Source organism: Stegastes partitus, unplaced genomic scaffold (assembly GCF_000690725.1).
Source record: "Stegastes partitus isolate 25-593 unplaced genomic scaffold, Stegastes_partitus-1.0.2 Scaffold250, whole genome shotgun sequence".
NCBI lineage: Eukaryota > Metazoa > Chordata > Actinopteri > Pomacentridae > Stegastes > Stegastes partitus.
In genome coordinates, this window is record NW_007577981.1 from 468,557 (window position 1) to 596,458 (window position 127,902).

Here is a 127,902-nt window from a genome sequence, read left to right on the forward strand (position 1 = left end):
GAATTTTTTTTTCCTCCCTTCCTTCCTTTCCTTCCTTCCTTTTTTTTTTTCATCGAGAGGGAAAAACAGGAGAAAAAGAGAGAGCAGACACAGCAGTGAATTGAATGCATTTTTCAAAGTGGAGCTGAACTTTGTGCAAAATCCCCCCGGGGGCCGCCATTATTGAAAGCCATTTCCTCTCAAAATGAGTGCGGCTCCACCATTGGCCTGGCTCTCATTAGCATACATTTGGCCTGCCTTTGTGTGGAGCCGGCTGGGGCTGCAGCTGGAGGGGTGGGAGTGAAGGAGGTGTGTGTATGTGTGTGTGTGTGGGTGGGTGTGAGAGAGAGTGCATGGATAGTACAGGAGATGTAGCAAAGCACCTCACAGATGGGAGCTTATGGAGAGAATGGAGAGGGGAGGTTCGAGTCAGAAGGATGAGAGTGAAATTGAGGCAGAATCAAGGTGTTCAGGCAGAAATTTGAATATTTCGCTGTCAGTATGTTCTAATTCCCAATATGCTATAGCACAGTTTAGTTGTCCTCATTAACGTGTGGTCTTTAATGTTCATAAATGAGTGTAAATGGAATTTTAGTCCCAAAGGTTCAGAGAATGCGATATATTCCACGAAACAAAAACAGTCCAGCAAGTCAGAATTGTGCCCTCTTCCCTACTTACTTTGCTATTGTATTGGAAAATTGTGTTACACTACAGCAGCCCAGATTGTGTGCTCATTTCTACCAAGACCTGTCTGGCTATTCCCACTTCTCAAATCAAGAGTTTCTTGGGAGCAGAAGGAGTGGATGCCAAAGTAGCAAGGCTGATGGAAAGAAAGTGGACCTCAGCCTGGGACACAGTGCTGAGAGCTACTGCACGGCAGCCAACAAGAGAAGCTCAAGTCTGGGAAAGAGGATTTGGACAGAGGGCTGGAAGTGGCAGCATCGAGAGGTTTGCCCCAGGGAGGGTGATAGTGCTACTTTGGCTCTCGCTTCCCTCTCCACCGGCCATTAACTCTGGGGTGCAGCTCAGCCTCCGGATAGGCTCTATGCTTTGGGACACAGAAGTCCACACACACACACACACACACACACACGCAGCCATATGGAGAATATTAACATCATTACCAATTCAAAGCAGCAGGTCACGGGCGCGGCGACCCAGCCCCGGGTTATCCAATCAGAGCACCCCCTGACCCACTCCCCCAAGGTGATTGGATTAGGGGGCCAGGTTGGCGCAGTAACGTTGCTGGCCGGGGCTGATAATTGGCTGATTAATGTGCAGCTGATGGCCAGTGAGGCAGCGAGTACAGAGCTCAAATCAGGGACCATGCTGGCCTCCTGAAGCTCCTGTCACATCAGAACAATGGAGGGGACACGCTGAGAGAGACACAAGGAGTGGCAAAGGTCTTCACAGGTCCAGCCGCTTCCTAGTAACCAAAACACAGGACCCAAGGGTGCAAGCAGGCTTTTTGTGCTTTTATTTAAAGAGAGACAGTGGGGAGAGATGGGAAATGCAGATGGTATCCTCCTTTTACTGCATTTTATTGCAGCCAAATGCCTAATAAAGCTGCTCTCTTTAACCTATATTACTGTTTCTGTTGGAGGAAACAGTAACTGAAGCCCATTAAGACAGCATGTTAACCAACTTTCCTGAAATCCTGATTTCCTAACAGCAACAAACTCACCATACACACGAGTTAAAGACAACGTCTGCGCTGAGAATTCGCCTGTATTTGCATGTAAAATGATCACTCGTAGAGAAAGCTAGAGGCAACAGAAAGTCCTTCCTTCCTCACACAGTGCACAGCCTCCGTCTGGATAACAACACTATTTGCACAAGAGCAGCTCACTCATGTCTCTGTCAACTGAATGTGCTGCTCCTCTCAGCCACTCGCCGAACAGAGCAAAGAGATGCTGGTCTGTGGTGGGAAAGCAACACCTCGTGCTCGTGGTTAAGCACTGGCGATTATCTTTAATGGAAAGTAGTGAAGACCTGTCCAGGAAGACGCTTGAGATGTCACCAGGCGTTGCTAAATCGAGCGCCGTAATTAATAAGTTAGCAACAATGCATCATTCAGCGCGTGCAGTCAGTCACTCTAAGGAGCTTCTCATGTTCGGTGTTTGAGGAGTGACTGAATACTCAGCGCTCTTATCAAGCACTCTGTGCCCCTTCTCAAAAAACAGAGGGCAACTTCTTGATTGTCCTCAGCATGTTGAGTATCCTCTGGTATGTGGGAAAGTGTCCCTTAAGGACTCTCAACTGACCTTCCTGAAAAGTGCACACGCGCTCCTCCCCGACTTCCAGCCACTTGGCTTTCTCCTCCATGTCTCAGCACATGAACCTTTTCACCCCGGTTGTGTCGACTCAGGCCCTAATGAGCTACATCCAGCCTGGACACACCTAGCAACATAGAATAGAGAAGAATAAATTACTTTTCCCCCCTCTCGGTGAAAGCTATCTGTTGATTAGAATACAATGAATAAATAAGGGAAGATGAGGAGAATATTAAAAATGAAAAACTCTTCTCAAATTCTCGTCTTTACTCATTCGGTTCTGCTCCGCTGTCTTATTTTGTCAACTGAAAATAGGCTCGCAAATTTACCTCACACAGTCGGTGTGTCATATTTATTGCAGAGGTCTGTTATCATTTCAGTGCAGTAATATTGTTAGAGCCCGTAGTTTGGAGCTCCCGATGAATTCCGATGGCGTTTTCAAGGTCAGCGGAGAAATCATATTTTTTTTTTGCTGCGCTCACCCCGTCTTTATTAAAGCCCAATCCTGCTTCTCACAGCTTCATAAGTGATCAACTGTTTCCCACCCGCTGCTGTCCAGCTGTCGAATGACTCACTTTAAACTCGTCCAACTCAGTTAAACTTATTGTCTCTGCAAGTCATTTAATTTCTCGGGGTTCTGGAGAGCTCGGAGTGTCTTTTTTTCTTCTTCGCCTCACAGCAGCTGGTAATAGCTCAGGATCCTGGATGATTGGTTTAAAAGTTGACGTGACCCCGCTTTATTGTTAAGTAATAACAGTAAATAAGCAGCTCAGGAGTATCGAAAGCGTTGTTTTGAGTTTGATTTCCCGAGAGGTGCCTTGACCCTTTCCTTCTCTGTGGCCCCCGTTATGAAGCAGTCGGGCCCCACAGTGAGCACAGGCAGCAGTGTTGGTCCGGCTAACAGTGTTTGTGCTCAGACATAGAAGAATGTAATGGAATCAGCAGTAGGAAATGAAGGGGCTTTAACCAGCTCTATCACATGCACAGCTGAGGCACCGGTGGCTCTACCTGTTTACAATAACTCCTCTTTTTCCTCTTTCTCCCTGATTCCATCAATCCTTTCGTCTGCATCTCTCTGTCGCTCCTGTTTATATCCCTCTTACGTCGCTTTGGATCTCGTCTTCCCCTTCCTTCCCCGTCGCTCTCTCCCACCGCCTCGTACGGGGGAAAATGGAATCATCGCATTATAAATAAAACAAAAGACATACACTCGGAGGCCTCGGCGCTCCCCGTGAGCTCAGCGAGAAATACAAAGACTGTCATGTAGCAGTCTGCGTGACATTCGGTCCGCAAATACCGACGGACGGGCAGGAGTGTGCGAGACGAGAGAGTCGCCGTGAATTCAAATGTTCTTTGCCGAGAATAAAATACAGTAAAGTGAACTTATTCTGAACTGTCAAGGCTAAAAAGAGAGATTCAACATGAGTTGCGGAAACTCTAAAGGTCTCTGCATTTAGCGAAAAGGAAATCCCATCTGCTTCTGTCATCAGCCGTTACTTTCCTGCTGTTTCCTCGGCACGTCTCGCTTACATGATTATTCTTGTTCTTGCAGTACTGTCCAAGAAGTAAATCTGACCTTTGCCTTCCTTACTTATGACTGCTGCTGCTGCCTTTTTGTCATAGCTGCTGCCTTGATTTCATCAAATCAGTGGACTAAAATGAAAATAGATCGAGGTGGGATAGTTGAATAAATGGTTATTGATGGTCTTCTGGCACATGACATCACTAAAATGATGAACGAGGCTTTAAATGTTCCTGCGAGCTTTAAGAGAGAGCACCTATTCTTAGTTTACATGCAGCCTGTTTGCCCTGGTGCCTCCCGTCTCTCCTCACCTTCTCATTTCGAAGCCGACGCTCCCATTCTGCACCTACGGTTACCTGCCACTGATACTGTACACATTCCCCGCCATTGCTCAGTATATAGTAGCAGAGAGTGTAAACACGGGCCCATTTAGATGAGGCACATGCGTCTAGGTGAGAGCCAATTTCCACTGCTGTTGTTGACATAGGCTGGTTTGATTAGCAAAGCTGCCTCGACAGCCAGGGCCAGAGTGGCTAATGGTTTCCTCTGCTGCCGAGCCATCCAGGCCTGCTCTGTGTCTGTAGCACTCAGCTAGCACTGTGCCATTAACGCTATGACTCTGTGTGTGTGTGCTGTGTGTGTGTGGACAAGGATGAATTTGGAGAATCTGGAGAATGCATCATACACTAATGAATATGTCAACTTGCTAAATATACTGTATTACATCTTTTAAATAAACAGTCCTGACAATAATTAATGACAGTAATTGATGCTGTGGCTCTGGCTGCAGCTCACCATCTAGAATAAATGAATCATGAATACAGACGGATCCAAACCACACATCGGATAAAGTAAATGAAGACCACTGCTACTTTCTGCAAATGATGACACATTATACATTTTACGCAGAAAAGCGCGTGTGCACATGCATATGAATGACAGCGTGTGGGTTGCAGCGAGGTGCAGCAGCAGCTGTTTTTCTCCCAGCAATTAATGCACTTTGCATGCAACGCGTGTCTATCTGTCATCAGCTGACTTACAGGTGAGCAGACAAGCGGCAGATGTGCGCGCATATGCATCTATATGCTCCCGTCATCTCTGCAGTCAGAACAGAAATAAATTGAATGTGCAAATGTCATGTAATTGGTGTTTGTGTCGGCTAAGTGTTGGAGCATTTGCACTAATTTCTCGTGCATGCATGAGAGCACAAACCTTTGCATCTATTAGGGCTGCGCGACGTATTGTTCCAGCATGGATACCGTGGTGGGCACACTACTGCAGAAGTAACTGGTTTAAACACATTATGCTGCAACTTTTTATATAAAAAGAAAACTTGCACGCTTCTCATTTTCCATGACTAATTTACAAGACAAGTCGTTTGGCAAGAACATAATTTACTACGATTTAAGGGCTTTTGGATACACACAGACTTTTTATGTAACTATTTACATGACACAGAGTTTATTGACATGCAGCCTCCACATGTGCACAACAAAATGAATGAGGAACAGGGAAGCAACACTAAAAAAAACATGAAGATGTGGTTGCATAAAGAAGCGCTACATCAGTTGAATGGAAATTTCAGCTACAGAAGGGATGGTTTTGACCAAAGCAGGTATTTTGTCTGCAGTGTCTTGGAGCTGTTGCCACCACACGAGGTAATTTGTTGATGGTTTAAATCAGCACAACACAGCTCTGAATGACGAGTGCAAAGCCAAAACCGAAAGTCATTTAAAACTAAAAAGTGTTTCAAATACTTTTGCTGGTGTTTTGAAGTCAGTCTTCACAGTAAAAAGTCCTTTTTTTAAGCTTTTTTTACAATTATAATAACATTTAATGCAGATGTTCCCCTCTACAGAATAGTCTAAAACGTTTAATTCTTTCCTGTTATATTTTTTCATATATCACAGTTAAATAAAATATGGCAACGTTTTTTTCCAGTATCGTTCAGCCTCCATCCATCCATCTATCTGTGAACATATGAGGGCTGTCACCATCAGATTATCACCACATGATTATTGTAACCGATGGGATCTGGTTTTCTCCGGTTTTTATAGCTGTTGCAATAATATCGTTATCATGAATTCTATCGGCCACGATAATCTTTCTTTATGAACCTTCTTTATTGTGTGTTTTTGTGACAAACGCATGAAAAAATAGGATTGTAGGGATTTCATAAACGTACGAAACGCGCAATTACACTAAATGGATCGTATAAAGGCATCAACATGTGCCGACTATGTTGGAGCACCAACCACATACTTACTGATATTATTGTGTCTTTTATTAACATTTGATCTATTTTTTGCTTTTTAGATATCTCAGTTGTCATGGATACCTGTCTGACACCCTGAGTATATATCTATGTAAGACATCAGTGCAAAATTTGACGTTGTATTTATATAAATTACGCAAACCTTTCCTTATCCTAATGTGAGGCCTCCTTCATGTATAGTTACAGCACTGTGCTCCCAATTTACGCCCATTTTCTTTAGATATTTCTATTTAATGTTGGGAAACTCAAGTTAAAACTTAAAACCAATGATTAATTTAACTTTATTATCTTTTTATACATAATAATCGGACTTTTAAATAATATTATGTTTCATTTAAGTCTATCAATAATTCATGATGGCCTATTCTTGATGAAAGCAAAAGGAGTAAAAAGATTTATTTTGAATTTAACCGCTTAAGCCTATTTATTAAAGCACCACCGCGAGGCTTTAAGGGAAACAGAACGAAAACAATCTGGTCTTTGTGACAACAGCCAGCAGCCCTTGAAAAGTCGAGGTGGCGGGAGGAGTGGGGGGGGTGTTGTTGCCAATTTAATTAATCTTTACCGTCGAACGTAGTTTTAAAGGTCTGTAGTGTAATATTAGTGAATAATACAAATGTCACAGGCGACACAAAAAGTCCTGTTTCTGCGGGTTTAATCATACTTTCTCATCCAGAGCGCGTCTGTGAGTGCATCTGACAGAGACATATGGTTGTTTTCCAGCTGTTTAGTGGAAAGCACTTATGAGGTCTGGGGGTATTTGGGGAACCAGTGTGGTGGGAGTGGGGGTCTAATAAGGAATAGGGAGTGGAGGGGAGGGGGGGGGTTACTAATTTCCTCCTTCCGTTTCCTAGGGGCAGGTGCAGGATAACCCCCCCTCCAGCCCACCACCACCACCACACACACATTCTTCACTGTCATAAGGCGGAAGCGGCGCCTAAACAGCAACTCTCACAGTCCCAGATGGACCCTCACGCGTTCCTCCTTCGCCGCTGAGTGTGTAATCATATACGCTCCCAACACGTATTCACATGCATAGCTGTGGATGTAATATTCGCTCTATCATTTGCTCTCAGAGGGTGGCTGAGAGTGTGGTATACGGTGATGATGTTCTCAAAGTGTGAGTCAGATGTATTAGACGGCGTGTCATTACAGCTTTCCACTCTGGCTGGTCCCCGTGGTTCACATCACACCTTGCACTGTTGCTCTTTATAGACCTCAGAGGGACAGACGGGTGTCTCATCTGTCTCTCCGCCCGTCTCCTGCTAAACATAGACGGCCCTTTTTCTTTTTTTCCGACGGAGGAAATCTTTCTCTCTGCATCTCCCTTTCTTTACACTGTCTTCCATTTTCTATCAGGACTTTTAATGAAAGATTTAAAACAGGGAAATTAAATAAGATGTTCTGCTGTTTAATACAAAAAAAAACAGCATGAAAAAGAAGAAATCGCATGATAAATAAGGACGGGAATGCATTTGCTGGCGAACAAATGGTTCGGTTTCATTTCAAAACAGATCAAAACTGACTTTGTGCTTTGTGAAATGTCATCTGTAAATTAGCTTTTCGCCACATTTCCCAGTAATACCAAACCTTCTGTCACTCCCATTGAGGCAAAGAGGAGCTTTATAAATAATCACTGTTGTACAATATCACTGGTACATTAAATAACAAAGAAGAAAATAACAGTCATTCTTGAAAGTCTTTCCATTTTCCTTTTTCTGACATTCATTCAAACCCTTATTTGTTTCAGCATCGCTCATGGAAACCTCTAATTTGCATGTGATGTTTTAATTTTATTTTTTATTTTGACATTTCAAAAGTGTGTGTGAAACTTGCTTGGCAGCTGAATAAAAACACACCTACTGTCTCCTTGTCATTTGTTGTCATAAGCTCTTTTCAAAGTAGATTAGTAGTGCTGGCGGAGCTCCATTAATTGTCATTACCGACGGCAAACAACATTTTAATCCGGCAGGAATCTGCCATGTTTGGCATGTTTTTAACAAGTCAAAAGTAGCAGCTGTGGAGGAAATTTCCACCTCGTCCTCGAGAAACTGCAACACAGTTATTCTGTTTTTTTAGCAGTGGAGCAGCGCATTTGGGTTAACGATTGGAAGAAAGTACAACCGCATCTAAAGGCTCATTTCAGCTTGTTTCTCTTCATTAGCTTCCGTCTTCTTCTGTGTGATGTTTCTTTCTCCCGTTCGCTCGTCCTTTGTCCTCGTATGCCACACAGCATAAACACTGGCTGACTGAGTGCGTTACGTAAGCGAGCAAGTAAACAGAGATCTCATTCTGACACTTGGAATATACAAACACATGCACTCTTCTCTGGCTCGCGTCTCACTCACTGAGGCGCACACACACATACTGGGGCCGCTTTATTTGGCGCCGCTTATATAATTTATGTAAAACTGCAATATTGCGGACGCTCGTCGTGGTTCGAGGACATTCCAGGTTATCAGAGAGCCCCACGAAACTGCACGCGGGCAAAATACGCTCCCTTCCCTCCATCGCCCAACGAGGCCAGCTGTGTGACCCGGGGATGAGGAGCTCCCTGTGGGTCACTGAGGCCCGTGGACCCTCTTAATCCCCCAGCTGCTTGGCCGGACACACACACTGATACAAATGGTTGCAGGCTGTCGGGCCACAAGCCACAATGACTCACGACCTCCCCTGTGACCGCTTTTATGTAATGTTTTAGGAATAATATTGCATATTGTGCATTTTAACCACACAAAAACTCCAAAACCAAGCAATGCCAGAATTACACCATTTATCAGAGCAGGAAGTTGCACAAAGAGGAACGACTGTCTGAACTCTAACTAATCATGTGCGACTTCAGCTTTTTTGTTCTGGGAAAATAGCTAAATATGAGCTGTGAAGAAATGTGCCCTAAATAAACCGTTTGCACTGAGAAGATTCTGTAAAAGAGGAAATAATCAAAACAAACCTTCAGTGACTTTTGGCTGAACTGTTTATAAGGTAGTCATCTATCTATAGCATGTAGAGACACCATTTTTATCCAGCTTTGGTAAAGATGTTGCATACAAAGTTTTTAAATTTTTTCTAAATGATAATTAACTTTACCTTTTTTCTCTTTTTATGATTTATGCCATTTAACTGTCATGCTGCAGAAAACACATGTCTGAGTTCTCTCTGCTTCTAGCCGTGGTCGTGCTGTTTCCACAGAGGTGCAGGACTTTAGGTTGCAGTGAAAAATGAGCCCACAGTGACGGAAAAATGTTACAAAAGATTTTTTGGGAAAAATAGTTTGATCCTTTAGATTTAAAGTCCCTCTCCAGTGATTAATTTAATCTTAAAGCTCGTCTCTGTGCATCAAAATCGCATATTAAGAAGATTTTGTTCATGAAAATGATCTAATCTTGCCTTTAAATTTCTTAGATGTAACTCCACACCTCCTCTAGAAAGTGTTCATATGAGAAGTTCCACCTCTTTCTGTACTTATGACATCTTGCTGCAGCTCAAACACACCAGCTCACCTAACACTGTAAAGCTAATCTACCCGACAGAATGGCAACTTGTAGTGTCTCAGGTATTCAGTGTTTGTCTTGCATGTTTCACTTTTATGCACGATATTTTTAAAGGTTTACTACAGATTGAGATTTACTGCTTCTCAAATAACTGCGCTGCCCTAATTAATTCCTTCCCTTGAAGAAAGGAAAGAAGAGGTGCTGACATGAGAGAGTGCGTAGAGAGGAGATGAACAGATATGACGTAGAGAGAGGTTGCAGAATTGACGAAGAGGCAATTGAGGCACAAAGGAGACGGTGGGATAGATGAATTTGCAAGTGGAAAAGATGTGGAAACTGAGGATCGCAGAGGGGGGAAAACGGAGGAGAGTGGTGAGAGAAGAGAGGGGAAGCTGGTGGAGGTTCCTGCCTGTTTGGGTGGCCCTGAGTCGGGTGTAGGACCCAGGTGTTCCTCCTCCTCTATCCGTGCATCACTCCATTCCTCTTTCTTCCCCTCTCACTGCCTCCCCTGGTGGCCTTCACCATTTAATCTGGATTAATGAGGAGGCTGACCTTCACCACTCTTTCTCTCTCAAGCTCTCCTGCCTCCTCTTCGCAGAGCTTTCCAGGGAGGAATATACAGTTTTTAGCCAGACTCCACATCTGCTTCTGTCTCCCCACATCTTCATTTCAGATGAAATCTCCTTCTCTGTGTTCTTTTTCTGCCTCTCTGATTCCTCTTATTTCTTCATCTTTTTTTTTGCTTCCTCCACCTATTTTCCTCCTTATCTCCAGTCGGGCTCGTGTCTGTGTGGGTGCAGCTCCCGTCCTTCCTGCTCTGCTGCTGACTGACAAGGCAGCGCTGTTCATTGTTGGGACCACCTGTGTATCCTGTCCTGCTGCCGCTCTGTTTGGGTGGTCAGGCCTCCCAGCCCACAGAAAACACACTATACTGGGATGTGGGACACACACACATATAGAAATTCACGTCACCACGGTCCGTGAATATCCTCAAGGGAAGCCCGCTAAGGCGCACACACACTCACAACCGGGCTGCGCGCTGCCTAATCTGTGGTGAGTGACTCATTCTAATTGGCCAGTCAACAGGTGCTGAGCTCCACTCGAGGGACTGGACAGAGGAGACGCAGGGATATGATTACAGAACAAGGGAGAGGCTAAGCTCAAGGCTTCTGTATAATAACTACAGTGGGAGCCATTGTTGAAGGGTGGGAAGTGAATGTCGAAATCTGTTTTGCCGCTCTTTGTTGCTGATTGATATACCATCGACTTGAACTATAGCCAGCCGGGTGCTGTTTAGGCTGACCTGGTGTTTGACTGCATCAGAAGTTGTGTTTGATATGCGCTAGGAAGGTCACAATATCAGACTTTCACTGCACAATTTTTGTAGCCTAAAGGAAATTGGGTTGACAATATGATCGAGATATTTATAGGAAAGTAAAACCAGTGAAATTTAACTTGAGCTTCAAGTTCTAAATGTCATTTAATTGACATTTGTGTCAGTGAAATGTCTGAATATTTCCATATCTTCCTCTGTGTATGCATGAAAGCACAAACCTTGCTGTCTGTGTGTACATCATGGCTGTCGTGAAATCAGATTACATGAGTATTGTTGCCAAAGAAAGTCACGATTTATAGAATTTTTAAAAAATTATATCATTCCAGTCGAGCATCACAGCTATACTGACTGCTGTTCACGTGTCATCCAGACAGTTACTGGAGGTGGATTTATTTATTTATTATCATATTTGTATCACGAACATGACATCATTATTCCAATTGTTAGATAACTGTTATCATTGTTATTATCATTATTATTATCATTATCATTATCATATCACATAATCACTGTTATCATTAATACCAGTTTGTCACAACACCTCTGATATGCACTTAAACTACCAAGTTATTGTCACTTTCTGCAGTAACTGATTTCCTCCCTGTTAACTATACAAGAAGCTCATTTTCCATAATTGTTAGAAGGGATTAAGGATACCTTTGATGTCCCAGCTAGCATCATCCCATAGGACATTATTGTCCGATGTCCACATGTGCACAAGTCGTCAGTCGTTTTATGATACGTACCAGCCTTGTGTTTGAAATATTTCAAATTAAATTTGACACTAAATAGCCTCGACAAGGTTAAATAGATTGATTTCCACGACTGACCAGACAAGTGATTTTTAAATTTGAAACACTTGTGCAGTCAGTTTGTATAATAAAATGTCAAATTAGAAACCAGTGAAGGAAGTTTCACATCCTTTACGAAAGCAGAAGTACTGTCACCACACTGTGAACTTTAGAAATGTTACTTCAGCAAAACTATGCAAGTGTTATCATTAAAATGAACTTACAAAATAAAGTACTTAATGCAAAAAAATGTCCCCGTGACAGTTATACTTTTTAAAATTATATAATTAGATTGTTATACTCGTGCATTCATGTAAAAGCAGGATTTTGTTGTTGAAGGTTGCTTGAGATGGACTTATTTATCGCAAAACATCATAATACAGAAGGTCGTCATTCGCTTTGTGTGCAAACATCTTAATTTCTAATGTAACTAAAGCTGACGAGAGAGATAAAAACAGTATAATATACTTTATATAGTGCAGTAGAAGTAAGTGTCCTTCATTACATTCCACCACGACATAGAACATGTGATCAGAAAGCAGCAGATTGTATCCCCACTACACATTAAGTTTAAATTACCTTTTGAACACATAGCCAGGGACAAAATTAGCATTAAAGGTTGATCATTGAGCATTGGTCCTAACAAATACTAATGAAATCAATCAATTAAAGGTGGATTTTACAGTCACCAGGTGGCTACAGTGCATGTAAACATCTGATTTCCCACAGTTACCTGGTTTCATGTGTTTAAATTAGGGGTTAGCGATGATCAGCCTTGACAGTTATTAGAACCAGTAATCAGTGATATTCTGATTATTGATATCTTAAGGGTTTTTTATAGCCAATTCCTAATAAAATAACTTAATTTTAAAAGGTTCTACTTTGGCTTAAATGTCGCCTCTACTTCTTCTGTAGTCACCACTCGAGCAATGTCCCGCCCACAGCACCATCTGATTGGTTAAACATCACGATAGCCAATCAACACTGAAGGATAGATGCTGAAAAGCTCTCTTTTAATGAAGCATATGTAGCATAATGTAAAAATAACAAGATTGTCATTTATTTACGTAAATGTATGTCAATTTCAAATATTGCCACTGAAAAAAAACACATAAAAAACATGTTCAAGCACATAGAACCAGGAAATTGTAGCATGCAGCTTGTATCATTATGTGAAGATTTTTGCTGCTGGAATACCTGTCTGAGGTTTTAAATCCATACCTGGAGGTAAAACGTGTGCTGTGTGGTAGTTCTGCCTTCAAACTGGACCTCCTGGTCCACACCAGTATTCCTGCATCTCACACCTGCAGCAGCTCGCCCACACTACCAGACCAACAGACCCCTGAGACGTGTGCAGCGGGCTCTTTAACATGCTGCTATATGTGGTCAGAAACAGGTAAAGTAGTTTGCAGTAAAGTTTGTTTGGACTGAACAGAGAAAGTTTGTTGTCTTAGCTCGAGCAGCGACGCTTGAATGCCAGAAGTTCTCCTGTACGATGTTGACAGAGCTCCTGCAGCTCACCACTTTTAAAAATAGGAGAGTTTCCTTTACAGCTAGGCCGATGAAGACCTGACTTTTAGATTTGTTTACTCGCTCTAGCTAGACTTGTGTGTCACTCAGCACTGGAAACAGCACATAAGATGGAAAACATTTGGGCCTGAATGAAAGGTGAGCAGCCCTCCCTTTTCTTTTCTCCTCTGTCTCTGTTTCTCTCTCCCCCCCTCCGTCTCACTTTCTCCCCCTCTCGGGTCTCTCTGCCTCTCTCTCCTCCGTCTCCCCGAGGCCCGCGTGTCGCCTTACCCAGGGGTTTAGCCCCTAATCACCCTCAGCTAGTGGGAGGGAACCGGAGACTTCCAGCTGGCTGCCTCGTTATTGCAGACTCCTGGGACACACATTCCTCCACACACGAGCTAAACACACACACCACCTCATATATGCTTACCAAGGCATTTGCTGTTATCTCTTGGCATCTCTCCATCCACGTCCCCCCCCCTCACCTCCCACACAACTCGATCCTGCCAAGGCCACAGCCTCACCACGTAAACTGAATAACAGAAGGAGGCTTACCACAAGGGAGGGCCAAATCTCTGGCACGTCCTCTACTCCAGACCAGTTTAAACCAGTATTAAATGTTGTCATCATCCATACACTCAGGCGTACATCTATATGTGACAGCTTGCTAATGTCAGCCATCTTTCTCTTTCAGGAGGGATCCGTATGATTACCCCACGCACTCCAGGCCTGTGCCCAGAGATCCAGCCACTTACCCCAGCAGCTACCACGACCCTTCCAGTCACCCTGGCCGGGTGCCACTCCCTCACTCCCAGCAGGCGCCCACCAATCCACGCTACTACCCCTCGTCTCCCCACGCAGGACAGCAGCACCGCGCCGCACTGAGGCAGGACGTCCCGCCTTCGCCCGGAGTCGGCCGGAAAGGGCGGCAACGCCACGAGGCCGCCAGAACGCACGGAGACGGCTACCGGCAGCCCAGCCCCGGCCGCTACGCCAGCCCAGACCGGTTCCCCAGGGCCCGCTACACCAGCCCCGACCGCTACCACTACGAAGACGGAAGGCAGCCCGACCCACGACGAAAAAGCCCCGCCATAGGTGCTGTGTGAAAGGTCGCCCACTCATGTGACCTCTCAGTGCTCCAAAGTCAGGTGTTTGTAGATTTGAGAAATCGGCCGGACTACCAAAGTGCACAAGTGAGACAAATTAATTTATATAACAAGGAAAGCAATAAATGACAAACTGAGAGGCTTGAACAGGGAATATTTTCAGATGGGAAGGACTCGTTTGTGTATATACATGTGTTGGAGCTGCCTGTGTGTGTGTTATGGTGTATAACATGATGCAGATTGTTTTGTTAAGAAAGCACAGTTGAGTTAATTACAGAGATAAATAGCGTATATATATATAAATAGTGCCAAATGTTGTATAAAATCAAAACTATAAGCAGTGAAGGCAGTGCTGACTTGCATTTTGCACAAACTGAAGGAAATAACGAGGGATCACCTTGAGCAGCAGACTGCCGTAACACAACAGAAGCAGGAAGGTAAAGTGGACAAACAGGAGAAGGAAGAAAACTCCCCTTCAAAGTGTCTTCTCGCCCTTGATGTTTTGTCGCTTGGACTTCCTCTACATCCTGCTATCACACTGGGATTTATGTTTTTTGTATTTTTTTTTTTTGCCTCTGATTACTCGGACGTGGCTAATATATTCACTGTACAAGCGTGTAATTGCAAATGAGTTTATTAGTGATATTGTCGTGTTTCTAATAAAGTGTATAAATCCTGATCCACACACAAGCTATAAACCTGTGACTCCTGTGTGCAGCTAATAGAGCTGAATTAAATGTTTTATCCTTTAACATATCATTGCTAAAAAGTCACTGCACTGAAACTAAATGTGTCGATGGTGGTTTGATTGAAAAATGCATGATTTTTATACAGATATTTTGCATTAAACACTTTGAGATTCCCATGCCGTGCCACGTCACTTCATTTCATCCTAATTCTCGCGTCGCTCGGCCAGAATATTTGAAATACGCAGTCAAACTACGACAACGCCATGAGTCATCACTTTAAAAATTCATTACAGTATTAATCTTAATTTCTCTGAGCACAATCTCTAGATAAATTTGCCCTGTGAGATGACTGATAAGAGTAGCCAGCATTCTGATAATGACTAAATCATCTTCAACAATTAGAGGCAGGGAAATCTCCACTAGAAAATGATTACTGCCCAATTTGCTCTCAGAAATAAAGATGGCACTGATTGGTGAAATTAGACTTGAAATGGGGAATAATTAGAGTGTGGAGAAGGCTTTTTTCTATCAGTTAATGTTTAATTAGCGTCAAGGCCAACAGGGACCGGGCCTCTGCTGATCCGTCTAGTCTCTGCGTTGCGTTGACCCTCGACTGTCTGAGCAGAAACAGACCTTTTAAACCAGGTAGATAAATGTTGATCAGTCGTTTTGTTTAAACCAATTTCGAACATATGAACTCTTTCCCGAGGCCGATGATCCCAACCCGCTTTAGAGGAGCTATTCAACCAGGAAAAAACAAGTTATTACATATTTCTATTCATATAACACTTGTCAAAACAACAATACAATGCTTCCCACAAGCCAGAGCAGATAAAAGCTACACAAACAAGACGGGGAAAGAGCAGCCGTCTGCTGACCATCCTGTGATGACAAAACCGGCAGAAACAGTCCAAAATTACATGCTAATACCTTGAGCTAAATCGAGCACATGGAAGGACACAAATCCAGCGTCAGATCTGATTAGACATGTAAGTAAATAAGAGTAAGAGCTGCAGTTCCAGGTATTTAACCCCGAAGACTGACGGGTTTCATTCAGACTGAAAACCCCACAAAGGATGTCTGTATGTTTTAGTTGATTAGCAGTCACATGTCTTTAGCGTTATGAACGGCATGCCGTGGTATTACCATGCTGATGGCATGGTAATGGAATTATACCATAGTAATGCAGGCATGGAACATTGTAAAAAGCTCCCTTTGGTGCGCTGATTAAACACATTCCAGCATCTAAATTTGTCAGCTGATGAGAACGCTTCAGTTACGGTTTGTCAATATATTATAAAATCCACAAGACAAACAGTGAGACTCAGCTCCCCTTCTTTAAACCAGTCCCTCTAAAAAATCTTCCAATAAGGCTTCTGAAGTCAAGAGTAGTAACGTTGATTAAAAATAAATGCGGCTGTTTTGAGGTTCTCTGCATGTTGTTGCATCAATCCATAGAGTTAATATCTCACCAATGCAAAGCTGTTAAAATATAACATCTCAGAATGATGTCGAAAAACCAGCCAATGTGTTTATTTCTAGGCTGGATTACTGTACTTCCTTATTATTCTGAAGTCCCAGTACCCTTCCAGTTGATCCATAATGCTGCAGCAGTGTGAATGTATTTTCACATTCTTCATCGGCTCCCTGTAAAATCAAAAATATTTCTAAAAACCTTCTCCTCACATTAAAAGAATCCTCAATGACCAGCCTCCGTCATATCTTTAAAAGCCCATAGCATAACATCATCCCAGTGGAGCACTTGATTCTCTAACTTACTTCCAAAAGTTTCCAAGAGCCATCAGCGATCCGGTTTCTCTCCTGTGGAATCAGATCCCAGTTTGGGTTCAGGAAGCAGACACTCTTTCTACTTTTCAGATCGGGCTTTAAACTTTCCTTTTCGGTAAAGCTTGTAGTTAGAGCTGCTCAGGTGACCATGAACCCTCCCTTCAGTATGCTGCTACAGGCCTGGGCTGCTGGGGGACTTCCCATGATACCTCTCTCCTCTCTTTCACTCTCCATGCATTTACATGCCACCAGTACATGTCGAGAACTTTTTGTCTTCTCTGGTTCTTTTTTAATCTGCTTTCTCTCTTCCTGTAACTTTCTGTAGGAATCTTTATCTCTTGAGCTTTCTGGTCTGCATTTTCTAGTCTAATCAAGCTGCCCAGTGTTGACTACTTATTGATTATATTGCTGATTCTCTCTCCCGTTCACCCTCACCCTGACCGGTCGAGGCAGATGGCGGCCCTACCTGAGCCTGGATCTACTGGACTCGACTTTTTCCATGCAACTGTCAAGTAAATTTGAAAGTGAGGTTTTTAGATGTTCCAAAAAAATGTGAGAAAAGAGGAAAGAATATACTTGGGTGAGTAATGTCGTTGAAAGGGGGCAGTATAAGCTGAAGGAGAAACGAATGCAACCAGTTTTTTTTGCAGCTGCTAAAAAGACACAAAGAAGAAGCAAACCAAACGTTGGCCATCGACAAGAGAACAACGGAGAGAAGCCTTCAGGAATTGTTTTAAATCAGGCAAGTTGCAATGATTCTTCCATGTTAGCTGGTGTTGGATACATTTCTTGCTGTCTGCAGACGGAAAAATGAAAGAAGTGGAAACAGCTGATCAACCATGTGAGTGAAATGTTTGTCCGAACTGCAAAATGGTGTTTCCATTCTCACTGAGGGCGTTAGAAGATGTCAAAAACCACCTCAAGAGAGTGCAAAACCAACTTTTTCAAATGCAATACTTCAAAATGTGCATAAAAATACATTATAGAAACACGGCTGCCTTTGCCAAGTGGCTACTTAAAGGGAATCATTGGGCTTCTTTCATTATTTTTGAAGCCCACGTCGTGTGTTGTGCCCTGAGATGACTCCTGCAGTGTTTTGCGGCTACTACATAAATAAATTGAATTGAATTATTTCGATAAATCAAAGCCAAAACCTTCAGTTCCTCAGTGAGCGGCGTGCCAACGTCTCCTGCAGATCAGTGAAGGGCCACGTCTTCCCTCATTCACACTGAGGGCAGCACAGCTTCCAGCACTTAAGCCGGCTTCACTGGCTATTCACTGTACTTAAAAGAATAAGTACGCAGTAAACATCCTCTTCCAAGTGCTTGTGGTCAGTTTGCTGCCAAAGATAATAAACAACAGCAACTGAATATCCAGGAATTAATTGCATTTTACATCCATTAAACAAAAGCTTTGAAATCACTGTCAGGAGTACTTGGCGGTAACACCCATCTCACTGAAATGACCCTTCCATCCGCAGTTTGTGTGATCGGTTACAGCCCTTGTGTGAGCGTCTCCTCTTTTGTTCATGGTCATCCAGAAAGAATTCCTCCACATGACACTCAGCCTCGGCATGGCCGCTGGTCACGGCAGTTGATTCGCTGACAGACATATCTTCATGCCTCATATCGGCTTAAACGCCCGCCACGTGAAGAAGTTTCCCCACTGCATGACCTTTGATTTCAAGACCTTCCTTTAAAAGCCATTTATCTATTCTCCACATGCTTTTTATTGAAGTTCCTCGACCGTGCCGCCCACTTTTTTTCTTTTTTTTTTGGGAAATCCACTTACATTCTATCCTGTTTTATGAGATGCGAGAATTAATTTGACACCTCATAAGCCCACATTTTTGTTGCAGTTCTGGAAAACTCTTTTTAAAAAAAAGAAAAGCAGAAGCACACGCTGTTCCCCAGTCGATTGTCATGAACCTGCGGGTTGTGGGAGAATTCCCTGGTTATGTTCTCTTAGCATTACCTATTCTGCCGGCGCCCCTGTTGAACACCTTAGCTTGTTAGCATGTGTCAATCAAAAGCCGTGCTCTGGGGAGGGCAAAGTGGAGAGCTGAAGCGGTTATCTCACTCCCGCACAGCTCCCAAAAAAGACAGAGCGGGAGTAGGAGGGGAGGAGAAAGATGGGAGTGAAGGGAAGAGGGGGGGAGGTTGTACAGTAGATAGAGTGTAAGGACTGTACACCCTTTGCAGAATGAAGGTACGGGTGAGCGCCCACGGTGACCTCGGCCTGCTCTCGCTTCCCCCCCTTTCATCCTCTTCATTAAAGGCACATTCCACCGTATTAGCCCCGCTGTCCTTCTGTCCTTCACCTGCTGCCATTCATTTCAATTCAGCCCTCGTTAAGGCATCAGGAACCGAGTGTAGTCGGAGCGGGCCGAGCGCAGCTTCTCATTTAATTATACAGTTCATTAGAAAGCCGCAACCCCCCCCCACCAGCTCCCTCCTTCCCTCCGCAGGTCTGAGACAGGCCATGGGAATAGCTGGTGGCTAATGTGCAGTTTAAACGGCCTGAATATGGAGATTGGTGGAGTTATGGATTACCGTTACCCGTTAGCCTGCCCTTCACCCACCTCATTCGCTTTTATGTCTGCTGTGTAGCCTTTTGATACAGTATCACTCAAGTTGGAGTGTGCTCTTTCAGCCAGCATGTTTGTTTGATATTGTTCATGAACTGTGAAATTGAATTTCCACAGTTGGGCTGATATTGGAAATAATTTCATATCCTGTGCAATATTCTTGCTTGGTTTCACCTTGTGCTGTGTTTAAGACATCCATTTTTACTTAATGTCTCTTTTTTTTTTTCTCCTCCTTCCCAAAAAAGTCGATACAGCAACGCGGTTAATTTAGACCATATTTACCCTAAAAGCAATGTTGGCTCGCTGGCTGCCTCTCTGTTCGCCCACACACCACAGCCAAGCCACCAACCACCATCTTTTACACCAACTGTCGCCATGGCAACGGGGCCGCCGCTCCTGGCAGAGCCCCCTTTCAGAGCTGATGACATCGTCGTGGCAACAATGAAAGGTTCATACATCCCATTATGAAGAAAAGCAGAGTTTTTTCTCTCTCTCTCTCTTTCTTTTTTTTTTTTTTGGGCAGGGTCACTGAGCCCCTGGAAGCTCACATACTGTAAAATGCTTTTATTCTTGGCACCGGCGCTGGTACCAGGTGATACACGGGGAAGCTCGAGAAGGGAGCGGAGCCGGTTAACGAACACACAACCTATGTTCAGCGAGCTTCCTACCTTTCTCTCGTTTTTGATAGCGACATCGTCCCCATTCAGCGAGTCTTTTTTAAACATCAGCGCGACACCAGCTCCCGGTTTGTCGGCCCGTTCCCCGCGGGCTCACACCTGAATAGAGCAGCAGCGTGTTCCTCCCAGGATGAGCCGAGCCGCATTGTTTGTTTGCTTTCTCAGCGAAGGAGGCTCGGAGCTGTTGGATGGATCAGACCCGCTGTACCCTCCACCCCCCCCAACCTACCCCACCAGCCTGGCATCCAAACCCTCCAGAATCCTTCTCTTTATATATCTCCCTCACTCCTCTCAGCTTTCCCATCGCACCAACAATGAAAAAAACACCAAAAAGGCGCTGTGCTCTCTGGTGTTAACTCAGGCCTAGCAGTGTGGTTCACTGGGTTGTGATGTGGCCAACAACAGCTGAAGTCCGTGACCCCTGGACCCCATCCATCAGGCTTTCAGCACCAGCCCTGGCCTCTGACACACACAAAACTTCAGCCAGGGAATGGAAGCACGCAACTGGGAAATGCATCAATGTCAGCGAGACACTGGAACCATATAAAATTATATATATGCACTATGGCCAACACTTAACATGCATGCAGCACAAATGGGTCTGCATGCACCAGTGCAGTTGTGCATGTGAATATAAAGTTCTAAATGTTTCCAAAAGCAAGCAGGTTGCTAAACTGCGCTTCTTCCAGCCTGAGCTGTCCGTCACGCACACATATATTATATTCTAACACATACATGTCTCCCACACACACACCTGCTGTCAGCTCCGACACACACAAACCGTCTTTATAGACACACGGCACATCCTCTGCCCTCACACACATGTTAGCAATATGTGTGTGGCAGCGGCTCAGCTGACCGCCTGGCAGTCACTGTGAAATTGGCGCCCTTCTCATACAGATGCCAGGTGTTTTGCTTGGCAGTCAGGGCTGCTGGGGGTGAGCTTGTGTCAGGAGTGTTGGGTTGCTACGAACGGCAGGGAGAGGACGGGGGTAATATGTTACGTGTCCCCGTTAGCTCGGCCGCTCGGCTAAGATGGAGCCCTGCCAGGCCCAGGAGGAATTAGACACCGCTTGGTTTCTGTAGGAGCTTGAAAACAGTGTGTGTGATGTATAATGTTCACGACAAACCGGAGTGTATCTCAGGTGATTTCCCGAAACCTGAAGTTACGAGGCGTCATTATTCTTTAATTAACCATATTTTCCTGAATGATACATACGAATGTCAACCATAATACTCCAGACAAACTACTCCAGTCAATTTTGGCACTGAATAGCATTAATCTCCTGCACTAAGATGTGTGTTTTTTTCTTTTCTTATTGCTGTTGGAGTTTGATTTCGCCCCAGAACATGAGAAAAGCTGGAGAAGCTTAATGCAAAATGCTGAAGCTTTACATTGTTGTGCAAACATGCAAGAATCACTTCCTTAACTCTGGTTTGCAGCGATAGTCGGACTCCTGCAACATTTCACACCAGTGTAGTGGGTTGAGATTCATTCAGTCAAGAGGTTGAGGTTGGCGCTGGTTCCCAGTTTGGTTTTGTGTGTGTTTCAGATGACAAGCATTCAGTTCTTTGCAATATTAGATGTCAATACCTGTAAATTAAATATGAGGCTATCAATGCTAGTCAGTTAGCTTAGCTTAGCACAAAAACTGCAAAGAGGGAGAAACGGGTAACTCATGCACACCTGCAAGTGGTAACAAAAACTTGTACAACTCAGACGTTTATCCCGATGGTTATGATACACAGGGTGCATTATTTCCAGGCTTCCCAATAATTATCTCAGTAAGCTGCCGTTTAATGCATTCTGGTGTTGCCGTGTTGCATTCTGACAGATGTGCCATCGCTGGCCGTTCCCTATTTGCATAAAGTTGAGGTCGAAGTTACTTTATGCAAATTAGGAGCCTTCAGCGTGACTTGCTGCCTCCTGAGAAACTTTTAAGGAAACTGTTGTTGATCTAAACTGAAGACAGATTCAGCTGGCTGTTTTCTCGCCTCATCACTTTCATTAAATAAGTTTCATCAAGAGGCAGTTGGGAAGTATTGGTCCAATCGAAGCGTTTGCACAGCAGTAGGGGGGTGTCACTGGTGTGTTATTCCAATGTTAGCATTCCAGGGCTGGGAAGTGGTGCAACCCTCCACACGCAGAAATGCATTAGTGTTTACATCCGGGGCACAATAGGAACAAAATCTGAACTTTTTGATCGCAACTGCCTCTTCAGTAATCTCCATCTTTACCAAGACAGGATTTGAAGAGTTGTTTCCCTTCTATTCTGCACCGCATTATGCAGAACATAAAAACCATGTAAACAGGTTTGCGTTTGCACCCATAAGGCCGCCACGCCGACATCAAACCCCGCTCTCCTGCACCGACTCCATTTTTTGGACCAAGCGGAGTTTAATTTCTCGAACCACTTGTCAATGCGTGCGGCTGTAACAAACAGGCAGGTCATTTGATTTCCGGCCTCATTTTCATTTTGCAGAGATGGTCATTCCAGCGTGGATTAGATAAGGGTGAAGACAAAGTGGAGCCTCATTGGAAAGTCACTGTAGCAGCCAGCAGTGTAATCCATCCACGCATTCCTTCCAGAGAATGCCAAACAGCTCGCTGAAAATGAGCTGCCGACCTGACTCCATTAGATCTCTGCTCTGTCTCTCCGCTTTCTATCTTTCAAAAACACACACACACCTCTCACTGCAGGGAGTGACACACACACACACACACACACACGCGCTCTCTCTCGGTGCCTGCCACCAGCTTCATTAGCGTTAAGAAATGTCCTGCTCGTTAAGGCGAGGCAATTAGTGGCTAATTGAGAAGCTTTTTGCAGTGAAGACTAACTTCTCTTGTTCCAGCTTGTGCATGTGTGTGTGTGTGTGTGTGTGTGTGTGTGTGCGTTTGACCAGTTTGTACATCTGGATTCCACCTCTAGCTCATTTTCTTGAGGCAATTGTTCGCTATAGAGCTGCTGCCTGAAGGAGATAAGGAGCGAAACACTGGGGGGAAGTTTTCTCTCCTTAAAGTTTTTGATGCAAGACTTTATTTATTGCACGAAAGAGCCTCCCGCGGATGAGCTAAATATCTGACGCGCTACTTTTTTGCATAATTGTTTATTTATTAAAAGTGCTTTTCGCAGTTTGCAGGGCTCCTCGTGGAGAGTTGTGTCATACTACGCAAAAAAAAAAAAAAAAAGGCTTAATGGGGAGTTTACTGAGTCGTTCCCCTTCATTATGCTTCCTTTCCAGACATAACAGTGGAACGCTCACCCACACGAAAACACAACGTTACCAACTGCCTGCCCTTCTCACTCGGCGGCTTGACTTTCCATCCCTCCGTCTCTCTCTCTGTTTCTCTCCCTCCGTCTCCTCTTTCCATTCTGTCACTCCTCTCCCCCAATTCTTCGCAGTCCAGAGATAAGCTCTATGATAGGGAGGAAATGAGAGCGACACACACACACACACACACACACACACACACACACACACACAGAGTCTGCCAATCTATTTCACAAGTTGCTTTGATAAAAACTCCTCTGCAGATGAAATTATACATATCAAATCATGCAGTTTTTCTTTTTTTTTTTTAATGCCAGCTGCACCGGCTTCGTCCTATAGGGGGCGGAATGCTCGCTATTACTTCATTGCACTTGCGTGACCTCTTCCCCCAATTCAAATACGCATTCTTTGGCACGGGCCTCTCACTCTGAGCCTTGAGTGATCTGGCCCTAACAAATGGAGATAAAAATTATGACTAACCAGCCCCCGGATCGCTAAACAAACCTCACGCACGCTCAGTCCGTTCACATGGTGGACTTTCCCTCATAAACAGAGCAGATACGTGACCTGCCCTCCCCGACCACCCTCTGCGAGAGTGTGTTTTCGTAACACGCCTTATCTCAGCCCACCCCACTTCACAGGGAGAAGGACAGGAGGCGGGTGGGAGAGCCGGGGATTCCCTGTGTGTTTTTGTTTAATTCCCGGCCGGCGCACACACACATTCATGCACAGAGACGGTTTTCATGCATTGTGTTGAAGACACAGAGTTGCCATTGTGGCGTCGGTGTCTGTGTGAGCAGTCACACGGACTCCATGTTACCAGAGGTGAGGGTCTGGCCACACGAAAGCCTGGGGCTGACTTGACTTGATAGTGGCTTCATGAAGGACGTACACACACTCTGTACATGAATAGCAGAGATGCCCTGGAGGGGTGAAGGTCTGTGGGTGTCCATGAGGGCAAGTCACATCCTATTCCTGTTCTCAAGCGGAGGCCAAAGTGAGCAAGATTTCTTCTGAGATGAGTGTGAAAATGCTGCTAATGTGGACACAGAAGATTTAAAAACTGCTGCTGCCTCTGCTGGGTTGGTTAAATATTGAAGTATTAACAACTATTCTGCTTCCCAGGGTGTCTAATAGCAGCGTTTTCATGTCAGAGATAAGTACAAGGCATCAGTAGGAGTTTAAAAAGGCCGACTGAGGAGGTTGTGGAGGTAGCGGTGGCATAAAGCACACAACTTTCGGGCTCTTTCGGGTACAGTCTTGCACTCCACACTAAGCGAGGACCCAAGCTGGCAATTTCCAATCAAGATTAATTTCCCCTGCTTTAAGTTCTTCCTGAGGCTGCCCCACTCTTCTTTTTATTGCCCCGCTTTTGTAGCCACTGCTTGCCTGATTCAACTCAGTCTTCTTTTTTAGCATCTTATCTTTCTTTTGACTTTGCTTTTATAGTTTTACTTCTTTTTTAATCTCACCAATATGCTCCAAATGATTGTCTCAATGTGACACCTGTCCAACGCTGAAAGTGGCGACAATGGACAGAACTGGACTAATACTAAGAAAGAAGGTGGTCTGGTCTGAAGCTTTCTTTCAGATTATGGGGACAATCGTGAGAAGAAGGCAAACTAAGAGAGGAGGTGTGATGCTCTAAGCCAGGGCTGTCCAATCCTGGTCCTCGAAAGCCCCTATCCAGCATGTTTTAGATGTTTCCCTCTTCCAACACACCTGATTCAAATGATCAGCTCATCATCAAGCTCTGCAGAAGCCTGATAACGATCCTGATCATGTGAATCAAGTCTGTTGGAAGAAGGAAACATCTAAAACATGCTGGATAGGGGCTCTCGAGGACCAGGATTGGGCTCTAAGCAATGCTCTGCTGCTGAACTCTTGCTGTCCGTTACCACAGAACACCTTCAGAAGTCCAGGCATCGATGGATCAGAGCTGCTTTGGTTCCTTCACACTATAAGGTTGGTGATTTCAATGCTGCGGCTGCATATAATTGCATCTAATCTGTAATTGCATGATTAGTTTTGAGTTTCCGAACACTGAGCCTCTGCCAGACTGGAAGCAAAGTTGCTATTTTCAGCACGAGGACTTTTTATTTTTTTTTATTTTTTTTTCACTATCACAAGGATCAAAAGTTCATCACATCACTGTAGCAGCTGCTAAGAGTCACTTTGATAACACTTCAGCACTGTCTGCACACTTCTGCCGCATTCACATTTCAGACAAGCTGCTTGCCAAACAAAACATTGATATTGGATGAATCTGCAGAGCCCCAGATTAGGTTCAGTGTCAGTGTCATTGATCACAATGTCAGTGTCAATGACAGTTTTTCAGAAAGACTGGAAGGATTTATTTTCATTGCTAAAAGCTTTTTTTCTTTCTTTCTTTCATCTATATATTTTTTTTCCTCTCCATAAAACACCCACATTACATTTCTCACTTCAGCACAGTGCACTGCATTGGTGTGAATATTACTAATACCTGCCAGCATCAGTGGAAGTGATGCTTTTTACTCCGTTTATCCCACGTACCTCATGTGAATGCAGCTCCTATTTACAGAATCGGTCTCCTTCCATTTGGTGGTCAAACTAGCATACGTAATGCTACAGTATATGCAAGAATCTGTCAGGTTTCATTGCGGCGCGACTATTTAGAGGACGACTTTTAATTGCTTCTTGGCACGATGAATGTGCGTTCCCAGCATCCCGCAGCCGCTACGTCAACTTTCAGCGATGAAATTTTTATATCAAACCGATAGCTGGCGAACATAAGGGAGAATAAGGTCATCTCGAGACGACAAAAAAACACATGCATGTTTAAATAATACATCTGCTATATGTTACATTCCTACTTTGACAGCGTGTTTCCAGTGAAAATTCCCAGCAGCAGCATCCTCCTCCTCCTCCTCCTCCTCCTTCCCTCTCCGGCGAGGCATATTGATGCAGTGTGAGGAGGTTAAGCCTTCGGTTTAGTGTCCGGGCGGCCGTGACATTCTGCCTCGCCGGCCTGTAATTGACTCATCGGTGTGTGTATCAGTTAAACCTCAGCTCACCTGCTCTGCGGGTGTCGAGGGGGTCATGATTGACAAGCTACTCTAATGCCCCGGCTCTGCAATTTGGAGCGCGCTGGGGGTTTCTACCGTTTTCTTTTTTCTGGCAGGTTTTCTTACATTTTTTTTTTCCTATCTTTTGAGCTCTGCTTTGTTTTCATCTGCGTTTCTCACTCTGCTCGCTTGTCAGTCTCCCCCCCCTCCCACAACCTTTTCCTCCATCACTATCTCGGTTTTCATCTTCCTCGGGCTCGACCCGGACCTCTCCCGCTCTCGGATGTGCGGTGTCAGTTCGTGTTAGCGGAGCGGAGCGGCGTTAAAGTTACTCCCGCTCTGTAGAGACCAGCTGGGGGTCTCAGTTTTCTCTGGAAAGTTTGCTGCTCATGCTACAGGCATGCCGCTCTGCCTCTGGCTCGGTTTCAGCTGTCTACTCCTGTACATGTCCGAACACACACTCGCATGGACCATATGTTCCGCCTCCCCACTGACCAGACCCCAGTACAGGAGCATTATCTATTTAAGGCCACTAACTCTGCGGATTAGATCAAGATTCAGCCCCATAATGGCCGGTCTGGCGCTGCACCCTGCTTCAATTAAGGCCGCGACACGTCACACAGTCCTGTCAAAATAATGTGATCTCACTCGCACCCACATGTGTTTAAAGGTTTCCTTCCAGAGTGGCATTTTCGTCATTTGGAAAAACCTACGTCCACTCGTATAAGGTGTCAGCTGGCAAGAAACTAAAGCAGATTACGGGTCATTATTAGCAATATGAGACACGTTAACACCTTTCTTTTATAAGAATAGTTTAGGGAATGCTCATTTTTAGAAATGTTTAGCGAGCTGAATAAGCTGAATCGCATCTTTTTTTCTGTAAATCTGAAAATGCCATCATCGCACGGCCTATTAGCGCTGATGAAAACAGAGCTTCTGGAAAACAATGATATAAGCCTGCTGCAGAGGCTCCGAAGTAATAAAGACCACTGCTTTCTTCATCCTCCTCTGTGATCCCTCATTTGAAATGTCAGTGCGGCTGATCGCATAATGCGCCGACCAGATGTGCAAAATGGTGCAAACTTGAGCCGACAGTCATGAAACAGGATGTAGATTTGAGCTTTATAGCAATCCAAGAATCAGATATGGTCGAAATGGTGGAAAGTAAAGGAAGAAATCTAATAATAACACGGTTTTGTTGTACATATAATACTGCATGTGCATGTTTTGTTCTGCTTACTCTGGGATTTATCCAGATTTTTTGACTTCTGGATGCTTGTCATTTTCACACGTGCAAAGCATTTCCTGATAGCGACACACACACACTTTCTCAATTATGGTCAACCCCAAGCCTTCCAGCTTGCATACAGTCACACTTGTAAAAATAATGTAAAACCCCCCCCCCCTCCTCCTCCTCTCTCCACACACACATACACAGCCGCACACCATAATGATAAAGCCGGTCCATTTGCTATTCTGAGCTGCTGTTTTTTTTTTCCCTATTTGTTTATATCATGGAAGCAGCTCTGTGGAGTACTTAGAGTTGGGAATGTTAGAATAATGAGGCAGGCCTGTAAATAATGAAACAAAGGGTGTAGTGCATCAATTAAGAGCCATTTACTGCCTCGCATCCATCTCATCTCCATGTGTGTGTTTTTCCTGTTTGTGTGATTTCGAGTGTGTTTTTTTTTTTTTCTCTCTCGCAAAATGCACACGTCTTTCTGAAAACACATTAATCAAATTGTGAAACATCACCGTCTCCTCTGATGTGAAAATGAGCCGTCCACAGCCGCATTGAGGACATTGTCACCGTAATTGCTCTTTGACAGCTACACACACACACACACACACACACAAACACACACGTATAATCTTTAATTGCCTCCAAAATGTTTATGTCAAGATGGCGTTGCTAAGATAATGGCTGGGGACTGTGTGGCCCACACTAATGGCATCCTCGTATTTAGCGCCTCACATCAGCAGAGGAATCGGCGGAGCCCATCAGATATTTAGTGCTGTGCAGTGGCTGCCATTGTTGGGGTAATATTGTGCTGCTGGATGCCGGCCAATTCATTAAAAAACTTATCGCACCAGAAGGAAATCTTGAGCACGCTGAGGCATATCAGGAAGATTTTAATAAATATAGCTAATGTGACATTTTCAATACCCTGCGTCTCTGTTTACATGCTGGAATTTCATCCCTCGCGTTGCTTTACAGCCAAATAGCAGCGTTTTTTTCCTCTCTTATAGTTGTGACTTACGTGCCAGAGTTCATTAAACCCAAACTTCTTTTTATGATCATCACACAGACGATGATGAAAAATTCAAGAGTTCCATTTGTTGTCCCTTCTTGACCTTATTGGCTAGACGATTAATATTCCTCCACTGGGAGTCGTCCTCTCCTCCGCCTCACGGGGCTTAGATTAGAAATGTTCTTCATTTTAGGAGAAAAGATTAAACACACACATGCTGTTAAATTATTTAAAACATGGCCGCCCCTCTTTGACCATGCAGCGGCTCTGGTGCAGTGAAGCCGACTGCCGGTCATTTTGATTTTGATTTTTTCCGCATTTTCGGCAAAAACTACGGAAATAACACCAATAAAACGTGTTTGGAAAAAGTAAGTCAGGCTTGGTTGTGTTTTGTGCCCCTGTGATTGTGCGATTGTTTACACCTGTGTGTCATTACTGTGACTTCCTTCGGGGATTTCCTCTGTTTACTTTGCCAGTTCTTCTGTTTACCTGCCTGAGTGCTTCGTGCTGTTCAGGTTAGTGCATTTAGTTTTTCCAACTTTTGGGTTTCATTTTGATTTTTTGGTTGAGTTTGGGACCGTTTTTGATCAACCTCTTGTACTTCAAATCAGCAGCAGTGGGCGTGTTACTGGATAACACTTAGAATAAGCGCAAAAGATAGTGAGCAGCAAACTTTGTGAAACAGCTGGAATATCCAATATTTGTTCCTGTATACATAACTCCAACTCTCAGTGAATATCACTGTGAGTTTCTTTTGGCTCCTTGTTGAACTGACTGTGCAGTACCTGGCTGGTGAGTAGAGTTGAGCATTTCTATATCTCACCAATGTGCAGCTTTTCCTGTCTAAAGAAGAAACTGAACGATTTCTAGCAGATCTGACTGTTGTGTTGCTGTTTTCTGGCCTCCTAACGAATCATTTAAGCAAATTTCAAGTGATCCAAAATGTAGCAGCACATCTTCTCACTAAATCTACCAATACAGAAAACACATTGCTCCAGTTTTAAGGCATCTCATTGGTTCACTGTTCATTTTAGAATTCATTTTAAGATTTTGCTTTTATTCTGTTTATTTCTGTGTGGAGTTTGCATGTTCTCCCCGTGCAGCGTGGGTTCTCTCCGGGTTCTCCGACTTCCACCCACACAGTCCAAAAACATGTTGAGGTTAATTGGTGATTCTAAATTGTCCGTAGGTGTGAATGTGAGTGTGCTTGGTTGTTTGTCTCTAAGTGTAGCCCTGTGATAGACTGGTGACCTGTCCAGGGTGTCCCCTGCCTTCACCCTGAGTCAGCTGGGATAGACTCCAGCCCCCCACGACCCTAGTGAGGATTAAGCGGTGTATAGATAATGGATGGATGGATTTTGCTTTTAGTAACGGACTCCCTGCTGCCTGATTATCCGATATGTTGGTCATATAAACCCCTTCACGATTCCTCTAAATCTGGTCTCTTAAACGTTCACCAGAGAAGAACGAAGACATTGTCGCCTGTGAAAGACCCTCCAGAGGAGTTCAGATGATATGATTCAGTAGACAGCTTTAAACAAAACCTGAAAACACATTTTTAGGTTTGAGTTTATGCGATTTCATGCAATTTACTGGCATCAGGCCCAAAAAAATGTTGGAAAATGTTTTATCTCTATTTTTCTCTATTTTTTAAAAAATTATTTTGTTCTATTTTATTAATGTTAGAAAAACTGTTTTCCAAAGTTGCGATATAAATGAAGTCCGTTACCCCAGTAGAAAAAGTATGAGCTTAAAGTAAAGGGCTTAAAGTTGCATTTGCTTTTTTAAATGTGCTAAACGAACACAGCTTTTATTATTATTTAGGAGAAAGAGCACGATAGTCTTCTCAGAGATTCATTAAAATCCGAACAGATTTAACACTTTATTCAGTTTGTCTGTAACGTTTTTACATTCTTTAATTTAATCAATTAGATTTCTACGATTATTTTTATTCAATTTTTAGCTTTTGCCACATGCTACAGAAATAATTTTGCTTGCTTGGGCTTCCATTTATCAGCTGAACATAAACATAACATTGATGCACAACTTGTTTCTTAATCACTGTGGCTTTCAGCAACGAACCTCAATAATAATAGTGATAAACTCAATTTCTGTCGCAATTTTCAAAAACAAACTGAAAAAATGTTTACAATAAAAACATCTAATAAAAGTAACTATGAAGCTTAACATGTAATAAAATAAATAACTACATTTAAGACAAGACAAACGATAACGGTGAGTTTTAAGATTTAAAATAGGACTGGAATTTTGATTTATTTGACTTCCCCAAAGTACGAGTTCCACCGCTGAGGGGCCCAGACAGTGAAGGCCCAGACACCTGTGGTGAGGAGACAAATTAGAGACCATTAGTGAGGCGCTGCCAGAGGAAGAAGCAAAAATCAGGCTCATCGGGAGTCAGGAAAATCCTTCAAGGCTTTAAAAATGAGTCATAAAATCTGAAATTCACTTCAAAACTCACATGTAGATGGGAAGCAGAGGCGAGAATTAGAGTGATGTGATCATTTTGAAACATATTAAAAACAAATATTGAGGCTGAAACTGTTAGAGTTTAAAGATGCCCTCTTACCTGTAAGCGCACAAACTAGTGATGCCACACTGTGCTAAGAGTAAACTTCTATGTCACTGCTGCAAGTTTAAGTCGCACTTTAAAGTCACCTGTGGTCCAAACTGAGGTGTTTTCACTTAATTTACAACAATACATTTCCCATTTCTTAACATAGCTTCACCAAACTTCAACTTAAACAGGATTCTAATCAAACAGACAAAGTGAAAAACGAATGCCGGCTGTTTAAAGCGGCAGCAAATCTGCTCTGAAACCCAAATGTCACAAGCTGAGAGTCAGTTTTGCTGCTTTTCTGATTCACCAAAGAAAAAAAAAAAAAAAAGAAGCACGCTCGGAGTTGACTCGCCGGGGTCAGAGTCTCCATCAGCGAGGAAAAACACCTGAATAACAGCAGCTGCACTATCTGTCAGTATCTGAGCTCACAGGTACAGTCTGTGCCTCTGTTTATGCACACGTCGCTCCGCTTTCTGTTCCACGCCCCCACTCGTACACCAGGCACAGTTCCAAGTGTTTGTTGTTTTGTTTTATGGGGTGGGGGGGGGATTTTTTTTTGCACGTCATCTCGAGCCACATTAGAAAAACTGCGCTTTTATATCTTCTGCTTTTTTTCCTTTTGTTTCTGAGGAGTTTACGCTTTAAATGGACACTGATGAGCTGCTGTTGGCTGCCATCCCGGACATCCACATAACAGTCTCATGTTCACAACATGACATGTAATAAAGCAACGTGAAGAAGGGGAAGGAAATTCCACTGTTCTGCGTCTTGTAAACAGCGGCTTTTATTTTCCTCAGCGGATTTTCTGCAACACAATGCGTCACCGCCATCAATCTGACTCACCTGCTGCTGTGTCTCCGATGAGTTGCACCTAATTTGCATTTTTTGAGAAAAGTTGGGGAAAGTTCTCGTTAAAACCTTTGCACAAATGGATGGAAACGGTCCCATCGAGTGGCTGCAGCAGCGATGACCTTGCTATCATTTACAGCAGCTGCCAGTCTATTGTGTACCGTGGATCAGCTCAGTTACCCTCCTCCTCCTCCTCTTCCTCTTCCTCTCCATCACCACCACATGCACTCACAAACGCTGCAAATGGCATCCCAGTTTTAGCTCGCCTCTCCAGCCTCTGCCTAATTACCATGGTACTGAAGCTGTCACACAAAAAAAAAAGCCCATTGTGGCCGCACGGAAGCAGGTCTCTCTTCGCAAACCTCAGAGAGATTGACATTTACTAAGACGGAAACTTGCGCTGGGATTTTTTTATTTTTTTTTTTCTATCACAGCCTCGGAGAGCCGAGATAAAATGTGGGATAGGAGAGCTGTAGACTGCGATGCATCCGTCTATTCCGAATCTGGGTTGCAGAATAACAAGTGAATGATTTATGAACGCGAGCACTTTCCCACAGCCGCTGAGGATTTGAAGTAGAAGTGACATGACAACAGGCTCAGGCAGATTGTTGTATTTACTCAGCAGGAATGCAGGGTGTAAACTGAAACTATGCAAAGTAATGACAGACTTGTTGTTGTCATTTATTTCTCCATACCTTGGATATTAAAACCTTGTAATCACAATCTGTTGCTATTGCTACGTGAGGTTTTCTCTTGGTGACAGAAAGATTGACAGCTTAAGCCTCCAGTGTACCTCCCTTGAGGACACGGATAGATATGGACACCACAAATATGTTGTTGTTGTTGTTATGACACTACTTTTAAGTGTGATTGGAGTCCTCTTGTCGGACACATTCCTGACCTGTTAGCGTAGTCGCACAAAGGTTGGGCTGCACACAGATTCTTGCAGAATTGAGGAGATGGCTAATTTTATCTCACATGGACCCTCTTGGAAAGACAGTATGGCAGTCCTTACTGGTAATCTAGTGTTTGTCTGGTACCCCTTAAACGCTGATGGAGTTCGAGGGCTGGTTCAGAGTTGGTGCCTGTTCTTAAACCAGGAGGAAAACTGGCTCCAGAGTGGCCCAAAACACTTCACTGGTCTAAAACTACAAGCGTTGACAGTACATGAGGTACAGAAGATGGTATACTCGTGACCAACAAGAACAACTAACTCAGACTTTGTGGTATTCAAAAAACTAGAGAAAACAAAACATCAAATGGCAGGGAGAAATGAACTCATCTGCCTTCCAGGAGTGGTCTGTGGGAGAGACAAATCTCTCCTTGCATTGTGGTCTTGAACAGAAATTCAAATTAAACTAGCATTGCTCGTGGAAAAGCAATCGGGTTTAAGAAAGTTTGCAGGTTGAACCAGCTTCCATCAACCACTAGCACGAGCCCTGAACTACTACCTGCACTACATTAGTGGAAAGAGATCATGTAATTAAAAACTAGACCTCATCTCTAACATTTCTTTTGGGAGCATAATAATTGAAAATTTGATGCAACTGAGCAACCACTGAAAAATGGTTGGTTCAGGAAAGGCGCTCCTTTCACACAACTTGCTGAATACAGGATTGTTCCGCCTTTATTCAGCCTCGCTGTTGTTGCATGTATGTAGGGTTCAGAGCTGGAACGGGGTGCATTGTTGTCGAACCTTTAAGCCTGCAGTGGAGGTAGTCTCAGAGCTCCATCTACATCTGTGTGCAGAGGGAGAGCTGGAGACGCTGCACTAGTAACAGACACTGTTGTGCTACACGTCACGCTTCTGAATCCAGAATGTCGGCATTTGCCAGAAAGTAAACAATGAAGCGGCATGACGCTGGCTCGTTTGGTTCAGTCCTAACTGGCATAGCTGTGGCATAATAACGGGGTGTTCTTAACAGCATTGTGGTGTGATCTTTGGGAAAGGGGCTTCTGTCTTATTCAGAAACAAGCCTGCTTAATCTGTGGAGTTCCACAAGGTTCTATCCTTGTTTTTCTTCTATTAACCTTGTATCTCTGCTCGCTTCCATAAAATGCACTGAAGAAACTGGAGTAAAGTCTTGAGTAAAATAGACAAAATTATGGTATTTAATGTTTCCAGTGAAGAAAGGTAGAGAACACTGAGTCAGACTTTTCTATCTAATCATGGATTCACGGCAAAATTTTGAAAACCACATCAAACTAATGCTTAACCTCGACAAGACAACAAAAAAAAATCATCATTCTCTAGTTTCCAGTAACTGCTGTAATTGTGTTTTTTCTTTGGTCTCGCCTCCAAAACTTGCCCCATAAATCCTCGGGTCTGATGTCATGTGGTAACGGTCCAAACTAAACATATCAAAACCACCATTTTATGCTCCACAGAGGTGGAACAAACTTCCAGGAGATAGATTTGATTTGCTTCTCTGCATTTATCGTGCTCTTTTTAAATTAGTTTCTTGGGTCTTAACGCCTTATGCTGTATTTCCTAAATTGAGTCTTGTGTGTATTTAAAAAAGAGCTTTGAATTGCCTTTGTATATGGCATGTGCTTTATAAATATACTTGCTTAGGCTTGCCTATAAATAAATGTTCATTATGCACCTGTCTATCACAGATTAGTGGCTCAGCCTATAGCCTTCTTAATACCTTCTGTCTGACTGCTGGCTGTTTTCTTGGGCACTGCTTTCGCACACATCAAGTGATGCATTTTACATTCCACTGAAGAAATGGCTCGTTAGCATGAGCACTGATATTCACTAGAAAATCCAAAAGACACAGCACCGTTGACTGACAGGGGATCTGTGTGAAGTGTGGGAAGCAGAAACACATCGGCAAGTCCAAGAAAAAAAAAAAAAAACACTCGGTGTCACAGATTCATCCTCTTAGCCACAGTTGTACAGTCGCACAGGCCATTAGACTCAACACATCCATCATTCTGTTGCTGTGTGGGTTTTTTAGCAGCATGGCAGCCGGCCTGCTCCCAAACCATCTTCGGTTTTGAAGCTCGCCTCGCTCAAATTGAAAGCACGTTGACCCCGATCGGGGCGTGACATGCTGCGGCGCGGCGGCCATTATTAATAATGAGCGTGACATGCAAGGTGCTGGCTTTGGCGTTTTTGACAAACAGGTTTGTGACCCCCGAAAAACACTAAGAAGCTATTGTTGTGACCTTTTAGACGGTAACCACCCTGGAACGTGGGAGTGAGATAATGAGTCTGGCTGCAGTCATTACCTGTATGGAAGTTGTGTGTGTGTGTGTTTGTGTGTGTGTTGCAATTGGATCACAAATATCCTCAATATCATCAGTGTAAAAGATCTCACACACTCTTCTCTCTCGTACGTTCTCCTGGTTGTGTGTTTACAGTGTGTTTGCCATCCTGAGCAGGCTAGTAGGCTTTGTGGAGCCTCTCTGGTCCCCTTCCTCATTTGCCTTTGACAACACTGATAATCCCACAACAAGATCCCCCCCCCCCATTCAAACCTCCATCTCCACACACACACACATGCACACACACTAACAAACATTTCCAGATGCTCACAAGCACATCCACAAAAAAAAAAAGCCCCCTCACACACAAATACAATCATGCACACATATACTAGGTGCCAACCGTCACCATGGCAACTCCAATCAGCAAAGGCTCCCTTTCCCCTATTACAGCAAAGATATGACAGTTTCTCTCTCCTTCTTCCTGCCCTCCTTGCAATATGATCTCTTTCCTCCTCTTTCCTCTCGCTTCCTTCCTCCTTCTCTCTCTCTCTCCCTCCGTCTTTATTTCCGATTATCGTCCGCCTCCCTTTTCCTCTTATTCCGGGTCTCATGCATGCAGCGATGCAAATCATCACCAAAAAAAACAATATATATTCATTTCAGGTTTATTTTCTGAGAAACAGCCAAAACGTCAGCAAGCGGAAGATACTTTTTTTCAATTTATTTTACTCATGTTGTGATTTTATTTTCGTCCTTCATGTCCAAACCCTGCCACGGTTTGTTCCTCTGCAGCTCAGACAATAGGATCTCTCTCTCTCTGGATGATGAGGCTCCATGTTGGATGTCCCAACCCATTAACGTAACGGCTCATGTAAAATACAGTGATATGATATGCTGCGTTATATACAGTACATCATTGTGTTTGGTAGCGTGCTCTCTGTCAATCGTGTTTGATGGACTGTGCAGCCAAATGATTGACAGCTTTTGCAGTTTTTATTGAGAGCTCTTTGCTTGTTGGAGAGAGGCTTGGGGCAAATTTGACATTGGTTGACAAAGTACAGGAGACGGATCCGCACAAGGGAAATTATACTTAATGGGGAGACAAGAGCTGAAGGTATGAAGTTGGACTATTTACCATACAGCAATCAAAATGATTGTCAGATGACAAAAAAAAAAAAAAGAAAAGGCAAATTAGGACGGCTGGAGCTTCCTCACTACTTGAGATGTTTGACTTTCTTGTGACAGTTTCCAACAAACAGAAAAAGCAAATAATAATTTACGTACATTGTTAAAGAGGAGCAAATATTTGAAATAATGAATGATAGAACCATCAATTAAAGTACAAATAATAAAAACTGTGGGTTCGTGTAGGTAAAATAGAGCAATACAAGACTAATGTGCAGCATCAAGAGTCAAACATAGTGTAACAGTATAAGACATTTTATGAAATTCTTTCTTTGTCTTTGTTTTCTGTTATTAAAATGCATGAAACTATCTATAAAACTACACAAATAAACTGTGAAATTACAATTAATGTAAAGTAATATTTAAAAATAACTTTTAAACATAAAGCATACTTTTGCACATCTGTCATAATTTCACAAATATAATAAAAAGATGAAACTGTTCATTTCCATTGTTATATTGTAAATGTACTTCTAATTTTGATGTAATTTGCAAAAAATAACAGAAAAAAATCTTACTTTTGAAACTCTACATAGATATATTTGATAAATGAGAAATATTTTGGATAAAGAATGTGCGTCCATTCGTCTATAATATCAATAAGCGTTGGAATCTGTAAAAGAAAAAAAGAAAAGATTAACATTAGTTATGTCATTTATAATTATATTCATCTATGAAATTTCCTTGTTTCTACAAACATGCAAATATCCTTCAATAAACAAAATAAAACATGTTTTTGTGTAAAATTAAGGCTGGAAAATCAATTTTAATTATGGGAAAATACTGTGTTTTTAAGAGATGGTTATTTTTCCATTTTATCTATTTATCTATCTATCTATTTATTTATTTATTTATTTATTTAATTATGTATTTATTTTTTTTTACAGCTGCTGAAATATGACAACTTTTTAATTTAATTTAATTTAATTTAAGTTAATTTTATTTTATTTTATTTTATTTTATTTTGCAGTGGAACGCCACGACTATTTTTAGCTACAGCATACTAAAAACTGGTATTAAAAACATCTAACAAGTTAGAGATTGCATTGAAGCGAGCTAGTCCTTCATTACAACTACTTAACTCCCCCTCTCCTCACCCTTGTTCCTGTCTCCCCCCGCTGCTGCCTGCTGAAAGGACTATATAGGGTCCATTCACATCAAAGACCCCCCCCAGACACTTAATGGTGCCATTGTTGTTTCCCCTTCAAAAGAAACAGAGGTGAGAGGCGGAGGAAGAGAAAGGGAAAGGAAGATAACATTCTACGTCTTTACACAACCACCACTCACACTGTCGCCTTCACACGCCGCCAAAGATAAGAGTTAACAAGTCTTTCCGAGCCGCTCCACTCTTATATTTAAAGTCGTTAAAATATTCCGCTAATTAGATCATACTTCCTCTGTTTCCAAATCACTTTGGAGAAGAACTTTCTCCACTCGAGTGACATTATCAAAGATGGCCGCTGGGTTCGCAGCTACTGAACCACATCTGACTCTCGACTGGGCTCGTCACCATGAAACCACACAGTGCTCGCTTGCAGATGGCGCGCACACACAGCCGAGCCAGCGAGAGGCAGCCAAACCAGCAGAGACGCTTCCAATTCACAACTCTGATACAGAATTAATCTCAAAAGTGAACACTGACACATATCAGACTCCTCTCACCGGATTTAAAGTGTATATTTAGCAGCTTTTCACTAATGAGGATGCTAATTGGCAACTGTCTGTCTGTGATGTCGGAGGATCGCAGCATTCAGACAGGAGGTGTTTGGGAATAATTGCAGATATCTCGCTCTTGATATTTAAAAAAAAAAATATTCACAGTTTTGAACATTTTTAATGCACCGAATTGAGTTGTGCGATGGTCAAAAGTGGCAACGGAGCCGACTGAGAGGTGTTTCCTGTAAAAAAAAAAAATGGAATCGGGAAAAGCTTTTATCCGAGTGTTTCATTCAGAAGATGAGAACTGTGCCGAGTAAGGTGATGAGCTGTTAAAATACACCTTTTAGAGGAGTAGCAGGAGCAGCAAAGAGTGATGGAAATAAAGGCATTAAAGCGTCTAACCTCGAGTATTTCTGATGGAAACCCGTCTCGTCTTCATTCTATAAGTCTGCTTTAAAGATCAGCAAACTGGATATTAGGTCAGTCAATCAGTGAACGCTGCCTGAGGAGACTCCTTAAATTACTAATTAATTGATAATTCATTAAGAAATAAATACGATCGTGACTTTTGACCTGGGGATAGATTCTCATTATGTCAATTTTGCACTTTTTTAGTCTCTCTTATTAGATTTAGCTGGGATCAGAATGTATTGATTGGCAGGAGATGTGTGCACTGCGGGAAAAAAGGGTTTTTAACTGACATTTTCTGAGCATTTAATTATTATTTTTAAAAAAAGATTTCCCCTGTTTTGGTAAATTATAGATAAAAAAGTAGAACAGTCACAGAGAATTTGTGTTTTTACAATGTTTGACTGTCAAATTTGACTATTTTTTTATTGTATTTAAGTTTAACAAAGTGAAAAAACACTTTTAATTTCATTAATATGCAAATCTGTAGCGATGTAGTGGCTTCAAGAGTGGAGAAACTTTTTATAAAAGCTCGACTAAGACACCAAAATTTAATTTTGACCTTGAAATACAGGATCATTGGTTGGATCAGAATGATTAGTAATGTTTCATTCTTCATTTTGGGTGGATAACCAGCAGTGGAAGAAGCATTCAGATCATTTACTGAAGAAAAAGTACAAATATAGCAACGTAAAAACACTTCAAGTATAAGTAGCGCATGAAAAAATCCTTGAACATTTATTCAAACACAACAGTGTAACTATATTTGAAAAGCTTTTTATATTATCTATTGTGCAAAATCTTCCTGTTAAAAGTAGTTGAAGCTAAATATAGTGGAGTAGATGTCTGAAGGAGTGTAAAATGGGAACATTCAGCATACTTACTCACACACTTAAGTGCAGTACTTGAGTAAATAGTTACTGTCCATCACTGCTGATATTAAAATCAAACATCTCTGGTCAGATAACAATATAAAAAACAACATCTCTCTGCTAAGCTTCTCTTAGGTGGGATTTAGCCATCATTTCAAGAATGACAAGTCAGAAAGTTGAGCTCTCTTAATTACATTTTATAATTAAAGGCAGTGGAGACGCAGCATTAAGGCAGAAGAGGATTCTGCTAATCTGCTAACAAAGGAACTCCACACATAAAGCTTTTCTTCTTACTTAACAAAGCCCCACTTTAGAAATACAAGTTAGACATTTTTCTTTTGACACTTTCTGCCAATTCAAACAACTGAATAAGGGATAAAACTATTAAATCGGGAATTAAATTGAGGACTTTATACAGTCACAAGCAGCCACACTCGTAGAGACTCTTGATTGGAGTATTTATTATGTTTCAATGGAAGGTCACTGAGCCACCGAGTGAGTAATTCTAAGCTTCTTTTTCAATAGATTCATCATCTCAGTGAGGACAGAGGAGGCAAAAGTGAACATTTCCCCTGAAAAAAAAAAGCCTCGGGATGTTTAATATGTCAATCACATCAGACAGAAATTTAAAGCACACATCGCTAAGTGTTGGCTTATCTAGGTCAGAACCGACATGAGTCAAAGTCTAGTTTGGCAGTGGCTGCAGTCACATGGTTCATTCATCATCGTGGTGGTAAACCCCTGACAGTTTCGCCTCGCTGTAATTAATATAAAACCATAACGACGGAGCTGCAGTGAGCACATGAGGTTATTGAGACGGAGGCAGCGGGCCAGGTTTGGCTTCACATCTCCTGCTTCCTCTATCCAGCCAGTCTGTGTCACATTTCTGAGAGATATTCGTTAATATATTGCAAAGTTAGACTCGGCAGAGTTGGTGAAATGGCATAAATCCTGACGTGGGCGGAGAATTAGGAGGATAAAGTTGGCGAAAAATGGATAAGTTTTGCTTGTTGGTCTGTGGTCAAATCAAAACTTAATAGATGAGTGTCAAAGCAAAACTTGAAGCATTAAATACAACAACCACACTCAGATGAACATTTCTAGCCCAGCAGCTGTGAACTCATTTGATCTTAATTTACAGCGCAGGTGAGTTTAATCGATCAGCTGATTACACTGAAGGTTCCCGTTAACATTTGGACTCTCTGTACCTGGATGGTGAGAGCAGAAGCTACTGTGATACGTGTGCTCAGTTGAGGCTTCTAGTGATATTTAGTCACAGGAGCTGATTTGTGCAGCTTTGGATGCAGACATTTTTCATTTTTGTTGCTTTTCTTTTGGTCAAAACGTGACCAGAATATACAGGATACCAGCTGTGGAGGTAAGAGGAGACAATCTAATGCAAATACGAGTCTGCCAACATTATCTTTTAACACTTTGATGTTAATAGCTGAATAGCGTCTGCTGTGGCTTAGGAGGGGAGATGGCTGAAGTCTGACAAAACAAGCCTGAAGAATGTTATCAGGATGATCTAGATGTGAAGATAGTGGCGAATTAGAATATGGAGGTTCAAAGAAATGGGGGTTTACCAATCATGGTGGTTCTAATGAATAGTGAGTGGAGAGCCAGTGATTCTCTACAATAATGAACAATGGAAGCTCCTATATTTCTTTTTAAATCTATCTCTCACACAAGTCCCCCAATCATGGATGAATAGGAATAACTGTGTTTTTATTAAGAACATCTATAAAATGTCAGAAAAGTCCCACTGATATCAGAACTTTCACACACATGCATTGACTGTTTATAATGCAACAGTTAATGTTCAGAAAATGTGGATTTCATGACTTTTTTTCCCCAATTGTTTGTCTATAATAAATGTACATTTGAATTGGTCACCAGCCAATCAGCTACAGCTCTGTACATCCAATATGGAAACTGTATGAAACCATGTGGAACTATATGGAAAATTCTGATTTCTTGTTGAAGCTGAGGTCAAAGATTGATTTATTTGCCTCAAACCTTCAGCCTAGAGAGCCTTTCATGATGTTGGCCGGCTTGTTTTTGCCGTTTACTCAGTAGGTCCACTGTGTGCTAATTAGCGACAACTTAATTTAAATACAGACGTACCAAGAGTGTCTTTAGCACTTAGCTGCTGATGGTATCAGAGGTCAGGCCACTGGGGCAAAACAGCTGACGGAGCCTTGCTGGTCGACTTTTCCTTCTTGAAGTGAATTTATCAGTTAAAATCTGAGATGGAAATTATGTAAACATGCAAAAAACTGACTTTTTGGGTGCACAGGGCAGCAAAAAACAAACTCAGATGTGTTATCAGCGTTTAATCTGGCACATTTTCATAGCTTGCATTTGTGTATTTACACATCCAACACTCTGAGTGCAATGTAAGGTCTTTTAAACACCGGCCCAGACTTTTCCCATCGACCTCTGACAGGAAAAAGAAAGGTGTGCTCACATAACACCAGCGCTGACCTCTCTCCACTCGCTCCCTGTCCGACTTTAAGATGTCATTGTTTGCTTTAAGGTATCAAACGAGCTGGTGCCGACTTCTTTAGCAGAACTCTCTCTTCATCGTACCCAGTTTGAAGTCGACCAACCACATGCTCCGAAATGCTCCGAGATTGAGGCACAAAAATAGAAGCGATCGAGCCTTCACAGTGGCTGCTCCTAATCTCTGGAACACTTTTACCTTTTCATGTGAGAACTTCTCCGACTTTAGAAACTTTTAAGTTGCTGCTGAAAAACTCACTTCCTCTCATTCGATTCCAGAGAGCCTGACACCCCGGGTTCTTTTAGTCACTTCACTGCATTTTCATTTGTCCCGACTTTAAGACCCAAACTCCTGATTATGAAATTTCCAGTTAAAAGAAAACGGGTGAACTAGTACCTACAGGGTTCCTTTGTTTGCACTAATTCAGCACGCTTGTTTTTATTTATCTGCAGCTCAAGAAGTTTATCCATCAGTTATGAGGCTTTTCACACCACAAACAGTCATGAATCCACGATGAGGTAAGAAGAACGACTTTCCTGTTTCCTTGAATTTAATCTGTGCTGATTTTGATCAAAGATCCTGGTTGTGAAACGGCCCGTGAGGTTCAGGCTGCAGAACCAGAAATGGCAGACTCCCGCAGTTTGCACAGTTAGCAGTGAGTCCTGTGAGAGTCCTGTGTTTGTATGTTTGTGTTTTGCGATGTGTAGTGAAGTGAGGAGTATTGATTAGAGGCTATTTGCATACAGTGCTGTGGGACCAGGCAGAGAACTGTGGAAAATGGGTATTAATGGCACTACCATCGGAGAACACGTGTTGTGTTTGTTGTGAGGCTGTGACACGACCCATTCCCCCTTCCCTCCCCTGATAAACTTGTTTGTTGTGTTTGCCCTGTCAGCCGCGCGTCGTCATCCATCTTTACTTTGGTCGAGCTTGGTTTCACCTGAGGTCAGGGCACGCTTGATAACACCTCGCTATCTTATCGCTATCTAAATTACAACCAGCCCGGGCCACCTTAGGGAGCTGGAGGAGTGCATACCAAACATACCGGTGTCACCCGTCTCCCGGTCTTGTAGCCCGGGCTGAGGCCGGGCCGAGCTTGATAAACACTGACGGTTGAAGCGAGGTATTTCCATGACTGACGGTTATTGACTCAGCGATATGGTGATTTGTTTCTGCGCTGCGGCACAATTGATTAGCCATAAGGAAACTCAGGAGACGTTATTGGATTGCTATTCAGAAAGATTGAGTGTCAGTCTCCATCGGATTCCATATCTCATCCATCTCTCTTTCACTCTGACTTTTCTCTCTTCAGAATATATTAGTCATTTTCAATAATAACAGGCTGATATGGAGGCGTCTCCTGTCCTCCATTTGATATTCTATATCCATGGCTAAATAATGATGGATCCATGGGCTTGTCTTGTTCACCTGTCAGACTACTGCTTCTTTCTCCATCTTTGTCTCACCTTCTTAGTGTTTGTCTGCCTGCACTAAAATTAAAGGGACAGATTTTACCCATGAAAACAGGTTGACGGTCGAACAGTGTTTTGTGTGACTTACGAAGGACGTCTGAGAAAATAAGAATCAGGTTCCTCTCCATGGCGAAGGAAAGCGTTGCAAAAAATTAGAGCGTGAAGTTCAGAGGATGAAGGAGTTTACCGGTCTAATAAAAGATCCTAGACTCAGTGATTTTCGAGAATAACCTGACACATCAACCCCTGCTGCTGTGGAAGTAGGTTTCAGCAGAATGTTATAGAGACGTATTAAGCGGAGGCTCGTTGAGCGTCAAACACTTAATTTCCTGCATTCTGGTGGGTGTTTATGCACCAATTTATGGAGGAAATGTCTTTATTTATGAGAAGGAAAACAAAAAATTTGGGCACAAGGTGACAATTTTCGACAAAATGGAATATATATGGGCCTAATTACTTTTTAGAGGCAGTGGCTGTATGAGTTTGTGTTTGTATTTTATGGAGTAAATGATTTCTCAAGACTTTTGTATGTCTTCTGCATCTGTTTTTATTGGGTGGACAAACAGACATGATATTGAGGGGGATGTACTTCCTGTGACTTCTGAAGCTGTGTCCTCACCTGTTATTGTCCTGACAGTTGGCCTCATGATCATTAGTAATTTCAATGAAAACATCTATAAAATGCCTGAACTCATACTGATATAGCAACTTAATAAGCAACGCATCATCTATCTCTCTAAAACTCCACGAAAAAGAGAGATTTCTTATTAAAACTCAGGGCTACGTATTGATTTTTATGTGTCTAAATGTTTTAAAACCACTGTGCACGCTGGGTATTTATTTCATTTTTAAAAGATTTATCACAACCCAACATCTACTGAAGGCCATTAAAGGGCTACATATTAGCAATGAGCCTAAAGTTTCCAAAATTTCCATATTTGTAAGGTTAACGTATGGGGAAGGAATTCATATATCACCGTTTTTGTGGCGTTGCACAGCCCTAAAAAACAAACCGAGTGGAATCAGTTTGATACGCAGCATTTAATGGATGTGAATGTGATACTATGAGAGGATTTTTCCTCCAGTAAAGCTGGACAATCGTGGAAACTATCTGTAAAAACGGAGTTAAATGCCAGTCTCCTCATGTGGTTCTATTACAAACCAGCGAGCCTCTCTCTTCGGCCGCTGTTTTCCACTCCATCTCATCTCAAGGAGACAACGCCACAGTCCATATTGCATCTACTGGTGCACATCAAGGTCAATCTGTGGCAGAGGGACGCACAATGAAGCAAATGTCATTTAAAAGTGTGTTTGCGTGTGTGCGCGAGGTGACACGGGGCATTCACTTACATGCCTAACACAGATGTTACCTTTGTGGTCAGAAGGCTGTAAGTCAATTAGGTTTTGCTAATGGGGCCGAGTGCTTAGCTGTCTGCACATACACACACGATATTGATAAGATTACCATGGTAATGTGAATGCATCAGGGTTAAACCACATTAAGGGAGCCGCCTTTCTCAGAGACGCCTGCTTTTTTTAAATTGTCAGCCATCTCATCCTAAGTGCCCTCCTCTCTCTGCCTCTTCCTATTTTTTGTTAATGGCACCTTCCTCCATTTGTGTGCCCTCCGTTCCATCTTCCTCCATCCTGCTTCTCCCACAGCAGATGCACGGCAAATCTCCTAATCTGCGGCTCTTTACATCTCGAGCTTCCTCTTCCCATCTGTCTCCGCAGCTCCTTCTCTTCCCTGGCTTCATTTTTCTCCATTTAATTGAAATATTGGCATGATATCTCTCCAGAAAGGAACACAAAATGTTTCCAATAAAACACTTTTATAGAGTCAGACTCCATATTTCTTCCGTTCCTCCTACTCTCAGCCCACTCTCTTTCAACAGTTTTGTTTGTTGACAAAGCATAGGGGAGAAAATTACGCATAAATAAACGGGAAAATAGAGAAGCAGCTTGGTAAAAGATAACATGATTGCAACCAAATAATTAAAGAATTAGCGCGGTGATCTTCTATATTTTATTAGTGGCAGCAGACAGACGCGAAAAGACTCAAACCAATAATAAACAGATCATACCAGCATTATGTAGCCAAACTTTACATCCATCTGTGACATTTTTCCTCCTTAAAATGGGCACAGACATCGCAGTTTATTTTGACCCAATCCTACATCCACAGTGAATATGAGCAGGATTTACATCTTCAATAGGAAAGTGACAATAATATTGACTGCCTCAGTGAGGATACAGGCATTGGAGAGCACTGCTACAGATGAATGCATGGAATCTGTTGAAGTTGCTCCCTGCTCATTCATTAAACCCCTAAAAACACATGTCTGTGTATCAAAGTTGTGCGTTTTGATTTAATGAAAATAATCCTTTCATGCTTTTCAAATGGCATACATGTAAAGGTAACCTCCTCTGCTGCAGCTCCAGCACACCAGCTCACGTATGACTCTTTTTAAACAGTGTAGAACTACTTGACACCGCAAAATGGCGAGTGGTGATATCTGATGAATTTGGCCGTACGTTTTCGAATCAGAAACCCATCCTGAATATGAAAGAACAGCTGTCTGAATCACAGATTTTTTTGCAACCTTAGAACCAACAACACCTTTATTTTTGCAACGTTTAATAAAAAAGTCACCTTTTCACAGCTTAAACACTGCATCTCCTGCTTTCTCTCTTACAAGGACAGCTTTTTATTGTCCAGAAACAGTCACTCCATTAAATTTTCTGACAGCAAGTGCAGACAAATGACATTTTTAACCTCAAGCAGAATGAATTAACCAAAAACATGCATATGAAACAAATGAATACAACTAAATGGATCGACATAGTAACTGGACGGGAAAACGTACAATCATTGTTTCTGTGTTTTGCATCATCAGTGCTGTGCAGTTTCAAGGTGGAAACGCTCAGTCGTGGCACTGACTGCTTGTTTCGCTCATATTAAAAACAAACACCATATGGGGATCCTTTAAAAAAATGAGGGGAAAAAAATGACATGATGCCAATTTAATCCATTTAAATGCGTCATGTGGAAAAGTCACGCATGTCGTCTGTGTGCAATATACATAAATGCATAGGACTATATAATAAATTACCCGTGGATGATGCACTATTACATTAAGTCTTCATCTACAGTTGGAGTGTGCATATATAATCAAGTGCCTCACTTCACAATATGTAAAAACACAATTCTCCTCCGTCTCTATTGCATTCTGGGAGGACACAAAACACTAGCTCGTAGCCGTGCAACACTTTTATCTCCCTCCAACAAAAAAAAAAAAAAAAAACCTCTCTCTCTCATTAGCATGCACTTGTCCTCCAGTGTTTTCTCTCCCCAGTTTGTCAAGTGCTGATCTTTCTTTCAGAGGCCGAGTGATAAAGGCCCCGCAGAGTAAACAAGGCATGGAGAATGGCCTCTTGTCTTTTTATTATTGCCTCCTAATGCAGCGCTCCTTCCCGCTGTGATGAAGCAGGGTTGGAACCTACAAACACCTAGTGAGGGGCAGGAGCTCAGTCACACACACACACACTGCAAGCAAGAAGGAGTGCACACTATAAAATATGCCAATTTACATGCACAAATGCACCCTGAAGTAGATTTCGCTCACTTTTCCTGATCTCAACAGCAGTCTTTTTGTGTCAAGCAGCAGCAGCGATGGAGCCCGAAAAAGTTTAACATGTGCAGTGAAGTTTTTTTTTTTTATGCAATAGTGCTCCAGTTGTAATTTGAAAACTGCTCAACATGTCAGGTATTGTATTTCTGCCTGGAAAATGTGTGTAGTAAGCCCCCCCTCTCTCTCTGCAAGTGTGTCTCTCTCTAGTCTCCAGACTAAAAGGAGGGGAGGGTTTTTTTTGGATGGAACGGGGTGGCGAAGGTCACTTTGATGTGACTATAAAGACACACAGCAGGCCAGTGGAAAGAGATGAAAGAGACGGAGCAGAAGTAAAATAGATCCTCGCGGAGAAGCAAAGGAAGAGGAGATGCATTCTCCCTCTTTTCCTCTGCAACATCCAGAGGATAATGATGCTGTATCATAAACAAGAGGTGACTGGGGAATAGAGCAGGCATCTTGCAATTAAAGTGAGCAAACAACATTTTCTGAAGCGAGCTGACAACAGCCAGATCCACAGCAGTGCAGCCATCACTGCAACGCTCGCGTCTAATTCAAAAACCGGCAACTTATTAAGCAAGTTAATAAATTAGCCTTCATCAAAATAGGGCATTTGGCAAGTGCTGATCAACCACTGTGACTTATTTACTGAATGATTAATAAATTCTGCTTTATTTCAACACTGTGCTTTGGATGTGCAGTGATTAAGCAAATGAGATCTGTCTGGATAGCTGTCATACGTTCAGTTTTTTCTGCATGTTGATCTTAATGTCATTATCATTTTAATGTATGCATAATCTAACATCACATTTATTTATATTTACAACGTGTTTCCTAAAGATTGCCTGCAGCCTGGATCTCTTCTCCCCCCTTTTTGGCTGGATGCAGTAGCCTGCCCCCATTAGGCTCAGCTGTGTACTGCAAATGAATGACTAATGACTAGTCATCGGATATGACTCCAGACTACAGTCACTGTTTTGCTATTTCTATTGCCTGAACAAGACACAAACTGATCTGAGCAACCACAAAACGTCAGATTAGAGTTTTAAAAAACAACACTGGGCGAAAAAAAAAACCCTGAAGAGCAGAATCATGAAATCCTACGTTTCCTTAAACGAGAAACACTGCCTTTCTGCACTTTGAGGTTTTCCTCTCTGTCTGGTGTGAATGCTGTTTCTAACTGCAGCTGAAAGTGTTTTGATGATTGAGCTGTTTCTGCGATTGAAGGTAGCACAGAGCTGCACACACACACATATATACAGGAGGAGGAGGAGGAGGAGCGGTAAGAGAGCAGACAGACACCAGATGTTTCCATACAATCCAAAGCAGTAAGCCAGCACAGCAGAGGCAAGATGTGCAGTGCAGCAGTGTGTTTATGCGCGTGTGTGTGTGTAATTATTAACCTGGCGAGGGCATGCCCATAGCTTGGGTGGCCCATCAGGAATCCGACAGCGAGTCTAGAAATAGCAGAAGATGGGAGAGATTTGTGATCGGTGCCTCCTGGTGAAAAGGGGGGAGATCCTCCTTTTACTGCAGGGATTAGTGTGGGTATATTTGGAAGTATCGCAGGTTAGTTTAGGATCTGTGTGTGTGTGTGTGTGCAGATAGACTCATGAGATAAAGATCAGTTGCATTTTTAATGATCCCAAGGGGAAATTGGGTCACTGCTGCAGCAGAGAACAGTGTGACGATAAAAATACAACAAACAGAACATTCCCGCGATTAAAGATGCAGCATGCACCATTTTAATGCAGAGACCCTCTATTCTAGTCTATCTCTAACCTGTGTGTTGGGTGGTTTTGCTATACTGTTCTCATCATTTCACTGTGGGGGGTTTTTGTCAACCAAAAAAATTGCTGGGACGCTCTGGTATTGCTGGCTGAGGCGTTTGAATGAATACCAAACAGGATCTCACAATTCCCTTCTTGACTGTCCACTCTTGATGTGCTTACAATGACCGTTGCTCCACCCACCTACCCACCTACCCACACACCCACACATGCACACTAACACACACACACAATCTAAAGATGCTGATAGGGTCAAGTCCAGGCTATCTCCAGCTTATCTCCCAGCGTTAGATCTAAAGCTGTCTGTCTGTGATGAAGAGAAGAAAGCTAAAGGCCTCAACCGGGATCACTCAGCCTCTCCAAAAGACTAGCAGACTTTCGCACAGTTTCCTCCTTGAACCTACAGCCAGCTGACTGGAGAAGCACATTAATAGGTGAGGTGAGGGTGAGGTGTTGAGAGAGAGAGCAGAGAGATGTGTTTGTGTGTGTGACGGAGGACGGGGGAGAAAAAGAAAGAGAGGGAGAGTTATCAGTCATGCTGTCAGTCTCCGGGGCAGGTTGTGATAAGAGAGGCAGTATGGCAGCGGTTGGTATCTATCTCCCCCCCTCTCTGTCTCCCTTTCTCTCCCACACACACACATACATATAACGGGGGAGAAAGACCCTGTTGTGTTCCCCTCTGCCACCCATGAATGAACACAGCGCAGGTGTGCTGAGGTGAGGAGTTGGACTGTATGGCAGCCATTTGTCGACTGTATTTTGGGGCAGAGAGATGACAGAGGGAATACAGATGGTAAGACTTGGGGGGAAAATGCTCTAGAAAAAGGGTGCAGCTGCAGGTTAAGTGTTTGATTTGTCTGCTGGGATACTTAAACAGTCTGACACTGAGATACGCACCGTCCTGTGGCTTTTTTTTAAAGCAGAGCCTCATAGCATGACACATGCTTGCAAGGATACGAGTCTCATTTTTAGTAACTGGCAGCATATTTCACTCAGTGTTTGCTTGTAAATTTCTATCTTGCTCTGGTTTGACTCATCCGATGCAGACTTTGCTGGTCATTTCCGCCACACATTTCACAGCTTTCTCCTCCTACTCTGCATCTGCATGTTTTTAAAATCCTCTAAGCTACAAGAAACAGCCTCGGCGTAGCTACCTGCATGCGGAAATGTCAAGTTTTGAAGATTTGGATCATGCAGTAAGGGAGGCTCGGTTCTTTTTTTGGTGAGTTAGCCGTTTTCATGACGCTGCTCACCTCCCTGCATGCAAATATTCCATCAAAACAATTCCTCCGTCACTATTTTGCAACTCGCCATCACTGCATCCTGGGCTTAGCACAATCTAAAAGACTGTGATTGGCTGGTAGAAATGCAAACGAGCCAGAGTGTTCTTGAGTAGAATGTCTGCTACTCACGAAATTGAGAAGAAAATAAGAGATAATAGATCAGAAAATGGTTTATGTTGTTGGACGATATGTTGAGCATGGTGAAATATTATTTAGACTCGATGTACAGAGAGGTGTGAAAAATGTAATTAGTTCAGCATCTATAGTATGGGGAGTTTTCTTTCCCCATGTTGGCAACACTTGGAAAATGTTTGACGTACTGACTCCAAGTTTTCCTATTTCTGCAAAACAAATAATCAAAGAAATTAAACTTTAGTGTTTTTTATTTTTTAATGATTGTGTCATGCTGTAGACGAGACATTTTGGGTTCTATCTGCTTCTAGTCGTGGTTGTGCTGTTTCCATAGAGGTGCAGACGTTGATACTGCAATGAAAAATGAGCCCACAGCGAGTAAAAATGTGACGGGGAGGGCAAAAACGGTTTTAATGTATATCATCTATCAAAACTCGTGTCATCAAATCCACAGTTTGGTGTCTTGTAAGTGCAGAGCTGCCACCAACATGTTGCCAAAAGCTGTAGTTTACCCAGAATGCCGCCACATATACACCCAAGCAGCAGACGGCAGTGAATGTAATCCCTGGTGGGATAAATACAAACACATTCCACCCACAACATTCCCCCTGTTTTTCCCTCGCAGGTCGGCCTCCATTAGCCATGCATTGACCCAATATTTGGGGGGTTACGAGCTGATGGTGGGGGGAGAGATGTTGACAAATGGGAGAGAGGAGTATCAAATGACCCCTGGGGACTGGGAGGGGGAACAGAACAGAAAGTGACCTGGTGCTGCTTCAAGGTTTTCTACTGGCTGTGTTTTCTCTCTTTTTATCTCACTGAAAGGGTCAGATCGGGGGTTAAGCAAAGATCACTTGTGCTCATCAAATAAATAAAGAGTTTAATCAGTGCCTTCTCCTCAAACACAAGTGGCACAGGGGAAGAATCCCTCCACCATAATCAACTGGTTTATGCCAGCGTGGACGCACCGCCCAGAGGCTCAGATTAGCCAATCGGAGTGACGTCTGACAGCCGCCGCGCCCTCCGGCTAGAGGTGGGCTTAGAAATGACTGACAGGCAGTAAGAAAGCTGCAAGTTGATGGCATCTAGTCAACCTGGGGGGCGTGGAGCAGCGGGGGATGACAGTCGAGTGAGGTGACAGACAGACAGAAAGTGAGGCGGTGACACACAGACCTGTCACACAACCTTGTGTCAAGGGCACCGGGGTGTTTTGTTGGCATTGTTTGCATGGCACAGCAGTCTTGACTGAAGGAAAGATGTTTGTGGAGGCTTTTGGTGTTTAAATTCCCCTCAAAAGTGCATGCACCTGTAGCTTTAGTAGGCGAAAGTTCCAACCGGTAGGTGCACAGTGCCTCAAAAAAAAGTTTCCCATGTGTCCTGACCTTTAGGAATGCACCTTCCAAATAAAGATGCCAGCCAGGCTACATACTGTACCTCATTATACAGCCAGGCCTCAGCCAGTCCATTACATTACACGGTAATACAAGCCATAGGCAGGGCACATGGGCTGGACGCTGGAGAGGCCTTTCTCAGCAGATTATTTTGGGCTCACTACTGTGTCATTACACAGCCTCCCCGCTCTGTATTTAGGCTTGTTGATTGCAGGGCTGAGATTGGGCAGGGCTGAGGTGGGCTCTCCCTCCACTCAGCTGAGGGCTTTGACATTGGCTTGGACGTTTTGATGTGTGTTTGTGGCGAAAGGGGACCATGTGCCTGTTTGCCGTTCAGCCACCCCCCTACCCTCCCCAGGCAGCCCCCCTTTCTCACTCTTTCTGTGATATATTTTTTAAAAATTCCTCATCTGCTCCTTTAAAAGAAAAAAACAGCCCCAGGAGAAGCCCTGGTTTACCATTACAATATGTTTTATCTGGGCCTTATCTATGGGAGAGTTTATATCTGTGGTATCTTGTGAAGGGGGGATGCGTCTGTTTGTGTGAGAGAAAAAGGGGGGAAAAGCTACAGGGAGGGGAGGAGAGAAAGAGAGAGAGAGAGAGTGTCTGTGCGCTCTCTCCCTCCCTATAATCGGCGACTGACGGGAGGGGGCGGAGCCGAGGCGCCGTGACTGTAACGCGATAGCTGCTCGGCTCAAAAGCGCGATCACTCACACACACACTCCACACACACCTCGCAGACGCGCACACAGGACACACGCTGGTGTCGGAGCGGAGCGCAGGCTGCACGGAGCCGCTACCAGAGAGACATAGCAGAGAGGAGCGGCGCTGCAGGAGGTGGCATGACATGAACGCTCTTTTTAAGAATCCACAGCGCACCACTTTTTCTTTATTCTTCTGTTACTTTTGTGCCTCGTTCAGAAGCAGCTGCTGACACTCGGACTGAGGTTTCCAGGGCTTTGGAAAAGCTGTTTTCTGTGGACTTTAGCTGCCCACTACGAAGCCCCTGCAGGAACCTCGTGTGCGCAAAATACGCGGGGACGCATAGAAGGAGATACGCGGACAGGGAAGCCTCTCAGTCGGAACTTGACGCACCCTGGAGCCGCTGTCCAGACTCTCTGAAGCGCAGATCTCGCCCGAAGCCTCCCAGGTGCGGAGCGCACGCAGTATTGATCACGGAGTTTGTTTGTTCACTGTTTTTTTTGGATGAGTGTCAGTGGCATCGCTCCGCTAAATGGACAGACGTAGAAGGGCTTCGCTGATCACATTTTCCCAATTTCCTCAATGACATGTAGTTGGCACACAGTTTTCTCCACCAATGGTTTAATAAACATCGTGGGATTCTTACTAAAGTGGTTCAGTTCTGACTGCTGCCAGAGGTTTTTGGTTCCGATCGGGTGTGGATTTTTTGTTGGAACGGCAGCGTTTCTATCCTACGAGGTGGGAACATTAGATACTTAACGCACCGAACAAGTTTTTTTTTTTTTTTTCGCATCCTCCAAGATGGATTTTGTGTCGTCGGTGTTTGGATTTTTAATGGCAATGTGTCATCTGGCGTTGAGAGTCAAAGGAGAAGACGGTGAGTTTTAGTTCTACTTCTTGGTTTTTGACGCACAGATGGTCTGTTTGAACCAAAACACCGAGAGGAACTGAAACTAGATTAGAAATCAGATATGCAAATATTTAGTCTAATATCACATTTCAGTTCGTGTTCTTGGCCTCTAATTACAGTACTTTTCTTTTTTTTTTAAACCATTTTTGAAGAATAATCTAGGATCCGGTGTCATGTGTTTCACATTGTAATAATACGCAAACGCCTGGCATGATGAGGCTATTGTGGGATCTTCTTGCTCTCTTGGATATTTTATTTCCATTGAATATGGTGAATGTGGGAAACAGTAGAAAAGGATTTGCAGATGAAGGCTTTACTAAAATGTATTTAAAGGCCTAATGTGTTCATTTCATTAAAAAAATCGAAATCATAGTGACGAATTAAAGCCACTTTGACTTATATTTAGGAAAATCGCAGACAAGTATCTGCCCCAGCTCTACTGAGACCATCAGCTCACTGAGCTGTGAATAAGCTGCTGATATTCATGGTGATACAGGCTACACGAGGCATCCGAAATTCCAAACTCGCTCTTTATCCCGTGTTTTCCCCTGATGTAATTATTCATCACTGGACATAAACAAACCGGTTCCTGATTAAAATTACTTTCACATCACGATGAAAGCAGCTTTTAGACGCAGGCTGCGTTCCAACCTGCTAATTTACAGTTTTGCTCGCGTCCGCAAACCCGTGCGTAAAAGCTACACTGTCATTTTAGGCTTTGACTAATCCGATCCCTGTTGTAGTCGCTGTCTCTATTAACCACCACGAGTCTCTCTGCGCTTCTCATCGTGCTCTTTCGCGTCTGTCTGTGCGCGGTGAGGGCAAATCTGCCGGCTGCTCCAGGCGGCGGCACACCGCCACCTCCGTGCGCTCTCAGCAATCAAAAAACAATAAGCAGGAAGATTAGAGATCAGGATGAGCCGCAGAATAGGAGTCATACAGCTGGTTTGGATTGGAAACCTAGCCTTAAGGCACTTAACCGGGGCTCTGTCCTGCTGTAAAGCACAGAAACGACACTGTGAAGCACCTTAGCCGTTGACTCCTGAGGGAGCAAATCCCAAACATGAAACAGCGGCTGAATTTATCTAGAAACCTAATTAAATGTGACTTAATCCAGAGGTGGCACCGCGTTCTGCCGTGCATGGAAGTGATTAAATAATAATTCATTAGTGTTGCTTTATTATGTCACCAGAAATTACCTCAGCTTTGGAGCAGTTGGAGGGTTGCATTCGGGGGTTTACCATGCAGAGAAGTGACGCCACTGGTCGGATGACACATGGCCTCTCGCTCACTCGGTCCTCCTCTAACATTCTGTTGCATTTACAGTTGACTCTGGGTGGCACAGGTTTTATAGTGTTGCCTGGTTTGGCGCTTTTGGCCGCCTGTGGTTAGGTGGGATTTTTTGCGCAAAATGGAACAGTTTTCTTTTTTTTGCACATCTGCGCTGCTTATCCCCACATTTCCCCCTCAGTATATGCCATTTACTCTTCCGATACATTGAGTATTCCTAACGAGAGGTGTATTTTCGTGCTCTCCACCGGGAGTAGGCGGGGTGCAGAGCTTGTTCATGATCCCATGATGACTGGTGGGGCTTTTACAACACCACCCGCTGGCGTTCCTTTAAAACAAAACGTCGCTCTCTTCACTTCATATGGACTCACCCTCTTTTTTGTTGTCTGCTACTTGTTTTAAATAGGACAGTCATCCCAACAATTCCTCTGCATATGTGTGCTTGTGTGTGTGTGTGTGTGTTTTACTGGCTGCCCTTATACCCATTGATCAGAGACAGATGTGAGCCTCTTGGCAGTCATCAGGCAAGCAAGAAGCTCGATCCCCCCCCTTCTTTCTCTCTCTCTCTCCCCTGCCAAGACACTGCACCACATGTCCCTGCCTCCATGCTCCCCTCAAGAGCCACATTACACACAGATGCCAGAGGAAAGAGAGACTTGACAGAGAACAGAGCGGAGACAGAACAGGGAGGCTCACAGAGGGAGATGTGAGGGGACAGTGGCTGCAGAGCAGGAGGAGAAGAAGCAGATGCAAAGTTGCACAAAGCACCGAAAAAGTGAGCAGGCCATATAAGACAAAGGGACGACTTAGGGAAGAGACGGGGGTAGTGGATTGTGCATCAGGCAGAGTGTGAGAGAAAAGGGCAACATCAAAGCGTGCAGGGGTCACGGAGTTAAAATGGCACTGGACGGAGAGGGAGCAGATCGCGTTAAGGGCTTATGAAGTGACACTGTCATCTGGGGTGACAAAGTCGGGTAAAAATCACGGCCAGAGAAGTTGTGGAGAAAAGAGAAGAATACGATCTAGAATTTGGGGGAGGAAAAAAACCCCCAACTCTGTTACAAAACGATGATCTCGTGAAAGTTAAGCACACTGGGAGTCACATTAAAGGTTTTTACTTTGCAAAGGGTTCCTGCTTTTCCACGATCGATTCCATCTGGGTTTTGGCAACTTGATACGTGTACAGTAGCGAAAGCTTTCTCTCAAAGTGGAATGTTTTGGAACAAACCGATGCTCGCCCGAGGCAGCTCAGCCAGAAGTGTGAAAATCGTACACGGTCTCGAGGTAGACGGTCGGCTGAAGATGTTTGGAAAATCTAAGTTGTGGCCTGCGGTTGTCTCCCGGTTCACACAGAATAGAAAAGGCTCATTTTCATGTGTCAAGACCTTTATTTGTAATATTTCTATCCAAAGCAGAGACACCTTCGCTCCACTCCTGCTGTAATCTCAGTAGTTTGACTCAGTGACATGTACATTAATTACTCCTTACCTCATGCATTAATATTCAAGCCATTAAGCTGCTCATTTGCATGTTTATTGAGTGGGTGGCTGTGCATCCTCTCCACCTATGGTATCAACTTCTCCCAGAGTTGGATTTTTATTCATTTAATAATTTCTTCTTCAAATGTTGGCTCCTGGGTGAATAATTGTTCTCCTTTCTGTCACCTTTGAGGTTTTGCCTCTTCTCTTTTCCTTTTGCCTTTTTCCCTTCTCCTCTCCTCCACATCCCACCCTTCAATTCTTTGCATTTCTCTGTATTTTAATCTGCCCGGCCTCCGAGGTATCAGCTGCGAAAACAAGGTCACCTATTAGCATTCATAGCCAAAGACAAACTGAGCAACCCGTTCAATACCAGTCAGGTATGGGAGTCACAGGCTCGCACAAAGCCCTGGAACAGCCCACCACACTCGGGGTGAAATTAAAAACAAGACCCCCATAAATAAAACAGAGCTCGGTCTTTCAGTCTGTCGCATTAGCCGCATAGGGGGTCTTAACGGGTGCTCAGGGACGGGTTTAGATGGAAGCTGGAGGGGGTTAGCATTGTCAAGAGGCAAAGCATTTTAAATTTACTGTAATTCAAAAGGAGGGCTAAAGAGAAGAGGGCTGCAAGAGGAAGCAGTTCAGGGTGTGAATTTAAAGGGGAAAAAAACAGCTTTTTGTAAGAACTGCAATTCACGCAAAAGGGGATTTTTTTTTCTTTTTTTTTTTTTTTAAAGCAGTCAGTTCCACTGAAAGGTAACATTCAGTGAGGTGGGGGGTAGAGGGTGGCTACAAATCACCAAGACTCCTGCAGCAAAGCTCAATTCTTCACAGCTTTCCCTTGCTGATGTAGGCTCTGCTATTTCCACTCCAGACAGGGAAATCTTTTGTGAAAAGTGCTTTGGCGGTGCAGGTTTGATGCTGCCGCACAGCAGAGAAGTGCACCGGGGGAGAAGGAGACATGATACTGTAGTCAGGTAGTGTTTAGGATTAGGCCCACACCATTACCCCCCTGCAGGCACCAGCAGCCATCTGTTTACTCGATTGATCCATTGAACCATTGATCACGATGGCCAGCACTGTGCATTTAGCTGATTAGCATGGGGCACTTATCCTGTTAGGGAGGGAGGAGTAGAGAGGGAGCAAGAAGAAAAAGGAGAGAGGAAAAGAGGATTTGGGGATATTATCTGCTTTTGATGTGGCTTTTGTTGGGTCTTAAAAGAAAATTCCTCCTGTAAACACATTAAACAGTGTTTAACAAAAAGCTATTGTGTGTGTATGTTGCATTCCTGAGCTGATTGGTTTTGCTGGTGTATCTTTTGGTCGGGTTTCATTTATTCTGCTGGATAACTGGCTGCAGAATATGTTTAATCTATCCTGAACATCACTGCATGTCATTGACCACTAAATGTACTGTTTTATCGGGAAATTCATGATAGAAAATGCAAAATCCTTCACCTACAGAGGCCTCGGTGCCATTCTCTTTGTCGGTTTGGAGTAAAAGAAACATGTAACTGATATTCTAAACACAAAAATTAAACAGAATTCACCGGGAACGTGGTGCATTTCAGTGCCCAGCTACTTTCTTTAGTTCTTAAGCATCCTTAGTAATGTTTTTAGTGGGAAATTCTTTTTCTTTTCTTTTTTTTACTTCCCAGAATGTCATTTTTAAAGGCAGAATAAATGGCATTGTGTAAAATGTTCTCCAAATGTTGCATCGAGGATGTATTTCTTTGGATGTCGTCTAAGTTTCCAGTTTGATGGAACGATATTCTGCGTGTTGCCTCAACAACATCCGTGAAACAGCCCCTGAATATTGCAGGCAAAGTTGGCCTTGTATCACATTACAGAAGCGTTTTTTGAATGTTGAGAACGTTCTGTCTTTGTTGTCATGTAACATAATATGTGACCCAGACAAGATCCTCAAAATAGTCTCCGAATGTTGCAGTTGAAACGTTTTAGGAACATTTAAAGTGATAAATAGCCTTAAATTGTTATTTGTGTGTTAGATTAAAATATTTCTATTAGAACTTGTACCTATAAAAGTTGAATTAACAAAAAACAAATGTGATTTTAGTGCGCTAGTACCAGCCTTTATGTTATTTACACTCTATTTTTAAACTTTGCTTTTTATTCAGTTTATTCGTTCAGTATATATTTCGAGGTTTTGCTTTTTTTTTCTGTGTCCACCCACTTGTGAAACTAAACCTTTGCCCACAAGCAAATGCAAAAGTTTTAAAATCAGCATATTAATGATATTTACACATATATCAGTTAGAGATTGCACACACTCCACTACTTCCCTCCCAAAGCTCTTTCATTACACCTCAGTTTAAAGGTCTTAAAGCACGGAGCAGTGAAAGTGAATCTTTATTTTTTCGTCACCCTCTTCCCCTTCTCCTTGGGTCCAGTCTTGTGTGGAATGGGTGAGATTAAAAGCAGTCAGAGGGACAACCCCTGAATGGATGAGTGCTGCCCACTCTCCCCTCTTATTCCCTCACTCTGGGTGATAGCACTTTTTAATTAAGGTGGGGAGGGAGGGGGCAAAGGGATGGGCCCGAGACACTAGGAATGATGGAGGGATTTATCAGCGCCTCTCCTCGCACTCGCAGCTTATCCCAGAGCGTGACGCCATGCTTCCCTGATAAGGCAGCTAATAGAAATGAGAGCATGAACGTGCACCGACACACACACACACACACACACACACACACACTGCAGAACGTGAGCTAAGACATGCAGACATATGCACATTTTCTCTGATAATGAAGATAAAGGCACTCACAGCGGGTACAAAGACATCTGTGGGTTCGACTAGATCGGGAGTGACTGGAAAATGTGCACGGGGATGGATTTTGCTCATTTCATTCATGCAACCTAAAAGAGATATAGAGGCATATATATATTTATAGTAGTTTTGCTGAATTTTCACTTTCACGTGCAGAATAATGAAAAACACGCTTCTGCAAACACACTCGCACACGCAGCACACACACACACACACAGTAGTGTCATTGTTCTCATGTAATAGGGTTTCGGTCCCTGCATGGTAGGAACATATGCAGCACTTGTGTGTGTGTGTGTGTAGACAGATGGGCTTCTCTAGTAGAGGAGACAGTGTAATTCATGAAGCTCGCTGGCAGCTCCTGAGTGCTTCCCCTGTGTTACTCATCCAACACCACAAGTTCTGTTCTCACCAAAACATTCTGCTCGACAGCGAAACACACACTCACGCACACACTCGCATTCATATAGACTTTCTCTGGATATGCGAGCAATTAGGAAAAATATACACATCTGTCATTAAAGAAATCCTCTCAGAGCAGTTGATTTAGTGCATGATGCTGCATCACCGACGCTCTTTGTTGTTTCTCGGCAGCAGCAAACACACACACTAGTGCCAGTGTGTAAGAGCTGACTGACAGAGGTTTCCCAGTGGGGTCAATGTCTACAGGGAGCCGCTGGATAGCAGGCATGTCTTAATGAGGCTCGTCAGGCTCTCTGCACACACACATGCTGCATCTCCCTTCTCCGCCTCTTCCTCACCCGCTGTATTTCTCCTTCCTCATCACCTTTCCGTCGCCTGCCTCTCCCTGTCACTCGTCCTGCCTCACTCTTCCCACCTATGCGCTCACGCTCGCCCGTCATACATCAACCCCCCCCTCTTCCGATCAATCCCCACCACCTCCGCCTCCTCCCTTCTTTGCTCCTCAATCCATCTTTCATCCATCCTCTTTTTTTCCTAAACCCTCCCTTCCTCATCTCCTTCTCCCCCGTTCTGTTCTTTCATCCTCTCGCTCCCCATCCTTTTCCATTTTTCTTCCCGCTGTAATCCTTTTCCCTCTCTCTCTCTCTCTTTTTCCCTTCCCTCCTCCTCCTCCTCCTCCTCCCTCCTCTTCATCCTCCTCGGAGGCCATTGAATGGGCAGCTCAGGGAAAAAGTGTTGAGGCTGCAGGATTCTCCCCAAATGGCTTAATCTGCCAAGGCTCTGCGCGCTGATAGCCTCCTGCACACCGTTCCCTCCATAGGCTTCCCAACAATGACTGTCTGTCTGCACACCCGCAGCAGATAAAGAGATGTCTGTGTGTGTCTGTGTGTGTGTTTGTGGCTTTCCGTCTGTGTCATTCTTTGCCATCCCTACTATCTTTTTGAAAAATTTTTCAGTTTGCTATTCCCCTACTTTTGTTGGCCCTTGTGATTGACAGGCCCTCTGTATGTGTTTTTTTTTTTTTTGGAAGTGTGCGTGCGTGGGTGGCCGTTTTGAACACAGCGGTTGCGTGTTTGTGTTGACATGCACACATCAACGCGTGGGCGTGCGTTAAAGCATGCATCCTGGTTCATACGAGCCCCTTTATTGCGCGCACTTGTAACCGAACTTGTATGCGCATTGTACATTCGCCTGTATCTGTGTGGATACGCATGTGGGCGGCAGGAGTCACGCACTCACATGAAATCACCGGCAGCTGTGTGTGCCTGATGTGCGAGCGTGGGCGTTGCTCCTCTCCAGTAACAAAGTAAGGAAGCCATCGCAGCTCTATCAAATGTCAGAGAATCTTAAGTGTGCCTTTTAAGCACAATAGGCGGTGGAAATGTCAACACTTGAAGGGTCTATTACACTTCAAGCCTTTGGTGCTGCTTTTTTTTTTTTCTCCTCTCTTTCCGCTTCCTTTATTGATGCTTTCACAGAAATTTGAAAGAAACAGGCAAAAATATCAACCCATTTATGTCAAGAATAGATTCAGTTCAGCGGCTGAGTGGTTAAGCGCACCATTTGGTAGTTTTTATACCAGAAGATTCAGCTGGTTGCCTGATAAAGCCCTTCTCCCCCCCTCTCCTCTGCGTGGTGTTCTTATTTAGCCAACAGACGGCAGCTACAATATTGAGGAAGCGTTCGTCCCTCTTTTGAGTTCAATATCACAAAGTTCATTACATTTAGAGATCTCGCTGGAGCATCTGCAAACACAGACAGCGTTAGGTAGAGAGCTAAACCTCCCCCTGCTGTTGTCATGGAGAACATGTTTTGCCTAAAGAATAATAATGCTGCAAATCTATTCCAATGCAAAAGTAATAAAAAAAAAAGGGAGCCACGGCGCACAATGCCCTCCGTGTTGTCCCATTGTGTGTGCGTGCAGAATACCCATATACATGTTCCTTTTGTATGTGCATGCGAGTTTATGTGTTTAGCGTGTTTGTGGGAGATAACGCAAAGCGCGAGAGCCGCAGTCGCTGTCGGGGCGCAAACGGAGAATAGGGCCTTTTGTTGCCACGTTAGCTTCTCATTACAGAGTCGGGGTGACCCCCCAGAACCCCGCTAGACAAGCCGTCTGTGTGTCACTTCCTGCCTAAGCCTGCAGAGCAATGCTATTGGCAGGCTATTGTTCCTGGGAGAGCGTGATAGGATCAGGGAATGTGTCCTAATGTTTGCAGATTGGCTTGCCGGAGCAACAATTACACTTGGAGAACGCTCCCAACGGGGGAGTAGAGAGATAAGAGCCTGGGTGTGGAAGAGGGTGAAAGAGGCTGTGTGTGTTACTCTGTGTGTGTGTGCGTTCACCAAATGCAGCAGCGATGATCTTTTATTGTTTTAATAGCTTACCCATGTGCTCCCGGTCGCATTGAGAATCCACAATGGAGAAGTTTTTCCAATTTCATCCTAACTGACAGCCTAAATTGCTTTCTTTGTTTTACTGTTCATTTGTTGCACATCATATCTTCATATAGAGAAACAAGGTAAATGAAGGAGCGCCGTCTGAGTCACCGCTCCAGGGAGTGTACCGTTTACTGGGGAGTTGCATGGTTTGACTGGCTGCCTTGCAAACGACAAACCAAAATTATGTTCACAATAAAAAAGTTGTTGCCTTATCTTGTTTGTTTCACAATCAATAACTGCCTCCCCCGTCCATGTCCCATCCTTCTGTCTCCTCTCTCTGTCTCTATCACAGTGCCAGAGTGCGGAGGCGTCCTGGATGCCAGCGAGGCCGGTTACATCACCTCCCCTGGTTATCCTCTGGAGTACCCTCCTCACCAGAACTGTCACTGGATCATCACGGCGCCGGAGCCCTCGCAGCGCATCGTCCTCAACTTCAACCCTCACTTCGAGATCGAGAGGCTCGACTGCAAGTAAGACGGGGAGAGAGGAGGGGGAGGGGAACGTCCTAATAATGAAGTCCATAAACGGCTCTTTTATCGCAGTAAAATTGCTTTCACCAGTAAGATTTGTTGGTGTACTATTATTCTGGCTGAATGATGATTTGTGTTGACGTTTTCATTAGTATGCTGCAAAAGCATTTGTATCTCAAATAAGTAATTTCCTGTTGAAGCACACAGAGTTTTACATACGATTATAATTCACTGCTGGCGGTTTGGCTCCCAAGTTGCTGAAACCTTTTCCACATTTTGACCACAAGAGGTCAATTGCAAAGTAAGTTTTAATTGTAGATACAAGCTTTCTGTAAAAGCAGACTATTAACTAGACTGCGGTTCTTGTTTGTTTTTTTGAGAATGTGGTGAGCACGTAAGCTGACTTCATCCTTCTTTGCATTCACACCACCAGGCTCATTTTCTCCTGCTTGCTGGTTTTAACCGCTGACTTTTAGCGCTGGCCTTTTTAAAAGGCTTCTCCAGGGCCATTACCAGGTTAAATTCTTTGCTCAAGGGCACATCAGCTGCAACTTGTAACCTCAGACTACTCGGAGAGAAGGAAATGTTGCTCGTTTCAGTTTCCGCAGCTCAAGGTTTTCAGTTTCTTTCGCACGCTGGCGAAACACAAAGCACAACAGGTCACAATAAAAGCTTGAGTGGAAACAGTGATTCAAATAGCTCAATAATTAGTCCATGTGTTCTTTCCACTGGCTAAACTGATGATGAAGGACATAAAAAAAAAACTTTCGATGCCAGAAGATGCTTTATTTTCATCCTGTTCTGCTTAGAACCAGATGTTGGAAATTTTAGGATTCATATTTGACTGTATCTCTGTTGAACAACCTGTATGACATTATCAGGGCTGTACTTTTGTAGCTGTAATCCTCCTCCATCTGATAATCAAATGCCAAGCAACTTTTGAAATTCCTCATGTCTGAATTTGGGCACGCAGGGCAGTGAGGAAAGTAACGACAAGATAGGATGAAAGAAAAAGAGTCCTGGTGTATTTTAAAGTCGGGGGAGGTGGAGCCAGAGAGAGGGAATAAACAGAAGGGTTGAAGAAGCAGAGAATAAGACCCAGCTGTTTATCTGGATATGAGCACGCTGGTCAGTTTCCTTTCTCAGAGACATGAGTAATCCAAATCATATGGTCTTCTATTGTCTTTAACCTCAGGAGGAAGGAGAAAGAAGTCGGTCTCCATTGTTTAATCCACTTTTATACAACCGAGTCACTGAGAATGTCGCCCGTTTCGCCGAGCTTGAGTCCGTTTAGTTTGTTTAAAACGACCAGACAAGATTGATCAGTGCAGTTTTTTTGTGCAATCACTGCCATTTATTCCTCCATTCCTTGCACCAGTCCCCCGTCTCCCTGTAAATTGAAGGATTAATAATCCTCGATGGGTGTTTCTGCATTGTTCACTGACAAAGCACTTTGTCCAGCCAGGAGGAAAAATGTTACTTTCATGACTACATCAATGGCTGCTTTGGTGAAAGGGGCTTTTTTTTTTTCTTCTTTCTTTTTTTGTAATGATTGTCGATTTCTATTCACACAGTTGTGTCGTGCTCGCGCTGAACTGGAAATGTTATTTTGATGTCTCCGCTTTTGTGTCTCCTGGTTTTTCTTTATTTTGTCAAAGGCAAAAAAAAAGGGAAAATGTTGCGTAATTATCTCTTTTTCGCAATATGCTTCTGCGCTTTAGCACCAGCGTCACAGTGTCAACGCTCGCAGCTCGCCGGACTTCCCGCTGTAGTGGGAGAGAGGAGCGGCTCAGCTGTTGATAAGCACTGTGTCAAGCAGTTTCTCACAGCCCAGAGGCATGAAGGGCAGGAGGAGGCTGAGGGAGGAGGAAGAAAAAACTGAAATGCCCCCTGTTTTTCCTTCTCTCCACAGACAGTTTTATTGGGAAAGGGGCTTTTTTTTCTTCTCTTTTTTTTTTTTTTTACACTCGCCTGGAGGGACTGAGGCCTTGGCCTGCCCTCCAACACACACTCCCACTCAGTCTCCTTCATCCTGTATGTATCAGCATGTGTGTCTATGAGAAATAGTCAGCGAGTGTGGGTGGGCGTCTACGGGTGAGTAACTCTGCAAGCATGTAAGCAACTGTTAGTTTGTAAGACTAGCCGCTGTGCTTCCCTCTTCCCTTAATCCATCTATACATCCAGCCTGTGCTCTGATAAGCCCCATTTTAAAAAGCCCATTAGCAAAACATGGGATCACGGCAACATTTATTTATGCATAACCTCTAACACTAATGTGTTTGCCCTTCTGTTTTTCACGGAAGAAGCATCTCCCCTTTGGGGCACAGAAATAGCAGCAAAAATAAGTGGAAAAAGGCGAAGTACGGCTCGATATTCCTGCTCTCTCTGTCCTGTGTTATGCTTTTTACCCGGATTGATCCAAGCCCTATAGCGCTGTTATGGGTTGCTTCCTTTTTTCTTTTTTTTTTTCTTTTTCTTTTTTTTTTTTGCCTGTATGATTAGGCACGGCAGTGTGAGAGAGCGAACTAGAGAGTAGATTTTTGCATGTTTTCACGGTCCTCGGCGAGGTTAGGGCGAGGAGAGCCAGAGGGGTGCAGAGGTGGAAGGGCTCAGCATCTCGGTCAGGGCTGCAAATCTGCATGACAGCTGGGATTACAGAGATGGCAGCAGAGAAAACCGGAGCTGTGTTACCTGAAAGACGCAGAGCTGTGTGGTCTAGACTGCTGATCACGGAAACGTGTCGAGGGAAAGGGAAGGAGAAAAAAAATTGCAGATAACATGGTCATGAAGATTGTAAATGAACATATGTTTTCGGTGGATACGCTTTAAAAACACATGCACGCACACACTCGGGCGTGCAACCTGTCAGTGTAAAAGTGCTCATCAGCCATCATCTTCCCCCTCCCTGGGCACTTTAGGCCTTTTATAAAACCGAGAAAAGTGCTTGGTCAGCCCAGGCAAGGGTTCTGAACTCTGGCTAATATCCCTGGCCAGCTGGTGATTTTCCCTCGGTGGGTTCAAACAGTCAGTGCTTTGGACGGTGTAACGTAGCCAAACCGCGGCTCTACTGCAGCAATCAAATCGGCAGCCTTATGCAGGCGTTCTATGTCTGAGGTGGCACTTTAATTCAGGATTTCATTTCAGGGGGAGTCCGGCCATGTGCCAAATAGCTCTTACCTCCAGGCTGCCAGCCGATTGATGTGAACTAAATGTAATAAAGGCTAGATGAAATATCAGGCCCATATCTCTAATGCAATCTGCCATCACCAAGCCCCAGGATGCTACCTAGTGATATACCAGGAGCCGAGGAAGGGAGAGAGAGAGAGAAGATTGAGGCAGAGACGATTCTCCTTCCCTCTTTTTTTCAGTTTCTCTCCCTCTATTTTTCTTGATCTCTCTCTTCTCTCCCTTTTTGTTATTTCATTCTCCCTCCCCTCTCTCTAGCCTGAGGAGGAAGTGTTTTTATTTTTGAATTAAAACGGGCACTCGCACACACACATGCCAAAAACTATAGTCATTCAAGAAGATCCATTTTCTTCCACCTTTGTGGGTTTGATTTTCTCATTTTTATTTGGTTATTTCTTATTGAACGCAGCCCGAGGTGCAGATTTTATGATCTAACTTTGCCCATGCAGACACACAGAGCCGTAAATCCTCTCGGCCTGTGTGGTCACAGCGAAAAGATGCCACCAGCACATAGCAGCCGCTCAGTGTTCGCATGTGTTCCTGTGCATATGATATCACCCTCTTACTAATACTCATGGGGGGCAGCAGAGAGGTGTGGGATCAATGTCTGTATTCTGGCCGTAATGGGAAATCTATAAATGATCAGCAATAGCCAGAGGGAACGAGAGTGAAGAAGGGATGAAGAGGGTGAAAGGAGACAGATGAGTTTCCAGAGGTCATGACTAAAGGGAGTTGTTCAGGATCTGATCGGTCAATATCTGGACTGCGTTTGGGCCAAGATCACGGTCATCAGCGCCCAGAAGTCATTACATGATCATATAATAGGTAGAAAACCAACATTAGCTACACTTTGAGGGGATTTCTGCCATCATTTGCCGTTTCGGTGCAGTCTACCCTGGTGCGGCAATGTTGTCTCTACATGAAGTTCATCAGTCAAAAATGTAATTAAAGTTGACTGGTGGATCTAAATTTTCCGCCAGAACGAACACGAGGTGTCTGGGTAACACGGTTTGGAGAACAGCTCCATCACAAATAAGTGTTGATGGAGGTGGATTAATATGCATCCAGCAGCGGGGTCGCAGCTTCGGCACAGACAGCAGTTATAGTCTGATGTTTCAGATCGATGCCGCGCTAGAAAGTCTGGGGCCATGCCGAGACGCTCTGTGGTCGGCGGTTTGGCCCCAGTCATGTGTAAGTATGAGTCCGTGATGGACAGCAGGAGAGGGCAGCGAGGCATGAGGAGATGAGGAGGAGAAGTGCAATTTGTTTTTGGGCTAGATTGAAGATGGCAGCCTCTGTAGATCTGCAGGGATTTTGCTCGCAGCATCTAGTTAATATTTCAGAGGCACTTATGGTTTATTAGAGTCCCCTTTGAGGGAGGGAGGAGTGTGTGTGTCGAGATGCAAGAGGATCTGGGTGTGTGTCGACCGTACGCCCTCCGCCTTGCTTAATTTCTGCTTCTGCTTCTGTAAATCAGCAAGAGGGAGAAGAGAGAAGCGACAGATGACTCTTCATTGTTTACCAGATCGGGATCTTGCGGGTTCCAGTGCTCCAAGAGTGGAAAACTGGGGAGGGAAGAAAAAAAAATAAAACAATGCAGCAGACAGGAAAATCATCTCGGCTCAAGGCCCCAAGTGTCTGAGCACAGCCAAGTTTGGTTTGCTGCTATTCAAGAACAGCTGTTGCTCTTTTATCAGCATAAACAAAATAAATCAGACGCCCGTGATGCACCCACAGCAAATTACGTGTTAATGTTTTATGTAATTTTGGAGCTCCCAGTGAATGCTTATGTACTTACGCAGGTATTTAGATTGAACCAAATGGAGCGCCCGTGCTAGCTGTTTCGCCAGTTAGACGAGAAATCTTTTGCTGATTTCACAGGAGATGGAAGCAGTAGGTTGTGTGTACGTATGTATGCATATGTGGCTATTACTGATCCCCAGAGTCGGATGATGTGTGTTTAGCATAGAGGATGACCACCAGCATCACCCGTAAGGCCGCAGAGGGCCAGTTGAGCGGCCTATAAATACACACACGTACGGTTTATACGTGCAGCCGCTTCTCGCCTGCAGGAAACGTCCCCGATCCCCGACAAACAGCAAAGGTGTGAAAGGCAATTAGTTGTTTTGGCGCAGGGGCGGAGTGATATATGAGCGCAGAGGAAGAGGAGACATGTCTGGACTGGTGCAGAATTACTGGCCCTTAAGGGTTTTTAGTTTCCTTAACCCCTCTCCCTCTGTTGCAGCTATTCTCTGCGGGGGGGAAGATGTAGGGAGGGTGAGCCCGGTGCCCTGTAATGGCTCCCTGAACACAGGGCCGGTCATGCAGACCCAGACAGACTGCCAGACAGACAGACAGCGAGCCGGGGATGGAGGATGGATGGTGTCAGACAGAAAGGCGGAGTTTGGATCAAAACAACCTCCTAATGGGATCTGGATAAGGGGGCTGTCTGCTCATGTGTGTGTGCGTTTTCATGGGTGAAGATTCATAAGTGCGCATGTGCGAGTGATTTATGTGTGTGTGTGCGCAATGTCCTGGAATGCGTTCAAGAGTGTGTTTGAAAGAGACAGACAGTGGGCTCTCACACGTCAGGCCCTCATGCATGTATTCATCAGAGCCTGGGGAGAGGCTGAGTGAACAGGTCAATAATCACATCTGAGGAACACTCGCTCACTGACGCTAATCCACGACAGGAGAGAGAGGGAGAGGCAGAAAGAGGGAGAGGGAGAAGGATAGAGACCCACTCCAAAATCAATTAAAACCTAATTAGGCTCTCAGCTCTTTTGCGGGCCTTTTATCCTCAGCGTTGGCGATACGGCACCGAGTGTGTGCGCGCACGCCCGTGTTTGTCCATATCTCGGCGTGCGTGCGTGCATGTCCGTCTCTTCCGCATGTGTGTTTGCTGGCACATGCCGGAGTGTGTGTTTTCCCTAAGCATGTGTCAGTTACAGCCCTAAGCAGACGTACTTAGGGATAGCCGTGGCTCTCTCAGACTCACTGTGGGAGCTTGCCGCTAAAGCCTTTGCGATCGCCTCTGTAATGCAGGATTACAACCAAGACATGTATAAGAGTATTGGACAACAGCTTCTTTACTCGCTACCGTGAGTGCACTTCAGGCCTTCTTTTGTGCAGATTTGCCTCAGCTGCAACCATTTACAGGCTTAGAGTGCAGGAATGTACAGGAGGACTGAAACCCCCCCCCTCACCAAAGACAAACTGTGAACATATGAATACACTTTGATCACAGGTAGCTTATATGAAATGATGGTTAAAGAACATTCCAACAATTGCATATTATATTGCACCGGTTTAAAGTTGAGGGACTGGCAGGAGACGGAAACAGTCCAAATCCTGGCTTGCAGCCTGAGTATGGTTCACAATTCAAAAACTTTGAATCCTGCGGTTCCCATAATCCAACTAAATCACCCCTTTAGTCAGACTCTCCTGGCCTGATATCCTCATATTTAAACTCCTCTCCTTCAGGTAGTAATAGAGGCTTTTCCTGGAAAAAGAAGAAAAACCACAACCCGAATATCTTCCTGAAGACGAATCAGAACCATTTTAAAGCCTGTTTTATCCCAGTATTGGTAATTTTGACCTAAAATGTGTGTGCTTTTTACATTTCTGCACAGCTTCTCAGTCATCCAGGTGACGGTAATCCTCAGAGCTACAGTAAAAAACAACTTCTCTTGCAGGGTCTTATAGATGATTCACCTGTCATTCATAGGCTTCTTATTTAAATTCTTCATACTTTTTTGGTTTGCTGAACCTCACTTTGTCCTAAAACATCTTGTATTGGCAATTTAGTGGTGACATTTCAGGCTCTTGGCAGCGTTTTCACACTTTGGTCCTCATGTATACATTTGCCACACTGGCCTTGTTCACACTTGTCATTAATACACACCTTGCATGATCAGATAAGAAGTAGACAGCTTAGGCTGTTCTGCAAAGTCCAAATACATTGTTTTTGTACAGCAAGAGGAAGGAATGCACTTCACTTTCACTTACAAAGAGTGCATCAATTGATCGTGCATTCCTTCAGTGTGATCCAAAGAATGTCGCCTGTCCATCCCATGCCATCTCCAAATGAGGTCTGAGCAGTCACATCTTAACGTATGCTCAATGCGTGCATTCACACCTGTACTTAGAGCTGTCCACTTGTGATCGGATCACCCAGGATGCATGTTAATGCCAGGTGTGAACAGGCCCTCTGACCCAGATTAATGTGGCTGGGATTATCCCTCCATCAGCAGTCTTAGCTTGAATGCTCTGTATTGGAATCAATACACTGCAGGAATGAGATAAAAAAGAGAAAGAGGCTTAGTGACTCTACTTAATCCAGGTTTTATTCCAAGCTGCCAGTACAAAAGCATTCTTAGTGCTTAGATGCCACAAAGAAATACAGCCTGGAGCTGATTGGTATGTCTCAGCTTTTCTAAATACTTTTCATTTCGGTGAAGGAAAAAGTGGTTTTCTGTTCAGATCATTAGCAAGATGCTGAGTTTAAAACCCAGAGATGTGTACGGGGCTTTCTGAGCATCAAGCAGCCCATCAGAGTAATTAATGAGACAACAGTGGTCCTATTGTGTTTCCAACAGCTTCGTCACACGAACTAATTGTGTTTGCATGTCTGTATGTTCGGAGGGCGTCCTCAGTGTAGCCGCAGGGCGCCTGCAGCGATGCAGTTTGTGGAAACACAGCATGTAGGGTGAAGAGACACTTGTTAGAACTGTAGACGGAAAAGGGTGAATATTATGGAGACCAAAATTACACAGAAATTATTCACAGTTGCGCAACTTGAAATACATCAGCATGCGCATTTAGTGGAAAATTGCAGATACACACACACACAAGGTACCAAAACAAACATATTCTTAAGAGAAAAAGAGGGAAGATTGCGCTCAGTGTGGCTGCCTGTGTCGAGTAAAATTCATTGAAACTTGCTTTAAACAGTACTTCAGCACCAGGTTAGCCACAAACAAGCATTATAGAGATTTCCACACCTCAAAATATTGTCACAACCACAAATTATTTCCTTAAAACCTGGTGATTCACCGCCGGCTCCAAGCACAGACTGCTCCCAAGTTAATCGTATCAACAAAGCTATGCTGTCATTTATTGGAAGGAATGCAGAGAAGGACTGTGTTTTACAGTAAATGGCGGTTTTGGCGGTACATTTCCTATTTTTCAGTCCAGTCGATGAACGAGCTGGAACTTCTTCAGGAACGCAACTGAGGCACTGAGTGGCTTTAGCTCATATAAAGGACAAGTTAGATGTAACAGAGTGTTAAAATACACTTCAACATAATAAAAAGTCATGAGAGGATGGTTTAACTAATTAAACTGTGTTTGTCATGACTCACCCTGTGCTTCACGAAGGTATTTGTTCCCATCTAATCCTTCTCTTTTCCCCTGTATGCTCATAGTAGACCCATATTTTACCTTTCAACAGTGTTTTCCACTGCAGGCACTTGTGGGCCGTTTTAAGGCCCCTTAACCTTTGTGCATGTTCTGACCTAAGTACTGCCCCTGTAGAACCTATTCCTGGGATGTTTTCGGGGTAAAAAAAAATGTACCTACCCTGGCGTCTGAGCAGCCCTGAAAAAGTCTTCTTTTCTCTAAAACTGTGATCAACAACTTAAAATCCACCAAGGAGACTAATTGTAACAAACCATCCATTGTTCTTTTTCCTCCAGGCTCATAGAACTGGAGTTACGTGCAGCAACTACCATTTGTTGATGTCACAGTCAAGACTTGCATCACTTCCCTTGTTGCCTTTCGACTGGAAACTCAAAAGACAAAAGCATTGTGGCATTGTAGTGACAATTTACCAAAACTGGGAGGACCGAGACATTTATTTTTACAGTTGACGTTACTCAGACTGACTATGTCAAAAACAAAGACGACCGATGAGTAAAAGGATGTTTTCAAACTTTGTAAAAACTATGACTTGAACATTCATAGAGTCACTGCCAAACTTAATCTAATAAATCTTACAAGTCTTCATTGTTTAAAACAAAAACAACAACTCAACACTTGCTTTTCGAGAAAAGGCAGAGTGAAGCAAATGGATTGTCGTTGAGACTGGAAGAAAGTTTGTCTCAAAAGTCTGTGCGTGTAAATGAAATCCACACATCTCCAATTCTTCTCCTTTTTAGATTCACAAATAGCATAAAATGAACGCACACCTGTCTTTCTGAAAGTTTGGAATGTTAAGAAGATATTCACAAATGTTTTTTTTTAAGATATTTGCAGATCCCTTTTATACTTCCAATATATTTTAATAATTTATTAAAATCTACAGTGTGTTAGAAACATGAAGGCATCAACAGACGTATCCAAAAAAAGGCACACGTTCTGAAAAGTTTTGTCCTTTGTCCTCATGGTGTGAACTCACCCGTCTAGTGTTGGGAAAGGCAGAATGTGTTCCTCCATCTGTGACTCTCTGATGCTGCTTAAGTCTAATAATGTCAGAGGAATGACACTCAGAGGGCTATGAGCTAATTCTGGATCAGCCAGGTGGGCTCCCTTTGTCTGGCTTTCTCACACACACCCATAAACACACACACACACACACACACACTCTCAGCGGTCTGACAGTTAAGAATTTGCTTTTATCGCTCAGGGTCAGTTGGCTCGTCAAAGGTCATAATGAGCTGAGAGCTCAAGCATGTGGAAGCTAATAAGCAAGATGTCTTCACATTTATTTATCCCGATTTTAACCTCCACCTCACCCCCCGCTGCTGCTCGTGTCTTCACCTTTTATCCCCGGGCCCTTACTTCTTTATTTTTTCATGAGCTTCGCTGTCTATTTTTATTCTTCCTATTAACGAATCCATCCAGCTGCCTATTTGGCTGCATCTTCACCCTCGCATTGAAATTCAGTTTTTCGGTCCTGCGATCCCAGATTCAGTGATTTGGGGCTTTTTAAACCTCATGCTCAAGTCAAAGGGATCTGAGTTTGTTGTCCTGAACCAAACTGGGTCATGCAAACTAATGTTATTAAATGCAGCTGACGGGAACAACACATGCAAAGTGCAGATGCTTTGGCATCAAGCCCGTGGCAGATATATTTATTTGTTTTAATGTTGTGTTGTATTACTGAACGCTTTTCTTGGACACTGTGCATTCTGTCCCCAGGCTGAACTCTGATGGTAAATAGGTCCACACCTGTCTGGTTTTTATTAGCTTAGCTGGTTGCATAACCCCATAACTATCCATCTATGTTTATCTCCCCTTTGCCGCGCGCCACTTTTATCTCTTCACCTTTCCTAATCCCTTCCTGCTGCATTAAGCTCAGTGTAGTCGTGTGAATGCAAAGATTGCTGCTTTTTTAGAAAACATTTCCCGGCAACAACAAATAATCTCTATCGTTTCTCTCTCTCTTTGTGTGCATCAGATACGACTACATAGAAATCCGGGATGGGATTTCAGACACGGCAGACGTTTTGGGTCGACACTGCAGCAACATCGCCCCGGCGCCCATCATCTCGTCCGGACCGTCCCTGCAGATCAGATTTGTGTCGGACTACGCCCATCAGGGGGCGGGCTTCTCTCTGCGCTATGAGATTTTCAAAACAGGTAAGAAAGCATCACTTAGAGAAGAAGTGGTTGGTTTGTCAAAGTTTGAAGGATGATGATTGGTTTTGCAATTTGATCAGCAACCAGTTACATAATATGTGTTTTGTTGGCAATTCAAGTCGTATTTTCTAATAAATAAGAACATAAAGGAAACACATTACAGCAGATCCATGAAAAACATGTAGCAAAATGGACGACAGTTAAACAAGTCTGTACACATACAGTAGCCAATACAACAAATAAGACAAAAGTGTCCCAAAGTGAAGATAAAACACCACTTAAGTACAAGATACATGGGTTAGCACATTTCTCTCATAAAAGCAGTGCTATTACTAATAGTGGTAGAAGTAAAATGAAACAGAATTCAGTTTTAAAATATTTTTTTGAAGTAATAAAATAAATTTGAGCCGAGACAGAAATGTTTTTCCTGCTGATTTACATATTTTTTGATCTGTGTTGCTGAAACATGGATGAAATTTCACAACAACTGCTCAGCCATTTGTCGGTTCCCACTGTTTTCCAGGGCCTGCTGCTAACTGCAGTTAATTTACCTTAATGTAGCTCAGTGTTGAACAGTATTTAAAGACCTCTTTAGGAAACAGGGCTTTCAGATAATGGTCTGCCGCACTTTGATGCTGAAGTTTACAATTTAGTCAATGTGTCACTTCTTTGCCCTCTTGTCAGTGGCCCGAAACGTGTTCTCACCCTCCCCGACGCTCTCACAGCAATTCACATCAGCGAGGGGCAGCCGGGCATGTAAACAAAACTTATAGAGAGAGACGAAGAAAACGACTTTAAAGCCGCCTGAAAGCATGTGAGGAATGCTCGCTTAATTGGAGCAGGATCCGCTTCCTCTGGGGACGCGAGGAGGGCTGGGTGTGGGAGGCTGCGGTGGGATGATGGAGAGAGCTGCGAGGCAACTTGGAGTCGGACCCGAAGGTTAAAGGTTTACGGGTAGAGGCTGTGGTGGGGGGCGGGGGGGAGATTGATGGGGATGAGTGTGTGCCGAAATGGAATGTTTTTTTTCTCGAAGTCGTCAAAGTGCACGAGGTGAAGTGCACTTTGCAGGCGAGGTTGAAGTATATTTGTTTTGCTGGTTGTGTGTGCAGTGGAAGCAGAGGTGAAATGGTCAGGTGGCCTTGGGGCAGCAAGATTTATGTTCACGTGGGTTCATTGTCTCTGCAACAGTCTGAGCATGTTTGGAAGCTCTTTATCCTTTTATATTCACATTTTTAAGTCTTGAATTGTGTCTTGATTTAAAAAAAAAAATAAAAAAGAGAGAAATTTAAAGAAACACAAAAAGCCTGTCTTCTTCCAGAAAGAATGCATTAAGTTATCACCTCCCACCTTTGAAAAATATCTGTGGTTTTGTGTTAAACGAATGTGACCCAGATTTGACGTTCAGCTCTGTTACCAAGGCCACCAGCTTGAACCCCGACAATGTAATAGTGTAGATTGCATCTGTCTCACAGACACACACACACACACACAGATGGATTGAAGGCTGGTGGATGAGGGATGCGGTTGCCATGGCTTTAACAAGATCCTGGTATAAATTCAGGGGGTATAAGAGATTGTGTCACCGTGTGAGCACATGTAGGTGTCTGCTGCCTGCATGTGTGGGTGGTTCCACTCAGCTTGTTGTGTGAGATTCTGTCTGTCTGTCTGTATGTATGTACGCGGAGGCGGCATGATAGATGCACGTGTGCGAGAGACGAAGGTAGAGAGAGAGACAGACAAACGGAGACGGGAACGCTGGGGAAATGATTGGGGTGACTGACAAAGAAGAAGTGAGTCAGAGAGTGAAAATGTATTCAGGATGCGTGATTGAGGCCATGTGTTAATTACGGCGTTTCCAGCGCCTGCACGCTCTCTCATCATAGCTGTTTGTCTTACCGTGGCAGGCCTGGGCCGCGGGTTTCCACTAAACAGCTTACAACTTCTGACGGGTACACGGAGATCCTGGCTGAGATGTGTTTATTTACCAGAGTGGAAGTAATTGCATAACCATTACTTCGTTAATGGATTTCAGTTGCATTTTTTTGTGTGTGTGTATTTCTGTTTGGAAGACAGAAATATTACTTTTACTCAAGTATGTTTTGATGTACTTGAAAGTCAACATGTGTGTGTGTTGGGGTTGTGATTATGGGTCTGTATGTGTTTTTAAAGGGTGCGTCCTGACAGAGATAGAATCTGAGCGCACAGCTGGGAGAAGTGTGCGTCTGTCCAGCTTCCTTCCCATCTTAAACGGACAGTACAGCTCACGGCGCAGGCAAACCCCCACCACGCCGTGCCTAGAAATCAGACAGTGTGTGTCTGCTGCTGGCTGTGTGAGCGAGAAAGGGGCATATCTTGGCCTGCTTTCTATACTCTGAGCTAATGATACAGCGGCTTGTTTTTGTTTTGCTCATTCAACCTTATTACATAAGCGGTGACTGTAACCTCTCCGGGGAGTTTTGAATTGGACAAACAATCTGTTTGTGCGTCTGCGTGTGTGTGTTTGTGTGTGTCTAATGGGGGTACAGTGCAGCGAAAGCTAATTATTTCCAGCAAGGAGGATCAGGAGGCGACCTTTGACTCTACGTCTATCCTGCACGGCGCTCCACCCTCCTGAGGGGGAGTCGGGGTGAGCGTTTGCCCCAAAACAACATCCTTCCATGTACCCCCCAGCCCCCCCTTACACACACACACACACACCCATACAGTAGACGTACGCCTTAATCCTGCTGTACAGTGAAAGTGCACGCCTCCCCTCCTCCCCCTTATTGTTGTGGCCTACTTTGGTCCTACTCATGCGTGCTTAACCCTTTAGTCAGCCCTGGCTAGCACCCCCCTTCCCCTCCATCCGCCCCTCATACACTTTCACTTAAACGCAGTCACGTGCTGCTGACGCTGTTACCACGGCTACAGGGGGAAGACTTGCCAATGAAGCCCCCCACCCGCCTTTTTCCCCTCTTACCCCCCAAAGCCCACCACTAGCACAGCGGGGGCAGATAACGTCGCAGCCAATCCCGAGTCAAGAGAGGGCAGAGGGCACCTTAGGGCGTTGGGTCTCCTCCGTGACCGCTGTTGACCGCTGCCGCGGCATCTGTGGGCACGCAGCAGGAGCTAAGCCCAAGGCCGGACCCCCGCCCAAGTGCCAGTCAAAACACTGGCCCCCTTGTGTATTTCAGATGCCATCATGTCGATTGGATGCTGACCCTGGCGTGAGTGGCGGCTGTTACTATACGGCAGGCTGCGACACGGTGTTTATTCCTGAAACACCCGAGTCATCCCGTTGCTGAAATTACACTCAAGTAATTAACTGGCAAAGGTGAATTACGTTCATGAATAACTAAACTGAGCGCAAAGAGTAGTTAAGACTGATCAGTGATGAAGAAAACGTGTCCCAGAATGAAATAATAAGTCATGATCATCAACTGCATGAACTGCACAAACACTTGGATCACAAACAGCAGGAGGCTTTTTGGCATCTGCATTTTTTTTGCGCTGCAGATGAAATGGCATTCCATTTCAGAGCACATAATAGAGGCATCAGCGTGAAACGTGACTTCGAAGAAGCATTCCTCTCTATATAAAGCTGCTTCAGACTGATGCACAGTGTCTCTCCGGGTCCATAAAAGCGTCAAACCGTGGCACGCCAAGAATGTTGTTTTTCTTTTCATGGGTCTTTTCGTTGTTCCGAGTGTTGTTGTTGTTGTTGTTGTGGGTTTTCCACCCTAAACCCCCTGTGTAGCACGCCCCTTCCGTTACACAGTTACGCACACATACACACACACCCCTCCTCAGATGCCTCGGGAGAGATTTTCTTCAATGAAATCTTGAACTGAGCTCAAGCGGGGTTACATGAGAGATCCGTGTGTGTCGGTGTGCGAGAAGCAGATGTGTGTCAGACAGGCAGGTAGAGAGCGGAGGGCGAGGCGGGGTTTTGATGCGCCGCAGACACTCGCGAGACGCCGAAGTTGAGCCCTCAGCAAGGGTTGCGTGCCGAGGACTTGGAGGAGCGAGACGACGCCAGACAAGACAGAGAGTTAAAAGAGTGAATGAACACAGACTCTGCATGTCGCTGCCGAGAGGAGAAGGAACGAAGGGAGGGGATGAGAGGAGGAGGAGCAGGAGGAGGGGACGGGGGTTGCCCTGACACAACATGTGGAGCTACTACTACATCAGGCACTCATGTGCAAGATTCGAGTGGTTTCTACCCAGCAACTCACTCCTCTTCCCCCCCCCCACCCCCTTCACCACCACACTCCTCTGCGTCACACTGACACTCACACACTCACACCATGACCTCCCACTCTTTGCCAGCAGACAGCTCTTGCCAAATGGCAGCTCATGGTGCGATGCAAGCACCAACCGGGAGCCTGCGTACGGCAAGCATGTGTGAGTGTGTGCACGCTGCAGTGACGGAACGAGGTAGTAAAAGAGGAGGGGGGGGTCTTGTTTTTGGCATGCTCATACACTGTGAACTAATGAGCGCTAACGAAAAGCGAAGGTGCTCACGCAAACACATGCATGCACACGGCATTGGCACGAGCTGGTGCGCACCAAGTGTAAAACACACAGTCTGACACGGAGCAGTGTGTTCGGAGGCGATGGAGTCAAGCTGTGCTCAGATTGAAGTTTTTCGGCAGCGGGACTCCAGACTGCTGCACTGTGACCCAGTAAAGAAACAAGGCCAGTGTGTTAGCGGGTCTCACACACACCTTCACACACACACATACAGGACAGATAAACATGCCAGCAGCAAGAAACGCATGTTAGCAGCTCAATAAAAGGAATACACTAAAAAGATGTAGTCACGCAAAGACACAAATTGACAGGACATATGGCTCATGCATACTGTATAATTCATTTACTGTTTTATTGTAAGCGCATTACAATCGCATGCAGATTTCATGCCGTGACGCACAAACAGAGGTGAGGTCAGTAGCGGAGAGGAGAGGGAGATATCGCCGGTAGTTTGCTCTAAATTACTGTCATATTTCAACATGCCTGGCTGTGTGTGTGTGTGTGTGTGTTTGTGTAGGAAGCCAGGCTCCTAACATGAAGGCAGATGATCCACGGGGGTTTTGATGTTGCCGTGTGTGTGTGGGAGGCGACATAAGAGGTTGAATGCTGCTTTTAACATGTGGGGGAAGATTCATGCATTTGTGTCAACGTCTTCAACACATACATGCCAAAAAGATCAATAGACAGATACGTGCATAGACACTGCAAATGCACACACATATATATATATATATATATAAAACAAATGGAGCAAAAAAATACGAGGTGAAAAACTGAGATAAAGAAGCAGCCAGAGGAGAGGAAAAACAAAGTGAGAGAGACACACAGTGTACGTCTCCTGAGTTTTTTTCCCTCTGTCTCCGTGCTGATTGGGGTCAGTTCTCTGCCATTAACCAAGTGTAGACAGGGGAGGGCCGGAGCAGCCAGTCGACCCCGCCGCTTTTATAGGGCTGCCTGATAATAAGGACTGGTGCCTCAGAGGAATGCTGCCGAAGGAACGCTCTGTTAACGTGTCTGCTCTCCTAAACGCTGACTTTATGAATATGAATGTGGTTATCAAATGCAGCCTGGCAGCTCTCTGAGACAGCGCAGTGCCGCTGCTGCTGGATGCAGTCCTGCTTTCCCAGGTTTGAAATCCACCAGATGCTTCTCCCATGAGCCTCTTCAACCTCCCTATCTGCTTTCCAGCACAGTCAATGATGGGAAAGTACCACAAGAACAGACTTGTTTCCTTATGCTAGTTATACGATTGCCACGCTTGGCGAAGGAGAAGGTAATGAAATATATCTTCTATCAGTTTGCATGTCACATGTAATTTTAGCAGGGGACAAGTTGGAAAAACAATGTCCGGTCTAAGTGCACTTATAAATACCTGCAAGAAGAGCTGCTATTTAAGTGCCATCTGTTGAGTTAGAAAGTGCAGACATTTGTGACGTGCAGCTGAACAAAGATCTAATGAAAATCTCTCAGCAACATTCGCACATGAACATATTTGTCCTTCTGGCAATTGTAAAAATAGAGCCACATGAAGACGTACAACTGACCAGAGCTGAGCTGTTTATAGTCCACATTATAAAGATAGAAATGTTGGAGGGGAGCAGACAGACTGAGGAAAGAACCGCAGTTTGTGAATGAGGCTGTGTGTCTGTTTTGTGTGTGCATGTGCTGCACTGTCAGCTCTCTCCCACCCTCATTGATGTGCCGGTCCATAAACACTCGGCCGTGACTCAGGCTCCCCAGTGGGCCACGGAGCAGTGGCTGATGGGTAGATGATCTGAGCCACACAGCTGCTGCCGCTCAAGGTGAGCCGCCCAGGGCGCATAAATCTGCATGGCTAATGAGGAGCCGCCGCACAGGGCCCACTTAGAACCATTACACAAGTTTTGTGGGGTGTGTGTGTTAGAGAGAGAGATATGCGCACACACACAGAGTGCAAATAGAAGGGGGAGAGTGCTGGAGAACATTTGTTTAAATGTATGCAACAGAGCTCCCCTCTTTAGCCTTGCATTTAGTGTGCATCACAGAAAATGTTTTATTATGTAACCTCGACCACATGAGAGTCCTTTAAGGCCACAGCTGAGCCATAAAACATAACAATACTGCTTTTCTGGCCGTGTAGTTGATTTTTGTTGAAATCTTGAGTGGTTCTTTTGATGGCAGTACTTCTTGTGGGTTGGAACTGTGCACTGGCAGGAACATCACTGAGGAAAAAGAGCTATAAGCCAGCTCATATCACATGATGCAACATTAGAAACGCCCACTTGAGCAGTTGCTCACTGTGTATTTTCTCCGCCATCTGTAATCATAGACCGTGTGTGTTTGTGCGTCGCGCCACCAAAGCTACTGTATATTCCAGCAAGCTGTCAGTGATGAACGACTTTCTGAAACACCCTCTGCAAGTCAGAGGAGATATCAGCGCGTGATCGATTGCTTACGCCTGTATCTTCACTTAATGTTCCCAATTTTTACATTCCGCTCTAAATATCCTTTTTCTTAGGGTCAGAGTTCTGCTTCCGCAACTTCACCAGCTCCTCCGGCATGATCGAGTCCCCGGGATTTCCAGATAAATACCCCCACAATCTGGAGTGCTCCTACATGATCATCGCCCCGCCCCACATGGACATCACCCTCACGTTCCTGACCTTTGACCTTGAGAACGACCCCCTGTTGGTGGGAGAGGGCGACTGCAAGTACGACTGGCTGGACGTGTGGGACGGCCTTCCACAAGGTGAGCATGCATAAATGACAGAAGCTCCTTTCATACGTGCACTCCTTTTTTGTTAATCTGCAAATGACTGAACATGGCTGGATGAGGCCTGCTCACTTTACCATAAACATTTGATGACACTCTTACTAGGTAAAGTTTCTGCATTACTTTTAAGACAACTGCACCCACTCAAATTAATAGATAAGCTTGCACAAGGGATTTGAGTTTATCTTTTTTCACATTTCAGCACCAATATTGGTCCACAAACATCGCAGAGAGCAAAAGACAATCAAAAACATACCTTTCTCATTCACAATAACACGTTAGATGACAAACAAAAGTGTCCATAACAACAAAACTTCACTGTGATGAAAACAGAAAGCTGATTTTCACCAAAGAATATTATATGAAGTTTTTTTTTTTTCTCCCACTAGACATTAACAGAAGCTTAGCTTGTTGCTTCCAGTTGTTTGTAGGAGTTTTTCCTCTGCTGCATCAAACAGCAACCAGATCATACGAGTGTCACCAGAATAAGAAACTTGCAAGCATTTGGGCACAAGAAACAACAGCACCAGTAACTTCATTAAGTAATTATGAACTATCCCTGACATGGAGACAGGATCAGTCTGGCAGGGTCGAACTGTTTAACTTTCTTCTCCTCAGACAGGTGAACAGTTAACAAGCTGCAGATAAATAATTTGTCCATCACGGCTTGTCAGGATGTTTTATTTTAACCGTTCATAGATCATCATCACACATGGACAGAGTTTTCCATGATTAGGGAAATCATCAAATAAACTAGATCATTATTTGGACAGTTGGATAAGCTTGCTATCGACTAAGATTTAGTCTTCTATCTAGCAGGGCATTAATATGTATTAGACATCATCGCTTGGTGTATCGTACAATCTCCTGTGAATGACAAACATCGCGTGCATACCGTGGTGGGTGTTTCTGAATGAAGCCGTGAGGAGCATTAAAGCGACCCGTCACTGTGACAGACTGATGAAGCAGCAGTGTTACGTGTCCCGTGTCTGAGAAATGGCCGTACATGCTAATGCAGGAACGACCCAACCCAACACAAGCGTAGACACACAGTGGACAGAATTCCTATCTTCACTTATTGAAGGTGTATGGATACACACATGGACTGAAAATCAATGTTTCTGCCTTCTGGGGATAACATACACAAACATTACATTCATATCCACATGCAGAGCTCATACTGACCCATGGCGATCCCTCACTTTCCTACACAGAAATTTGCATAGCAGTCTTCAATTTCCTGAGCAGCCATCACTCTCTTTGATGTAAGCGGCCTTGCCTTACATTCCATTACGTTGCATAGAGGAAACATTATTTCACACAGGGAGCTGAAAGTGCCTCGACACCCCTAAGGAGCAGTCCTTTCCCATGGCCCTCTCTCCTCTCCATAATAACACCCTTCATCACCCCCTTCCTATCCTCCCTGTCCTCCCTCCTTATCACCTAGCACTTCCTTCCTCCCCAGGCGAGTGAGAGTGATGGCCACGATGAGTATCTGTTTGCGTCCAATAGGAGGAGCCGAGCTTTGCCAAAGCTGAGATCAGGAAAAAACATTTGAGGATGTTATCACGGGCTTTGATAGTGACCGCCATAGGGTAATGTTAGCCGCTGTGATGCTGTTGAAACCCGCATTAGCGGTGATGAGTGGTTCGTTTCTCACCTCTCGCTTGCTGAGTGCCTTTTTCTTCTCACTTTTCCCCCTATTTTTTTTTTTTTTCAAAATATGAAGCAGGGAACTAAGGATTTGCTCTAATTATTCCATTTTCAGTTGCTAAAAAGGGATCCAAGTGGATTTAAAATTCCAATTATAGCCTTGAATTTGGGAGCTTTGATAGCTGAAAACAATTTATACCATTCAAAGTTGAGAATTAGGAGCAAATTAAAGTGTAACCCAGTTCCAGCGAGCTGAGTCCTCAGGCATGAAAGAGGGATGGGAGGCAAGACGGAAGGGTGAAGAATTTGGTGTCTGGCGAAGGAACTGTCTTGAGACTATTGTAATCCTCAGTGTTTGTGTATGTGTGTGCGCATGTGTGTCTACGGCTGATCCCACTGCAGCTTGCATTAAGGCAGGGATTCCAATCCCCCTGCTGGGCCCTGGCTGAGACACACATGGCAGATGGAGGGATGGACAGGAGAGTTAAGGGAGAGAGGAATGATGGGAGGAAGAGACATGTGGGGGGGGGAGCATGCTGTGACTCATTAGACAACACTTACTGAAGCAGCATGGCCACTGGAAACCTGTCTTTGCAATGCTGGATTTCGTTTTTTTTCCTTTTCCTTTTTTTAATTTCAAATGGAAACAACAGACTTGCCAAACATGCATTTAGTCATTTTTCCTCAGAGCAAGTCGTATCATATTGCAAAAGCAGATACAGCAGCATATTTCGGTTACTTCTAAGCAGGTTTTTATTGTAAATCTCGCTGCCAACGACTAAAAATGCCCAAAACAACATGCATGTTAACATCAGCTTGATTTGTCTGCAGTGGCTCCTCTGATTGGACGTTACTGCGGAACAAAGATCCCTCCAGAGATCCAGTCGTCCTCCGGCCTGCTGTCCCTCTCCTTCCACACCGACATGGCCGTGGCCAAAGACGGCTTCTCCGCCCGCTACAACATGACGCACAAAGAAGTCACAGACTGTGAGTGCGAGATAACTTTTTTAGAAGAGCGCGCGTGTGTTTGTTTGTTTTCGCACGTTTGAATGCTCTCTGTGTAGGTTTGTTTACCCATTTTTATTCCCATCTCTATTTTCTCTCTTTCAACAGTTCCGTCTCTGTCATCTTTGCTGACACTCGTCTTTCTTTCTTCATCTTTCTCTCCTCTTCCCCTTCGCGATCTTTTCAGCTTCTCCTACTTTAATGCTATTTCAATCTCGCAGCTCTCTCTCTCACCCCTCTCAGCCTGTTTTGCTCTCTCCTAAGAGAGCATGGTTTCTCAGAAGTTGACTCATACTATTTTCTTTTAGAATATAAATTAAGTTCACCTCAGTTTGCCTGTGCTCACCTGTTGGGCTGCTTTCTGTCCCTCTGTGTCCTTTCTCTGTCTTTGTCTGAGTTTACCTTTCGACTGCCTTTAAATTCTGCTTAGATCGTCTTCTTTCCTGCAACTGTCATCCAGTATATTCATTTTCCATCTTCACTGCAAAGACACAGGAACAAATTTATAGCTGCCATCTCCGTCTCCCTCCTCTTTCTCCCATCAGCCTTCCACTGTAGCATGGCACTCGGTATGGAGTCGGGGAAAATCAGCGACGATCAAATCACGGCGTCAACAACCTTCTATGACAACCGCTGGTTACCGCGTCAGGCCCGCCTCAACAACGACGACAACGCCTGGACGCCCTCGGAGGACAGCAACAAGGAGTATATACAGGTATTCATCTGCAAGATTACACCGTATCGCACAACATCTTCCTGGCTCGATTTGTTTTTGATCACCTGTTTCTACCTGGCTGTTTAAGAGGTGTGTTTTTGGAGCAGTGAATGAGTTAAAAATGAGACCAGTGTGTAATAATTTAGAGAAACAAGCACCACAGCACATCTTTCTACTTCACTTTTCAACAATTACTCATCTAATAGGCTTCAAACATATTAATATAACTTTACTGTGCTAAAAACAGCTCCCAGTTTTTTTCCCCACAAGATATTAACAGGAGCTTAAATTTAGTTTGTTGCTTCCAGTTGTTTGTAGGCATTTTTCCTTTGAGTTTATTAACACCTGCAGCATGAGTATGTTAACAGCAACTTCATGACAGTTCTTCTAATTACAAACTACCCCTGATCCCTGAATAATTACAGTAATCCAAGTGTAACCACGAAAAAGAGTCGTTGTAATTCAAGCGGTGAAGTTCCCATAAAGACCACATACAGAGATATCTGAATCAGCATTACTCTCACTTGCAGAGGACAATAAATTTGTCTCAGTGATACCAATATAGAGGAAAAGACGCGCGGAGCAAAAGCATCTCGTATACAGTGAGGACGTACAGCGGCGCGCACACACATAAAGGAAATGGAGGAACTGTGAACTGATGATAAGGAAATGCTTCTGCATTCTCAATCTTTCCTGTCTCAAACACACACACACACACACACGTGTATGCATGCATCCAGCGAGCGCAGAGGAGAGCGGCGAGAAGGCCGTGATTGATGAAGGTGCTCTCCTGGAATGCATCCGAACACTGTGCCATTGATCTTTGCCTCCAGCCTTCCTCCCCTCACACACATGACGATGCGCGCGCACACACACACACACACACACACACACACACACACACAAATGCCACCTAGGCCTCCTCAGCAGCAGGCTGCAGTCTGCGTCCATCTCCTGCTGTCTGCGTGACAGATAGACACAGCAGCTGGTCTGTCTCTGGTATCTACATCAGCCCTGAACGCCGTTAATCCTGCAATCTACACATTTGTTCTTTTTCTTTTTCTTTTATTTTTTTGAATCCGTTTAATTCCCTTTTTCTTTCTTTTTTTCTATTTTTTTTTGCAGGTTGACCTCCATTTCCTCAAGGTTTTGACAGGTATTGCCACACAGGGAGCCGTATCCAAAGAGACTCAGAAGTCTTACTACGTCACCACCTTCAAACTGGAGGTCAGCACCAATGGAGAGGACTGGATGGTGTACCGGCATGGCAAGAACCACAAGGTAGGCTTTTATCTGCTTTTCAATACTATGGTCATTCTGTATTTTATTAATTTATTTTTTATTTATTTGACCTTTATTTTAACAAGTAAAAATGTTTGAGAACCAGTTCTGATTTGCAAACATGACCTGGCCAAGAGGCGCCAGCAGGAACAAATACACATGTAAATTATAGACACATAAACATAGAACAAAGTTAAACAAGTAAGATGCATGGGGGCTTATGCATGTGAGTGAAAAACAATGTGCATGTGATGTAAGAAAGTGTGTGTGTATGTAATAGTAAGGGAAAAGTCTACAACCCACAAGCTTGTCCTGAAATGACACTGAGCCTCAAAGCTTTAAAATTTATTTCCTCCAACCACGATCTGAACATCACAAGGGCTCCTTTTTTTCCCCCCAAACATTTACCCTACTATCCTGAAATGTTCCCCAACAACGGAGGCTGTTGTGTTCATCCAAGAGCCGTATCAGTGGATGCAACATTCCTGAAGGAGTCTTTCCCCTTCTATGACTGTTTATGAAGCCGAGTCATGACCCCAGTCATGAGTTAGAGAAAGAGGGAACGGGAGGGAGGAAGAGATAGAGATAGAGAGAGGAGGGGAACCTGACAAACAAGAACAATGGAGTCCTCTATGTGCCCTTATCTGGGCTCGCTATTTATCATCTCTCTTTCAGACTAACGCACACACGTATAAACACACATTTGGGCTTTGCTAAATGCTCTGAGTCACGATTGAGCAAATTTAAGAGATTCATAGCATCATTGTTTTCTGAAATGTAGGAGTTTAAGTGTTTATGTTGAGCTTCATTGTGTTTGTGCGTGAGGTCGAGGTGGTGAGCTCATCCACACGTGCATGAATGTATGTACAGTGCAGGTTGTTATGCTGCCACATACAGTAAGCCTGTCTCCGGGGGATTCGAACTCTGTCCCTCATATTTGGGTTAAGGTCACAGTGGATTTCAAGCAGAAAAACAGAGAGTGGCAAAGGTGGGGGGGGGTGTTAATCCACATGCTCATACGGACCGGGGCCCCCCGTCTGCGTGTGCCAGTGATTGGTTTGGGTGGGGCCAGTAGGGGGTATTTGATGCGGAGATTATTGAACGCAATGTGGATTTGACTTAAAAAGTCAACATCTGTGCATTTTATTCGAACCCCCCTACCACAGACACACACATACAATCCACAGACCGGACCCCCCCTCCTCTCACATAACGTCTGGCTGATCTGTCTGTCTGGAGATCTGTGCTCGCATTTGTATATGATGTCTGGTCTGCCGTGTAATCTGAGTCCACTAATCTGTCCGAGCAGGGGAAAAAAAAACAAACAGTTCGGACACTTTCAGACATGGATTCCGACAGATGCATCAGCAGGCATTTGGAAGAGAGATCGCTGGTGGTTGCTTTGAAAATTGGTTGTGTTTTCGGCTTTTAGAATGCACAAAGGGAAAGTGGAAAGATGAAAGATCAATAAAAGATAGCAAATGTGTAAAGTGTGGTTTCTAAAGGGGGAAAAAAAAAAGGTGTTGGTGTTGAAAGGCCTACAAACCCTTTTGATTGTAAGTTTGTCTGTTTATCCAAGTTTCCACTCAATTAAGCTTTAACTTAAGCCAACTGACGAGTTTGTGAACGTTCCTCGACACCAAATTGAAACCAAGAAATAACATCTGCTGCTTTTACTGATGGGACATTACATAATCTACATAAAACGTAGATATGATTAAGTATACCATCTGTTTTTGATGATGATAAAGAAAAGATGACATTTACAACACTAGCTCCATGCTTGATAGCGCTCTCAAATTATGCTTAAAGGATTTATTGTGGGCTCTGATGTATAATAGAGGGGCAGATTGCTCTGGATAATACTTTCTCTTTGTATTTATGCCGACCACATTTGGTGATGAATGGATGGGATCGAATCCTTCTGGCAAATCAGACAGTAGGAGAATCTTTCGCCATGATTTGAGCCTGGCCTAACTTACGACGCTCCAACTGAGGAGTTCACTGTACTCTTCACGCTCCACGTCAGCCAGGTTCTACTCCGGTCCCGACGGGTTCGCGGTTGAATCTTCCGTGACTGCTAATCCACCAGTCATGTTGTACAAACTCCCAGTTAGCCCGTCCTAAGCCCCCCCAAAGAGCCCTTAAGTGGTTGAAGCTCCATTCTCGTCAGGGGGTCCCGTAATGACGGGGATTTGGTTCTTCTAATTGTCATTTAACAGTGAGCTTGAAGCTAATGTGGCTTTGGAAGAGTGCATGTGTCGGTAGAGTGTGTGTTTGTGGAGGTCTGAGCCACGAGTGTGCGTCAGATATGAATCAGCCATGAATTAAAGTTGGTTATTGGGAGAGAGCCATCTATTGTCAAGATGTGTGTTCTTAGTTGCTGAAGGGTTTAATGGCAATAAAGGTTATTTGGAAAAAAAAAAATGGATGCAGAAACAGAGAAATTAAAGTAAAAACACCAGCTCTGCACATTACCCTCCTCACACCAGCAAAAAAAAAAGACACTTCATGCATGCACGCGGGATGTTTTTTTTTTTTTTTTTCGGTTCATTTTCTGCATGCCAACACATTTTCAATTTGACACCCATGTGACTTGTTAATTCTAAGTCACACTGCTCACATATGCACCTCATTACTTGATGAGATGCGAACACACTCGCTCATCTCGCACACCTCCCAAACTTCGCACATGCCTTTCAAACACACCCAGCGAGTCTTTGTAACACAGACACTGGTGTGCGCCCAAAGACATTAACATTTAAAGCACACGCTGTCATGTGTCTGCGAGGAAAATCCCAGCAGCGCCGGCGTTCAACAAGCTTTGTGTTGCTGAAAAGCGTCGTGGGGTCGTGCTAAATCTGTCCAACACACATAACCTGAGAGAGAGAAAACAGCTCGCACAGCATTTCAGTCTCTATCACATTGTGTGTCGCTTTGTTTGTCACTGATTCCACGCGCTGGTCTATGATACACATGTATGAAAGACAGTAATTTTGAATGCACACACAGGTAAAGATTCACATGCAGCCAGACACAACATCTGTGTTAATTGGAGGACTTCAGCCAAAGGTGGTGTGAGGATCACTGCTTCAGCTTTTACGCACAAACACACCACAAACCTGTCCTCGAGGCAGTAGTGTGGAGCGGCCAGCTGGAACCAGTTCCTACTGTCAACATCTTCATACCGAGAAACAGAGGGGGGGAGGCGGGTGGGGAGTGCAGTGGACAAAGAAAGAGGCTGGGATCAAGAGAACAACATGTGAATGAAAAACGGCTGCGGGAGGAATAATGTCTTGTGCAGAGCTCGCCACATCTCCCCCCGGTGCCATCAGCTCGGAGGGGGAAAAAGCAGAGAATGTAGTGAGAAAGAGGGAGATGGTAAATGAATCAAGCGATGATGTATACGTCCATCCACGCCTCATTTTCCACAAACAAATGTTCTTTTGCTTTAACAAGAGCCAGAGGAATCCTGTCTGCACATGGGGATGCACTGCACTGTGGAAAGAAACAGTTGTTAACTACAGTTGAGTTATTTTACAGATTTCTACCTGTTCTGTTAAACAACCAATAATGCTGAGTAGAATTACAGAAGGAACAGAAGTAATTTACATATTAATCCTTTAAAAAAAAAACTGTAAATAACATCAAAGATCTGTATTTTTACAAATTCCTATAATGTACTTAAATACTGTTTTATAGAGATTTGAAAGAAAAAAATATTTTATGATATATATGTGATGATGTGTATGTATAAACAATTAATGATATATTACTATAGAGATTTTTAAAAATAGTTTGTATATTCATATAATTATTCTAATTATATTGAAATGAAATGAAATGAAAAATACTTTATTTATCCCAGAAGGGAAATTCAATTTATATATGACATAACCTTATTAAATGATATATATTATAATTATTTCACAGGTATACCGTTATTTGAAGGAAAATTAATGTATATCAGGGATTGTTAAGGTCAGCCTTCTGCTCCTGTGTTTTTACAAATGGTATTTAACACTTGGCTGTAAATGTACACTATCCTACCATATTTAAATATACTGAACTATAATATCTTTACAAAATTTGCTGCTGTCTTCACAATTTTTTTGCCATTTTAACACGTTACAGCAATGCACTGTTTGTTTTTTTTAAACATATTTTTCCTGGCACAGTTGCTGCCAGTTTGTCCGTTTTTTTTAACATGAATATATTTAGTTATTTATTTTTAAGAGGATTTTGCGCAGCTCACTGTATTTACTGATGTCGATCTTCAGAGAGGCTGTTTACTATAACACATACACTTTTCACAGTGACCTGGTTCTCCGTCGAGGCCATCAATACTTAAATACCCACGGTTCCTGCGTCCCGCCAGTGTCCACACAAACAAGTCTGACCGTCGCATACCGCTGTGTGTGTGTATGTGTGTGTTGGAAGGTCTTCGTTATATTTTCATGACTCTCCACACCAGGAGACACAACATGACAACATTAATTATTCAGCCTGCGTCACGTGAGGGGCGGGGCTCGTCCTGACACACATACACAAGCCAAAAAGAATGGCAGTTGTTAGGCAGATTACAGGAGTCACACGCCACACACATGTTCGAACCCTTAAAGCCGATGCTCCTTCAAGCGGCACCTTCATTCCAAGTTAGTAAAAAATTAACCATGTTGTCTCCAAGCTAGTCAATGACCAACCATCTGCTTCCTGAGTCCTTTGACCTTTAACCTTTACTGGTCAGGAGTGAAATGCGTGACCTCTCAGGTATCATGACAATTGATGGAGGAAGTGGAGAAGACAGAAGGAGCTCAGAGAAGACGGACAACTCCTCATTGTCCTCATCGCTCGCTCTCTCTCTCTGCCGTCTCAGTTTCTTCTCTCTCCGCTCGCATCCAAAAGAAAAATGAAAAGAGCCCCTCGAGAGCCGATCCTTATTGAACAAATTGTTCTTTTTGTGACAGTAATGTTGGCCATATTTCCAGCTTTTATCCGAGGATGAAAACAAAAGAAGAGCAGCTGGCAGTATTGTAATGCACCAGCTAATGGCCTTTTAGTGATGGTGGGCATTTTGCGCTTTGGAACAAGGCATTTCTGGGAAGTCAACAAATGTTTTAGAGACATCTTTCAAACTTGCCACTTTTAAAACCAAACTATTTATGGACTTGGACATGCATCACTTTTATGTGACAGCTCGTTTTTTTTATTTTTTTTTTATCATGGCTCATCACGTATTTTCTTTTACTGAAGTGAAACTCAAGTAAAAGTTTTTGGTAGCACAGTGCTTGCACGCCAACGTCAGCTGCACTATTCTGCTTCTTGATTTATGCTGTTTGTCCAACGCTGTGAACTCGAAGCTGTGCCAGTAATTTAATTCATAATTGAGGAAATTCCATTGAATTTTTCTGTTTTGCCTTATTACGAGATAAATACTTAAATGGACTATTTCCTGCTTCAGTGATGAATCCAGTCGTTGTTCTTTCCTTCCTCCTCCCCACCACTCCCTGCCTTCTCTTCCACATTCTCCTGTTCATATTCCTAACTTACATCCTCTGCCCTCCGTTCAGCCTTTTCGTCTGTCCTCTGTCTCACACCCGCCTCCCTCCTCATCTGTGTTACACTATTCTTCTGAGGATGCTCTTCCTCCCCGCAGTCATTTTCTGTTTTCCCGTCCTCTCTCTCTTTCCTCCCCGCTGCTCTTTGTTTCGAAGGCAGAATATCGAGGAGTGGAAAAAGACGGGCTGGTTATGTGTAAGGCGGACCCTCCATCATACACTTGTCTTTGTATGAGCATGCGTGGGTGTTTACATAACCCCCATAAGAGCCCGCATCCACCACTTTTTTTTTTTTTTTGCCTCTTAGGTAAACAGAACAGCTGTCTATCCTCCATCCAGCAGCAGATAGAGCACAGATAGCCCTGCTTATCTGTTCAAACACTCACGCTGCTTTGTATTACCAGTGTCAGCTCCACTTGATTAAATCAGGCCATGCCCAAAATCAAATAAAGCCCCTTGAGTGGGATTTTGAAGTCGTATCGCTCATATTCCCGGCTGGATATGGAATTTCTGGAATGTCATTTTGAGAGATGTGGGAATTTTACAAATAGGTCACTTTACACCAGGATGGAAGAGTCATTTTTTTTAAAACTCCAACAGAAAGAAAGCAGACTGTTTTTCACTTACAATTATGATGAAACAACAGAGGGAATCAAATTTTTAGGCTGTGGGAGCGTGCTTAGGTTTGATCATCTTGTGAAAGAGAAATCATGTAGGAACTGTTTTTAGAAATGATGCCTTTAATGTTTAATTCAGCTGCTTGTAGCAGTTGTCTCTCCATCTCTGAATTGTGCGCTGCAGCTGTGATGTGGTTTCGCAGATATCACTCGGTCAACAGCAGCTCTCCTATCAGGCGGCACGGTCAACCACAGACAGAGTGAATGACACTTAACAGTCGGTTAAAAGACGCTTCCTTTGCTTATCTGAGTGTGTAGGACGTATGTGTGTTTGTGTGGCTTCCTGTGGTTTCCTGTGTCTCTGTGTGGTTTCTGCTGGTGGGGGTGAAACAGGGAGGTGTGGAGAGATATCAACTGTGCGGTCTCGAAGAAGAAGAAAATGGAGGTGTTTGACATGAATGGGCTCAGAGTGATGTGGTAACAACAGACCGAGAGAGTGGAAGGAAGAGGATGTGGAGAGAAAACGGAAAGAGGAGGAAGTGATTCATAATTATAAACTGGATGTTATGGTTTTTGGGACACATAATGGAAAGATTCGGTGTTCCGATTCGGCGTTCCCATCCGGTGCCCTTGAGCATCACGGGGCACTTTTCTGCCCCAAAAAACAGGACGTAACTTGACCACCGTGGCTACGTTTGCCCTCCGACCCCTGCCGCCCCACCCCAGCCGCTCAGAAGCAAATGGACGGAAAGGGAGTGTTCACGGAGAAGAACTGCATGTTGATGCTTTTAGGTGGACGCCTTAGGAAGTGAATTTCACTCACATCCTGCCCACCTGGAGAGACTTCCTGCGTCTGAGGGCTAATCATGTTTGGTCGTGTCAGGTCATGTCTCCCACAGCTTCCCATGGCCACCAGCATGGAGGTGTATGGAAGTCAGTGGATGAGGTAGCAGTGTGTGTGTGTGAGCATAGAGGCGAAAGAGAGAAAACCTCCTCCTTGGTTGGGCTTTCCCAGCCTCCCAGTGCCGAACCTTTGACCCCAAAACACATCGACAGCTGGGCTGGTGACATTGGATCCGTGTTTGGGTTGTCTCTGCTTTGTCCGGCCTGCTACTGTGAGTGTGAAGCCAAGCGAAACTGTGCACTGTGGGAGGGTGTTAAAGCAAAGAGTTGGTGTCTGTGAATGAGAGAAGGAAAAATAAGACACAGCCATGTACAGTATCTCCTGACATATTCATCAACCTTTTGTCTTTGTTTTCGCAGATTTTCCACGCGAACACAGACCCGGCCGAGGTGGTTCTGAACCGCGTCCCGCAGCCAGTTTTGGCCCGGTTTGTTCGCATCCGACCTCAGACCTGGAGGAACGGCATCGCCCTTCGCTTCGAGCTCTACGGATGCCAGATTACAGGTGAGCGTGTGGCACAAGGTTGGATTTTTCAAACCTTTTTTTTGCCAGAATTGCCAGAATCATCCTGCTTTGGATTCATAGAGACAAATTTTCCATGTCTGTCTCCAAAAAAACAACTCCTATACAACTAACTGGCACTTCAATGTCAGTTGTGTTTTGGAGGAAACTGACTGATCACAAATGCATTTCAAGTTAACACACACCAATTATACCTTAGATGAGGCAAGACTTACCACCATGGTGACCCAGAAAATAAAGGAAAAACTTAAAAACATGGTGCGAAAGGTTCATTTTAACCCACACCGTTCTATTTTCCTAAACCTAACCGAGTCATTTTGATGCCTAAACTTAACCAAGCTGCTAACAAGTACTCATTGCTGTGGAAGTGATATTTTTCTGAACCTAATCTTGTAGTTTTGTTGTCTAAACTTAAGTGATTTTAAGTCTAAGAATAATAATCCCACACAAGATGCAAACCAACGTCTCCTGGGTGAAAGTCTTGTTGCTGATTTATGCCTCCACCCTCATCATGCACACTTTTTCACGGGGATAAAATGCATTTGTTGCAATGATGCACTTTTTGGTCAACAGGCAGTTATTTGATTCCCCAGTTTAGTAACTAAGGAGTTTAAAACAGCAGTTCTGCACCTTTCCCATCCCTTCCCTTCCCACCAAGACTAAAAAGACGGTTTGAACGCTAAATATAAATTGCTTTAATAAAAGATCACCCTTAACGACATTTAACTTCCGAAACCATGAAACCCAGGATCACACACATTCATACATACATGTGTATTCAGACTCTCCCACATTCCCACTGCTATCTTTTAAACATAGCAACCCTCAGGCTAATTAAAGGAAACTTTTTTTCTTCTCTTCTTCCCTCCAGAGGCTCCAGCAGTGTCATTACCCTCTCCCGGTGCTCTCCCACTTCTCCTCGCTTTCTGTCTCAGCACCACCCCGTTTTGTTGTTTTTTTTTTTCCCCTCTCATGATTTAAGACACTTCCTTGATGTGTCTTCTTTGCTGCTCCATATTGAGAAGTGATCAATCATTCATGTCTCCCCCGTTCACTCCGACATCAGAAACTGTGATTTATTTCAGCCCCAACAGCTGCTATTGAAATAACTATTAGCTCTTACAGTACAGGTACAACTACACACAGGCAGTTTCTAAATATAGCCCATGACCTCAAAAGCAGGCACGCCTTGTTGCGATGTCCACACACACACACACACACACTCCCTGTGCTTTTTATTCATTATTTACATCTCCTACATTTGCAGTGACATAACAGCATGAAACTTTGATCTGTGTTCTCTTAAACCGTCAGCACAACTAACATCTCCCCCCATCTCCCTTCCTCTCTTCCTCTTCTCCGCTCGTCTCTCACTCCTCCCACTTCCACCCTTTCCCTCTCCCACTGTTTGTCTCCGTAGGCATCTCATCTCTACATTTTGCTCTCCTTTTCCCATCCTCCCCGAGCCGTCATCTCCAGCTCCAAGTCTCTCTCCGGCTTTTTTTTCTTTCCTCTGCCTCCCAGCTCCTTACATTATACCTTTCTTATCCCCTTAATCCTCATTTCTCCCTCTCTCATCCTCCCTCAGCAAGTTATTTTCAATGCTACTCACCCATCCATATCTGAATGAGTTTCATTTCCAAGTGCTTTAACGTGTACATAGAAGTTTCCGGTGAATGTACATTAAAATGCCTGCTGCATAGTGAGCAGACAAGCTATTGTGCAGAATATAAAGAAACAATACCGCAAGCAACCTTAAATGACACTCAAATATTTGCACAAGATGTGAAGTGCAGAGAAGTGTGCCCATTCAGCAGCAGACTTAACATATGCTTTTATCTCACTAATGGCAGCCTAATTGCATATTGAACATGAAGCAGTAGTGCCGCGTTACACATCTCTCGTTTTTTTTTTTCTTCCCTTCCCTCCCTGCTCAGTCGCTCACCTCATCCTTTCCTATTTGCTCCAGTCTAAACTCCTAATGCTTTAGTGGCCAGTAGTGCAATCCTGCGGCGAAGCTTAACAGCTCCCTGGTGGGAATATGTGTAACAGCATAAGTATACGTTGCTCAAACTTCACCATCAAGCCTCCTGAAGTGAAGGTTAAACTAATCTCTGCCCCGCTCTGCTTTCCGCCCCAGATGCTCCGTGTTCAGACCTGCAGGGCCTGCTGTCCGGCCTGCTCCCCGATGCCCAGATCTCAGCATCGTCCAGCAGGGACATGGTGTGGAGTCCTGGGACCGCCCGCCTGGTGGCCAGTCGCTCCGGCTGGTTCCCTGCCCCTGCACAGCCCCTGACCGGAGAGGAGTGGCTGCAGGTACAAGAGGCTTTTAGTTGCATTTATTTTACATTTTGGGTGATAGAAGATAATTATACTTGTTCGTGCTCATAGTTCAGTTTCTTTGAAGGGGGGCTGGTTGAAGTTTTACCTCCAGTGGTTGACAGTCGACAAGAAGAAGCAGACGTAAGCTACGCAATGAACAACTGTAGACCTGATCAGCAACAAGACATATTTTAGTGACCTAAAAATGCCCAGCTTACAAAACTTCCATTAGTTTTAGAGTATTTTACCTGATGCAGTTAATACGACTCTCTGCAAAGTCACCAGACTCCACTGACAAAAACAGGGATTTTACATCACAGCAAACAGGACTTTATATTCTGTTATTGTGTGACTCTGTGCTACGTGTTGGTGCCAAACTTACATTTAAAGTCACCCAGTAACACAAACTGAACAATCAAGGCCACTGTAGACCAACAACTCTTGTTTTGTATTCAGTAAAATGACTGTTTTTGTGAACCTAGTCTGGTGGGTTTTATGAGAGCACAGACTGACATACTGTAAAACCATACTTCCCAGTCATAAAGTGTTGCCTGAATTTTAAAAGTACACTTAGTGATATTGATTTTTGTAGCTGGGCCTTTCTTAGGTTTCTAAACTATATTTTGCTGCTGACCTCATCTAAAGCAGTTCATTGTTTAGCTTCCATGCTGATCCTCCCGTCTGCTTCCATCATCTCCCGTTGATAATACACTTATTATACCATGACTATAAATAAGTACCTCATACAACCACACTTCAAAGAATCCAGACTATCTCTTTAAAGAAGTATTTTAACATGAATGAATCATATATGTAAGTGCAGGGTTGTTGCTTTCACAGTGAAAATGTTTGTATATGCAACAAGTAGCACCTTTAAATTCTGTCTTTGGCGTGCTGCCATTCCAAAGACAAACGGGCTTAAATAATGAGCACATGCATCAAATGCATTAATCACCATCCATTAATCCAAATCTGACCTGCACAGGTGGACCTCGCTGTGCCCAAGACGGTGCGTGGCGTCATCACCCAGGGAGCGAGAGGAGGAGACGCAGCGAGCGGAGCCACCACCGATAACCGGGCGTTTGTTCGGAAGTACAAAGTCGCGTACAGCCTGAATGGAAAAGAGTGGAATTTTATCATGGACAGCAAGACCAGCCTGCCCAAGGTTGGTGAGGGAGGGAGGAAGGCAGATGGGGAAACTGATGCTCTTGTGTAAGACAAGTTCAATAGCAGTTGTGTGTTTTTTTTGTGCAGATTTTCGAGGGCAACACACACTACGACACCCCGGAGCTCCGTCACTTTGAGGAGACTGTGGCCCAGTACATCAGGATCTATCCAGAGAGATGGTCACCAGCAGGAATTGGGATGAGAGTGGAGATACTGGGCTGTGACCTTCCAGGTAGGACATTCTGCTGTTGCTTCTGTGACAGGGAATCACTTTATATATGATAATTCGCCGCATACAGTATTCCAGGCTGAATTATTTGCCCCACGCTGTAATGAACTCAAGTGGTCTAACAGGACTGAATGGACCTTGAGGAAGGTGGCTCGATGGAAGAGTGAGGCTCGCATTAGATATGTATGAGAGTCATTAGAGCCTGCCAGAGGTGAAAAGAAACACCCAGTGTTTGCTGAGAAAGGGGAAAGTGACCGCACGGCGAAAACTTGACCCTGGAAAAGTTCCGATTTCGATTCAGTTCTGATATTGTTTCACCTGGAGGATTGGAGGCGAACTCTCCGTAAGCTTCTCTTATCATCAGCAGGGAGTGGACAGGGTTTGGTTTAAAGGAATGCATCCCCAGAGCAATGGAGAGCACTGGTTTGTTCACTTTCCAGCGTGGTCTGTTACCCAGATGTGCTGCAGTGCTGCAGCCACACACACACATTCAGCGTCACTCACACACATATGGACGATCACTGTTTATCACTCCCTCTGTGCCTGAACAGGATGGCTGGACTGTATAGCTCAACATGCTCACATATAAGCACAGACCCACATTTACCGAAGAAGCCACAGAATAAGAGGCATGTATGTTCTCCGGGCTCATGACATTCACACGCCCACACACACCAGAGTGCAACTACAAAATGCAAGTCAGGCTATGCCCTCATTAAGGTGATTTATGTGTGTGTTTGTGTCTTTGCATAAGGGCTGATATGAAATATTAAGAACATGACATTGTCATTATCACCTTTACCACGTGTCAGCACAGTGTACGCGCACTTTAATGCAAGATTAAACACATGTAGTGTAATATAATGTGAGCGCATCCACTTCTGTGTATTTCTGTGTCGAAAAAATATGAAGTAATAGAATGCAATAGTCTCGTTTATGAAGGCTGCTTAGGTTTGCTGCTCTCCTCACCTGGTCTCTGGCATTTTTATTTCCCCCTAGATCTGTTGCGAAACACAGGAAACAATGTGTTTTACATTAACTGCTGATTGACGAGTGACCTGTGGAAAGCGCACCGCAGAAAGGCGTTCCAAAAAAACCAACCGCAAAGATGGCAACAAAATGAAAGAGATTAGCACATTTTCCAGAGAGGAGTTGTGGGAGAATGTGGCACAGAAAACTGTGAGGGGTCACATATTGTTCACAGACCAACAAAGCTCAGCAGGACTAGTGGACTACTGCTGACATGCTGTAAATCATTCACTTCCCCTTCCACTCAGACTATTTTCTCTCTCGGTTCTGTCTCCGCTGATGCCTTCAGTGTTCTCGTTTCTATGATTTAGGCTGATGAAATGGATATATTTTTACCCCAAATCTTTCCTAATGCAGTTTGAACACAGCAGCAGCTACTACAGAGAAGCAGAATAAGGACTCTCTCTCTCTCCCCCGGTTCCTGCACATGGTTTGCAGTTCTTTCTTTTCCCTGCCCGAGGCCCAGTGCGTGGGTCTGTAAATGTTTTTGTTCTTTTTTGGTAACCATGCCTCCTCTCTTTTCCTCTCCTCCTCCTCCCCTCCTCCTCCTCCTCCTTCTCCTCTGTTACTCATCACTCGCACCTCTTTTCCATGCTCGCTGCTGTTGGTCCTGACTCCTTCTGTTTCCCCCTGTTCCTGCACAGCTGTCTCGCACACAGAGCCGCTACAGTGACAGTTTTTTTTTTTTCTCTTCTACTCAACGTACTCCCAGAATGAAAAATTTATGAGCGCAGGAAGGAAATTTTAGAGATCTGTGAGAAATATAGATCGTCTCTTCACCTCTTCCAGGTAGAATCATTTTAATATGGGAGCACTGAGTAGTGGAGCTTACACATGCACACCAATAATTTAAAGCTTTCAAAATCCCAGTAAATAGAGAAACGCTCATTTTAACGGTCATCAGTTTACTGCTTTATTTATGTTTGTGTGGATACTTTGTCACCACATCCCTGAAAAAGAAAATTGCTTAAATGGATTGTTTCAGTTTGTAACATGCAACTGAATTAAGTTAAATTAAGTTAACAAGTAATATTAATGCCACAAGTTGAAGTCATCCACTTAAATCACCTGATTCCTCTTAAATGAACAGCCTGCATTCCTGCAGCTTAAATTTAGGGAGAAGTTTCTGTTTTTTCCAACTTTGCATTACCCAAAACGTAAAGCATGATTTTTGTCATTTAAGTTACTGTAATCCTACTCAAAAAAAAAAGGCAGTTTAGTTGCACCAGAAAAATCAGAAGAAACATGAACATCAGACACCCAACGCTAAAGTCTAGTAAACCTCATTTAAAGGGACTGAGTGTAATTTCGAGTTGAATCCAGGAAAGTAAACTGCCATCACTAAACCAGAAAGCTAAATGAGATGAGAACCGCGGCTCAAATCCACTTTCTGCAGTGCATGTGTGTGTTTGGACATAAATCTGTTTACACAGTCACACTATGGGGATCTGTCACCCAAATTCCCATTTTGTACATGATTAAATTTTAAGGTGAAGACTTGGTTCAGGGTTCGTCGTCACAGTTTCGTCTGTGTGTGTGTGGATGAACCTTGATCTGAGCACTTAACCCCACCCTGGAGAACGTCAAACAATGGCGTCTTTCCCTTCGTCTTCTTTTGGGCTCTGTGTACGCATCCATTTATCAGTGTGTGTGTGTGTGTGTGTGTGTGTGTGTGTGTACCTAGGACTGCCAGGGAGAGATTTACAGAAAGGCTTTCTACATAATTGAAGATTTTTTTTTTTCTCTTCTCTGACATATTGCTGAGTCAGATTCTTTAGGAGTGAGCAATGTCTTTTATGCAGGGAGGGTTGGCCGTCGCCGCGCTGTGTGTTTGTGTGCGTTTTTGGTGTCTGTTAAAAAAAAAATAAAAAAAACAAGCCTGAAAAATTATTTATCTGCGCTAGATGCATACGTGTGGTGCACATCTCCATTATCTGTGTCAGCCGTTCCCCTGGGTCCTCTTCTAAGTGTTGGTGTCTCATCCCGCGCATGATGATGATGACTTGCATCATCACCTGCAGCAGTAGGCGCATTATGTAAGACAACACTCTGCTGCAGAGGGACTTTTCCTGCATTGCAAGGCGCTCCGATGCGCATGTACAGTAGAAGCACCCGTGCACCCTCAGACATGCTCGCACAGCTCTGTGACATCGTCCTCACGCACCTCAAGGACAGGGCTCAGGGCAAGGTAGGCAGGTCACATACATTAACACACATTCTCTCTCCGTGTCACATACACACCCACACAAAACGCACGAGTCAGTCCCATTCCCATTGCCCCCGACACTCCTGTCACACCCTGGAAAGGTCAGCACATTTACACTGTGACAAGGCCTGACCTTTTAAAGCATAGAGTGCTCAGGAGCTGGCTAGAATCTTAATGGACTCGGCTGTGTGTTTCTGTGTTTATGTGTGTTTAGTCGGGGTGCACCGGCGCCCAGGTAATGCGCGAGGTTTATTTTAACACCCGGTCCCAAGACTTAACTAGAGGACTCAAAAGGTTAGGTTGGAATAAAAAACGGCAAACACAAAACGCAAACAAGAGGAGAGAACACAAGAGACGGAAAGAAGGTGCGTTAGGAAGCCAGGAGGAAGAGAGGTTTGAAGAAGAGGGCTGCTTTTCTTGCTTTACCTTCCCAGTGGGCCAGCAGCGATAAGAGTCTCATTAGGTAGTTAATGACTGGCATAAAGGACGTGACATTAACACTGGGTTAATGTCAGAAGCCGTCGCCAGCTGTGGCCGGGCCTTTCATCTGTGCCATTTCTCCAGCTGGGGCGCCGTTGCGCTCATTTCCACAGGAAGTTCTTTAAAGCAGATCAATTGTGTATCGTGTTGTGTTTGTTGCCCGTATTGCTTTTTACAGTCTTTTAATGAGAACGAGACAGAAAGAGGAAATTCACCAGCAGTAGTGCCATCAACAGGCATCGCGAGTCCATGAATCTCTTCTCTTTTTTATATGTTTGTGTGCTGATCGTGTTTCCTTTTCAAGTGGTGAAATCTGTCTCACATGAGATCATGAGACATCCAAGCCTCGGAGTTGTTTGTATAGGCTTCAGTGAGACAAAACAGGGAAAGCTGACAAAAGGGATATGAAGTCTAATGCGCTGAGGAATGCGCTTACTCATTTTAGTGGTAATTAATGTCAAACGAGTGCAATATGTTTGAATCTAGTTAAGCGAAAGTGACAAAAAAAAAAAATCACGTCGCTGTGTAAATGTGTTGTTAATGACTTTGTGTGATGCTTAAACAGACAGAATCTGAAACCGGCTCTCACAGTTTGTTCTCATGATAAATCTGGATCGACGCTCAAGACCGAAACTTATGTGTACACTCCCATAACACGAGGAATGACCCATCTGCTCCTAATAACACGCTGCTTTCTCCCACTTCGCATTCCATCTGCAGCCTGCTCAACATGTGTGTGTGTGTTTGCGCACCAATGTGTTTTAATGAGCGCAGCCAATTTCTTGCCCTTTGTGTGTTGTCTTTTGTGATGTATGCGGCTTTCGATGGATGTTAATAGCAGACCAAAATCATACTTTTTCACTTTGTGTTTGTTCGCCCGAGCGCGTGTGAGTTATGGAGTGAGGGAGACACACACACACACACACACACAGAGACTCACACATGCACAACACAGCAGAGTGGGAGATGGACTGTGTGAGCCGTGCAGCCTCCCTGACAGCCAGTGAGTGGTCTCAGAGTGCGATCATCCTGTCCAAGGTCGAGGGGAGTTTGTTAGACACATCCATCCATCAGCCTCAGCGCCAGGAGTTGTAGATATGTGTGTGTGTGTGTGTGATTTTTGCATCTGTGTGTGTATTAGCATGCGTGCCCGTGTGTCTGCATGTTTGAGCCAGTGTATGTGTTGGACAGATACTGACGCCGAAGCTCCCAGACACAACATGACAGGGGCCCTCTTGGGTGAACCGGGGGCCTCCTGCGCCTCCCTCCGACTGACTCTGACAGGAGACAAGACATAGTTAGTTTTGGACAGTGAGCTCACACTCTCAGTTGCAGCATGTGCTTTAATTTTTACCATAATAGGACACTTGACGATGCTGTTTGTGAGCTGATTTGCGGTTTGGAAATCATGACAAAACAGCAGAAAAACTCCCAATGTCAAGTTTAAAAATGTGCTTCCACTGCTTGTACAGTGAACCGCAGTTGTTTGGGTGTTACAGAAATTGACCCAGTCGAAGAAATGCTGCCATGACTCTTATTAGATTAAATAATAAAACGAGCACTTTGCTGGGTTGTTGGTGTGTTTACTCCACTGCAGTGGGGAGAGAGGCAGGATTTGTTCAGCACCCATTTTTGTGTCTCTGCCAGACAAGAACAAGAATGACAGCTTATTAAAACAAGACAGTGAAGGCAAAACTATTTCCTATTGGGTCATCGTAGATAGTTTTTGTAAGTTTAAATGTGCACAATTCTTCTTAGCCATGTCAGAAAGTCCTATATTTCTTCAACATAACAGCTTCCTAGACATGAGTAGGCATCTTCTTAAGGTCAATGTTATATTCCATAAGTTCACTAAGTAGCATCTTCAGACTGAAACGCTATACCTTAGGAGGCCACGAGTCCCTATTTCTGATGCATCCCACATTACTAAAACCAGCATTCAGCTTGTAGCCTCAAATAAGCATTTTGTTGCTCTGAAAATTTGAAAACATATAAGCAATTAATTTCTACCAGATGGCGAACACATAATAAATGACAACATCAGAGCTTCCAATTGATTTTACTTTCACAACCCCCCCAAAAAATGAGTTTTTGTGTGTTTTTCTATAAAATTAACAAACTCTTCTTTAACATTTGGACAGAGCCAGGCTAGCCATGTCCAGTCTTCTTTCCCAGTTATCATAACTGTCTTCCCTCCCTGTCTTAACCACTGGAGTATAGGCAGAAGTGGAAAGTTACCAATAAGGACACTATACCTCATTTCTCTCTGGCTCTTTGTGCCTTTGTGAACTTATAATTTCCACTCTCACATCTGTGTTTCCTTTCTGTATTTCCTGATCCTCCCTAATGTACGGAAAAATGTCCACATAAAAGATCTGTTAAACAGACATTGCAGTGTCCTCTTAAGTCCATCTCTGGTTGGAGATATACCACCCAAAACAAATCGTCTTATGCTTAGATTTTGTCTCTGTCAAGCTAATGCTTTCTGGAAGATGTTATTCTACACTGTTGCTTTCTCTGGAGCTGCAGCTTGAGCACACCAGCTCATCGACAGCTCTGCTTAAACTCTGTAAAAGCTCTCGATGCTACAGGATTGGATTCTTTTGTTTATGTTGAAACCCGTCAAGTCTCATGCAATGTTTTTAAAACTGTTTGAAGGTGGAAATATTATGATATTGTGATTTATTCAATCATATAAAGAAATCATATTGAAATGTTCACAAGGTCAAAGAATGGATTTCCTAATGTCTGACGATTGTTTTATGAGCCGCCCTTTGACCCTGAATTGTGTTTGTTTCTGCAGAAACCACAACACCGGCAGACACAGTCACACCAACTCTTCCAGCTGACATTGAAACCACCACAGTCCCCCTTACAACTACAGGTGAGACAAGGCACCAAAGTGTTTTACGTGCAAGCATAAGAAATGGTGGATTAATTGTGGTATTGGGAAGATGAAAGAGTTTTATTATGCAGAGCAGCTGTGAATGCTTCTGTATGTGAAATGACAGTGATTTCTCAGACCTCTCTAACCTTTGACACGCTGTTTTTTTTTTTTTCCTTTCTCGCTGCTCCTCCACCTCTACAGCATCCACCGCCCCTCCATCAGACAGTGTGTGTGACTTTGACCATGGCCTGTGTGGGTGGACGCACGACCCCAACGCCCCACTCTTCTGGTCCCTGCACAGCCACGGTGAGTCTCCTCGACTGTAATGCGAAGACTGACTCACGCGCCGACTGGTTTGCAGAATGACTCAGATTTGCTTCGGGGAGGTTCACTTTTTCTCTCTGTAACAGGCGTTTGATGGATCTGCAGCAGGTTTTTTGGAACTGTTTAAAATTTGTCTAACATTTCGGTCTGGGGCCAATTTGCAAAACAAAGCAGCTCAGGTTGGGCATCTCAAATTTGATTTTGGTGTTTGATGGGCTTCTGTGTCAGCCTCTGTCAACTGGGAGCTTTTATGTATGCAGCTGCAAGGGGAATTTTATTTGGGTGCAGAAAATTGCACGAGCACAAACGCATTCAGTTTATTTTATCAACTTCAGTGGGTCTAGACGAGACAGTGTTTTCTCTAATTAAATGGAGTCATTCTCCCTCTGAGTCTTCATTGAGTCCTTCTTCAATTTGATTAAAATAATTTCTTAAATTGAAACCAGTCTAATTTAGCCGCAGCATTGTCTGCCAGCCACACGGCTCTTTCCGAGTGAATGAGAATGAAAATGAATCGACGGAATCGCAGGGAAACAGACACCACCGCTGTGTCAAGCACATACAGCCTCACATGTGACACATGTGACATCCAGCAGCTCGCCGCTCCCTCGCCTCCGAGTGTCAGAATCAAGTGTCTGCAGGAAGGGGTTAAGACCCAGTAGCTCCAATTAAGTTCAGAGCAGGAGATTCCAGAGATGAGCAGTTATTCCCTGCTGTCCTTTACTGCCCCTCCATTACCTCCGGCACATCCCAGATGATGCTTTGTAGACTTCCATCTACTTAGACATTCCTTGAAGAAATTATTCATTTTCTCTTCATATGTACCCACGGATCACAAGTGCGGCTTTTGGCATGTTATTAAAAGCTATATACGACGTATCCTGCTGGGTTTAGGCAGGGCTTTTTATAGCACTGTTTGGAATTTAACATAGGCTGGGTAAAGGATTGTTATCCCAACCTTGTTTTAAAATTCATTGGTTTTTAGCAAGTCTGCATGAAAGATTCAGCGTTTCTGCAGCTGGAGAGAATTAAACAGGAGGTTCAGCGTGGCCTCCCCCTTTTTCTTTTTTTTTTTCCTCAAATTTGTGATGTCACCTGGGTCATGTTCAGCAGGACAACAGATCTCGCGGCAAAGCAGGAAATGTTCCTGAAGCGTGACCTATTTAGGTCATAACCGTCTTTGACAGGGGGGCTTCAAAGCAGCTTCTTTCATCAGGGGCCGCTTGGAAAAGGGCTGCTTAGATTAGCCAGGTTGTGGCTTTTATGTATGAAGTATCATTTCCAGCCATTTTGACACGCCACACAAAGCCTTTGATTTCCACGCAGATGTCAAAGGTCAGAAATCCCAGCCCAGCACAGGATCATTATTTCACCACTATCGAATCACTTTTTAATCCTCTATGGGATTCCCTTTTTTCCCATGTTACCCCGAAACCACAAACTCCTCACCTCTTCACCTCACACATGAAACCAGTAATAAAGCACAGAAATGAGAATTAGCCGCCATATTCTGCTATATTATTTGCCTTAATATAGTAGGCTAGTGAAAAAAAGCGCGATAACGAGACTTCACAGATTGAATCACTGTTTGCTTCCCGCTGCAGGAGACCACTGTGAAATAGATTAATAATGCTCTGTTGTGCTGTGTGTTGCGAGGCGGTCTCGATTATGAGCTGTCTGGCGAACAAGAGGCACAACAATGGAGGGGGGGTGTTGTGCAAGAGCTTCAAGACAAGGCATGGAATAAGTGTTTAGTGCACACATTAAAATGAGTAATAACGCCCAAAAAGGCCTAAATATGAATCAATTGCACACATAGTGCATGCAAACCCCCTCCAAAAAAAAATAACTGTCATGTGCAGCACACACATTTATACCGAGGCTGCAAAGGGCCAAGGGACACACTGTCACACACACTGTCTGAAGTGTCGACTCTGGGCGTATGGCGGGCAGAGGGGAGCTGTCAACTCGGAGGAAGATTTGTCCCTCCAGATACTGCTTGTGAGATACGCTGGAAAGACCACACGCAGGAAAAGGTTATCAGTTCAGTCACTCAATAACCTGGCCGCACTAAAAAAAAACGGGCCGGATGCTACTGTAAACACCAATCTTGTGATATGACTGAAAGAAAACTGATGGATTCTGTAATTTCTCATTCTCGAGGTACTTTTTCTGGCCCGTAGAAGAAAAAAAAGTGCACGTCATTGCTATGAGACGCACACACAGTTGTTCACGATAAAGCAGGTGATTTAATCTGCAGATTGTTGATACTGGACATTTTCCCACAGGGCCCACTTAAGAAATTCTTCACCAGACGCCTCACTGAGTCACTCTCTCACACATACAAGGGCATACACATGCAATTTCTTCTTTTTTTTTTCTCACACACACACACACAGTTTCATGCATACAGTACTTACTCTCCCACAATGGAATTCATGTCGGTATCCAATTTGCAAACTAAACATCCTCTGGTGTAAACAAACGGAGTGGCACGCATTTTGTTGGACTTTTCCGTTGTTTAAGTCATCTACCTGGAAGGGAATGGAGAGAAATAGGCCCCGAGGGTCTTGGCTGGAGTTCTGGTTGCACTCAATGTGCCAACGACGCTCTCACCGGACCTATTCTTCTGCATGTTTATATTTGTCATATCCCTATTGTTTAGCGCGACTATTGTGCATTGGCGATCCCATTCCTGTTAGCGACTGGTGATTAGTGTCTTTTTTGTTTAAGAGTCATGTTGGAAACGTCCAACTGTGTGAAAAAACATGAACGCCCGTGGATATATGAGTCCTGCTCCAGTGTGTGCCTCCGGTCGTGATTTATGGGGATAATCGTGTGACCGAATGCACGCATGCTTAGTGTATGTTGCTCCATTTGCGCCGCACAAACTCGTCTCAGCAGCATCCATTTACAGTGGATATCAAAAGGCTACACAGCCCTTCAAATTTCCTCGTTTTTATTGCCTCGAGGGCTGAAATGAAAACCCATTAAATCAGACTTTTTCTTCACTTTCATTTGACTGCAGTAACCAGCAAACTCAAGGTTAAAACATGGCTACGCTCATTTTTTTGGAAATGTGTTAAAAATACAAAAACAGGTTTTATGTTGCGGCTGTAAAATATCTCATTCAGCAGTTTTTTTTGTTTTTTTTTTTAAGGTTTTTCACTTTATTCTATATTTTCCAGAGTTTATATGATCAGGATTTGAAAAGAAGCCCCTTTCCTCACCTGTCATTTACAAGCGTCTTGGGTGAAGCGCAGGTGTAAAACCCATCCAGAGATTCATTGAGTATGCACTGAGATCAGATTGCTAAATTAGGAGCTGGTCTGGGCCACACATGGCTGCATTCTTTCAGCAGTGTGTACGTGACTGCGTCCTTGGCCACACTGAAGGACCAACTGACTTCCTCTGCATAAGGAGAAGCTCATACTTGAAGCTTTGGAAAACATTTATTAGACCACTGCGACCTCTGTTCTCTGCCTCTTCTTTTGCGGTTCTCGGTGGAGCTGCGCTTCCTTCTTATAACGAAAAGCTGTTTTGCTGATTCCAGGCTGGTTAGCAGTGGAGCTCTTGCGTTTCTTCTTTCAGACATTGTCGACTGATATTTTAATTTTGATAATGTGGTGAGTTTACTTATACAAATAATGGTGACTCAAAAAAATATTGTGGCCAACCCCTTTGAGTTTTGTATTTTTTTACAGTTTTAAAAAATCATATTTAAACATCATATAGAGATTTTGTAAAGAAAGCAACAGGTGGTCTGAGAATTATTTCCAAAACTGTATTTGCAATTGCATCATATTAAAGTGTGACAACAGGCAGACACAACATATAAAATGGTCATTGTTTATCATTTTAATATCCTGCAGATTTTGCACCTAATTTAATATTTGCAAACAGAAATAAAGTAGATGTTTCACTGGATACAGAGCAGAAGATCTGATCACAAGGGGTCCCATTTACATATAATAACACATGTTCTCTATTTTTAAAGCCCAGGATTTGAAAAAGTATCTGACTTTTTACACACACTTATTCAGATCATCTCATCTCAACATGTCTCCCTCCCCTCCAGAGCCCAACAGCTACCTGTACATGGACGCGAGCCTGAAGACGGAGCAGCAGCAAGCCCGACTCGTGAGCCCCGTGGTGGCCGCCGACACCGGGCCCCTCTGCCTCCTCTTCTCGTACCAGATATGGGGGGAGGCTCAGGGCCACCTGAAGGTCCTGGTGCGGGACGGCCACAACGAAGAGACGGTGCTGTGGACACTAAAAGACGATCAGGGCCCCGTGTGGAAGGAGGGTCGCACCATCCTGCCCCGCTCCCCTAAAGACTTCCAGGTAGTAATAAAACCGCTTATATCTAAGTATATCTGCTTGATAAATAGCTTTATTGTGTCACCCCAGGAGGAGAAACACATTTTATCAGAGTAGTTTAGAGAGATGCACTCATTTTAGAGAATATAAAGGCATCAGTTTTCACCTCTGTGTCACCTTAGGCCAGGTTTGACTTCAAAAGGGGATCGAGTGCGCCACATTGTCTCTACTGGCTGCATGATTGTTTGGGGGTTTGCGGTGTATTTGTCAGAGACATCACAAGCAGTTAATGTTCTCATAAAATAGTCAGTTGGAGATGCTTGCAGAGAACAAGGGGATGATTGCAAGTGTTGAGTGCAACTTTGAAATCACAGGCACCATATTAAGTTTTTATCCTCTTTTCTCCTCCTCCTTCCTCATGCTTGTCCCAATTTGCCTCCACCCTCCTGCTCCCCTCTTGGCTTCATCCTGTCTCCCCCCCTTCCTCGCTTCTTTTTCAACTTTTCCCTCCTCCTCCTCTTCCTCTTCCTCCTCTGTTTTGGCTGTGCTAGGTTGTGATGGAGGGTTTCTTTGTGCACGGCACCAGAGGACACATCTGGATAGACAACATCCACATGAGCTCGAGTTCCCCGCTGAAAGAATGTACACGTAAGTCTCACACACACGCACACAAGCCGCCCAGGAAAATACTGAAAAACTGAGCAAACACACCTCCATTTGACCCAGCAGCGCCCTCTCATCCTCTGTCAACACAGGCATCGCTTCATCATCTCCATCACTCCTGTTTCCTGTCCAACTCCTCTACTTCTAGCTTTAAGGTCCTTCAACAGTGACACACATGAAGTGATAAACACCCCCACACTCCACTCCGTCGCCCTCCCATCTCAGTTTCGGAGACAGCCTCTCCTCCAAAGATCCCACCAAACGCAGAGATGAAAGCAGGAAGGAGAGGGAGGGACAGCGTTTACTCCTCCACCAAAAAAAAAAAAAAAAGCGAGAGAGAAAAGAAAAGAAGAATAGGAAAACTAGGCCATAAACGCCCCGTGGGCCCCGGCGATGCTAATCTATGTTTCATTAGATTTCTCTTCTTCTCTTTCCTCCCTCTTCCCTCTATCTCGCGCTTCGCTCCTGTCGTATTTGTAAACAGAGCTTTTCCCGAGCCGTCAAAGGGAATTACTAGACAGGCTCTTTCCCAAGCAAGTTTTGTGGGTGCCTGGTGTGAGCCGAGCGCCGACGTAGCCCCTTTAATCTGGCCTGAGCAGGGGCTTCACACAGGGTCTTAAACAGATCAGAGACAGAGCCGGGTGGGTGGGTTGGGGGTTCACAGCCAAAAAACCTGCCGTCATCACTTCTGACTGACGTCCAGCGCGCTCAGGAGGTGGACCAGGCGACGTGTAATTGAAGGAAAGCGTGTTTCTGTTGCCGCTCTCTCTGTTTTTGTGTGTTTTTGCGTCATTTTTTTTCGTGTTTCTGTGTGTCCTGAGAGATTCTAAGTGGCACAGCAGCTTGGAAAGGCAAAGATGACAGCCCAGCCTCCCCCCTCATGCTGCTGTGTTTCCTCCTTCCTCTCCTCCCTCTCCTCCTTTGCCACTCCCAAAGCATGCTGGGATGTTGCTTATCACCCCACACAGTTGAGTTTTTCACAGTACGTTGGCGTTCCCGCCAAAAGGCGCCAGTTCCCAAGTCGGTCTCCCTCTTTTTCTTTTTCTCTCACCCCCCCGATGCAAACACACACACACACACACGCTATCTAACACACACTGAGACGCGCACGCATGCGAGTTCTTTGTGTTTGCATTCCAGGCAATCAAAGTGAAGGTTCTGCTCTGTGCATTTACAGCAAGCCAGAAAAAAAAACCTCCAGCCCGCTCCAGTTTAACTGGACTCCGCAGATAAACAACTTGAAATGCGTGAACTTTGCGGACACACACACACACACGCGCTGTGAGCACAGCCCATCTCAAATTCCCAGCTCACACAATGTACTCTGTTTGAAATTGCATTCAAGCAAAGGAGCCCAGTAAATGCCATAATTCGACTGTGTGTTATCTGAGGAATTAACTTAAATTTCCTCAGGAGGAGTTTGATAGTCTTGTGACATTTGTGTGACATTTGGCTGACTTTTCCCTCGTATTTAAAGTTATCTAACAGCGTTCTCTCTCTCTCTGTCTCTGCCTGACTCTTTCTCTGTGTCCTCGCAGAACCCATCGCAGCCTTTTCTCCTGAAAATCCAGGTGAGTTTGACTTTTGGTATGATATTACTTCTTCTCTGGTCTTGCTTCCTGCCCGTTGGTATGCACTAGCCTGGGGTTTTTTGCTTGGTGGCACAAAATTGTTTGAGAAAATTAGCCTGCACCACTCCTTCACCGACAACACAGAGGCTGTGAGAGCTGTGTGATTCCAGATTAATGAAACTGCATTCACCTTCTGTGACTCAGCAGCATGTTAGACATCACCAAACAAATACTAAACGCCTCACTAAAATCTAAATTATTACATTTGCAAATACCAAATTAATTATTGCAAGCTCTAACTAAGTTGCAAAAATAGACTACCTCAGTAATTTTGTGTTGCGCATTAATTTTACCTTGTCAGTTTCAGTGGAAACAAAGGGATAATCTCCAAAGAGCAAACTCTGCGTGCAAGGCAAGCTAAATCAAGCACACCTCATGGAGTCAGATATTTGAAAAGAGCTACATATTCTCAGTTCTAGGCTGCCTGACACAGCCTGAAGGGTTTTAAATAACTGTCTGCCTCATGAAAAATATTTAGAGCATCCAGGGGGACTCTATGAGATTGATGTTAGTGTTTTGGCATCTCATAATGTCTTCCAATAAGATAAGAGCTCGGCGGTTTCAGTGTGAATGTGATGTGTGTGCATTTCTCCGGCTTTTCTACTCCTATGCCCTCGCACATACGCGCACACACGTGCACAACACAGTCTGTAACCCTTGACAGACACACACATTAATATCACCGCATACATACACACCAGTATCCCCAGTGAAAAGCAATCAGATAGAGTGACTGAGCAGCATCGAGCACGGGTGTCTCTCTCTCCTCTCCCTAACTCAGCTCTGTCTAATGAGTGTGTGCAGTGTGAAGTAGCAGCAGCACGCACCATTTCCCTCTGTAATTATGTGACACGGTCCAAAAATCAGGATGTATTCAGCTCTGCTTCACTTTCCCTAGTTCAATGTGACATTCTGCATACAGCTCTCCACATCAAGTCTGGAACCTACATGTGGGCTCTATTTTTTAGTCTTTCAGCATCTTCAGCGGTTTGCTGTAGCAGACTTGGATAGAGGAGTAGTATCTTCTTGGAACTGGTTAGTTGGTTCTTACCAAGAATTTGAGAGGGAGGGGTTCAGGCCAGGGGCAGCAGCGTAGAGGATCTGTGGGGATAGTCTCCAAGGAGACAGCGCTTGGCTTGAGGAGGAGAGGACTGGCCAGGAGGCTGATGCATGAGAAAAAGAAAAATGAAAAACCAAGAACAGAGAACAGGATAAATTATGTACTCAGAACAAATCTGCCAACTTGAGCCAGCTAAATAACAAATCCCACTCCAAAATCAGCTCAGAGAGCTCTGGAACATTGGATTCCCATGTGGTGTCCGACTGATTCTTGCATGGTTCTAAGACGATATCAGGGGTCCTGTGCCAGTGTGAAATAGGAAGAGGAAGCTCCTTAATTTAATGTGTGTGGGTGCTTTTATAACTAATTATTTTGGCTTTCGTTTCACACCAAGTAATTTCATTGGAGCTTTGAAAAAATTTAATTGCATTGCATTTGATTGGATCGACTATTGGACTGATTTCAAACCAAATCTCTTGATGATCTTGGTGTGAAAACTTGTCCTCCAACTGCAACCCAAGCTACATGACAGAAATGGATGCATTTACTTTTTTCTTTTTTGGCCTTGGAGATTTTTCTTTTTAATTTTTGCAACTGGCATGCTTGTGCATGCTCACATGAGGTGCACGCCTGCTGTTCGTATGATTAAGACCAATAGGGATAGAAAACCAGAGAATTAAATGTAGAAAATAAACGTAAAGTGCCACTCCTCTCTTTTCCCGCTGGCCAATTACTCTGTATCTCTCCACCAGGGGGAGGCGTTCCTGTGCCTCCCTTGCCCATCCACTGGTATTACATTATGGCCGCCGGGGGCGCCCTCCTTCTCCTGGCAGTGGCCATCTTGGTCAGAGCTCTCTGTTGCTGTCGACAACACCTGGCCACCAAGAAGAGCCAGCTGTCAGTGGCCTATCACAGCTCTTCGCAGTGCTTCCAGTATTCTAACTGGTCCTCCAGTATGGCCACCCCAGGGGTGGAGCCAGTCCTGACAGTGAGGTTGGACAGCCGGGACCGACACCGAACCCTCTGCTAAAAAGAAGCACTTAGCTGCGTTGTATTTGGCAGAGGAGGACGCCAACTTGTGATGTCGGTGGCAGCGAGTCATGATGCCGCAAGACTGACAGAACATCCACTCGACGAACCCTCCCTCCTTTAGTTTACAGCTGCAGTGCTGATGATGACACAGACACTGTCCCAAATTGCTAAGTGAAAATTTGCAAAGAAACACTGTGGTCTCTCGCTCAGTCTCTAATGGATGTAGCTTCGGGTGCTGTTCTCTTCTCTGTTTCATTAAGGAGTTTGCTGTTGACATTTCACACTATGCTGCTCCTGATGAGAGGACTGAAGTCTGAGTAAGTTATTTATCTGAGCAGCTTGTTTCGGACCATTGAGTGCCGTCTGGCTCCTCATAACCCCAGCGGTCCTCCTGGAATGACCCCAGCATGGACGTACACACAGACATGTGTGGGCTGGGAAGAGGAGGGGGTCGAGCCGGTTCCGCTGCGAGAGCCAGCCAGAGCTGCCAAACCACAAGGCTAAAACAAGACCCCAGAGACATGAGGAGCTCTGCAGTGCTGAGAGAGAGAGAGAGGAGAAAACTGTTAGGCTGAGAGGCATTCAATGTGCTCGCTGTGGAAATGATCTGGCAAGCCCGAGAAAATAAAGCTCTTGGTATCTTTGTAATAACAACACAGGATAGCTCCGATACGAGTTGTGCCAATGGTGAGGGTGTTGTAACAGAGGAGAGAAAAAATAAATGTCTCCATTGTCCTTTTCAACAAAGCATGTGCACATTTAAAAACAAAGGAATGCAAATCCATCATACTTAAAGTCCTGCATCACAAATGGAGATAACCAGCTCGTTTGATTGAACGTCTCGTCTTCTCCTGATAAAGGCATCAGTCAGTGATGGATGCAGCCGTCTTCAGTGTTTAGTGTTTCATCTTGATTCTCTGGTGTAATAAAGCACGTTGTTCCACTCCCATTTATGCTCCATACCACCCACTCCCGTTGTTCCCCATGTCTTTGAGCTGCCCAGATGAAAGCCATGCCGAGCCAAGCCTTGTCGTGTTTTCAGTGTGAATATGTACTTGTTGTTTTTAGGGTTGTAAATAGACACAGCTGTCTGCCATCTCCACTTCTTCCTTGATTTATACTCCTACAAATCCCACAATGCCGCTGGACCAGCTGGAAGCCATAAGTGAAGTGTTTTGCTGTATATGTGCACCACTGAGAGGGATCCAAGATATTATGAAAACCAGAGCAGAGCGCCAGCTATTGATGGTCTTTTCCTTTAGTGCCATAGGAGCACCACGAGCGACTGTTAACATAAAATCAAACATAGCTAATGCACTTCTTACTAATATTTAACACATCTGGGATCTAAAAGCCTATTTTATTGTAATTTTTTTCAAAAAATCTGACTGAGATCAACACATTGGCACCGATTTCTCTCTCATCAGTTGGTACAGAGGGGGTGAGATTTGACACGAGCTCAGTTTAACACTCTGGACTGAATGAAATTGAGGTCTTCACTCTTTGGCTTAATGGGGCGTGCTTTTGTGGTCTGTCACAGCTGCAAAAATCCATCACCTACTAGCCCACAGCTCAGCAGAATGCACCTCAATTTGTTGTCACAATTTAGAAGCTGCACTTTTCTTCCCAAGTGGAAAGAAAAAAAAAACGTGTTTTTTTGGCACACTCCCACTATGTGCTTTTAAATCAACTTGGGGAGGAGGGATTGGACACCCTACTTGCATCTCAACACCATTACGCTCCAAGCCTCTAATAGTTGTAATTAGTTAATGGACAGATAACATTTATTAAGGCTGCGGTAAGCACTTTTCCCTCCCATCTACCGCACCTCTATCGCCCAATCGGCTGCCAACTTCAGTTGCCCTGGAAACAGCATTAATAATGCCATTGGCCATCAAAGACCTCCAGCTCTAGACGTGTGCCTTGCCAAGCAGTTACTCCCACTCCTGAACGCTTGCCAAGAGCAGCAAACACACACTCGCGCATAGACACAAACTCACAACGCACAAAGTAAAAAAGAAAACTCATCTAAAGTATAAGTACACTCGAGCTATTGGGCTCCACTAAAGTGCTGCAGCCATTGCTAGTTTTGCCACACTTGTAATCTTCCAATTCAGGCACTCACATACATATCAATTTTCAGTTCACGTCGCCTGGCAGTTCCGTTCGCCCAAAGCACGAGCACTACTTACATGTGTTGCCATTAGTTGTTTTGTTTTTTAATTTTCTTTAATCATTTAATACACCACTCTTAAACTTGACAGTAACAGTGTTGATGATTTTAACAGTGATAATGATGGGTAATGTTATTTGATGATGACATGTTTGCATTTTTATTTACACAGAATGAGCAGTCTTATACCATCAGTATCCTATGTGATGACTGTGTGTGGCAGGAATGTATCTTAACGATCTTTCTCTATTAATAAAGTCATATTTTTCTACTATTAAGTGTGTGCGTGTGTATGAGAACAAGAGCTCTAAATAATGATTTACTATATGCAAAGGGTTTTTTTTTTTTAATATTTGTGTGGTGCCATGAGCTCATAGCCACCTGTGATTGTTAGCAGTGAATTAGAGGCAGTCAATCTGACAGATGTTCCAGATATCTTACAGGATGAATGATCTGTAAATATGACACGAGTTTCTGCCTCACCTTATGTTGCGACATGTTTTAGTGCATTTTTGTGCTGTGTAGCCATAATTCTGTGTAAATGGGCTTGGTGCTTAAAGTCGGTGTCTCCTGTGTTTATCTCCAGCAGTTAAGAGACCCAATGAATTTGGAGATGGACGACTTTTCAGTGGCAGAGACCCACTAGGTGGAGGTAAGATACGAGACACTCACTACGATCAGTAGAGGCAGAATAATTTTCTTTAGTTTTTGTTGTTTAAATTGTATATTTCTTCATTATTTAGTTTTTTGTAAGCCACTTATAACAATTCTTGAAACACAATTTTGGAAGAAGTCCTGATGTTTGATGCTATGCTTAAGTCTTTTCTTTCCTAAATTCAGTTGTATTTAAGACCACCTAACCCACATTTAGGATAAAATGTAGAAACATGCAAACCATTGCATTGCACTGCTGAAACTGGAGCTGGAAAACAACATTATTTACTGTATATAGGTAGCTTTTGGTTAATATTTGCTTGTGGTTTACCAAGCAAAATCTCATACGGACGATTTAGTGGACATTTCTTCCGAGACAGCCTCAGTTCCTGCAAGTGAAGTGGGGCAGATAGGGGTGACAACTATCAATAGTAACAAAAATGTTGCAATTAAAGAAAAAAGTTTTACATCCAGTCACAGTAATAAAACCAACAGTGCAAAGGCAGCTTAGTAAAATCACAGCAACTGTGGGCTTGAGTGGTCTTAAAATAAAATCCAGAGTCCCCTTTAAGTCTGAGTAAAATCAATTGTAAGCTCTTACGTTATCGTTTGTTTATATATTATTCATCTGCTTGTGATAAATTGCTGACATGTTTATTAGTTTTTAAAGAAGCAGAATGCTTGCATGTTTCTAGGTTCACCTGATCCTTGTTTCAGAAATAGGGACTTGAGGAATCCTAAAGTATAAAGTTTCAGCCTGAACAGGTCAACTTATGGAATGCAGAATAGGCTCCAGGTCTCTCGAGGACGCTGTTTTGTCTAGAGTTGCTTGCAATGTACATAAATCTTGCAATAGGTCGAACCATAAAGGGTCAACCCTGAGCACGACAACACTTCTATCCAGTCACGACTTGTCTGCCATCAAACTAACTTTTCTCATCTTTTTTTTCCACTCCCTCCTCCCTCTTGTCACAGGTTTGCAGTTCCCTGATTGGAACACACCGTCGCCATCATCCGAGCCTCCAGTGACGCGTGTCTCCGAGAAGGACAACTCCTGGCTGTACACACTGGACCCCATCCTGGTCACAATCATCGTCATGAGCTCCCTGGGCGTCCTGCTCGGGGCGGTCTGTGCCGGCCTCCTCCTGTACTGCACCTGCTCCTACAGCGGCCTGTCATCACGCTCCTCCACCACCCTGGAGAACTACAACTTCGAACTGTACGACGGTCTCAAGCACAAAGTTAAACTCAACCAACAGCGCTGCTGCACCGAGGCATGAGGGAGGGAGACATACAGGCATTTTGTGAAAACCCTCTCGATATTTTCTTCATTTCCTCCAGTTCACTTTAGTGTCAGTTTACTTCCTCGATGGTGCAGATCTGAGGACACATGGACAATGAGAAAAGCCACATTTAAGCTCGAACGAGAACTTGTTTCCTCTTCGGAAAATGTGGCACAGTCCAGTATTGGTAGCTTTTGAGGTGAAAGAACCAGTGAGTGAAAGACTACCGAGATGGACTGCTCCAGTTCGGGGATGTTAGGCCTCAAAAAGTAAATATCTACACATATCAACTACAGATTCTTGGTCCACCAAAAGAGAAGTGTTTATAAATGCATCATAGATTTGTAAGAGGTCTAGTTTTGAAACTGGATACTGTAAACTACACAAACAGAGAGCCAGACACATTGTGTTGGAAAGGTGGTAGGTTAGGAACGTACTTAGAAAGCGTCTTTTTTGATCACATGTGAACACAGTGGCCTAGAACTTAGCTCCTTTGTGTAGCCCGTTGGCTCCTTTGTTCCGTCGTAGACTCTGCTACCTATCAGCCTCAGTTATCCTCTTAGTTCCTGACAGTCTGTGGTATTTTTAGTCACCGACGTCCCTCGAGTTCTGCTCAATCACTCCCTTTCTGTTTAATGTTTTCGTTCTGGCCTATTGCCAGTCGGTGATGGCTGATAAGTTGGAAAAAAAAGAGGCAAAGAAAGTATATATGTGTGTGTAGAGGTGGGGAGGGGGGCATTTTAACACGTTCTTTTAATGACAGAGAGGCGTCATTGTTAGATTTAGTTGTCGGAGACTGTTGTTACTGGTTCCTGTCAAAGAGAAGGTCATGTTTACATTGTGGTTAATGGTAAAAGGTCAAGGAGCTTTTGGTCGGTGCAACCTATGGATTGCTGGTAAGGGCAGAGACTGAACCACTGTAGAAAGAGAAACAAAGAGAGAATGAGAGAGACTTTGACTGACGGAGCACTACAGTCCCCTGCCTCTCTCTCACAGGGGCCACATTCTCTCTGTGCTTACACAAGTACAAAAAAAAAAAACAACCAACACACAAATGGGATCAAAAACAACCAGAAACGGCTCTTCGCAATCGACTGACCGTGTGCCCGGACACACAACAAGCCTTAAAAGCAAAACTGTTTATGGAAATGTTGAAAAAGGAACGTTGAGGCGACACCAAGACAAAGAGAGGAGGAGAGCATCTATCTCGCTCGCTCTATCTCTCTCTTTTACATGTGGACCTCAAAAGCCATGATTTAAAGGACCTACACCTCTTTTCTCCCCGTCTCCCCTGCAACACACACATCGCACCACCCCCACCTCAACCTCCTGGCTCATTGTGGCCTATTTTGTGGTTTATTTTTTATTTTTTTGCGTTGATTTCAAACGTCGGCTCTCGCACAGCAAGGCAAGCTTCTTTTTTTTCTTTTTCTTTTTTTTTTGAACCAGTCCGAAAGGGTCTTGTCTTGCATGCTCTGAATGGACTCATAAGCCATGAGAAGGAGAGAGTAAAAGGAAAGGTCTCAGAGTTCCCTCCCGTGCACATGGACATCCACACACTTCACTTGTATATACAAATGTATATACAGAACATGAGAACACATCTTCTCTCTCTGAGAAACTTTGGACACTGAACGGCACTCAGATCTTTGAAAAAAAACTTAAGGGAACAACGGCTTCTACTGAGACACAGATTTGTGACCATAAAGTCCATAAAGCGCCATGGATCCGCCATTTCATCCCATCCACCTGCTGTCTCTCTCCTCTGAGGCCCACATCTCTGGACCCCACTGACTCTCTTCAAAGTGCCTTTGGAGCCTCGGGGATCCAGCTTGCCTTTGGAGCCGGTATCAGATACAGTAATTAGACACTGACAGTGACAGTCACAGCGCCCCCTTTTGCCTGGGAGGACCAAACCCACATAAGAGGACAGGATCCCTCCCCCCCTTCCCCTTTCGCACTGCTAGAACTGCTGTTGTTGTTGTTTTAAAGGGGTCTTTGTACAGAAATGCTCTTTTTATGATTGTTATTATAATTATTGTTATGATTATTTAATAAAGGATTTATACCATATTGAGGAAAGCTATGACCAAGAATTCTTTGTAGTAAATTCCTGCGATACTTGCAGCTCGATACATCCTGTCCAATTACCCGCAAACTCCATCTGAGACTTGGAGCCAAACTTTCACTTTTAATTGCAAAAAAAAAAAGGAATACACACAGGGACTCTAACACACACAAACTCATGTTCTTGCTCCCCTCCTCTGTCACATACACATACATAATGCTGTGTTGTCAGCCTGCTACACTTGGCCTCTAATCTCCCCATGATGTCCCATTAGTCTGGACCTCTGGTGGCCCTCATTTAGGAGCTCCAACATCAAAGCTTTGAAGTGCCCGCCGTCTCAGCCACACACACACACACACACACACGACTCATACAGTACACATGCAATTACTCTGTTTCTCTTTTATACAGCTTTCCGAGTCTCTCCCCCACACGGTTCTATTTATCCACATAAGCTTTCTTCACCTAAATGCAAACCCTGTTAGCAAATAAAGCGCAGAGATCCAACATGTTTGGCTCTTCTGGGTTTTGTGGAGGCCTGTAGTACAGCAGCCACATTTTGTACCAGCAGGCCTATGGAGATGCTGCAGTTGTCACTTGGGAGATAAATGAAAGTTGCATTTCTAAGCTTGGATGCGCTCCTGAAATGTGTTTTTTCCTCAGTGTCATCATGCCTTATTAATTACAGCAACATTTAACACAAGTTTGTGTCGATTCGAAGTGGAGCACAGGTACCGCTTTATGAGCCGATGGGTGCTGTCGCTGCAGCACAGCGGTGATAGCAGTGGCTGTTAGCATGCTCCGGTCCGTAACATAGCGGGCCAATTACCATCCCTGAAAAAACACAGACAATCCCCAGTCCGCCGGAGGAGTGCGATGCCATCTGCTCGCAGGTTTGATTGATCCCGGCAGAACAGTCACGACCACATCACACGAATGAACGCCGACAGGAAATTACCAAAGGAGCCAGATTGTCATTGTTCCGTACCGCCTCTTGTTTTCACAACCAAATTATTCTTAATTTTTTTTTCCCTCCCCGTGAGTGTGTCTGTTACCCAAATGTTGTTTTTCTAAGTTTTTATCAGTCTGTAAAGGCACACTGCAGGGGCCCTTTCCTTTCGCCGTCAGATCAGAGAGTTCTTTTGCCTCTGAAGCCGAAACGGCCTTCAAAGAAAAAGCTCTGGCGCCCTGTAAGTCGATAGGCCAGATTGCGGAGGGAGCCCATTTGAGGGTCGCGCTACAGGAAGTGGCTGAAACACACAGCTAATTAATCTTGGGATTATGTAATCAGGATTGAAGAGAGGACATACAGGCAGGCTGTTAGTCATCACAGTTATAGGGGGGGAAGTTGGTTTGGTCTTCTGACTTAATCACTTCTTTTGTATGACTGCGTAGAGGCTCCTCACTGTGTCCTAGCACATTGAGGACTGGTTGAATCTGGTTTTAAATGGCGCTAACCCTTGAATTAGTCATGCAGAATATTAATAGAACCGAATTCTACCTTCCCAGGCGTGATTCAGAAATCATAAATTTCAAAAATCCTCCATATCCTCCTCCCTGCACCTTCAGTGACAGTCTGAAGAAGAGAACCACCTGGAGACTAAACCTTGCATCTCTTTCAACTGCCTCCAGAGTTCTGTCACAAACTGCAGCAGCAATGCACATACAGAGACTGACAGCCTGCTTACATTTTTAGATATGTTTCATGCGCGCACACCACCACCACGTACCCACATCCCAATGGTCTTCCTGGGAAGGGGGCCCAGATAATCTTGTCGGGCCTGCCAGCGATTCAAAGCACCTATATGGGTCAGTGCGGGGAGGGTGTGTTTGCCGTGGATGAAGGATAGACATAGGCTCTGTGGCAGCGTGCCTGGCAATGACGGCAGACCCAATGACAACAAATGCCAAAGTCTTGTATAAACACCAGGCAGACCATCACTTTCCTTCCTCGGTGACATTATCATCTCCCCTCCTCCAGAGGATACAGCCTCTGAAAACAAATACATGGAGGAAATGATTGGATGAGAACAGCTCCATTCAGAGCTCCAAACTAGGCCAGCAGACTCGTCATTGTGAAGCAGAGCAAAGGAAATTAACTCGATAGAAAGATACGGAGCATGATTTGAGGCAATTTTGGGGTCTGTTGACCAGGGACCACATCAATGAAGGGCGGCCTTTAGTTTTGCTTTGGCTTGGATGTTGTTCCTTCCATACTATACCAATACCTCATCCTGGTTTTGCTCAGCAGCACCAGTTGGATGCAGAGTTCTGGCATCTAAACTCTGATATATTTCCCATCAGCAGATCTGAGTCACTCCCACAAGCTATTAAGACTCTCAAGCTTTTCCTCATAGCTGAACTTTTGTTGTGAACACGCAACATGACCAGTGGTCCTATGTGGAAGGCCACCTGTTCGCTCCACTTGAAGCTGGTGTGTTTACAGTCACAGTTGCCCTATATAGCCCAGGAAACTTGTTATCAGGCATGGTGGGAGGCCTCTCACAGGCGGCCCAAACCATCTGTCTGGAATGAGTTTGAGTGAAGGTGTTGCAGTTCAAGTGCTTGACATCAGAGACCCGTAGAATTATTCCTCAAGTGGAAACTCTTTATTACAACATTATTGAATCCCTTGCTTCAGATCAAAGCAGAAGCTGAGCCACAGTTTAATAAATGAAATTAGTAGAACTTGAAGGAGTTTGTAGACCTTTTGTCTAACTCATTAAAATGAGTAAGTTCATTTTGCCCAAGGAAATCTTTAATATCACTGATACCATGTTGAGTTAGATAAAAGCTCTATTTTGGTAATGAGGTCAGCGTTACTATCAATTCACAGGAATCCTTTCATTAGTGTTAACCAAGCAGCAACCTCCAGGGCTCAAAAATGAAGCTGATGCCAAATTGCCAAAATCCACAGTTCCTCAAATGGTCACTTGAGGCTCTAAAAGCAAGTCAATTCCCATAGACTCCCATGTTAAAACGTCTAATTTTGCATCAGAAACTAACATGTTTACCACCTAGTCCAAAAACTATTTTGGTCTCAACAGCTTAAGACAACAGTACACTTAGTGAATTCTTATATACCTCACATGTTTCACTTGTATTAGGACTTAAATTTACGCATATTGAAGGGAACGACCGCTTTGAGTGACAAGTGGGTGGTTATAGGACAGTGCATCATCAGGAGACATTATACTTCAGCTCCATCTCTTTGTATTTTTGGATTAGCTAAGAGTTAGTAGGAATCAGGCACGAAGCCACGACGCTGTGCTTCAAAACCTCTGTTCAGAAAACCAGTGGGGGGACGTCACGGAATCCATCTATCTTTATATTTAGTCTATTGTCTTAAATCTACTTTAACTTACATAGTTTCTCCAACGCTGATACCAAAACCAATTATTGGTAATCAAGGAGAGCTAATAGTCAATATTCGGAACAAACATGACATGACATGACCGATACAATAAACAACACTTAAGAAATCCCTAATTTCTTTTGCTTCTCAATTCAGCAGATTGTTCAAGTTTCTTAAAAGATTTTTTCACTGATTTTGACTCTCTCCTCTATAGCTCTGACAATGGATGCCTCAACACCAGAGATACCATATTTTTTTAGTCTTTCTATTCTTCTCCTTTGTAAAAATCTTATATTACCCACAATGCAACTTGACCGCGAACCGTGCCGAGAATCAGATGTTATCCCCAGCTAATGTGGCCTTCAACCTGCATCACAAACAGAGATGAGGAATGGTTTACAGATGTCTGATAAACCTTGCACACTTTATATTACCTTCCTGTTAACCTGTTCCCATTTGGTCGGTTCAACAGTATTACGACCCCCTCAGGTGAAATTCAAGTCGTTTAACCTTGTTAACATGTCCATATGGCGTTTTTTCTAAACGCTGGAAGACACATCATGAGAAATGAGCCGGCGCTACATCTGAGCATTTCCACATGAAACTGAAGCTCACCAATGACCATCAGACTCCAAGACAGAGACAGATTCAGACTTTTAGGTTTTCATACCTAACAAATTTAAGCAACCAATCCTGTCAGCTTGCACGGTGGGACTTCCTGTAACATTTTTCTTCTTCAAATTTGGTTTCTCAAAAAAAAAATGTATACCTGATTTATTCCAGTCGTACAACTTGTCATTGTGTAGATTAGCTTTACAGTGTAGTGAGTGGGGAGAAGCTGGGACTTCACAGATCTGCACTTATTAGGGGAAGCAATGGTGTAGAGTTACATGTAGGCAATTTTACAGCTCAAAAGGGTTCTTTTCATGGAAGAAAAACTTCTAAATATGTAACTTTGATAGATGGAGATGAATGCTTAAGGGCTGAATCAGTGACTTAAGTCTTTGTATTCAGGAGAAACAAATGACGATTGTGTTGGTTCCCTAAAAACGAGGGAATAACTGATGATTCCTAGAAGTTTTAACCACACGGTTGTGGCTTACGCCTCGATCCGTGTTATTTTTATCTTTGTTTCCCTTCTCCTTCTCTTGTGCCTCTTCTGTCTCCATGTTTTCTCTCTGTTTGTGTGGCCTTTCAGTATCTGCATCACACGTCCTTCCCACTACAGAGCGATTGGCTACTCCTTTCCATCGTATCATCCAGTCAGCAGCAAAACTTCCCCAGATTGTTCCCGTCCACTAGCGGTCATCCAGCTTGCCCTTTCTCCACCCTCCACACCTCCCGCCTCTCTGCTCTGACTCACCCACCTCCCTCTTCCTGCCCCAGCATCACCCTCTTTCCCTCTCCCTTTTTTAATAAACAGCCTCTAAACTTCTCATTCCAGAGTCTCTGGCACTTGGGTCTGTTTCGTTTAATTCCTAACACCAACCCAATTCTCAAAACAGATCAAACAAGTTCTGTGAAACCTTAATCACTATGAACTTTTGAACCTGACAGAAAAAAAAATAGCTAAAAATGTATCTGTCAGTCACAAGTTAAGTAAAGGAAAGCTGTTAATGGAGCGATCAAGCTTGACAGGTTGTCAGTATTTGAGCGTTCTCGGACAAAACATCTTAAAAACTTCTTTAATAATCCGTTCGATGGCAGCACGGTGGACTATTCTTCACTCCGCATCTGTCAAACGTTTTCAACAGAGCTGAGCTGTTAAGCCTGTTATTATTTGAACAAGCGTGCCAATAATAGAATGAAAAACAAAGTTGTATTTCATGAAAAGTGGTAATCAATTAACAATGACAAAAGCATCACGCTTTCAAGAATGCAGCTGGGGCAGATTTCAGAACACAAGCAAATAAACAGCTGCGCTCATCATGATTCACGTTCACTGTCATTAAAGGGGAAGAAAGACAGAAAATAAGAAATAGAAAATCATCTGAATGTCTGTTGTGTGACGCTGGTACCCCGGTTTAGTTTTTTTTTGGGAGTAATTGAAATGGCCTTCTCATAACTTTCTCTTCAAATTAGGGCTCTTTCATTATGTATTCCATTGAGGCGATAATCAAATTCAATTGCACTTTGAGACCCATCTGTTCCAAAATAATTGACGATTCTACCCTTCAAAAAAAACAACCTCCCGAGTCTCCTCGGCTCTGCACATAAATCTCCTCATCTGAATCAAATTAGCTCCACAAGTAACGTGTGTTTACCAAGCGGCTTTGTAAGAACAGCCGCCACATTCCCTCTTTGATGAAGTTGGACAATGTCTTGTGATGTCGACAGAAATGCAGCAGTAAATAAAGTAAAATGTAAAAAGGGAAATGTTTTTTCTGCCATCGAAATGCTTCAGTTTTATGCTATTTGCCTTAATAAAGCGAGGTTATAAATATAGCGAGCGGCCTGTAAATAGATTTAGTCCTACAGTATAATAGATACATTTCTTTTAGCAGAGAAAAAAAACCTCACAACAACTATTCTCATCCCTCATTTTACGGATTTCCATTATGGCATGAAATTGCAGCTGTCACTCAGTGACTGTGTTGTTTTTCTTGTTTTCCTTGTTACTCTGTTTTTATGATTGGATCCTAAGCAGTGAGGAAAAGTGATGTGGCAGAGGGAGATTATGTGCCAGTGAGGCCAGTGTCGATGTGAAGCCTCAAGAGGAGAGCTCTCAGTGTTTGGTTAATGTGGGATGGAGCTCTGTGCTCTGTGTATACCCTCAATCCTCTGAGTGGGTTGCTGTTGATGGCATGGGTTATATTTTATGCCTTGTAGGAGGTAGAAATAGTGTGTGTGTGCGTGCGCGTGTGACACTGTAATGTGGCGACATCCTTCTCTCTGTGATAGTTCTGTACCATGGTGCTCTGAGTAACTGCACCCAGGAGGAAAGCGGATTTTCGGCCGCATTCAGCTGCACTGAGCTCCAGTTAAACATCATTCAAACCGCCAACTTAGCAATCCCTCTCTCTTTTTTTCTCTGCCTCGCCACACAAACACGTTTCCCCCTTCGAGCTCGTGCTGAATGATGCCACGGAGGTAAATTCATGGGACATTTGCAGGAGGTGTTTTGGAGATTTATCTCTGCACATTCCACACGATTTTTAAAAAATATTTTTTGGGGGGATGTTGTTGTTGTTGTTGCATCGTTTTTCACCTGAATTATTGTATCACAGAGCAAATCTCACACTTGCATGGGCTTGAAACCACCATGCTCCCACAAGCGTTTGCACATATTCATGCAGGGAGTTGGAGAAAAAATAGAGACAGGGAGAGAAGACGGTTAAATGTATACAACGGTTGCACCACACATAGCTCAAACAGAACAGGGAGGAAAAGGGGCCTGCTCAATTTGCTTATCAGTCCCTTTCAAACTACAGTTTGGGCCCTTTGAGACATAACAGCATCAGGCCACTTGGGCACGAGCACAGAGTCGAGTAAACACATCGTAGTAGAATAAGCAAGCTACACAAAAGGCCTTCCTCCCATGACCAGGCCACACACAAAGACGCTGTGCTGCGGTTTCCATATATACACTGGGAAGAACAACAAACAAGCACCCGAGTCCAATGACAAATAGTGCTGCAAATATCAAATCAATATCCCGTCTTTATTTTTGACACAGTTTGGACTTGGCGTCATCATGGGATTATTTGTAACAGTAATAACTCTCAGAGGATGGGAGTGCATGCCGCCTGCCTCTCTTCTGAACACGCCTAGGGAGCGAAAACAACAAGGGTGAAGTCTGAGTGTGCTACATTAAGACTGCATAGATGTGTATGCTGTTTTTTTTTTTGTTCTTTTGCATGTATGGACCTGCTGGTGTTTTGGATGTGTATATGTGCACGCACTGGTTTTGGTTCCCAAGTGTCCTCCCACCCAGGCTGCTTTTAGTTGGAGGCCTGCCTCCTTCACCTTTAGTTGTTATGGAAACAAGAGTAGATGCAGCAGCAGCATTAGCATGGGTGTTGTATGTTAGCCCCAGAGAGCCTGGTATGCTAAGCAGAGCAAGTTCAGCAGGTCAAACTATAGTATCTCTCTCTCAGCACCTTGCCAAAGAAGTGCCTGTGTACTTGTGCGCCTCTGTACTGAGTGGATTGCCTCCCAGATTTATATAGAAGTGAAAATACAAAAGGTTTTGCAAATTATGCGCATATAAATTCCCTTCTGTGCTGCTTCTCACCTGTATTTTCCAGCCATTTGTGTCCAAAATATATTTTTTTGAACTTGATATTTCCCTGCAAACGAGCAGGAGAGAATGGGAGCTTCCTGCTGCACAGTCCTGCCTCCCGCTGCGTTCTGACTGGTGACACTGTCAGAAATGTTGCTATTAAAAAGCAGCTCCTGTAACTCATGAATATGAAACAATGGGTTCTGTGTGTGTAGGTACGGTGTATACATACATGTTTCCTATTGCATGTTGCTTTTCTTCCCACCGTGACAACATCGGCGGCTGGAGAGGTAGCCTGCGACACGGAGCACACGCCACTGCTGGCGATGCGTCTGAGAGCAACAGTTCTTCATCAGCCAGAAGATGCTTCCAGTATTCCCACGACCCCCAACCAAATAAATAACCCGCCCCCGCTTGACACCAGTGAGAGTCCTTGTCTCCAGATGCTCCTCTCGCCTTGCATATATCCGCAAGGCCCTCCTCACCCCCCACCCTCCTCCACCCACCTCCCCTCCCATAACCACACTACAGCCTGGAGGAGTGCAACGCTACCTGCATACAATCAGCACATGCAGATAACTGTACACACACACACACACACACAGACCAGCACATGCACACAGCCATGATGGATGGCCCTCCCCTCTCAGTAATGCACAAAAGCATTATCCGTCACCCTCCAGCCCAGAGGAAAGAGATGCTCTTTTAAAATTGACATTCTGCTCCCTGGCAGCATCCCCGGCAAACCATGTGGAAGTCAGCCCAGCTGCAGAGCTACTCATGCAGGAAGGTGCCTCCCCCCCGTCTCCCTAATCTTTCTTGGGTGGGGGATCATGGAAGCACTTCTAGTTCATTAAATACTTCTCACTTCATACTCCATTATTCAGACTTGCTAAGGATAAATCACACTAAGTATGCATTTGTGTTCCATGGCAAGGCATTGTGCATGCTGGGAATACTCTGTTAATGCCTACTAAGATCAAGACCAGGGTCAAACCTGAAAGACATTTGTTTCTATAAAGCCCCTTTTAGACATAGGACATGGAACATTGCTGGTTTCATCAATCGGTTAATGTGATTGCATTCAGATAGGGGTCGCTTTTTTGTTAATGTTCCTCGTTCTTTGGAGACACTTGTGGATCCTACCATTGTCTTAGGTTCCTGTTATATCATAAACTATAAAGAAATAGATCTAACAAGCTGGAAACTATAATCCTGATCCGCTCTCCATGCTCTCTCAGTGATAATATATAATTATAAGAATTGAAGTTGTTCCATGTGCAAATATATGCAGCTCTGTCTTGGAGGAAATAGTTCTAAACAGCTGAAGGCAACAAACTTCAAAGTATTATTGCTATGGCCATTTGATTTTGCTGCCAAATAGATTTGAAATTGTAAAGCGTGAAAAAAAGTGTGTTGTGACTTTGGCACCAGACTGTATGAATTAAATGCTCTTTGCTGTGTTTTTGGATTAATATTGCTGCTGATTTGTGGAAAAAAAAAAAATCCTTCGCTAGATCACTTCACACAATTCAAGTAACGCTGCTTGTGCATAACTATCCAGTAATCTGACAGCTCAGTTCACACTTGTGCCGTGTTTGAAGTGATATGAAAATGTTCCTAGGTCTAGTAATGTTGCAACTTTTACAGAAATGTGACCAGGGTGCAAATTTAGACATAAAGTCAACACATTTATTGCATGTCTGAAAAAGGCTTGATCATAATTGTATTGTCCCCTAAATTTTAAAGTGATGTGAAATTAAGTTTGTGGATGCTTTGAGTGGCAGAAAGGCATGCAGGCCTGTCTAATTCAAAATCTGACTGGATGCAGAAAGGCATCCGGGTGTTTTTGGTTTACCACATGTGATAGTTTATGCAGTGGTACAGACTAAATGTTTTTCTGTCATACTATGTTGTGTGGAAGTGTGGATTAGGAATGCATCCCAAGCTGCAAAACTTGAGAATAATGTCACAGAGGATTAGTCCATCTTTATATAAAATCACTGCTTGTCCCCTGTGGAACTTGGTTCTGTTTGATATATCTAACAAAATAGTTACTGTGGTTGGCATCGCATTGACCTCCAGCACTGCAGTGAGGAACCTTGGAGTTGTTTTCAACCAGGACCCTTATTTATTTTTGCTAATTTAGCAAATAAATACAGTTTTAGCTTTTTTTTCTATCTCTCATATGCTCTGTTGCAGTTAGTTTGTCTCGTTTTGCAGTTGCTTTGAAAACCTCCCCACACCACCATGCATTTCATGTATGTTTTTGCACGTTTTTTTTTCCATTTCTGGTTGTCTCTCTGCTCATGCTCCTTCACTCTTTAATCTACACTCCAATCAGCTGCTCCTGCTCAATCAGCAGCACCTGGAGAAAACCCATCCTTCATCTCAAACCTGCACAAACTCTGGTGGATGTTGGAGGTAAATTCTGGTGAGT

The 127,902-nt window shown here is 43.9% G+C and overlaps 2 protein-coding genes across 4 annotated transcripts in view; both read left to right on the forward strand.

The window, feature by feature from the left end:
- LOC103357367 (partitioning defective 3 homolog B-like) overlaps positions 1 to 17,392 on the forward strand; it is a 183,816-nt gene extending 166,424 nt beyond the window's left edge. The window contains exons 24-25 of the mRNA XM_008281909.1: positions 13,874 to 14,333; positions 17,382 to 17,392. Coding sequence (XP_008280131.1) covers positions 13,874 to 14,285 — 412 coding nt within the window. The 3' untranslated portion in view covers positions 14,286 to 14,333; positions 17,382 to 17,392. The remainder of the gene's footprint in view (positions 1 to 13,873; positions 14,334 to 17,381) is intronic.
- Positions 17,393 to 52,299: 34,907 nt separating this feature from the next.
- On the forward strand, positions 52,300 to 117,899 carry LOC103357368 (neuropilin-2-like). Of its 3 annotated transcripts, none has more exons than XM_008281910.1 (18): positions 52,300 to 53,150; positions 61,894 to 62,071; positions 72,657 to 72,838; positions 79,848 to 80,078; positions 82,587 to 82,742; positions 83,306 to 83,475; positions 84,601 to 84,756; positions 92,195 to 92,339; positions 94,498 to 94,673; positions 95,665 to 95,844; positions 95,934 to 96,078; positions 102,594 to 102,674; positions 102,879 to 102,983; positions 107,080 to 107,345; positions 107,873 to 107,969; positions 109,523 to 109,555; positions 114,467 to 114,532; positions 115,510 to 117,899. In XM_008281910.1, the coding sequence occupies exons 1-18, from the start codon at positions 53,075 to 53,077 to the stop codon at positions 115,812 to 115,814; spliced, it is 2,748 nt and encodes a 915-aa protein (XP_008280132.1). In that variant the 5' UTR covers positions 52,300 to 53,074; the 3' UTR covers positions 115,815 to 117,899. The 3 variants fall into 3 exon arrangements, with proteins under 3 accessions (XP_008280132.1, XP_008280133.1, XP_008280134.1); XM_008281911.1 differs by having other exon boundaries at positions 114,470 to 114,532; XM_008281912.1 differs by lacking the exons at positions 114,467 to 114,532; positions 115,510 to 117,899 and adding an exon at positions 111,428 to 114,154.
- Positions 117,900 to 127,902: the final 10,003 nt, after the last annotated feature.

What these genes read in the sequence shown, in the direction of transcription:
- LOC103357368 (XM_008281910.1), top strand. Translation starts at nt 53,075, where the DNA reads ATGGATTTTGTGTCGTCGGTGTTTGGATTTTTAATGGCAATGTGTCAT. An exon ending in GAGAGTCAAAGGAGAAGACG is followed by an intron (nt 53,151 to 61,893) that starts GTGAGTTTTAGT and finishes TCTCTATCACAG; the next exon opens with TGCCAGAGTGCGGAGGCGTC. An exon ending in AGTCCCCCTTACAACTACAG is followed by an intron (nt 102,675 to 102,878) that starts GTGAGACAAGGC and finishes CCACCTCTACAG; the next exon opens with CATCCACCGCCCCTCCATCA.